Raw genomic sequence first — 138557 nt, forward strand, 5'->3', positions numbered from 1 at the left:
CAGCTACTATTGATTTGTGCGTCTGTTTTGTGTGGCTGATTGTCCATCACTAAGCAACAGTGGACAGTCGCGGCAGTGTTGAGTTGTTGCTGGTGCCATTCCAGAAGGTTAATGATGAGGTTTTGACCACTGGGACTCCAAATCTTTCCTGCACGTCCTCTGCGGTTTAATGCTGCGGTGCTTTCAGCATGCATGAGCAGATTAAAGAAGAATTTGGGGGAGGGGGAGGTTTCATTGAGCCATACAGCTGCCAAATCTCAAAAAACTAATTGCAGGGCAGCATCCATGCTGAAAAATGGTATGCTTTGCAGGAACCTTTTCCTCTTCTCTTCACTGCTTTCCTCAAGAATTGATGTGTTACTGACAAACTGTGCAAGCAGTTAATTTTCTGATTTTGTATGGTGCTGCTGATATCTGTGAAACTGCTGTTGATTTTTAAATTGATTGGGATTATTGAGAGGAATTGATATGTGGGAGACAACCAGTCTCTTCACAGTAAGTTGTGTTATGGTCTGATAATGTATGACCTTTCTTTGTGATTTGCATCTGTTTTCTGCAGGCATGTTCAACATGTACCAATTTACTATTAATAATTTCTCATGTGTCCCTGGAAATGTATAAATAATCTTTATGACCTAATTAGGATTCCACCAAGTAAATCCTCTCTGTTGTTAGAAAACACTGATTTGCATCCTGCAGGTATATTATCATCCTGCAAATCCCACAGGGAAGAAGAGTGTGTTTAAGTTGGGCTTACATTAATAAATATCATGTAATGAAACCCTTTAAAGAAGCTTTGTGAACGTTGTCTTCATGTAAACGTCCTGAGCTGAGCTGAACTGCAGGGAATTAGTAAAAGCCTGAAATCACTGGAAAAATCATCATCCTTTGGTTCTGGCACCGATAACTCAAACATCATATGATATCTCACTTTGTTTGCTTACTAAATTTGACTCTATCATATACAGATGTGTCTTCTCTATATTTTTGGTCAGTACATCTATTATTATTGACACAGTCAAGCTAAATGTTTTACTTTGCCATTGGATGATGACTTTTTTTTTCATTCAAAGAGGCAAGAATGTTTATCTGAATAACATCAACACTGTAGACATTGTGGTGGAATAATCATAGCCACAGTATGTGATGAGTAATATTAGATTTGCTTTGGAAAGGCTGTCATTTCATGAGTGTGTGCCTGATTTTGTCAGATCTACTTTTCTCTTTACTTTTTAACCTCATGTTGTGGGGTTGTGAGTTGTGGACATTTTCAACAACTAAGAAAAATGGGCAACTAACCATGTTCAACAACAGGTTTAGCGCTTTATTTTATAATACTGTTGAATTATAAGGTTATTTCAGCAATTTTATATTGCACATTCAAAAAATGGAGGATGTGTGAGAGCAAGTATTTGGTCATAAACTAAAGTATTGGACTAGATGAAAAGTCAGGAAATAACCAAAGACAGCGGGCTTCATCTTCTGGTGACCATGAATGTCTGTACTATCAGACCAACAGCTGTTACAGCAGGGTGAGTAGTGCTTCCAATATTAGGTAAACTGATTGTGATGTGTAAAATTATGGAATGCTCCTTTAAACTTTAGTCTTAATGTTATTTTAACTTTATCTCATTAGTATGGGCCCCATTTTCCATTATATGGTCAAAATATATAATTTGCTGAGAGGTTTACTCATCAACCATTACATTTGTCAATCACAGTGATTTAACTATGTGAATTTGTTCTCTGTTATATAAGCCAGAAACGTTAAATTTACCACAGATGTTCTGATTTTTGAGCACAGCAAGTGGTTCTCTGCTATGATACTCAAGGAACAGATTTAAGAAATTGGAAATGGGGAGCTGCTCTACTTTGTAAAAACTTGTTTTATGTCAAAGCGATACCTTTCTTGTGGTTTCATTGTGTTCTCATGAGCAAAGATGTTGACACAGTACTTTACAACAAAAGCGCTTGTCTGGCCACAACACAGAGAAGCATGACATCATGGCCTAACTTAAAGCTATGCTGGAGAACATCCAGATAAAAGTGGCAGGATATGCAAGCGATTTAAGACCCGTCTGTTGTGAGGACTGTGTACGCTTCCACTTGGTGTATGCAGAGCTTTATTATATGTGGCATGAAAGCATTGCAGCACCATATTTGGACTTTCTTGCAGATCAGTGATTTGGACCTGCAGCAGAGTCAACATTTGACCTGATGGGCACCAGGGCGTCCAGATGGACAGCTCACACAGACCAGAGGACACATCATTGCTGTGTATAAAACTGCTAACTCTGAGCTTCCACGAGGTATGTCAGAGATACTGAGCATCAAAGATTTAGCAATTCATGTCATATTATAGATAAAACCAAGTAAAGTAAAATAAATAAATAAATCACACAGCATCATGAATATGAATGTGTTGATAACACATCTTAGATTAAAACAAAAAGAAGTCATATGGAACTTTAATTTCAAGAAAAAAAAGTGCAAAGTACTGAGACTCACCATGAGTAGAGACTGTTTCCTGAATGATCATTATCAACCTCATTACATGCTCATAATTTTTATTTGGAAAACAAAACCACTGGAGTGTGTACAAAAGGTGTCATATATAATAAAGAGTCATGAATAATGTTATTGATTGAATGCTGCACACATCGTTTAAAGAAAGTCTGGTTTTAATAAGCATTACAGTACTCAAGCTGCCATTCTCAAACTTACTAATGATGTCCCAGTGGACCTGTGATTCTGTGAGCAGCATTAGTTCTGCTTGAGCTGAGCTCAGCATTCAGCCTGTCTCATCATATAATTCTAGTAGCTCAGGAGGACCCCCCCTGTTCACCCAAATTATAAAAGGTATATCTTCTCTCTTAAAACCCTTTTCGGTTTTCTTTGCCCAGGATTTGAGACAACCCGCTCTGAGATTTCTGTGTCCAACAGAAAGAAATAAAGGTGAATGTAATTTGTCCCGATTTTGTATAATCCAGAAAACACATTTAACATTTTCAACAGGGACTATTTCTTCAGTAGAAAGTATTTCCAGTGGAAATCATTCACAGCAAGGTCCAGAGGAAAAAGGACATTGATTCTGAAAAAAAAAAAAAAAAAAACCTTTCAGACTTTTTTAAAAGTCATTTTTCAATGCTTTCAACAAATATAGAATTCCAATGACATCCATGTTGAGGAGGAAACAGAAATCTCTGAGTTGGATAGTTAGAAAAAAAAACCCAGACAAAGAAAATGAACTGCATGACCAGATTCTGCCAGAGATAGATGAAGGAATATGTCCTTTATTTGGATGAACTGACCTTTTAAGTTTCTACAAAAGGCAGCTTCTATTGAAATACTCACAAACCACAGAGGTGCACTGCAGTCACCAAAGGAAAAAAAAACTTGGTGCCTTAAAATTTTAAGAAATGAAGCAATTATGGACTGTATCTAATGGTTTCAAGACAGGATCACATAATTATGCTCTTGTAATAGTGACAAAAGGTTAGGGTGGCCATGAGTCATCGCCGTTTGTGCTGTAGGCACAATGATGCTACCAGAATTCATTTACTTTTATTTCATTCGCAGTTTGAGACAGTGGGAGATATTAATGTCACAAGTAATGTGGATGGTATTATTATTATTATATTAGCAGGATAACCTATGTATGTAACTAACTAATCAGGTGTCATGGTGACATAATGCTGTTATGTTGGTATAGTTCAGACCAAAAGAACTCTGACTCACCTCAGGTGCAGCCAAACCAGTACAGGATATTTTTTACATCAGAAATGCATCATACCTGTCTGTGACCCTATCTAAATACTGTGGTGTTTAAAGAGGGTGGTAGCAGCTATCATAATAAAGTATCCAGTATAAAACATTTGCAATGGCAATATGGTTGAAATCAGGTCACAGAACTTGACAGGTCACACCTCCCAATTATGAAGTGGTTTTCTCTCAATTGATTTTTTTTCTTTGGTGAATGCAATTCATCTGTTTTATGTTTCAATGAAACTTTCAGCATTGTTCAAACACAAATATTTGATGGATTTTGTCCCTTTTTGCCCTTTAAATGGTCATACCAGTGTTTTTGGATGTGTGTGATGTTCACTTTCATGGACAGCACAAATCTCATTAGCAGTGACATCACTACGTGAGTTGTTGTATACTGGTAAAAACATACACAATCACTGATATGGCTCTTTAAACGTCATCTTTTTCAGACAAGTGTTCTTTTGGGTTTTTTTTTTTTTGTTGGTTTTGTTGTTTGTTTTGACCATTAAAGTTTTGCTGAAATTAACTCCAGGCTTCATCTCAAAATTGAGGAGCTGAAAGAAGCGATGGATGGGATTTTTTTTTTTGACCCATTTTGTCCTCCTTTTCTTACATTTTGTTTGTCCCAGTTTGTTTTTCTCTAAGTGTGCTTTCCCATTCATGCATAGAGTTTTCATTTTCCTCGCTAGCTTTGTCATTTTGCTGTTTGTAAAGCACTTTACTGATCGATATTTAGACTACATATTTACTCGATATTGTGCAACTACAGCAGCCCAAATGAGAGATGTACACTGTGTACAGAGACATAAACCAGGACAGCCTCGAGATTAACGTTTTCATATTCTCCTACAAAATACAGAAGTTACTCAAGCCTTGTTCATTTGTGTGTAACAAGTAGGTCAGAAACCAGAATGCTAAATAGGATACTCATGTTTTGTACAAAGAATTAACATATTTTTGCGCATAATATTTTTAAACCAAAGCCACGGTGTGTTATTTTGGGCCCAGCCCACACACTGCTCCTTTGTGAGATTTATCTCACACCATGATCCACAGTAGAACAACCAGCATCTAAAATAGCCAAATAAAAGAGAGTGGGCTTTTTTTTTCTTCTTTTTTCTTTTTTTTTTTTTTGGACAGTGTTTACAGGAAGCTTGTCTTCAGCTGGAGTGGAGTGGAGGTGTGTTTGCTTTCACACCGCTCCAGAGAACATAAGCAGAGACGCTATCTTCATTCGCATCTGATCTGGCCAGGTAGAGCAGCAGCAGCACTGGCAGGCAAAGACTCCTTTGGACCAAATGGAGTTGAGGTATTTGCCTCCCAGGCATCTGAAATAGGACAGCGAGAGGTGTATAAGCAGCCCTTGAAATGATGTGATCCTGATTAAGTCATTCCTCTGCAAAATGAACAGACTGTCCACTGAAATAATTAATTATAATTCATTATATACATGCCACAACTGTCTGGTAGATTTTTCTTGTGAAAATTTTGCGTGGGCAGGTATGGTTTTTTTTTTTTTTTTTTTTTTTTTTGGTATATGACAGCAGCAACAAGGGTTTCTGTCTTGAGAATAAACCAAAGAACAGCTATAGATAGCATCAGCAGTGACAGACAGCATGGCTGAACTACAGAAACTTAAAGCCCTGCAAACTTGGTTTCAAATTTTAAGCTTTCCTCTATAATGTTCAATATTCATGACAAAGTAAGCAACAAGAAAAGTTATAGTTCCCAAAAAAAAAAACATTTTTTAGTCTATGTTAAGAGATAAACTCTTAAAAACTCCAGCAACCTCACAGCTGTCAAGCCTCACTACATCCTGATCAGTGCAAAGAAGTACCTGACATCACCTTTTCCCCCACACAAACAAAAAAAAGAAATACCGACATTTCTCATTAACTTTGGCAGAAAATTGTGTGTTCATGTAGGACCACATCACTTGATGTCTAATTGAGTGAACAGGTTTTCAGGCCTTTAAACAGCTTAATCAACTGAAAATTCAAAACGTGTTGCATTCCTCAACACATTAATTGCCTCACAAGTGATCTCTCAAATCACTGCAGAAACTCCAAAGATACAGGCCAAAGACGGAGGAAAGAACAACTAAATAGAAAACACAATCGTTAACATGAATTACCTCTTTAATTTTTATTCATGAAACTGACATGACAATAAATAACATCAAAGAAAATGACAACAGCCACTTGATTATGTGGGCATCTGTTCAGATGAAGGTCGCCATCTAAAAATACTTCAATTCAACAACCGTTCAAACGGAGTCAAACCCAGCCCAGTGTTCCCCATAAGGGAAAGCAATAAGTATGACCTCAGTCTGTTATTTTGGTAATGGCTAATTAGAAGGGGCTTGTTTCCGATTAGCTCCTAATGTTACTTACACAGACCATTGCCTTGTTTCCGTGCATATTGAGTTATCCCTCAGTGAACCCCTCTCGCTGGTGCACTGCTGGAATAACTGGTTTGGCTGCTCCAATCAGGCTGTTTATTTTTGTCCTTGATCACATATGCAATCATGACACTGTCAGTCCATTATTCTTGCTTTTTAATCTCAGTGTTTGTCACCTAATGTATGTTTAACTAATCACTTCTCAGAAATGGTCCTGAGAAACTCCCAGGAGAAACAACTGATATTTGGATGAATGGTTTTAATTATTCCATGAAGAAATGACTGTGGTCGTGCTTACTGGCCTCCCTATTCACAATGGACTGTTTAAAAAAAATAAGATACAGAAGAAAAATCAATGTAGATTTTTAAAGGAGTTTTCAGAGCTGTCACATTTGGTTGGCCTGAGTTAAGGAAACTAAAACGACTCATGAAAGCATTCACGGTTCATGGTCATGGGATGCATTTTCTGATGAGTCAGATGCTATACCCAGCCATCTACCCCAAACCTGGATAAATCTGGCTGGAGCTCAAGGATGAATATTTTGCTTAGACTGAAATGCCTTTGTCTTAATTTGCATTGCCTCGAGCAAATTTTTATTTCTGTCCATTTGTCTCTTTTGCTTTGACTTTCTATGCAATCGCACCACTCCTGAAATACGGTTTACATTCGGTCTGATAACACCTTAACTGGCTGTGTGATTATTACATCACGCCCTTTCCACTAGATTACTGAGATTGTTTCCCAGGAAATGTAAACATAGGTCACATTAAGCATTTGAGCAAACGTTGTAGACTTTCTGATGAGCACAGTCTCCATCTCAATGTTAATTATTCATTTAAAACAAAAGCTAGCATCTTGTTACTCTTGTGCAAAAATACTCTGTTTCCTCATGAGATTAATAGAGCAAAAGATACCAGCAGGCTGAATATATCCTTATTTTCCTTTTTAGGTCTGTGAAAAACCAGTCTACACTAAATTTATGAATATCCAAATATTAATCTTGAGCTGACCTATTTTGAACAGTATTGCATTGTACACCTGGGAGATAGAACAAATGTGAACTGAACTCAAGCCAAAACAGCCCTTTCATGCACAGAAATAAATAAATAGGATTTTTGCGGCAGAGACAGATTTAACATTTAAGATATAATAACGGAAGCTCGTAGTCAGTGTTTATATTCAGCATTCATCTTCTTATTTTTGTATGCATAACCATTACCATTCTCAAATATAAATCATCTAATCAGCCGCTTGCAGACTTGTACAATAAAAGCAGAGAGATGTTGACAGTGCTCAGTAATTATAGTTAGAATTGTGTATCTTTGCTGAAGATGCATAAAAATTGCATGCCAGAGCTGAAAGAGAAAAGCATCTGCATGTGTCCTATCACGTCAGCTCCAACTGCTCTACAGAGGGGATGCACTGCCACGTTCATCGGCAGTCACCCACATATGATGTGACACAAATGGAGACAGAGTGGCCACTGAACAGCTAGCCTAGAGACTCTGTGTTGAGCAAGTGGCACACAAATGTGACTTCTTTCCGTGCCGTCAGATCGTCTGTTTTCGGCTGAGTTGAAATCTGGCTTCACTTTCTGCAGGAACTCATGAAACCCTCACTGGGTCTGCTGAAGTAACTGATAAGGATTCCACCCTCAGTTTTAACCCTTTAGTCTGGGTTTAGGTTTTAGGTTTAGGTTTTACAAAGACCTGTTGTAATCGATGACTCAACATAAAGTGTTGCAGTCTGCTGCTTGGTTTCCTGTGACCATGACTGGTTTTATCCATACCTCGCCTGTCAGGATTTGTGCCTGACGTTGAAGTATACTAGCAATCAACAGCGGTTCTGTTGTGTTTTCAGAAGTAAAAGGAATCATGATCATATCATATTCACGCTCGTCAGTCATGCATGAACAGCTAGTGGGAAGTGTGAACTATGGCTGTTGGATGACCTGTCAACACTAAAGTCACAGCTTGCTGGTTCATGATCTCTGTTCTCATTATCAACAAGCTTTCATCATAGCAACCTTTATCTGCAGCTCCAGTCCTACTGTCACCCTGCTTTAGGTGTTAGACTGAGAGCACAGAGCAGCTTCTCCAACACAACAGGCTGTTCACTGAATACACAGGTGCTGTTAAATCAAACAGTGAATACAACACAGCATCAGAAAGTACACTTTAACCTGCAACAACTGTTTGTTTTTTGGGTTTTTTTTTTTTTTTTTTTGGCCTCTTGGGGGCAGTGGAATTGAGTTTTGAACACAACATTGACATGTCATAACCTTTTAAATTGACATGGTTTACACATCCAGCGGCAACATTATCATTCATATGGAGTTGTATTTCTGGCCATCTGGTGAATGTAAGTCGAACATTCACTCTCCCTTTAGATCTGTTTTTGATTTCTACCAAGTCCTGTGGAAAATATCTGACTCATTAGCTGCTAAATGCACCACATGTTCACCAGCTAGATGCTAACTGTGTCTGCCTGCTGTTTGGTGCTGAGCAGGTAGTATACAGTTGGTTTTTAGAGCTTTTTTTGCTGAAACCAGCTGCTGTTGTGGCTGAAAATGACACTATGAGAGTGGTGAGAGTGAAGCAAAACAGTAACGTTGTGGGCTGGAAAGCTGAACAAGCTAAACAAAAACCAGAAGCTTGCTATAAAGCTCCATAAAGCTGATGGGACCAACACATTCAGGTAATGATTCTCTGCAGGTTCAACACTACATGTGACGTGATGAACATCATGATCAATGATGTTCGCATTTGTTTATTTGCTGAGCTGACTTGATTTTAATACCAGAATAAAGCTCTGGCGGTGCCCCCTAGAGGCTGCGATGTTGATAACAGACCATCTGTTGTTGAAATGAGGTCAGTTATGATCACATAAAATAAGTCATTTGGACAAAAAAGCAAAATGGGGCAAGTAATTTTTGTCCTAAAGGAGACATTTATCCCCTGATGCATACGTGGTTAACAGACAGTGCACATGCACATGGCTCTAAACATACCACAGTGGATGTCTGAGTGGTGGATGTATTTTAAGAAATGGATTCCAAACTCAAAGATGGCGTCTCTTAATTTGAAAGAAAATTGCTTGCCCAGCTCTATATCTTTTTCTTGGATTTCTGTCTTGTTCCCACTTTATGTTCCCACTGTGTATGTGCATAAGTGTTTCTCTCTCTGGCACTCGCTTCTCACGTTAAAAGAAAATGACAAAAAAAAAACTTTTCTAGGCTCTAGATGAAACCTGAAATTTATGTTAAAAAAGCATCAGTTAACCTTATTTTTTGTTCTTGTGTCCAAAGTGAAAACCTGTCATCCTCTGAGGAGCATAATTTCTTAATTTGTCAACCATGAAAACACATTTATGGCAAAGTTGTCAAGATATTTTGCTGTGAATCAAAATGTTGGACCAAACAAGTGCATTTAACATAGATCACATAAAAACATTTGATGAAAATCTGTCAATGAAAGGTATTGATCAAAAAAATCTGCTTTATATGAAGTCAGACTGTGTGGTTCATCTTTAAACTTCTTTCTTTAAGCATTTTTTTCTTTAATAAGCCACAGAGATAAGATGTGCCAAGTATACTCTGAATGTTATTTATGGACCCAGTGAGAACAGAGCTTCTTGAAAATCAGCAGTGCTTCACAGGCTTCAGAAAGGAACTTTTGATTGGAGATTCTCAAGTGCCTTCCTCCCTTCCTCCCCCCCTGTAGGGGAACTCATCTGTTCCTAATATTGCACACTTGTGCCTTGGAAACCTCTGTAACTAATGCATTATGTTAGTCTGTTTGAAAAAATGCTGAAGGCCTTATACGATCTCTATAGCAGATCACACTCTGCTGTTATTTTCAGGTAGAAAACACATGAGTACACATTATCATTACTTGAATACGGAGTGTGATGCTACACAGTAGCCTCAGTTTGTATGTCTTTCTTTAGATGAGGGCATGTTACCACGTCATACTTATTGGTTTTTATATTATCACTGTTTATACATTTGTTATCTACAGCAGACTAGTAACATTTTTTAAAATAAATTATGAAATGAAAAACTTAGAGAGAATTTTTGTTCTGGTGCCAGATTTGGACCATTGGCTGCTATTTTCCTACCACTGCTGCATATGTATATCCATTTGTGTCAGAACCAGTCAGAAATCACATTCATCCACCAATACACACACTTGGTGTGTCCCAAAGTACACACTCTCTTCTCCAAATTTAAACTGTAGAATATAATCACCATAGCAAAGCCTTGCATTAAGTAACTAAAAGCTGCAATAGTTGGTAATGATGCATGTCAGTTTCTATACACTGGGCATGAATACTTATAGAATTTCCCCAAATCTTTATACACATTACAAAAATAATAATGACATCATTTATTACTGTTGCACTGGCTTCTGGGTAGATACTACTTTCTCCACTGACTTAGGAAAAGCCTGGGAAAAGGCTTTACACAGTCATATCACTTTACTAAAACAAATTACAACTACTGAACAGTTACAAAGTAGTCTTAGGCAAACACGCAAAACCAACAATAACTACTAGCTAAACAGCACCTGCCTGATAATTGAGAGCTTACATGTTCATTCAGGCATAAACAGGGAAGAACGGTGTGAGGGACAAGCTTCCTCACAATAATGATTATAATTTTAGCAACAGCAGAAGCAATAGTATAATGATAATTATTATTTTTGTTTGGTCCAGAGGGCAGTTCAGCCAAAGAGGGCAAAGGCCCGGTGTCTGTATACTCACGTCTCTGCCATGAAGATTTAATTAGCTACTGTATGTGGTTGTAGATTTAGGTCAGATTTTGTTCTGAGACTTTGACTTAGTTCATATAAAATGGGGATTTTCTCTACTTGTGCAGTTTTGCTTTTGGGTAAATCTGGGTTCCACTGACCCACATCCTGTTTTTAACCTCCCTGAGAGAATTCAGAACAGTCTGCTGTAAGAGCTGAAGCAAAATATTTATTGGCTCTGGTTGTGATAATGATCTTTTCAGCAACAGCAAATATTTTGCTACTACTACTACTACTACTACTACTACTACAACTACTACTACTACTACTACTACTACTACTACTACTACTACTACAACTACTACTACTACTACTACTACTACTACTACTACTACTACTACAACTCTTCTGTGGATCTGTTTGGTTTCTCTGCCTTTGACTGTCAATTGTGTTCGGTGAGATGTTGCTTGTGCGGCACAATACAATCAACTGGGAGTGTCATACCTGTATACTATTAAGAGTGCATTTCGACAACACCGCAGCTGGCACCTGTGTTGTGCAATCATTTCCGATCACACATTCACATGTTTATGCCTGTGAGGATGTTGTGATGGTTGAGCTGCTGTTCTCTGTCATAACAGACCGACAGGGCCAGAGTGGTTGTTTGGATCACACCATCTGTCAGTTGTGAAGGCGAATGTAGCTTCACTGGTTCCCAGTCACAAGCTCAACCTGTCCATAAGGTCACCCGGAGACCTTTCCAAACAGCCTTTAAAGTTACTCATTCACTCAAGGCGGCAGGGCCACAAAACCCCAGTTCCCCTCGTGAAAGGCACAATAAGTCACTGATGTTTGTAAGAAAAACAAACCATACTGTTGGCGTATAAATCATTTGGGGGCTAGACTTAGTTTTGACAATATTACTGACTCCCGAGGGAGTCGCAGGCGCATGGGAAACCACAGCGAGATGGATAGTGTATTCCTTTTGTAAGTACATCATGTTTCAGCGCAACATGAAAAGGCATCCAGAGGAGCAATAACTCATCTTTGCAGTTTCCCACATGGCCCTCATGTCTTTGACATATCTAAAGAAGAGTGGTGATGATTACTAAATGGCCCAACTCCAAAGCCATATACAAAACACCCTCATCACACATGCTGAAACCTAGATCTCTCTGTTGCTTTACAACAAAGGCTTCAAGTAAGAAGGTTCAACAATGAAACCCAGAACCACTGTACATGTCGCTGAGAGTGCGCTTTGCTTTGCATTTTTATTTTTTTTTGCTCGTACTGTTTGTGCATCCATTGGGCCACGTGATGGATTTGTATTTTTAAATTGTGTAAATATTTATCTCAAAGGAGTGGTTTGACATTTTGGGAAATAGTCTTGTTTGTTTTCTTGTTGAGAGTTAGTTGTAATACCACTCTCATGTTTGTATACTACAAATGAAGCTACAGCCAGCAGTTTATTAGCTTAGCTTAGCATAAAGACTGGAAGCAGAGGAAAACAGGTAGCCTGGCTCTGCTGCGAGGGTGAAGGGGGAAAAAATCACCGGAGCCTACAAAGCTTTCTAATGAACATGATATACTTTATCTTGCTAGTGTAATCCAGATGAAAATCAACAAGATGGCTCCAGAAAGTCACAGCACTCCGCCAAGAAAGAGACCAGTACATACATCTTCAAAAAACCACAACTTGTTATTTTTGCACTTTGTTTTGTTTTGTTTTTTTCAGTCCGGCTAACTTTCCCCCTGACTCCATTCTTTATGCTAAGCTAGGCTAATCAATTGCTAGCTCTAGCTTCATGTTCAGCCCACAGACATGAGTGTGGTAATAATCTTCTCATCTAACTCTTGGCAAGAAAGCAAATGAGCATGTTTTGCAAAATGTTGAACTAGTCCTTCAAATCAGAATCAGCTTGTGCCATAAAGCCGCAGAACTGGAAGCTTGATTTCTTGCATGGAAATTATCTTCAGATGCTATTTTGACTTGCAAGTCTGGTCAGAGCATTTAAATCCAGTCTGTCCTGATCCTTCACTCACAGTTTGGGTTGGAGGAGTGGGATTAACTCTTATCTCCTCTGGGACGTCGTCTGTCTTCAGACTGGACTCAACATGGACTTGTCTAAGCCCCCTCTGCTGCCACTTCACCCAGCTTCATGGAAAACATTCCTAAACAAATCAGTGTTGTAGATACCATATCAGTTTCCTTCACATACTGTATCATGAAAATCCAAAAGCCTCAGTCTCCCATAGCTTCCTGCTTTCTCTGAGTCTGACACAGTCTATAAAAACAACTACTTATTTATTCTGATTCAATTTTGAGAGCAAACATTGCTCCATCTCCGGCAGACCAAACAACTAACTCTCACAGTAAACACCCATGCACAGACAGGCAGGTTGTTTGTTCCTGGGCTGAAATAATAAATCACAGACGGCAGGTTGGCCCAGAGGTCGAGAGGCTGAGTGTGGCTGGTGGGTTGCTGGTTTGATTCTGCTGTTCTGAACATACAATATACTAGAATAACAACTCCAAGGTACTCAAACCAAAAAGTGCTGGATAGCCTACGATAGCAAGCTTAAGCTCTGAATTGTGAAATAATATACAGCTATACACAGCTGATGTACATCAGCATTAAAAAAATTGAAGTAACAGGTGTTAAGGTGAAACACCAGCACTCTCTTTCATTTTTCATCTGTTCATCTTTCCACATGTTTAAACATTTCTTGACACACCATAGTGAATTGATTTTTTTTTTTTTTTTTAAATCAAGCCGTGACCTATAGAGTACCTGCTCGGAAAAATATGTAATCACACGATATCTCAGTATGAAGCAGGCTGTAGATAGACAGAACAAGCACCTTTGACATGACTGCTCTGGGAGTTTTTTTTCCACCCCGTCTAAGACATCCCATAACATCAGTATAGGATTACACACAAGCTCAGACTCTCTCTGTCACACTTTGTCCATGAAGTCTTTGATAAGCCCTTGTTTTTAGTTCTGGATAATGCACATATGGAAAGGTTTTATTGAGCATGGCATTGCATAAAACTGGATTTCCGAAAGAGGAGGCAACCGGTAGGGATGGGTATCTAATCAAGACAGGGTCAGACCCAACAGACGCTGTTTCTGCCTGAGCAGCAGAAGCTGTTGTTTTCCTTCACTGAGCACACCCTGAGTAGAGTTTCATTTACAATTCAAATACAGTCAATACCATAGGACCTCCTGCTGGGACTGAAAATGCATTCAAATCAAAGTGTCAAAATGGTAGAACAGCGTAATATCATGATTTCTTTACATAAGGAGTGCAGTTAGAGGTGTGTTCAAACACGAATCCCACGGAGGTGCTTCAGATATTCATTTTCATACCACACATTGTGATCCAAGTCGATTTTTTCGCCTTCTACCTGATCTTCTCCGCACTCAAAGTGTGTTGCAACTTGAAAGTCTCACTTGTGGTTGTGCTGGTAATGTCCTTCCAAAGTGGCTTGTTTTCACAAGTGTTGTGCATGCCTGAACGCTCACTCACTGTGTTGTAACTATCTAACTTTCATGTCACCTTGTTTATCATTTAGATCTGCGTATTGGAATTTGGCAGTTTATCATTTTAGAAATATTTAGGTGGGGATTTCAGCTATGGGGCTGTAGCTCCGCATTGTCAAAATATAATAACATCCCAATAGGCTACAGTGTCTAGGCTGCATTAAAATCAGATGAATGAAAACAAATTCTGAACCAATAAATGACAACCATGGTTTATTCAGTGGCTCCAGATAGTTGGACAATTGTGACAGCAAAATAATATTTGTGTGCCAAACTTTGAACGTCATATGCGCAGTTAGTAGAGTAGTTACGGTACTGAATTCCGCCACACTTTCGCCCCTAGCGATGGTGCCTTCACTGACTGCGAGAACTGTTGCTTTTATTCGTTCAGGTCGAGCGAAAGGCGCATGAGAAAGTTGGAATTTAGTATTTTTTATCACAAAGACTAAGTGTGCAGTGTCCTCAACAGAGTAACAAAATCGTGGCATATTGGAGAATAGACTATCATTGTCATTTTCAGTATTTATTTTAAAAGTTTAACTTTTAATAACAGTAAACTTTATTCAGATTTTGTCTTTTTCATTTTGCAGTTCCCAAACAAAGTTGTTCCCACTTGAAAAGTTTAATAAAGTAATTATTTTTTAGGCTCACAAACTTTTCTAACTTTTAAAGTAAAAGTTTACAAGACGCACCTGAAGGCACCAAAAGTCTCGGTCAATTAGTAGAGTTTAGACAGTGAGGAGAGCTTGTAGTCTGTCTGTGAGTGCCTCACCAATGACCAGCTAAAAACGCCCCACTGCTCCGACTCAGATCTGCGGGGGTGGGGAGTACACAAGTTTGGATTTGCACTTTGAAAACCATGGGATTCGAGCTGGACCGCTTCAAGGGGACCGTGGACCCGGATTTCAAATGCAACTTGTGCAATAAAGTCCTGGAGGACCCGCTGACGACTCCGTGCGGTCACGTCTTCTGCTCCGGCTGCGTGCTGCCCTGGGTCGTCCAGCAGAGCAGCTGCCCCGTCAAATGTCAGCGGATCTCCACCAAAGAGCTGAACCACGTCTTGCCTCTGAAAAACCTCATCCTGAAGCTGGAGATCAAATGTGACAACCACGCGAGGGGCTGCGATGCGGTGGTGAAGCTGCAGCATCTGGCCGAGCACGCAGAGATGTGCGACTACTCCCCGGCGAAGTGCCGGAATAAAGGATGCAACGAGGTGCTCAACCTGAGGGACATGGATGCTCATATGCGGGAGACGTGCGACTACAGACCGGTAGGGATATGCGAGAGCGGCTGCGGATTGATGCTCACCCATAAAGAGCTGAAATTAAACGGCCACTGCTGCCTGAGAGCCCTGAAGGCGCACAACAGCGCGCTGCACTGCAAAATTATCAGCCTGGATAGAGAGTTCAAGAAGCAGACTATTAAAGCCAACAAGAGGGAGAAGTCGCTCCTCGCACAACTTTCTGCCGTGCACAGCGAGCTGCAGATGACAGCGCTGAAATATCAGAAGAAATTCACCGAGTACAGCGAGAGGATCGACTCCCTCACCAAGACCGTGGCTTTCTCCTGCAAGGTAAGCAGCAAAAAGTTTGTGCTTTCAGAGAGCACAAGTGGCTTTTTTTCCTCTCTTATCCACCGTTCGTTCTCCCCGATGCTGAGGGAGAACCCGTATTCTGTTAGTATCAAGTAGTAGAAAACAGCAAAACATACCCCAAAACATCAAAAGGTATGTTTTAGAATTACTTCCAAAAGTTTATTCTGATAGTTTAAACCTAGACTGTATATTTTCTCCTTAAAAATGTATCAGTAACAAGCATTTTGACCCATCTTTAGTAACGTCCTGCTGTTCAAAAGTTTAAGAGCCAGCTTTATGTGCTTTAAAATGTCTTTCTCAACATGTTTACTTGCATTATGGGACTTTTTATCTCAGGTTTATTGGGCCTCCATGTTGCCTTGGGTCAGTAGTCCCCCCCCCTCTTTTTTCTTTTTACCTCATCACAGATGAAAATGGAAGTCAGATAGTTTATGAGGAATTTTCTGACAATTCTTCCCTTGGGAAACCAACTTTTCAGGAGTCCTACAGTTCTCAGAAGTTTGTTTTCTGCACTGTCTGCTTTGAGACATGGATGTCAGCTGTGCCTCTGGCCAGCTGGCAGTCAATGGGGGAGGGCCAAATATTTACTGCAGTTCTGTACACAACAAGAGCCAGGTTCCAGTTATATATCCTGCTGGCAGCATGCTTGTTTTAGGCCCTCTGTCATCAGATGTTCACCCCTTCCCTCGAGACAGTCATAACAAATTATCATGGATGTAGCAGAGTTACTGGCATAAAAAGTTGTATGAGTGTGGTGGAAGATATTGATTTTCAGTAGGAGCCTCAACAGCGCTTGAAGGACTTCTGAGGGGCTGAAAGGCCTTAAAAAGCTACTGCACACTGTGATGATGAGAAAGATTTGATATTGGTTCCCCTCTGCTTACAGTGTTTAAAGACGTAGGATTTCTTCTAAATCTCTGAACTTAATATAATCCTCTATTTAGGAACCCCTGGTGTAAGGATGTTTTATGGTTTAAACTTAACAAGCCATAAAGGATGGAGAAGTTCGTAAGTCTGTTAATGAATTGAGTGAGTGTATGGTGGTTAAACTGCTGCTGTGATCAGGAGAGGGGAGTGGTCAGATTGTAATCAGGCTCAGTTATAAAATCTGTCCGAGAACAGGAGGAGGAGCTTTTGATTCACTACAAATTGCACAGATGGGACACACACTGCTGACGGCGTTACATAATGACATGTGGATGAATGGGAACTTTTCTTGGATGTTGTTCTTATTTAATTTTACACCTCTTAACTCCTTATTTTTGTCAGTGAAGTTTCCTGCTCAGTTTCTCACCCATGTGACGTCTTTCAAAAACGTCTCTCTTCTCTCATATTTTTTTTTTCCTTCCCTTTTTGCCTGGTGGTTTCATTTGTTCGTTATGGGCTCTGTTCCCAGCAAAATGTGTTCCGGTAGACTGGTAAATTGCGCATCAAAAGCACCGATGCCGGGGAAATGGTGAAATCGCTCATGCTGGGATAAAGAAGCTTGCTGGGCCTGTAGCACAGCTGGTTATCATAGTTCATTTGACAGCGGGATTTTAGTCCTACCATTGAGATATACGTTCAGTACATTATTCCCAGTGAAACCCAATGTAAACAGAAAGAATAAAGTCCTCTCTGCAGGCACACCTTGAACATACATAAAAGAGGAATTGTTCTGGAAATCATCCACACAGGAGAAAGAACAGGTCGGGAGGAGAAGGAGCAGCACTTTGTGGATGATGTAGTTAGGTGGAGTGTGTATTGTTTTTTTTTTTTTTCTTTGACTGTGTCCAGTCAAGCAGTGAAGAGGGTTGTTTGATGGGAGAATCTCAATGCACACATGGCAGTATGAAACAGAGCGCCACAAGCGAGATTAGCTGTGGGAGGCAGGCGACTTGCAGACTGCCACTAGAAACTCTCTCAGAGCTAATAGCTGGATTTATACTTCTGCCTTAAGGGGCTGCCCCGTACCTACGGCAGCTGCGTGGGCTCCAAGGTTATGCTGCAGGCTACACTGTGGCTGACGTGCACCTCCTCAAAAATAACTACACTTTTGGGCTATGATGGAGATACAGCAGCAGCTCTGACTGACTGCTTGTGTTTTCCCCTGCATGTTTCTGATAAAGCTGGAGTTTGTTGAGAGTGAAGACAACATTAAGAAAGTTAAAGAGTAGAGATCTTTTTTTTTTTTGCAGTAACAAAGTGACCATACCGCAAACCTTCTGCTCGAGGTTATCATTTCTGTATGAATGACTGAACGTAAACACAGTGATTACATGGCAGCAGTCTGCTATTCAGTAAAAAGACCCTGCAAAATAACATAATAAGTTACCTGGATGTAAGGTCAGTTCTATAAATCTGTGTGTGTTGCTCTGTATCATCAAGGAAATGAAAGAATATAAACACAGTTACTGTGGGAAACATAAAACACAGTGCAACCTGATCATATAGAAAACATGCATCTAGTGCTGTGGAGGTGATATCAACTTGTGAAATATGACACTGATCTCTAAATTAAAACCTACGGCGGCCCCGCTGACCCCTCGCATCAGCTGTAAATCCAGCTCAGCTTCCTGTTGTGATTTCAGTGATCGGTTAATCAGTGATCAGTGAGATTTGATTAAATTTATGACCTGTTAAACCTTTCTCATGGGGGATATTTTGACTTGTTTTGACATTTGTGATGGCTTCCTTTGAAGCCATGCTAGTGAGCCAGCATTCACAATACCGTGGCGCTGGAACAGCTAAATGAGGTGCATCCGTTACTAGCTGTGTTTCACAACACAAAATGTCCGTGGTGAGAAGGGTCTAATACAGATTTGTTGTGACATATTTGTTCCTCGATTCGCTGTCAAAGATTGAATACAGACCCATCATTTCATGCAACGTTTGACGGGTAACCTACTTTATTTTTGAGCCTCTGACACTCCTCGGCTTAGGCTTCCTCTGCCAGATGGAGGATTTTAATGTCGTCTTATAATAACCAGGCAGCGACTGTGAGGGAGATCAGGATGACCTGGCTCTGTGGAATAACTGACTGAAGTTCCAAATAATAGTCCTAACACATTTTAAACTCCTTCAGTGAGCCAGGAAGAGCAATAAAACAAAGCAAAAACAAAAAAGCTCAGATCTCGCTCTGGTTCACTTCAGGGCTGCTGGAATTGCTGTCACACTTTCCATTCAGCCTCAGATCTCTGTTTTGAACCGAGCTCCTCTTTAGCTGCAGTGGATGACAGTGTTTGGGCTATGTGATGTGATAAAGAGCATCTATCAAACTCACAAGACATCAAAACAGATTTAACGTCCATTGAATTTGATCTGGGTAATCAGGGGCTCAATCTGATTAGGCTAATTATGGACTAATTTTAAAGCTTGAATCTATGAGATAATTTAACAGAATAATGTTCTCCACAAGTTATGTCTCACGCATGGCTGTCAATTGAATATGACAGAGATTACATTAATGTAAAAATGTTTTTATTAATAAAAAGTCACAGAAAGTAACACTTTCCAGAAAAAACAGAAATGGATGATGCTGCTGCTTCCTTTGTGACCATATGTTAGCTTCACAGAGTAATTACCCTCTGAAATGATTTGTAATCTACCACATCAAGCTGAAATGCCTTAGATGACCAGGTCAGCGAGTTTGTACCTCTTGATGAGAGGCCAGTAGTTCATGAATCAATATTTCCTTTTCATTTCTGCATTACAGTACCTACACTATAATTAGATGCACTATGTTAAGAGGCAGATGGAGGGGAAGGCAGTTTGATGGAGGACAGACTCGGAAAGTGTGACTGGTGCTGAGGTGAAGGCTCACCGTCAGTGTGCCAAGTCACCAGCGAGCAGCAGCAGACTAAAGTCTCACTGCAAGTTTGCTTTCTTTCCTCAGCTGCCCTCTTCTTCTTTTTCCAGGAATGTTATTGTTAAGCATTTGTTTACTTGACGTAGCCCCATGTGTTCACCCCCCCAGATGATGTCTGCATGATCATGTTGTGCACTTTTGGCAGTGAGGACGTTTTATTTTTATCGCCTAAGCATACCTAATGTTTTAGTAAGTGCACAACCTCCTGAAGGGATTCACTTAATTTCTTAGGGATTAGAGCTTTGCTAGAGTGTTCGCAGATGTGGAAAAAACTCTGCTTAATTACTCTGAGTTCATTTTAATGGCTCTCGCAGACTAAATGTGAAAACACCTTTAAAATCCATCTAATTTGTTTTGAGGCTGTGTCTCAGAACAAATTTGATGGATGGAACTCACTGTACACTTAATGGCCAACTGTCTTCTTGTTGACAATAACGGCTGTGGTCTCTGTAATTCGGAAGCATGTGTCGCTAATGCTGCCGTGACACGATGCAGGAGCGCACATTCCAGCATGGCCTGATGTGCACATGGCGGCCTTTTTAAGCTATATGGCAGTCAGGACACTGTACATGCCAATAATATCTGCTTTATATTTAGTCCCACTATCCTGCAGCATACTGGAGTGGCAGCTGAAATTATGTTTCCTCATAACTCCTCTCTAAGTCCCTCTTAAAAAAACAGATTAAGAGCTGACTCTGCGAGTTTCCCAGAGTTCTTCATGTCATGTTGCTACTGAGTAAGAGGTCCACTGGTGTATTAATTTACAGAGGACAAAAGTTTGTGAGAGCGTAGGGCTGGTGGGTCTTCTTTGAACTGGTCACTGCTGGTCTGGCTAAGCCTCAGAAAATGGTGACAGTTAGAACTGAAGAGGAAAATTTCCAATGGCATTGTGTTTTTTTAAATGATATTGTGACTGTATTCTGTAAATTAAAATCCAGGATCATGTTTAAGATAATGTTAACGTTATCTTCACAGACAGGACAAGCTGCCGCATAGCTCGAGATTAAAACCTTTGATGTGATAAACTACCTGTCCGAGTTTGACATGAGACAGTTAACCTCTGAGGTTTATTTAGAGACAGAGTCACTACTCTTTTTATCCTTTTTGAGTGGTGAGTAATGTTATCTACTTATCAACCCAGCCATCTTGGCAGTAGCATTAATAGCACAGACACTGGCATGTAGAGAGCTTATTAACTGGAGAACAGCTAATGGTCTCTTTTTTTTGTTTTGATAATTTACAGAATTAACATCACTTAGCTACAGTTGAGCACAATTTGCTTGCAACTGTTGTCATTATAGCTGATGAAATCTATGGCCACATGTAAAACTTTAATGTCCTACAGCTTGTAGGGCATTGTAAGTTATATTTTAGCTATAGCAACTTGAAAGTTACTCTCTTTCAAATTGCAATTTTGCTATAAAACGGCTGAACTCTTGAACTCTAATGAATATGGGACTAAAGAGGTGTCATTAAGCCAATTTCTTCAGTAACACTTTAACTTCACCCCTTAATGTGTAGGGAATGGTATGATAACTTTCTCCTGCCCCTACATCTTGCTCTATTTGTAATTTTATGTTTCAGCGCCTCCATTATCTGCTAATAAGTAGATCATTTGTCCTGTTCTATTCTTCCTCCTTAAGTACCCAGTTCAATCATTCTGTCGCTTACCTGGAGTTAATAATAGATTATTATGAATAACCTCCTGCCATCTCTTTGTTCACATGTCTCTCCTCTGTCTGTCTGTAGGAAGGCGAGACTAAAAGCGTGACGGTTGTCCTTCTTCGTGAGGGTGGATCTCTGGGTTTTAACATCATAGGAGGAAGGCCATGCGCGGTAGGTTAAAAGCCGAGCGTCTTGGAGGTTTCATCTCCCACGGTGACCAGCCAAGTGTCATATGGCAACCCAGGAATGAATAGCACATACTTAAAGCACCACAGGCTTTCTCTGTACTGACTGACACAGCTTAAGACAGTCATGCATGTGTTTTCTAGTCTGTGGATAGATGGACCGCATCTATCAAGTTTTATTGTGTTTATATATTGGTCTGGTTTAGCGGATTTGGCATCACAGATTAAAAAAACTATAATTAGTTTTATGAGAGTTAAATCTGGGATCATGGCTTTGACCACAGTTGTTTTGTCTCTAATTGAGGGGATTTTGGTGGTGAGGTAAACACAGAGGAGAGGAAAGGGTCTTTTATCCCGCCCTGAACCTTTCACAGCCACTGTGTTTTCTGCCTCGAGGCTCTGAAGTGAAAGTCATTAATGGTGCCACTTGCTCTGCTGAGTGAAGGGTTGAAAATATCTCAACATTGGTTACTGCTCTATCTTCCGTACATGGATCTTCTTTCTGCAGCTCCTATTGAAATGGTGTTCACCCGTATCTGTTTCACCGGGACTGTTAATAGGGCTGTTTTTCCACAGCCACAGTGACGCACTTTTCTGTAGCGATATAGATTATCACAGTAAAACTTTTTATGGCGGGAAACTATAAAAAGTTTTTCTTTTTTTTCTTTTTCTTTTTTAACTCGACTGCATGGTCACAAAGATTTGCAACCTTTCTCGCTGTTGTGACAGAACCCATGTATCAAACTCAACCAAAAGAGAGCAGAGATAATGTTTGGTTTTTGCTTCCTCTACTCGCCTCAAATCAACAGTCTGTGTAAGAAGCTATTCATTAAAATGGAAATAGCTAATATCCCTGTAGCGTTTGACACAAGTGTTTCATGTGGCTGTTATTTTGGCATGGCTTGGTAAGAGCAATCAGCTGCCAGGTTTTGTGGTCTCTAGAAGGTCTAGTTCGTCTACAGCTCTCAAGATAGGAGTAACTGTAAGGCAAAGCAGTAAGCTTGTTGAAGCATTGCTGCAAATTCACTGTACATGATGCCCCTGAAAGAGGAAGCAGACAAGAATTTATTAATTAGAGTTAGCACTATGACTGAGGTTTCGTTAAATATCCCATTAAATTGCTGTTCTGTACTTGTTCTGTTCTGCTGGTGGTGTGAGAAAATATATATATATATTTTTTGTTATTTGGTTGAACTGACCATTTAACTGGGAAGACTCACAACATGTATTTGGTTGGTGTGTGCAAGCCTGCACAAAGCTTCAGAGGTTTTTAAAAGTGATTTACTGAGTTTTATTTATTCAGTGCTCCTAACACCTCTTCTGATTAAATTTAGCAAGTTTTCAAAGATGCTGTCAAAAATTTGTGCACTGCTATTCCACATAACAATTTGAGTACTGTGCTTTTATTATTTTCCACATAACAACTGCTACGTATTCCACAGGACGACAATGACAGCACTTCAAATGAAGGGATCTTTGTATCCAAGATCATCGAGAATGGTCCAGCGGACAAGGAAGGAGGCCTTCAAATCCAGGACAGAATAATAGAGGTATGTGGCCTGCACTGTAGTGTTTCATGGAGGAGGAAAAAAAAACAGAAGCTGATGTACTGTAGGTGTGGAACTTGGATAATGTGACAGCTGCTGTCTGCCCCTGTCAGCACAAGACCATCGCACAATATTTCTGTTCCAGTGACCTCTGAAAATTAAACTCCAGCTGAAAGCAAGCGAATGTGACACATCGAATGAGGATTTACATTTTCGGGCTTTTATTTGAGCTCACGACAGTAAATCCTGCAGACAGCTAAAGTTTCAGCATACACTCCTACCAATCAACACTCAGGCAAAGGCTTTGTTAAGTGGGGCATCACTGCAGATAGGCTGAGATAAACCTGAGGCGAGGATGTCTGTCTTTGGTTTTGCTGAGTGAGAAAGAGCCCTGTGTTCGCTTCCTAGCTGACAAATCCCTTATGACAGAGCTGCCGTGTAGCATCCTCCTCTCGCCTTTAAACAGAATCTCGTATGGAAAGGCCACCTCACCCCGAGGTCAACTCGAGGGATGCGTTGAAAAACTCAACATCACAAAGGTTGCTTTTATAGAACAGTTGTCAGCCAGAATCTTACACAATGGCTGCATTGAACGGAGAGGGTTATGTGGATTACGAGTGTGTATTACCGCGTGCCGCAGGATGACAAATATGGTTTGTCGCAGGCTTTATTGTCAAACCTCAGTGAAATTGCCCTGGAGCATTTTGACCAGCGCATTGCTCACAGAGATGTTTGTGGAAAGTGTTTACAAGAAAAGAGGACTCCGACATCTGGACTCTGTTGATCACTCTATCCTGTCATTCAAGCAGTTGAACGCTAACTACTCACAAAAATGCCACAAGTCCTCTGGCACAGGCGTCGCCCTGTGGTTCTAAACAATGGGGTTGTAAATATGGCAACACCACAACTAAGATGTGACATTTTAGTCATTTATGATCTCTTCAAGTAACACAATCAAACAAGTGTCTGAAAACTCTCTGCAACTTGAGATTTGTCATGAGATCCCTGAACAAAGGACAGGTTGAACCAGCAAATTTGCTGGAATCTTTGGTGGGAAGAGTCCAGAAAGAGACTGGAAGTGGGCCACTAGCTGATGAGCGAAGAGATATCAGCTCACGTGTCACATGAACATGTACGACTGGAAGTGTGTCTTTGCGTTTATCTGCAGTGCCTGTTTTTATGAGCTCGGCTGCATGTTTTTGGGCCAGATGTTGCTTTATCTGGTTACTTTAGAAGATATCTTGTGTAGGATTAAGTGTTGAGATAGCCACTCATTACCTTAAAAAAAAAGAGTAAACTATTTTGCTTCAGGATAATGCTGTGTTCGTGTTAGTTTTGTTTTTTGAGCTATTGTGAATGAAGTCACGAAATCTCTCCTACAAGGAGAACACATGAGCAGGGAGGACGTGAAGAGCCTGAGGAGGTAGCAAAGCACCCTATTAAGTGACCTTTTCTTTTCAAGAGATGAAGGATTACTAGACAAAAACCAGCAAAATAAATCATTCAGCCATTGAAATAGAAATGTATAGACAGTTCAGAGTTGTTGTTCCACATTGGTGCTTTTCATCAGATGGGAAACCTGATAGTGGAGGTGGTTCATATTTCGAAGACTCCCTCTTTGTTAGCTGATTCAAGCAAAAAAAAAAAAAAAATTCCATGTCATGGTTTTTCAGACCACAGTATGAAATGCAACGTCATAACGACATGTTTGCAGTTGCGTGGGTTGTATCTTTGACCTCGGGTGATTGGATCTGGGAACCCTTTGGTTTTCAGAGGTGAATCAAAGGAATTTAATCCCACCACCTACAGGCAGTTTCATCTTCATGTTTTGAACTTGTGGGCTGAAACCAACAATTTGTAACTTTGTCCTGTGAGGGACAGGGTGCATTTGAGAAGCAGAAGCCTTCAAATCTGGTTTCTCTTCACACCACTTAGAATTTTTTTTTTTTTTTTCAGGCAAAAACTGGATGACCTCTGTCACATATTATATCTATAGAAATTGTTGTAGTGCATGGTTGATGATAAAGATATTTACAGAGCACACTAGGTGTACTTAAGGAAACCTGAGTTGATTAAGAAAATGGTTAAATCCATGGTCCTTTCAGAATGATTGCTACAGTATGTGAGTTTGTTTATTTGTCAGGATAGTGTGTGATACAGCTAATGGTTACTGTCATTATCAGTCAGTGTATTGATTATCTTTTAGATACATCCTTTAATCTTCTAGTCTGGCCAACAGTTCACCGAGCCCAAGGTGTTTTCTTCACATTGCTTTTGAAGACAACATAAAAGATTAATCAGCTAAAGGTTCACTAAGCTTTTATGAGTTGAAGCTGGAAAGTTTCTGTCAGATAAACTTTTCAGATTTATCTCTCACGCTTTAAACTACGTTTACCATTTATTGGAAACCATTTTATAGTTTCATCAAGTGATTTTTTATTTTTTTGGACACTTGGTGGCAGCAGAACAAACTGAAAATATGACATTTCGCAACATTTTGGATTTCCGAAAGCTGGAAATCCAAAACAATGAGCCAAAGCAGGCTATAAGGCTTTGTAGATCTCTGTACACTGCAGAGTTTGGTGGTAACTTGTAACTTTTTGTTAATATGAATGACCCGTTTCACGTTACATGTAGCCATTTGATCCATTGTTAATAAAATATTAATATTATAACATAAACATATTGGCGAATGCAGCTTCAAAAGTAAAATACAAAAAGTGCTAATGTGTCATGTCTAGCACCACTGTCGTTTTCCATGACGGTGGAATGGAAAGTATTTACCCTTTTCTCAAACACACGAAATGCGTCTTACAAGCCTACACAGGTGATAATTTTGACGGCCATTCACAAGGCATAGCATAACACTGCTATGAGGATCAGCTGCTCTGTAAAAGGACAATCATATTACATGGAGCAGTGAAAAGCACGTTCACCCGAGGAGGCAGAAAACCACAGCACTGTCTACAGCCACAGAGCTGCTTTCTCTTCCTGTAGTAAAGGTGTTAGTTCCAGTAAGTCTATATGGATGTAACATGTACATGATGATCCACAGCTCGTCCTTCTATAACAGGCTCTTAGCGGGGGAGTGTGATAGCAGATGGCTGTCCTCTAACTGAGCTACAGGCTGCTATGATTCAGCACATGAATGCCTCCTTGTTCAGCCAGACATTTTTCTCATAAAAACCTCGACCTGTGTTTGCTTTTCCTCCGCAAGCTGAAAAATCTTAGCACTCTGGTCAGGATCTGCCTGTGTTTGCCGCCAGGATTTGATAAATAAGATCTGATTCAGTTTAACGGTGGGATTGGTCTGGTATGAAGGGCTTTGCTCTACAGCCGTGGCTTATTCTCTAATTCTCCTCTCTTCAGATAGCTGATTGATTGTGTACTTAAACATTATTTAGAAAATGTTTACGTGTTTACCATGTAAATGTAATCCCCTTGTTTTGTTTTCTGTCTCACTTCACATTGAGCAATGCTGGAAGTCCAGCAAGAGTTTGTTGCTGTGTATTTTTCCACAAAAATGAGCCTCTTTGCTTGTGCAATATTACTAAGCCAATGTCACAATCCCAGAATGACCGTGCCTGAGCTCCCAGGGTGAAGGGGATGTTTTCTGTGTGGGGCTTCTGAGTGTGAAAATAGGAAGAGAATGGAGACGCCTGGGCCGCCGTTGTAAATGTCGCCTTGTAAATCCTCAGCAAACATTCTTAGGTCGCAGAGGGTGAACAGCAACAACTACTTTAAAATAAACTGACACTGCGAGATGCCAGTTCTAATATGGAGGATGGCGCTGCTGTGTGTTTTTGGGTTTGGATTGGGGGTGGGGGTGGTAGCCAGCAGGAGAATGTCCCTGCTAAGACAATGTTTATATAAATATATAAACTAGATGACATTTGAATTGGAAAGTGAAGATTGGAAGGCTAAAATTCAACAGAATTTTGCTTCAACATCTCCATGCGACAGGGCGTCCTAAAACGTGGACCAAAAATAGGAGACATGTTTGTGCCAGCACAGTTTTGTAACAGATGATGCAAGTTTCTTCTCTGTTCATTTAACCTGTTTGAGATGCATAATGCATTTTTTGCACGATTAGCTGGAGGAAGAGCAGGAGGAATGTGTTGGAAAAATGCCAGGGGTCACACTCAAACGTGTCTGAAATGCAAAATAGGCTGCTATAAATACATCTAGTTTATTGGCAGAGAGGAAATAAAATTGAACACTAGTCCTGAGACGCCCAGATCAGCTTTATTATGTTTGACACAACCCGTTCCCATGATCGCACTGCCATAGATTATACTAATTATCAAAGAATCAATGGGCTTTTGGCCTTCTGGCAAAAGTTAACTACACTGTAAATGTCTAAAGTTTGAGAAAAAAATAACTTGATTTTCGATAGCGCTGCAAAATAATGCATTCTCTCTTAAATTGCCGGGGGTAATTTCACGTCTATAGTTAAAATATGTAACAGTGACATGCTCCCAGGGCAGCACATCTGGAGTTTCTTACTTGTTGTATGAGTTGCGAGGTTACCCACAGTGAGCCACTAAACACCTCAACCCTCCCCACAGTTACTTAAGTATCTAGTCACCAGGCCAGAGAGCACTTAGCAGTGATTGAGAGAAATGTGAAGTGAGCTCTGTTGGAGGTGGGTCCCAAGCATGCATGACAACAAGCCTTTATTCCTCTTTGGTGTGAGGAGGCAAGAAGGAGCGAGATATTCTGAACAATTTGGTGAGAAATTGGAGGCAAAACGCTGCCTTTTGCTGCAAATTAGTTGCGTCACTTTTTCCTTTAAGATCTTCCAGATATTATTCAGATCCGTGAAAGGCCATCATGACAAGAAGGCTGGTTTTATTAAGGCTGATTCAGTAAGTGTTGAGTAATTACCAGCAGCGACAGTGTGGCTGTTTTCACCCTGTGAGTCTGTGTGTGTGTGTGTGTGTGTGTGTGTGTGTGTGTGTGTGTGTGTGTGTGTGTGTGTGTGTGTGTGTGTGCGTGTGTCATTGTGGTAAAATGTGGTCCTAAAGACACCTACTGTAGTGGGAACTACCATAGAGGTAGTTTGGTGTAATTTGTCAGTCTGCCTGTGGACACAACCGTGTAAGATGCAGTCACGAAACTTTACAGGTGTGTAGTTCAAAATGAAGTTTGAAGATGGATCTGGGCTGACCCACAAATACTGAGCAGTCATGTAAGACCATAGTAAATACAACACTGCTTTCAGCATGTGTGAGCTCTGAATTAAATCGTACACTTGATTGTTCCTCTGATGATTATTGTGCTCAGCCTTGGTTTTAGGAGTATGTACTTTATAATTTCATTGAATCTGACAGCAGTTTTTTTTTCCACACCCAAAGTTGTATTCAGGTTGTCATCAGTGTTATTGGATTAAAAAAAAAAAATGTCAGTTTACAACAGAATGGTGCGATTGATTCAACCTTACTGTCACTAATAAGTCGTTGCAGCACATGGCATCCTCAGCAAAGCACATGTGCCAAAAGTTTCCCAGGTGTTATTTCTGACCCGCAGGACAATGAGGAACAGACATAGAAGTTATTTCCCTAAGGGGATCACATGTTGTTTGGCATTCTGAGGCAAGAAGCAGGCCTTTGTCAGGCCCTTTATTAGATTTTGGCCCCTGTGCAGGCAGTGTGTTCATTCCCCCAGATGGACAAGCAGAATGTGGCCCCGCTCTGTTGCTCCTGTCTGGCCCTGGGCAGGATGAATCCACCCCAGGCTAAGCGGGCCAATCCTTGCAGTGAGCCACATTCCTGTGCCCCGTGGTCCAGCTGAGGCAGGAGCAGGACATTAAAACAAATCTAACTTTAAAGAGTCCATAATCAGCTTCTGGTTGTAGCCGCTGCCCTTTGCAGTGCTGGTTTTAAGAAGCGAGGACAAGCACATCTTTGTTTTCCACTGCTCCATATGGGGGGAGAAAAAAAAAATTTAAGATGTGGAGTCGTCTCAGTCTAGAGATGGTGTGAGGTGAGCTTATGCTTCGCTCTTGCCAGAAGGCTGCTTTTGTCTCTGTCCCTCACCACACACAGAATATTGTATTTTCCACTCAGTTTAAACAGCTTGCGTCCTCAAAGGCGAGCCGGCACTTGATGATTTTTGTGGAGACACACAGTCTGGGCCTACTGTAAATGTGTTTGCTCGGCTCCAACACAGTCTCAGCCGGCTCCTTGTTCATTGCAGCTAGTGGGTTAATTTATGGCTCCTAAAAGGTTTAAAGGGGGCAGAAATAGACAGGTGTAATTAAGGCAAATTTTCCTGCCAATCAATCACTGGCCTTGTGTAAATGGATCAGCAACAATCGGCTCAGGTTGCTCTGCCAGCTGCTTCTCATGTCAGCCTCTGACCCCCAAGCACAGACTGCCCACCGACTCCTAATTAACTACCCTCAATTAAACCCTAATAGGCTGATTAACAGACCCTTAGTTGTGCTGTAATGGCCCGTCGTTTCCTCCCAGTGCCCCTCTGAAATGCATCCTGACTGCAGCTTGTTAATCACCGCCCCCGCACTCTCTGCCTCTCTCTCTCTATCTCTGTCCCCTCTAATGTCTCTCTCCCTCTCTCTGTCTAGCAGGAAAGAGATTTGGCTTAGCACACTTGAATTCCTGAGACAATAAGGGTTTTTTTTCCCCATTTTTTGATAAATAGATTGACAGACAGATAATCACAGTAAAACAGTGTTATTGTTATTATCTGCTGACACATGCTCATTTCCAAGAGACGACAAAAAGATTTACACAACACTTTCTAACAAAACAGTAGGATAAGAAGTGCCTTGGAATTTGAATAAAACTATCAGGACAAATAGTAAAGTTGCCTCGTTATAAACTGTCTCAAAACCACACAGCAGTGCTGCTTTACTGGTCCATGGCATCACAAAAAAATCCCGTGATCTACGGTGGTTAGAGAGTTGCGCTTTAAAGCTCCTCCTTGACCTTAGAAACAGTATTTGACTCAAGAATCTTACCTCCATGTCCAGTACCTAGTCACAGGCCTAAAACAGATCTAAAATACAGATGTAAAATATCTTTTTGCCAAGAAATCAAAATCTCTCCCCCACAGTTAATATGCAGTATGTGTGTGGTACTGCGATCCAGTCTTATTCCAGTTTCTGTGACTGTACCAGAAATAGCACAACATGTCAATGTAGCTTTCTCAGTATTTGAGATGATCACAGCGTGAAACTCACAAGGGAATGAAAAGGAAATGGGAAACAGTGGCACAGTCCTAAAACCATCAGCTAAATGAAAGTGTTGACAGTTTTTACCAGATTTATCCTCCATTGTGTAGACCACAGTTTAAAACTCAGTGTTTCTACATTTGAAAAGCTGTAAATCTTTCTCTTTGGTTTCTGCTGCAGACGAGCCAGAAATCTCAAAGAACTGTCTGAGCTTTAGGGACACACAGTAAAATACGTCACTGTCGCACTTTGATCAAATAAACTAACAGTACTTAACTTCAGGCCTGTACAGAGGTAGTTCATTCCACTTAGAGCTGATAGATAGAGGCATCATGGCAAACATAAAATGTAAATGGGGACTGGTGATTGAGGGAATGCTCCATGCAGGGAAATCAATTAAATGGAGAAACAGGCTGCCAAGCCTCAGTGCTAGACTTAAGAATAAATCACAAGATGTTGACAAGCATGCAGCTTTGTTTGTAGATTTCTTTTTTTTATTGTTACATTTTATAGGAAACTTATTTTGTGTGTAATTTCAGTTGAACAGGGCATACAGCGGAGTCTCTTCTGACACAACTGGATTCTCGTGAGTCTGTTTTATGACCAGTGCCAACACTGTGATGATACACGGAGGGACTTTCCTGTTTTATTACACAGATTCCATCTCTGACTCGTTGGCAGCAGATGTTTGTTTCTATGGAAATGACTATAGGCTGACAGTGATTTAAACATGGTTTGTGTGGCACTGTGCGATTCAACATTGGTCCTTCAGCAGATTATAGGCTATAGATTTCACTCATCAATCAAAATACCAGAGCACGCTTGTCTCCCTCTCATATGGAACCATTACAGTTGTTGCTCCAGTGAGATGATGAAGTGGACTTCCTTTCTTTTCCCACTGCTCTGTATGACTTTAATCTCAACTTGCTGTTAATCATGTACAGTAGGTTCAATTTTTCTTTTCTTTGACATCACCAGGCAAACCAGAAAAGTTCATGAAATCTGAGTTTTTGAAACTTTTTTTTTAATGCTTCTCTAACTCTGTCTGCCCTTAATGTCTCATTATATTCCATTCTGAGGCACTTGGTCTAATCTAAACTTCTAAACTCATTAAACGTAATGGTTCCTCACAACATAAAAAAAAAGTGTAAGACTGGCTATCAACAAGGGCAGCAAAGTAATAAACAGGAGTCCAGGGTAAGAGCTAATGATCTTAGCATTAGTGCTACCTGTTTGCTTGCATTACTGTACATTCTCGGTGAGGTGAGGGGGACATGCCTCAAGTTGCTGCCTTTGCTGTGGAGCTGGCACATGACAGTGCGTGATGAATGTGGCGTGGCGAGTTATGCGGTACATTCAGTCTCAACTTAATGCAAATGAGTCCGACCAGCACTGTGCGTTCGGCTCACGAAACTCAGATTAACTGTCAGTCTTGGCATTTCAGACTGAATTTGACCAAAGATGTGCATGTGAATGGACTGTTTTAGGTGGAATATGTGTAGGCTACCATGTGTTGCAGCAAGCATCACTCAGCTTACACTGTGATTCGTCCATTCAGTCTCCTGTAGCATTTTATGCATTCCATCGTTGATTTGCCATTTTAAATGCACAATGCTTCTTCTGACTTAAAGCCACTGTAATTCTCATATGCATTTAATGTGATCAAGTGTTTCCTCAGTACTTTCTCGCTGTGCTGTCTGGTCATGCAACCTATTTTCTAATGTTCCAAACTAAACTGAACATTTGCTTAAATTGAATTAAATTCTTAAGAAAAAAAAAACCCCACCAAATTTACTCAGTCACTTTACAACATTCACCACATTGCACGGTTTGTCCTGGCTTAATAAGATAAATAACATGACTTTGCTGAAGTGAATCGCTTCCTCACACCTGAAGTGTCCGTCTGACCTTCAGAACAAGTGTGAAACTGTTCTGAAGCAAACCTAATCAGCCTCTACACACTGCAGCACTGAGGCCATGGCCAACACTGCTGCCTGCAGATGTTAGATTTCATTTTGTAAGGCTCCATTAGGACATAACAGATGCAAAACACACAGGGTTGACATCACCGTACATAATTGTCCCTCCTGTATGTGACAGATGTTCAGTAATATCTAAGCTAATTGGCTCACATTTTCTTGAGAGAACTATTACACGTGTGCCTTAACTTGACCTATTCATGTACAGTAGTCCTGCAGGGTCAAATTCTTCTGTTTCTGCTTTAACATGTTGAGTGTCAGCTGCCAGTAGTTTGTTGGTGTGGTACAACAGGCCTGTGGTTGGACTGGCAGTGAGGGGCCACAGCTATGCGGTGGAAGCCTGGTATCAAAATGTTTTCTTCGCTTTGCTGACTAATCCCGACGACACCGCCCGCTGTAGAGTTGCCGTGGCTCCCACTCTCCCCAGCCTCTCTTGTCTTGAGAAGGTCTAGAGCTCCCTTTCATTCACCAGCAGGCCAGTGGAACTGGTGGCCGCTGTGCCGCCTTTTCTTATGCAAATGTGTGCAAATAGAAAACATTGTTCATAAGCGTGGTTCTCCGTCTGTTACGCCGCTTTGCCTTGGCCTTTCTCTCATTCCCCTGAGAGAGATGTTCCCTTTCAAGTGTTACCTCTCTGTCTCATTCAAGACTTCCTCTTCCCTTTTGACAAACAGCCTGGAGGAATGGCCGGAGCTGGCTCATTGAGCAAGCTTTTCATGGACAGGGAGAAAAAGAGACAGAGATGTTCTGCAGGCGCCTCCCACAGACTTCCCCCGCTCATGTCCTCTGTTTTTTTTTTTTCCTACCCTCAGAGGATGAGTTATTCTATAGTGGGAAGTAAAGTGTTCTCTATCCTTATACTCCCCTTTCTCTGAGGATATACAGATGCTTTCCTTGCAAGTGCACACTTCTGTCTTCTTATTCCACCTGCATATATGCAGTGATATAAACCATATGCTCTGTATCACTGAATAACCAGGAAAAAAAAATCACAGCTTTTCTCATCACTGAACATTTGTGGATATAACTTGAAAGTGATTTTGAATCACACTATTCAGAGCCCACCTGTGAATAGGTGTTCATTTATGTAGTGAAAAAACTGAATGCTTTATTTCAGAATGATCTTGCAGTTCTATTAAACTGTTTTATTAAAAGCATATGTTTAATAACTTGTATGATAACCAGTGTATTAATAACTTATTAATAACTCCTCTATTCACACTGATTAACTGTGCAGTTTGTCTTCCTCCTTAAAATGGTACTCCTTGTACCTGGGGTTGAATACGTTGTGTACACAAATTCCTGTAGATTATGACATTTGATAGTGCTCAGGCAGAGAAAATAACTGGCAGGCTCGGGAGAAGCCTGGGACCACCGGCTGAGAGCACGGAGCCCTGTGCCAAGGTCAACGCCAAGGTGTCAATAAAGATACCTTTACTCCTCGCCAACAGAGGGGCGCTTTGATTAGAACCTCAGCAAGAATATGTAGCATTTAATCAGAGAGGCATGCCAGCGGACGCACAGTGGCAGCCATTTTGTCTGCATCTTGGAGGGAGATCCAAGCAGATTTTCCCCCCGTATTCCAGCCGAGCGCTTGGCCAAATGCGTGATTGATATGTGCAGGTGGTAAAGGATATCCCCCTGAGTAAGAGTTCCAAGCTAACTTGAAAGAGAATATTTTCCCTCCTTGCCATCTTATGAAAACAGTAGTCTCAAAGCAGAAAGTCGGAGCAGGCCAGGAAAAGAGAAAGAAGTGTAATTTAACGTCTAATGTCTCTAACGTCATGCCTATACTGGCTGGACAATAGGTCTTTGTAAGTCCATTGTAGACTCTTTTTTAACGCTCATAACACCATAAGCCCGGCCGCCTTGGGCTTACTTTTAAATACAGGGAAATTAAGCCTTTTGTCACCACAGTTTCCACACTCCCTTCTTGTGTGACAGTTTACCTTGAAAATAAATGGAAGGAGGCTGTGAGTGCCAAGAGGGAGGATGGAAAATTGTCAAGGGGTGAGGCAGGGAGCCTTTTCTTCTGCGGTGTGCTGAGGTGTTCCAGTTTATGTGTGCACCGGTGAGTCCACATTCGCTGAGAAGAATTTTTCAAACTCTGCAAATAGAGAACTGGGTTGCATTTGAATTCCTGGCACAAAGATAAAGTTTTAAGCTCCAGGTATGGTCCAAAAAGAGACTGAATTTGGCTGTGTCATTTTCTTCAGAATAATTGATATTATTTTGGTTTGGCCTTGGTTAAGGTTAATCCACCTAAACCCCACCTTGAATTCTTTGATTTCTGCTCTGCCTAGCTTTACTGAGCACAAGGTCACCACCATCTCTCAGACACGGCCTAGATTCACACCAGATATCTATTTCTCGTTTGTTTTCATATCATATGGCATCATCTAGCCTCATTCTGTTAGGACACGCACTCTTGGCGATAACAGAACAAGAAGGAAAAAAAAAAAAAAACAACATGGAAAATATGAGAGCTCAGGAATCCAGCCACCTGAAGCAGGACTGATGTAGATAAAGGAAAATTGGGCCACAAAAAAAAGGGGAAAACGGCATCGCTCTGTTCGGCTTTGAAATCTCTGTGCAGACATCAAATTTGACATCATTCTGTAATTTATAACCCAAAGTTTCTCTCTTTTTTTCTTTGCATCCATACCAAGGCTCAACATATGAATTTCATTATTTTTCCTTTGCCATCGTTAAAGAAGACTACCTGTAGTCTTTCATAGAGAGAGGAAGCCTGTGAAAGAACAAGGCTGGTTCAAACACTGTGGCCTCTCTGCTCTAGCCATGCTATATCAGGCCAACAGCTGCTGTCTCTCAGCAAAGGCATGCTGACTGCCGAGGCTTGGTTTCCACACACACACCGGATCTTACACAAGGCCCTTTATTTTTGGGCTTATGACTTCGAAAAAAAAAAAACACACACACACACACACACAACCCCAGCTCTATCTTGGATTTTATGAGTAGAAGAAATAAAAACATTTATTCTCGTCTGACTTGAAACCTTCAGTGTGTCCGGATAAGCTGTAGTGTTTGTTGTGCTACATAGCTGCTGTCTTAGCCTGGAGTCGAAGATTTAAACAAGGTATGTCAGGTAAAGGGTTTGCGTTGCGCTCCACCACTCAAATTCCTTGAATCAGAGCCAAATGTAAGCCCGCTCCCAGCTGTCCCTTGGCACATCAAGACAAGGCCTTTATCTGATTTTTGGAGAGTTGGAGCTGGTGCCATTTGAACAGCGTGGCTGCAGCTCGGTCTGTTCACAGCTGTGCACAACATGAGACGAATGCTGCAGGGACCGCCACCCAGGACAAACTCCCCTATGTCTGTAGATTCACTCCTCCACTTTTTAGAAGCTACTAAATTTGATGGTTGCAATAATATTTTCGAACATTATCACCACGTGTTAAACTTGGCGTGAAAATAAGAACCACATGTCTGGCTGAATTCTGTATATAAAGGTGCAGGTTAAGCAAAATGAAAGCTTTTCTGTGTCTCATCTGGACCTCCTCCCAGTCCCTTACCTCCAAGTAGCAGTCCCCTGCAGACAAACCGCAACCACAGCGCATAATACGGACATACTCTCCTGCCCCCAGAAAAGCATTTCTCCACCTGCGAGAAATATTTCCACTTCCAGAAGTCACATAATTCAAACAATAATTAGGAAATGTTCACGGCATCGACTGGCCCCTGAGTTCACGTCTCAGGTAGGGGTTAGAGAGAGAAGTGGTTCCAGACCGTCACAGTGGAGTCAGAGCCCTGTGATTATTTTGGTGCAAAGGTCCAAATAAACCCAGCGTGGGTCACGACCTTACTGATCTGAACCAAATGTGCAACGCTTTGCGACCTTTGTTGAAAGACTTACGTGTTGAGTGGCTGGATGTGAGTGACAATAGACTTTCTTTTTTTTTTTTTTCCCCCAGCATCACTGTCTCTTAAGCTGCTCTCGGGGCAGAACATTCCAACAGTGAGAACAACGCTGCTCACAAGCCAGGCTTTATCCGCAGTTACATTTATTTACACAACATCATTTGTCATGGAGTCACCAGGCAGGTTTTTAGACAAATATACAAATCCTTGCTTGAGCCAACATTTTGAAGGCTCCTTCAAAATGTGTCTAGACAAATGCCCTTCTCATCGATCACTATCCATTTGCAAGTGTTAAATAAGCGGATTTGGTTTTCATGTCCGCCGCAGCTGCATTAAAACCGTGGACATCAGCATGTATGTTACATGTCCATTCAAGTGGGCAAACACGGTTCATTATCATGGGATTTCTTTGAAGGGTGAGTGATTCATCAAGTGGTGAAAGTCAACACTTTCAAACACGTTCAAAGCCTGAAGGACTCCGTCAAGCGTGCTATAGTTATCTCTCTCTGCTTTTCTACCGCAGAACAATTTACATGGCCCTCCAAATTCAGTCAATATTTATGCAAGCGTGTACATTAGGGGCTGGCTGACAGAGCTCTGATCAGACGTCTCTTTCATCTATGACCTTCCTCTGACTCGACTCACAAAAGCCTCTAACCAAGCCGGGGGTAATCAGATGTCAGGCTGGGTGTTCGCCAGGTATTTGAGCACAGCTTCATACATGGGGGCCAAGACTTTTTGCACGCCTTCCCCCGTGGCTTACCCATCCGACTGCCCCTGACTTTTCACTTCACTCTGACACATTGCAGTGACAGAAGTTAAATTCCTTTAAGTGTGCAGCAAGTAACAAGGAATGAAGGACAGGACAGGAGTGGGAGGATGGGAGGGTGGGGGCAGGATCGAAGAGGTTTATATCCGCTGAGAACACATAATTCTACCCAGATTCTTCTGCAGTGTATTTCTGTGTGGCCATGAAATGCTTCTAAATCAATTATTCAGCTAGCTCATGTGCTGCTTTACATACGATGGCTGTTAGTAATATTTCTTGGCAGTTACAGCGAACTTTAGTTCTCTTTTTTTTTCTTCCTCCTCCTGTAACTGTAACAATCTATTTATGTAACCATAACATCTCTGAGAATAGCTAAAACACGGCTGTGCTGGATTGAAAAAACAAATCTTCACCTTTTTGTGAGGAGCAGAGCATGCCAACGCTATGAGGTCAAGGGCTATAAAAGGGCCACCACTGGCACCGGTATGGTATGGGCTATCTGGAAGATTTCACAGCACGCTCATATCCTAGCATTCCACGTTTACAGACCGGGAATAAACTTTTCTCTTCCAATCACTGGAAGTGTTTTCTCAGATGTTTTCACACTCATTTGTCCTGCAGTAAAAACACAAAATCACCATCGTTCATAAATGGCTGCTGTGGTTATAAGTCTCCGTCCTGTTTGAGCCTCTCTCTCTGCTGTGTTTCGCAGCCCATGAATTAAATTACATGATGCAGAAACTCTAGGGGGCCAGACTGGAGACTCCACTCACTCAGCGGTGAGGGGCGGTGAAATAACTCTCCTGGTTTGCCTTTTCCATGAGCGTTCTCTGCCATCGCTCTGAAATGACGAGTGGCGGCTTTTGACTTTGAAAGCCTCACACTCACTCTCTCTCCCCCAGCCTTCAGTGTCTCTCTCACTGTTTGCTCAGATGGTTCCCTCCTCATCTTGAGCACACATTTATTCTCTCTTTTCTCCGAACCTCTGATTAATCAAGTATGACTCTCCGAGGAAAAAATGCAACTCGGTGGTTTTGATGCTCCGTTTCTTGTCGGTGTGTCCAAATATGGAATGTTTGGAGCTAAATATTAAGTCTGGACTTTCGGGGGAAAAGTGAATGTCATCCTGTTGAAGAGTCCACCGTGAATGGTGTCTTTGTAATGTCTTTGCGATCATCCTGATCGTGTGACTCATTCAGATTTGATTCAGTAGACACAGTAAAACCAAACCATTGAGTTGTAGTTGGACACATAACTCAGTGACACATGACATGGAAATTAAAAAGTACACCTTGGTAATGAAGAGCAACGTAGTGTGATTTTTACATATTGAGGAAAAGAAAAGTCAGCTTTCATATGAAACGTTCAAGTGCCAAAGAAACACCACTCAGCTGCATATCATTTACATCACTTAAACAGGGATTACGGTAATCTTCAACTTGCATCACCTGGTTGTACTGTCACCCGGCCTCCCTTGTTGTTGTCGTGTCTCCCGAGGAAACTGTTACACAGGCTTTCACGGCTGACTGAGCTGTTTGTCCAGCTCCAAACAGAGCAAAAGTCAACTCGGAGAGTAACACTGCACTCCCCTCATCACAAGAATCATCAACAAGAATCGTCCAGCTGGAACCAGAGGAGGAACGCCCGCCCACAAACACATGATTCACTTTAGTCAATTAGCCTGTTCGTTCAACAAAGCTTTTTATACCTCCTTAAAAATATCCTTTGTGCTGTTCATTCCAAGGCTTAATCTATAAATAGTAAACAAGCGAGTCTTAAAGGAGAAGCCCCCAGGCCCTGACAAAGGAACGAGGCAGTCGACATGTCAGGAGAAACTTATCAAGAACGCTCAAAGCTCAAGAGGACAAAACTTAGAGCTCAGATCCAGTAGCACCTGAGATGAATTATAAATTATTCAGAGCTGAATGAATGATAAGAACACAAACCTTTCCCTTCCTCTAGGGCACAATCCATTTATAGCCTGAACCATTTAGCCGCAAGCCACGAACTGTGTATATAAAATCCGGTTTTTGTTTTGGTGCCAAGTAAAGAAAAACACCCTAGCATCTCGAGCTTAATAAATCATTTGTCCGCATCTTAACCCCAAGGTAGGGCAGAATGGAAATAATCTGGCAAGGTATGCATCGTTTGGGTGTTTGGTTTTATGAAATTATAAAGAAGCCTGTGTGCTTGGCTCAGGTTTTTAGGATTTGTTAGTTTAGAACAATCACAGCATGCTCAGGATGGGGAACTGGACACAGTTCTAGTGAGGTAACAGCAATGGGAGAAACTAAGTCTTGTTTTAAATAGTATTTCTCTCCTCAGGTAAAGTTACTGACCTGCTTAAAGATTCTGCAGTGGAGCAGACTTTTCGCACTTGGAATATCAGTACTTTTTGTAAATATTCTTCCTGATCTGAAAAACTGGTGGCTCTTTGCAGATTGTTAACATGTTTCTGTGGTAACACATTTAAAGAATGTTGAAGTTTTTGACAAGTAAAAACAAGGAGATAAAGTGAGATCTTACAGCTCACATGAGTTGCAGAGCACTGGCTCAAGACGTTGGCTGCTCGTCAGGAAGCACAGGAACAGGTTTTTTTGAGGTGCAACATTTCAGCTGTGAAGGCTTGTGTTAAATGGGCAAGTTGCACACTGATTAGCAAGTGTGACATCACCATCTTGTCAAGTCTGCACAAAGATTTTGTTGAGGCACTGAAAGGAGCTTTGTATAATGTAAAATAAGAAGGGACAAAGGAGGAGATGGTGTATGTCTTGTCACCGTAAAGAAGGCTTGAGAAAACATTCCTGTACAGTTTCCCATCTGGGACACAGAAAAGAGGCTACAGAGCCATATTGGCGAAAGAAAATATGAAGCAGACAAAGACGGGAGTGGAATTAAAACAGGATCTCCCTATTGCTGCTGGTTAATTCAAAAGCTGCAGTGCCTGGAGGCTGTCTGCTGGCTCCCTGTCTGCTGTATTACTCTAAGGGGCAGGTCCCTCCGGTTCTGCTTATCTAAGCACATCCAGTCTGGTCCAGTTTTTGACCCACTGCTCACTTTCAGCCCCAATGTTTCCTCCTTTGAGCTGGATGTGTGGTCCATTGTGAGTGTGGTAAAGGGCTGGCAGCACAGGGGACCACCAAAGTGAAGGAAAAGCCCAGTGGCCTCTATCAGCAGGGGAGGCCAGTGAGGCCTGCACCAGAAAGAAAACACATTTCAGAATTATAAGCCCCATCTTCTGTGTATCTACTTTGAAAAGTAGATTACCATTAGTAACAGTTATGTCCAGAATATTTAAATGCACCCCGTGGAGTTTTCTTCCTCTTTTAGTCATTGTTTGTCATCAAAACGTATACATCATATTTTCACCAAGCCACTTCACATGTGGGCAGATCAGATCAGCTGTCTGACATCAAGTGTTACGCAACTGGGATCATCATCAGAGACAAATCCTATTGCTCAAACCACTTCTCAAGGGCCTATCCTGATTTGCATGTATCCCAGAACAACCAAGGCATATGCAATCAGATCAGTGATCATGCTAATGGAGACTGAAGTCTATGAAATTGCATCTGGATTTTACCCAGAGATGAGACTTTTGAAATGACAAGTGTAAATAGTTCTCTTGTGTGCATCTTTGAGGTCTAAGAAACAACAAAAGAACACCATATCTCAGGAACGTCTGGAGAGAACTTTCATTACATCTGGCACAAACATCCACTTGGACTCAGGGATGAACTGATTAGAATTAGGTGGGCAAAGGTCAAAGGTCAAGCTTACTGTGACCTCATAAAAGGAGTCATAACTCAATAATTCATACAGTAATTATGACAAAATACAATGAATACCTTTTATTATATTCCTTCAAAGTCTGCATTACGTGTATTAGAAGAGTCTGGAGCCATGGATGTAAACTGCAGCTTGACTGGTTAGTGGAGGCACACAGCTGCAAAGTGATAATTCTGGTGCTTTGCAGTCACATAGCTTGAAACTGAAGGATGTCATGTAACCCCCCTTTTCAGTTGGCAGACTTGGCCAGTCTTTGAGGTAAATACCCTTTTCATTTTCCATTACACGGATGATTTGATGTGCAAGCCTAGGTAGGAACTGATGAGATGTTTCCAGCTGTGGTAATTTCAGATTAGGACTCCACAATATAATTGCGTTTTGAGATGGTCACACCTTTCAGATGATCATGAAGGAGGGGCCGACAGCACCAACGATTATTCATTTTATTTCACTTCACTATGTTTACAGTTGTGTGCAGACGAGCTTTCTGTGCTCCTGCTGTGTCAGTCGTCTTTCACCATGACACGAGTACAGGTGATAAAACAAGCAACTGTAGTATGTTTCGTTCTGCTTCGTTCCCGACGTCCCACATCTTTCTTGGACTGATTCTGGCATAAGATGTCTCAAAACATCAGCTAACTAAGTTAACAGTAGCTTAAGTCTATTGTTTCCTGTTCATCTTCTTTTTCCTTTTTGTGTTTTATGATGTTTGCACCATACGGAAATGTGTATAACGCTTCCATGGGTGTCTCTGTGTGTGCACACTAGTTGAGCATGAGCTTCAAACACAATGATGTCCTGCTCATCAAAGCAATTCAAATAGCGCTCTGAGTTTCTTTAAGTTGCACTGCAGGTATAAGAAAAATCATTAAAAGAAACCCATCTGATTGTAAATCAGACCTGGGTCTTGAAAAGACTCCCATCCCTGCTGATGAAAACATCTAGATGAGTTATGGTATACCATGTATAATTCCTAAGCCTGAAGACGTCTATGCTTGATTTCCATGATAATGTCCATGCTTGTAAATTCTGGTGATTACTGGATCTTAACATGTCAGCAGTGAACTTGGCAAGGTTACTGTCGTGCTGGATGACAGATCTGCAGCCATATTCATTTTCTTCCAGCTCACATGCTGACTCATCCAGCCTCTGCCGCTCTGGATGGGAGCAGCTGGGAGGCTCACATGTCACAAACACATTATTAATGTGTAGGAGAAAAGCAAGACTAACATTGCCAATAGAGATCTCAGTTATCACTATGTCCATATCCCTGATGTATCAGTTGGATCTCTTTATAGTATTGAGTAATGAGCCTGGGAATAATAGATGGTGTGGGACGGAATCATGTACTGTTGCCTATTCAAACAACAGTCTCCCAACCAGATAAGCTGTAATGTGTTCATATTTCATTAGTTTGATGTCAGTGGTTCTTGTTAAGTTCATGCGATATCAGGGTCTGGCATAATTTATTTTATTTTTTTTTGGAAAAGAAACACCTTGGCATAAAGTGAAAGGAGTTTATTTTTTACAAGATTCTTTAAAGAGATCTGTCTTCAGAACTACGTCCCGTTTTTCACTCCGAATTCATTTACTAGTTTGCCTCTTGCTGCTTTGCAGAGCATTTTAGCACCACAACAAGCTGCCTTGGTTGCTTAAACAGCTGCACACAAGACGCTGTTTTTAAATAATTTCAGTTTTGGATTCATGGGTTGCCAGTGTAGTAATTTAACTCAAAATTTTGTGTTATCTTGCCTCATTGTTTTGAAATTGTTCGCGTAATAAAAGACACTAATTGAAGAAGATTAGGGTTGTTACTAGCTGCTGACTGTGTGTGCTCTCCCAAATCCCATATTGACGGCAGTGATGACACAGGCCCATATGACACCACACCAGCCTCTGATACGCTTTTTGTCCACAGAACAAGAGTGTCATTCCACACATTCCTGAGCGGAGCCTCTGTTCTCTCAGGATGACCTTCAACTTATCTCTCCATCAGAGCATGTCTGGGAGAGACAGGAGTAGTAGGACAAGAGAGGGGAGTAGGGGTGAGGGGTACAATCACACAGATACACACACACACACACAAAAAAAAAAAAAAAACTGGTCTAGCTTGTTGGCAAGCCAAGAAAACCCACAGAACTGGCTCATAATTTTTATTCTGCTGGACTTTTTTGTGTCTGAGTCTGTAACTGTGAGGAATTAAATCTTCTTTGTGTGTGGTTTGCAACAGTGTGTGTTCTTGGTTTTTCATCTTAGCTTGAGCCAGTTTAAGCTTTAGACCTTTGGAGTCAGGAAGTTTTGTGCAGTGAAGTCATTTTGGATGGTTCCCACTTCTGTGAGGTTCTATTTTAGGGCTAAGCTTTACGTTTAAGGCTCAGTTTACATTAAGGTGTACCATAGAATAGGGAATTGATTTAATTGTTATTGTGTTCCAGCAAACATTTCACGATTTTTGAAGTTAACATCAACACAGACAAGCAAGCTGTCCCATCATGATGTAAGATTAAGGTCCCAAAATGGTTGAGGTGGCTTCTGTAGACGAGTGTCTCAACTTCCACGTTGGTTTCTCTGGTTGCTCCAGACTTCCCACATAGGAAGTCGACTTGAGAACTTGGTAATCCTTGCCAAGGTTGTCTCCACAGTAATATCGCCACTCAGTTCCCCTCTAGTAGAAGAAGGTCCTGACAGTTACTGCATGTCCTGTTGTAGATCAGGTTCTGTTTTTTTTTTTTGCTGCGCACTCACGCACACGTCCGACTGGATAGGAAACAGTCCTGGCGTCCCCGCTCCAACCTTTCAACTTCAGGCTTCCCCTTTCGTACTCAAAATGTCAGCTTCACTTTATTAAGTCATTTCAGCCTCATAGGGTCCAAGAACAGCACTAAATCTGTCACTTGTCTATAATGCAAGCCAAGAAAGCATTGAGCTCTGTTGCTAGAATATTACCTCTTGTCACGGTAATGGAGTCATTTTGAGGGAGTGAATCAAGGTGGGGAAACTGTGGCTGGCTTTAGCTCTGTGGAGTTTGACTCGTCAGTCTGATCTGGTAGCTTTTTTTCTGCTGGTTGTTATCTGCTATCACGTATTAACTGCTTTTGCTGTGCACTGGATAAGATATTACAAGATTTACTGTTGCTGGATTATCTCTGCCCAGCCAGAACAAAAGAGGAAAAATATTTGGACTAATGACACTGTAAATATGCGCCAGAAAACCATTTTCTTACCAATACTTTAAATCACAAGCACAGAGTCGAGCTACTTTTTTGAAGTGGGTTTTTGTATGATAGTGTGGCCACAAAGGGTTGACAGTGCTGGTCAGTTGGACCACCACTTTGGTCCAGAATATCTCATTATTGGATGGATTACCATGACTTTGTTAAGACATTGGAGTATGTTAGCATGCTGATACTAACATTTGGCTTGTAGCAGCGCAGTGTAAAGACACTTGGCATTTTTGCCTGATAAATGACAGATTAATTGATTATTGAAACAGATGGCAGATTTTTTGTTCTGATCGACTAGATGCTTAATTAACAAATCGTTTCAGCCCTTTGTGTTTGCAGCCTAGTTTGAAAGGGCTTATGTAACGACTGAATTATGGTTTGTCTAATGTCTAACTTATTTATATAAGCAAAAACATTTGAGCTACAGAAGTTTTTACATTTAATATGTCGGGGTGTACTTGCCGTTAGTACACAAAAACTTGTGAATTAGTAAAGCGGTGGTATCAGGTTTTGCTTAGCCTTGTGTTCTTGTTGTTTCACACCCCTGCTCCGACTGACAGACTGAATTACTTCACACTCCCAGCCACAGTATGCCTGCAAAAACAAAGTTACCTAAGAACGATTTAGCTGTTATGAGTTCATATTTTGTTTATGTATGGGATAACACCAGTTCAGTGGGGAGTTGTGAAACTTATAATGAAAAGAAGAGCATATTATGCATTACACATCATTAGCTCTCTGGAAGGATGTGGAAATCTTGGTGAAGTTAGAGTAGAATAGGTGAACTCTGCATCAATGTAAATAACTGCATAGATAACAGTATTACTGCTCCTAAGGATGGATTTTGTATGTCCAACTAGAATATACCAGCTTGTGGAGGTGTGTGTGTGTGCGTGTGCGTGTGTGTGCGTGTGCGCGTGTGTGTGTGTGTGTGTGTGTGTGTGGGTCTAACTAAAGCCCTGTAGACTTTTCACACAACTCCCTCTTATGGCCCTGTAAAGCCTGATAACCAAACGCCACAGGACTAATTGGAGAATGTGTGTCTATGTGCTTGCCTACAGCTGAGGTCGCGGGATGTCATAACCCAGCTAATCAACATCAACTGCTTGCAAATTACCAACACATGCTGCCTAGTTAGAGGAGGGTGTGGGCCTGTGCTTGGTGCAGCAGGTGGGGACTGCCTGATGAGCATTCTTCAGAGCGGGAGTGTTTGGGCTGAGAGTCAATCAATATCTTTTACTTTTGATTGTGAGCACACGTAGCTTGTTATGATTTCAGGTGCTCCGATTTTTGCTCTGCTATTGTTAAAAAAAAAAAAAGTCGACTGAAATGTAATTGATTGATGGATTTGTTCCCTCAGAAAATCAGTGGACTTAAAAGACTCTTTTTTGAGTCTGCAGGATCTGCTGCAGTGCAGATTAAACCAGTTTTCCACTCCTCTCAGTAGAATTGCAGAGCTAAGAGGAGGCCCGTTGCCATTTAACATTATGCAGGGATGAGTCCCAGAGCACATTAGACATTTGTCAAAACCATGAACAGCTAGTTTCTCTGAGCTCTCTGGGTAGTGCTCTGCCTACTGAAAGCAACCCAAATGGCTACTTCGCTATCACCAGAAAATCTGACTTGGAGGTGACTCAGCACTCAAGTTCCAAACAAAGCTTAGTGTGGATTTTAGCACACTTTACACTTTTAGCTACCATGCACGGTAGGGAGAGGTTTGTTGTATGTGGCACAGTGCTCAGTGGTGGTGGACCTACTGAAAACCACACAGTCCCCAGACTGCTGCTCCACTGCTCTCCTAATTAGCTTCTCGTCGTTTCAGTCATGATTTAGGTCTGGACCAGAAATCTCCCTGTTCCCCCACCGGAGACCATAAATCTGCTTAAAGCCAGCCCAGTCAGAGCGCGGGCAGCCAGCCGAGGACTGTGTACTGTAGCAGTGTTCACGTCCACACAGATGAGCCATTCTAATTTCATTAGCAGACTACGTATACAGCCTCTGCTTCTCCCCGTCCAGCAATCTGGCTGGAAGCAACATGCAAATGAAATACTGCATCTTCTCAAGAGCGTTGCTGATTTAGAGTGGTTCTGATTCAGGTACTGTAGCAGGCAGCCATGTAAAACTTGGCAGTGCAGGTCTGTGCTGAGCTGTGCTGGGCCAGGGAAGTGGCTGACTGAGTTAAAGCTTGCCTCAGCATCCAGCTGGAGCTGAGCTCATCTCCCTGGTTTGGTCTGACTCAGGCCTGAGTGAAGGAGCAGATGATGTGTGTGTGTGTGTGTGTATGTCTCTGGTGGGATTGGACTAGGGAGAGGTGTATTTACAGACATCATTAATATCTCCCTGCCCTGTGTGGTCACATTGTTGGAGTTAGAGATCATCAGTCAGATCGGGGGGAGAGCGATGTTTAGCGGCTCCAGTAATGACCTAAATCTCTTTTAGTGTTTTTAAAACTGTCCCTTCAAATTATGCTCCCAACTACAAACAAAGCCTCAGCGCACTTAGTACTGCTGCTGCTTGTGGACTCAAATTTCAACTGTTTTGTTGACAAGTAATGTGGTCTTTGCATCTCTGGGTGTAAAGAAAGAATGTTTAAAGGCCCTGAAAACCATTTTTTAATCTTCACCTTTTTTTCCACAGCTAAAACAGTGCAAATTATTTCCAGAGAGATGTCTTGGTTTTCTTTTTTCTCTGCTTTAAAGTGGGCGAGGCCCTATTCCAAAAAGATAATGTCCCTTATTTCTGTGTACCAATCCAGTATAAGAGTTACTATGACTGGACAAAGCAGACTGGTTGGGTTTTGGGTGTTCATCTCTTACTAATGAGATGTTAAAATTTTGATTGTTTATCAAATCAAGAATCCTCAATATGGTCAACCAGAAAAATCTGGCTCTTAAGCTGCTAAATGCTCCACTAAGTTCATTAGCTGGTTGCTCATTTGTCTGTCTACTGTTTGCTGCTGAGCAGAGAGTGTGCAGTGAGTTTGTCAATGCTTTTTTTTAAAATTTTTTTTGCTAAAAACAGCTGCCTGCTGCTGCTAGAAACAATCTGATGATGAGTTTGCTGATAATTGTCAGTTTACTTTTCATATTACACAAAGTCATTTGACCCATTGTTGTTAAAAAAAAAATTAAGTAGTCAAGCTTAGTGTAGGGCAGGGGTGTCCAAACTGTTCCACAAAGGGCCGGTGTGGCTGCAGGTTTTTGTTCCAACCAATGAAGAGCACACAGTGTGACCAATCAACTGTCTGAAGACTGAGATCAGTTGATTAAATGAGTCAAGTCTGGTGTGCTGCTGCTTGGTTGGAACAAAAACCTGCAGCCACTCGGCCCTTTGTGGAACAGTTTGGACACCTCTGGTGTAGGGGATGTCTGCTCCAATCAGGAGATGAACAAATATAGTGTAACACTAGCAAACATTGAGATGTGTTAGTGAACTGACTCAGAAATAACACTTGAAAAGCAATATCTATGTAGCCACTGGTCATACCAGATGAAAACTACTTCTACGTTTACTGAATCGAGACAGTCTGTGTTTTATTGATTATGAACAAATTTTTTTTTTGTAACTGGAAGAAAGTTCTGTCTTAAGTTTCAGTTCTTTTAAAAGACTACGTACGGTAGTCTTGCTGTAAAACCTGACATGACATTTATATATCACATTAGCGTGACTTCTGGGTCTGTGCTGTTTTTGGTACAGGCCCTGACGGGACATCCACCTCTTTAGCGCCCACCCACTAACAGGTGCCACAGCTAATCTCAGTGTACGCTGTTCCATCATAATCGGTCTTGCGTGTTGCTGCAGAGCACTCGATCGGTGCCTGGGTGTGTTTTTGTCATTTTCAGATGTCAGTTATCGTCTTTGGATCCTGAAATTACAAGTCTGCGGCTGGTTCACACACTTTCAGCCTGGCACTGATACCACGCCTAGAAAGAGGAGCTGTATATCAGGCTTTAATTTGGCATAAGCGAAACCGATCTGTTTTATCACCACGCTTGGACAGCACGAAGTGTCAAAGCAATCAGCGTTGGTGGAAACTAATAGCACTGATGAGCGCATAGCTGTGTAACTTCATCTCCAGCCTGCACATGCCTTCATGTGGATTTACACTGATAACCACCTGCATAAACTAGTGCTGAGTGCATTAAAAAAACATGTATATATCCAAGAGGCGGTGCAACGGCTCATAAACAGTATGTATTAATAGCCAGCACTTTCAGATGTTGGTAGTCCATTTGCACGGGAAGTAACCAGGAGGTATTCTGGGTAGTTTGCCTCCTAAAACACTGGCATGCTGTTCACTCCATCGCACAGACACATAAACCTTCTCCTCTGCCACCCAGCTATATGTTTATCCTGGATTAGGTCATTTGTATCCTTACACCTTGGAGGCCTGCTTTTAGCAGCAAGGCTGAAAGTGAGCGAGGGCTCACTCCAAATTGTTGTACAGTGAAAGAAATGGTGTGTGGTTGCTCTCTCCCATCACAGCTCAGGTTCTTCTCGTGTTGTTTGTTTATGTGAGACTCGTGAGTGGCGTGCCGCTCACATCCAAACATCCAGCTTATGACATGGGGTTTTAATTATGAAAAGTTGTAGTTGCCTTTTGTATGTGCACACTGTTTTCCAACTGCGTGTGTGCCTCTTTGCCTACCCTCATGTCTGCTTGTGTGTGTGTAAGTGTACGTGTGTGTGTGTGTGTGGTTTACTCTTAAAGGTCCACATTCATCCAGTGAGGCCCAGTGGTGGCCAAGAGCTCACCAAGTGTACAACAGAGTGCCTGTTGTGTTATTGGTCTGTAGCTGCGTCAGCTCCTTTGGGAGAGACGTTAAAAAAATGCCTCGGTCAAGAATCCAGTTTCTGTATGCAACATTTAGTGGATTCTGAGTCAGTCATGAACAATCTGAATGACGTTTGCACATGTTGGCTAACGCTCGAGCAAAACAGTTGTGCTTGTTTTTAAGGGTTTTTTTTTTTGTTTTTTCCCTCAAAGAAGCTTTTTATTGTTTAAGAAATCTGTCCTACCAATTCATCGGAGCCACCAAGTTTTAGGAGAAGAAGGAACACAACATCTTAAGTGATTAAATCTGCATGCCCACAGTGGTATCATTACTGTGACTGATTAGATTACGCTGACATCTCATTTATAGTGTTTACATGTTTTGAAGTAGCTATGAAAAACCCAGTGTTCATATTTCAAAAAGCCCTTGCTGCAAGTTGTCATTGATCTCTCCTTCTCATTTACTTGAACAAGACTGATTTGTTGCTGCAACAGAAATGCTGGTTGTCACCACTTGCCATGTTATCAAAAAAACTGAAAGTTATCTGGATAAGTCTAATTATATACACGCCCAAAGGAAAATCAAAGATGCAGCTGAAAGCGAGGTGTTTTTAATCAGGCTGTGTTTACACTGATAATGACCTTACTTAGATTAAAGCACCAACATGACAATCACTGTAATTGACTTGAAAATGAAGTACATAAGTGCTCTCTAATTTTTTTGGAAACCAGGGCGCTGAAAACATCACACCGAGGCAAGCACCTTCATAAAATATACACTTTTCGCGTCTGGAAAGTAAGTCCATTTAAAGTTGAAAATAGGGCCTATCAACAGAATCATCCAGCCCCCAAGTTTTGTTTCCTCTAAATAAAGCTATCCAAGACTTTATAGTTTTTTTTTCTGTTTTGAGTTTTTATCTGCCTCTGGAAACATCACATAACTTTATCTAAAATGTCTGGCATCATGCTGCTGTGTCAGTTTGCTGCTGCTATATCTTAATTTGGTCAGATTGTTCATAAGATGGCTGAACTCCGAGGCAGAGAAGAGAAAGCAGTAGGGGAGACGGATGGACCAAGGCAGGAGGAAAATAAACATTGGAGGAAAAGTAAGCAAGCCTGTGCTACTTTTTGTTTTTAAGGCCAGAGGAAAATGAGAGAACACTGCAAGAAAAACTGACATAATTTCATCTAGTACTGACTCGTAAAATCCTTTTTTTTTTTTTTTTTCATAAAACAAGTGAAGAAATCTGCCTTTAGAGGTCACATACTTTAAAAGTTCCCCCAATACAAACTTATTTTAAGAACTTCTTTGAGCCAAATGACATTTTCTTAATACTAGTGGAATCATCTGGCTTCTTCTGCCTTGTTTCGAGCTCCCTCGCTGCTAGAAAATCCCCGAAATATCTGGCAGTGCGCTGGGCATAAGGGAATTTTGTGACCCTTTTCACAGAATTTTCAAAGCAAAATTCTGTGAAAAGGGAGTGAATATGAAAACTCTGTGAGACATTGTTGCAGTGCATATCACAGGCATATTTTCCACAAACATATGCATTATTCAGAAATATGTTGCCTCAAACTTTAATCAGATTAAGATCAAATGAATCGAATGCATGCAAACCTAGCCAGCACGTCGTACACGATGGCGCAGCGCTTGCAGCTCCTCCAGTTTTCCATCATTGTTGCTGTTTTTTTTTTTGTTTTTTTAACAAGAGCAGTTTTTCCCATTCTTCTTCCCCCAGGTCCCTCTAGGTTTGATTTGTATTATATCTCCCAAATCCGCAGCTTGCAACGATGGCATAACTCTTCATGATGGCTGGATTTGGGCTAAAGCTGCTGTCAGAACAGGATATCTTGCTAATGTGTTGAGCAGGCCGTGTCTCGGCACAAGAGAAGAAGAGAAACAGAGGGAGTGGGTGGAAGAGAAAGAGAGGAAGAGGAGAACAGAACAGAAAAGGAGAATTTAGATATACAGTGATGGAGTCCTTATTGGGTTTAAAGTGACAGGAGTGAGGAAGATGAATGTGTCGGAGATGTCGATGCTCTGTTGTAAATAGATTATTTCAGGACAGTGCGGCTGTTTTTTCTCCCTCCTTCTCTATCTCCTTTTCTTTCTCACCACCTCTCTTTCATCTCTTTCTGAGAGAGCGAGCTGGCCTGACAACCGTGCACAGCTGCACCCACAGCTGTGCGTCGGTCCACAGCAGACTCTGCTCTTTATCAGCTTGATTGGTCACATCTGGTGTCATTACTTCCACCTTTGGGTTGTCCACCGTGGAGCACGGATGAAGGAGGAGGGGCAGGGCATTGGTGGACAGGGGTGGGCCGAGTTTGGAATGGGCTCCTGGGGGCCGTGGTACTGGATGTAAGGCTTTAGCTAAAAGCAACATGGCTGTGTTTGTATTTGCTGGCCTGCCCACCCCCGTTTGTTTTTGCTCTCTGTGCCCTCAAGGTCTTCCAGCACACTGGGCCAGAAGATCGTCTTCAGTGAAACACTATTTCTTTACTCAGAGGTGTCTTATCTTGGGGTCTAATGTGTAGAGTGTTGGGGGAAATTGCCATGTGGACTTGTTAAGTGATGAAAACACAGAGGCCAAAATTGTCTTTGGCAGATATCCAGTGCCCTCTGGTACCTAGGGCTGGGTATCAGACCTCTGTGCATTTTTGGTATAAGAAAATCTGAACTTTTCACTTTTCCACCTCAGCCAACCATTAAAACTACTGGCAATAATTTAACTTCTTTTGAATTTTGTGTGTGGAAAAGAATGTTTTAATTTCTTACAGCCAGGTAATAGGTCTTTTTGGTTGACACTTGGTATAGTGAGTGATTTATCTCAAATAATGACAATTTGTAGCACCTCTGTGAATATATGGGGCTGCATCAAGTATTGAAAACTTTTAAATTCCAAAGGTTGGCACTGATTGTCATATTTGATCAAATAGTTCCTGATTTAAGTCTTAATTTGACTGATTTTAGACTGCTTATGCTGGATTTTTGACACAGATACCAATATTCATATTTGATGGTTTAAGGTTTTGTAGAGTCTTTTCTGTTGTTTTTGTTGTTGTGTTTTGTAATTTAGCTTTAAAGTGCGAGAAATCAGAATTTGTATCAACTCTAGAAACACGGGCAGCTTTCTGTTGGAGACTGGTAAAATTTACATGAAACAGGGCACAAGAATAACAAACGCAAGAGACTACTTGCTTTGTTTATGTAGGAAATGACTTTCCTTTGACATAAGCCTCTGACATGGGCTTCTCTCATCCTCCCTCACACAAGAGTTTCTTCATTTCGAGAGAAGCCTCACAATACCTCACACCCTTTGAGGCAGAGAACCTTTATTTTCCATCAGCTTCATTTCCCCTTTTCCCTCTTGTACCACTTGTAGTTGAACTAGACCCCGTGGTGAAGTGCCAGCAGCTTGCTGCTACCACAGAGTGCAGTGGAAGTCGCTGTCATTGCGAAGCTGCCTAGAAGCAGTAAAAACAGAGCCAGTGACAAATAAGATCATGACTGTTGTACACATGCGGAGTAGCGTGTTACATGGAGGCTAAGTAACAAAGGGTTTTTAAGCCTCTGAACGCTGCGTAGCCAGAGCTAATTCTCTGCACATGTGCTGAGTAGTATCCCTCGGGCTCTCCAGCCGTGGATCCAGATGCAGATACAAGGCTCTGAACTGAGCTGACCTCTCTGTGGCACAAGGATCTGCATCAGGGACTCGTGCCCGCCTGATGACGTACTGTACAGGTTAAAATACGCCACCTACGCAAACTGCGACTGTGTGTCAGCCATCATAGCTGGATGTATGGTGAACGAAGAGGATGGTTGTTCTGTCTCTAAATCTCTCTCTCTTTTCTCTGGGAGGACATGAAGTGTAATACCCCCCCACCCCCCGAGGAACCAGTTTCCTGCCATGCCTCCATGCTGAAATCAGATCCCAGCGTCGCTCAGGCCTTGTTTTTCTTGGCAAGGGCCGCACACAGACACTCACACAGAACTGAGGCTCCCATCCATTTCCACCCACCATCACGACCTCTGTTTTTTTTTCCCCTTGCTCCTTCTCTCCACCTCTGCTCTCGTCTTCATAAATTTACGAGGAAACGAGGATTTTATCTACTTTCCCACTGAACTGCTTTTCACACTACAGGAGCGTAAATGTCTGATAAAGCTGTGCGCAGTGGTTCTGCTTGACTGTTGAGAGACTTGTGATGAGGCGAGATGCTAGACTTGCATGTTTCTCCAGCCATTTTGGGGCTGTAATTTGAGCTCAACCCGTTCAGCCAGCACATATTTTAATGACATTTAAACATCTCCAGATGTAATTTGAAAAAGGTCCAAACAAATGCCTCAGAAGACTTAAGATGATATTTTTCTCTTTGTAGCAGACTGATAGATCGTGTTTTAGAGATAAGTTTTACAGTAAATTTTCTCTCCTTCTCTGACACTGAAAAAGCCAAAACTCCTCAAAGGCTTGTCTTTGTCAAGCAGGGCAGCATTCCACTGAGTTCACGCACAGGAATTTTTTTTTTTTTTTTTCTAAATTTCCTTCCTCCGGTTTGGAGCTTTACTATCCCCTCGGCTTGGCCCAAGTGAGGCTAACTTGACAGAATGCGAGTGATGCAAAGTAAGCGTATTGTTTTCCAGCCCGGCTCTGCGGCTTGTGGGAACAGGGTTGTAAAGAGGGTTTGAATGACAGAAGCGTGCACTCTGGTCAGTCTGCTCATTGTCGTTGGGTGTTTACATGCCTTTGGCCCTCGCACCACTGCCATGGCCTGGGGCAGTTTAACTGCAAACCCATGAGTTAGTGCTGCCTGTTGAAAAGGTGCTCTGTGCTCAGGGCCCAGCGGTGTGGAGGAGCGCTGACTGTGTGTGCTTTTCATGGAGCGGTACACAAGGCTCACATTCCCCTCGCCTGTCTGCTTGTGTTTGTGTGGCTATGTGTGTGTACACAGATATACACGGGCGGGAAGGGGGGGTGGCAGCGCTACAACAACAAACTGGGCTCATCAGTGACATTAAACAATCCCATATTTTAGGAAGAAAGCAAATAGAACTGGCTGTTCCTCTCACTTATTACAAGTGCATGCAAGTCAGTCGAGCACTTCAAGTAAGCATCCTTCCCACAAGGACATTAAATCCAGAATCAAACTCATTGATGGAGCTTCAGTTATCTCAGACTATTAACGCTCCACCTCCCTCTGTCCCCCCACCCCCCCTTACCCCCAATTACCTACAGCAGAGCACAAATGAAACCCATATGCCAATCGCACAGGCATTGTGAGTTACTGAATCGAAAAATGACCCTATGCTTGAATTTCCATCTATTCCTCATGCGATGTTTTCCACTGAGGTTCTAGTGAGCTCCACAGAGGGAGGGTGGGGGGAGAGAGAGAGACGAGTCGAGGCCCTCCTCGGCTGCTCCACGTCACCACTCTTCCCACCCAGCCGATGGAGTTATCACACAATTACAGCTGTTTAAGTACATAGACATGCCTTGTAATGTAGCCGACATACACTGACCACAGGCCCCCACCGCCACCCACCCCGGCCTCACTGGAGCCATCACGTGTCTCTGTACCTCTTCTCATTATGCAAGGATACAGCTGAGCCTTTTTTCTTTTTTTTTTTTTCTCTCTCTCCGCATTTTTTTGTCTGTGCTCCCTAATTTGATTTCGGGCTCAGCGGATGTTACAGCTTGATCTGCGCACATCACAATGTCTGCTTGTTGTTGTGTGTTGTAAAAAGTTGTTGTTGTTTTCCCAGCTTTCCCATGGCTAGTAATTAGAGGCGTGTGATGTGTGGGCTGAAAAATGGGGGGAGGGAGGTGAGGTGGGTCAGGATGTGACGGTAGGGATGAGGCAGGGGCTGTCTACCCCCCCACCCCACCTCTAAGTTTTGCCCCACCCCTGGTGTGTGTCTCTCTCCAGCCAAGGCCAAATTAAAAGCCTTTGCAACTCACATTCACATTCAATTAAAAGCTCCCCTCTGCGGCCACGGAGAAACAGCTGCAGCGACTCCACACTGTCTGTTCTCTTCAGTTGTTGTTGAGAAGGTTGCGGCTCGTCTCCCGTCGGAGGTTCACGCCCCCCCCCCCCCCCCCATACACACACACACACAGACACGCATTAGACACTGAGAGAGAACAGCTATGATAACGTTAGCCAAAATGACATCCAAATGTTTACATGAGAGGCGGTGTCGCTGTTTCATCGTTCCCTTATCTCTCCAGCATAATAAGGCGCAATTACAGAAAAGATAGCACAATGTGGACAACAAGCCAGCTAGAAAGGGAAGTGAGTAATAGCTTGTAAACAGATACTCTCCGGCCCGTGTTCTTTGATGGAAAAAGATGTGTACCTCAAAGACCTGAATGAGCCCGTCCGCAATTATGCGTTATTTGCTGATTTAAATGCTGGTCAGACTTTCCACATCAGAAGCCCTGATAAGACATCTCTCTGTTATCATTACCCCTGCTTGAACTGTTGTTTGCACAGAGAATTGTTCATTGTAGTATGTCGCTGCCTTCTGATTTTTTTTTTCCTCTATTTTTTTTTCTGTTTTGTCAGAGTGAACACACACATACACACACACACACACACACACACACACACACACAAAAATTGCCAATAAAACCACCGTCTGTCTGTTTACATATGCAGTGGAAATTTAGTTGGTGGTCTAAAACTTAAGAGTATAATATATACAGAATGCCAGGGTTTGGATTTGTAGGTGGGAAGTATGCTCGCAATTTTAAACCACAATTACTCAAAATGACACACAAGAATTAAACATCGCAAATGTCCTAAAACACATATTCATCAGCTGTAAACAGTCTTGTTGCAGAAGTTCAGGTAATACTTTTTGCAGGAGAAAATAATTTAACTTGAATTCATCACTGCACCGATTATGAATAGGGTTCCTAAACCCTTAGATTTTTGCACGCATGAAGCCAAGTTAAATGCTGGGTGGCCCTGTCTCCCCTTCGTAGAGGTGAGGAGAAATGGTAATGCGGTCAAGGATGGCTTCCACAAGTTACTCGCCGGCTGGCTGCGAGGGGCCGAAGCGTCGTGTCTGATCCAGCCTAAATTTAAACCTGTGGACAGACACGTCTAGCCAGCGGCCAGCCTCATTCCAGCCGCTGATCATTCATGGCTTGGAGAGGGAGAAACATAGAGAGAGAAAGAGAGACAGAGAGAGAGAGAGAGAGAGAGAGAGGGAGAGAAAAGAGGACAGAGCCAGTCCCGGGCCTTTTAAGTCTGTCCTCCTACTCGTCTCACTCCCTCCCCTGCCCTCCTTCACTTCCCTCATCTGTTTTCTCCCCCGCTTCTTCTTTAAGCTTTGAAATTACACGTATGTTCTCCAGACTCACCAGAAGTGAGCAGAAAACTGTATATGTCAGAGCACTTAGAGCACTGTTGAGGTGAAATGCAGTGAGCCAGCAGGATTCCCTTTTTTCAGGACTCTTCTTTGAGCTCCGTAAAGTTGTCATTTTTAACTGACTATCCACAATATTTTCCACCAAATACATCTGGCATCTTAAAGCTTCTGAATGCAAAAGTGATTCAATTTGTACAAAATCTGTTTTCATTTGTCGTTACGAGCACCTGGAAGGATGTTTGCGAGGGGGGGGGGGGGGCTCAGGAACACTGGAAGTGATGTGTTTTATAGTTTCAGCTGGAGCCCAGTTGGTTTGTTTGGAATAGCAGTAAATAAAACGTGAAGGAACAGCAGTGATTGTCACCATGCCTGAAGAAAGACTAGGCTGGTACCAAGAGAAAGCACAAGGAACAGACATGAGAATAAGGACAAAAAAAACAAAAAAAAAAACAAAGCACAATAAAATGTGTGATTTTTTACAATAAATACTCAGACATTTTCAAATTATTGGCAGCTTGTTTCAAGAGTTTGAAACTTGAGTTAATAGATCGTCATCTGACAAACAGACGATATACTGGACATACTTGTTTGGGGTTATGATAATAGTAGTCTGTTGTTCTGGAAAATGTTGGCTCACTCTCCCTGATGTACTTGCACAGCCTTTCCTTATCTTCTCTCTGAATGCTTTGGCTCCTCAAATCATGTAATGGATGGGACAGTTTAGACAGTCTCAGTGGAAGATTGGGAAAAGTTCAAAAACATACACAGATGTTCGCAGAAACAGTACTGCTATTATGCTACATTTGTCTGCTTGGTTTTATTGCCGCTCTGAGAATCAGCCTGCCATTTATGTGACAATGGAAAAAAGAGCTTTGAGTGTATACGCACGTGTCTCATACCCTCAAATGCAGCAGACTTGAGCAGAGTCCCACATGGCTTATGCCTTCCAGGGCTGAGCTAAGCCAGCGAAGAAGCATCAGCTGGGAGCTGAATGGACCTCCAAGCCAGACAGCTCAGAGACAGACATGTTTCCACTCTGGCTCTGTCCACCTTCCTTCCTTCCGTCCTTCCTTTCTTTCATCCCCATCTTTCCATCCTGTCCGCTCTCTTTCTCCCTCTCCCTCTCTTTCTCCATTCTTCTCCTCCCTGTAATCAGGGCTCTTTGAAGTGGGCCGAGGAGACGGATTAGAGTGGGACCTGCAGGGTCTTTGACCTGGGGTGAGCCGGGGACGAGTAATTAGACAGGGAATTAAGAGGAAGCCCAGCCCCTCTCTCTGTCTCTCTCATGAATTGTGTGCTGCTGTATTGGAGCCATGCTGTTACTTTTCAGAGCTTTTAGTTTAGTGATTTGTAAAATAGTTTCTAGCAGTAGCATATTATTTTTAGTAGAAGCTGTAATAGCAGGGCTGAACTTTTTTTAAACATCTTTATTAACAAACCCAGTGTACAGCGCAAAATGTAAGTTACCACGTTTGGTGGTAGTAGTAGTAGCAATAACAACAGGAGTATTGAGTGAAATAATATTATTGGTCGTAACAGTGGTAAAGACTGTCCTCCCGTAAAAAAACAAGACCGTAAGCGGATTACGACCCACATTTATGTTTTTTTTGTGAGTGACCTCTAGTGTCCGTAGTTATTATGACGGGAGCAAAACAGGAAGTCAGGTGACATTACATTAAGAGCAACAAAGTCCGCATTAAATGGAGGAGGGTGTGGATGGATGGGTCGACATCTTCCGCACAGGTTACCCATGTGAAACCGTTAGCCAGTGTTGTTTCTTGTATCCATGATCCTTAACCATGTGTTTATCACTGTAACCATGACAACAAGGGTCCTCTAACCTTAAGGAAGGACTATCCAAGCAGCTTTTGTGTCTAAACCCAAACAAACTGTGATGTTACACAACCTTAACTGTGTTTATTATTGATACAGTGGCCATTGGTCATCCACCCGCTGCTCGTATCTAATTTCGTCCAAGTTGGAGGATTTGCAGTCCACTTGTGTTGCAGTGGTGGCAGTAGTATCACTAGCATTAATAGAAGAAGTAGATGTTGTAGTGGTGGTGGCAGATAACAAAGGAGTAAGCAGTAGTAGCACCAAAAAGCCATAGTAGTAACAGTTGCAATAGTATGTACTGTAGTAGCATCAGTAGTGTTACTTTTACACCATCGTTATGCATGTGAATCCTGTACGTTGGCATGTGGTGTCTGTGTGGGTTTGTTGAAGAATTAACTGTGAAGAGAGAGAGGAATAATGCCCATCAGCCCAACCAGCTGAGACCGACACTGTGTTATTAAACACAGACCGTCTAGAGGAGCACCCGCACGGCCAAATATGGACATCCAGTCACCCTCTCTGTCTGTCTGAGGGAGAGAGGAAAGAACCCAAACCAACTGGCACACAAGTGACATGTACTCTCTGTGCTAAAGAAATACACTTACCACTCTGCATCTCTGTCTTTTCTCTCCTTTTTCTCTGCAGGTAAGAAAGATTTCCAGTGCTAAAAAGTTTTTACGACCTGCCATGTAAGTAAGGTGTCACAATTTTTAGATTCTCTATCTGTCCTTCCTTCCTCCCTCTTGACATCTCTTCCCTGAGTGTGTGTGTATTTAGTGTGTGTGTGTGTGAGATATCCCCAGGGTACCTGTTGTTGTGACAGGCTCTTGACTTGAGCAGCGTTAGAAGATAGCGTGTAAATTGTAATCTGGAAGCTCCCATTCCTTAGCCTGTGTCATACTAATAATGCAGCGCGTCAGTCAGACCTGGCCGCTGATTACAAGCACAAGCCGATTTTTATCTCTCCTCCTTTTTCTATTGTGCAGATGCCACAAAAGGAGCCATTTACCGCTGGCAATTTAGCGCCAAGAGGAGAGTACTGGCTGTGTGATAATAGAGACTTAACCTGTATTGACTTACTCCTTTGCATAATCCTTAAGCCAGTGCTAAAGAGTAACTTCCAGTTGAGAGCATGTGATTATTACAAGTTAATAGGGCAGAGGTAAACAGATGAGTGACAGTGGCTGTAATTTATACTAAAGGGGAGAGGAGAGCAAAGTTAGGAAAAGAACAAATTAAAGAGCACCTTGACCTTCACATTGTCCATCGCAAAAGGATGGAGTTTAGACCGAGGTGTTCAGGAGAGAAGAAATCCCTTTTCTCTTACTCTACTCTTTGCCCAAGCCACGTTATGTGATTTAGAAATATAATTCTTCTGTTGAACCTCTTTTTTTGTGTCAGCTGGATAAAAGTATCAGCTAAATGTCAGAATTGTAAAAGGAACACTGTTGGTATATGTCTACAGGGGACAGGAAGCTCTAGAGGGAGAGTTTATAGTAGTAGAAAGATCACTAAGATTCTCAAGTTGTTTTCACTAATGAACTCCAGACAATGTCCAAAGAATCAGGTTCGGACATTATCTGGTCTTGCCCTTTGGAAATACTCCACTTGGTTTAGACGGGGGGTGGTGCCTCAGTAGAGCATGCAGGAGACCAGTGTCAAGAGAAGATAGAAGTGTCATCAACACGCCCACCTGCTCTACGTTAATTCTCCACCCAGCTACGTTCTCAGTCGGACATTACAGGGACTTTGCACTACTGAGCTGGCAGGGTAAAGTCCATATAATGTCCGGTTCAACTGACTTGGACATGTGCATTCACACATACGCTTCTTCTGGGTATTGTCTACATAAGTTCAGGGTTGCAGTGCATTTGTGAAAGCAGCTTCAGAGAGAAATGGGCCTCCATCAGCACCTTCTCACACACACACACACACACATTCACACACTTCCTTGCAAACCCATAACTCTTGCTTACATAACTCACCTGTTTTTCCCCAACCTCAACAACCACATCCTGGGAGTCACAGGAGCAGAGGAGGGGTGGATGACAGGGGGCTGTTAAAGATAAGAGTGTTTACTCTAACATTGTGGGGAAGTTGTAGACATCCTTATCATGAACAGTGAACAAAGTCAACAAAGGAATAAGCTCAATTTTTTTGTTATCTGCAACAGTTTTAAAGAATCTGACAATAAGAAACACAAAGGAAAATGGTAAAAAAAAAAAAAAAAAGACTAATTATAAAAATGTTCATACTACTTCATGTTTCTCTTCAGTTAATTTCTGTGTACTGCAGTGTTGTATCATCACAGGACAGAAGTCAAAAGCCTGTCCCACATCGGCAGATAAAGTGTTTGCACAGTACAGTAGTATGGCTGGTCAAGATGCAGGAATGACGTAGTGGTGTTACACAGTCAGAATGGTAAATCCTGACGGTGCCGTCTGTGCACAACCTCAGTGAGTAGAAGCGGAAATTACTGCTGTACCATAACATGTCTTTTCATCCAGATTTAGGTGCCAGAAGTAAGAACAACGGGCTCGCACTGTAAAGAACCCTTTTAAGGCTCGACATTTTGACCTCTCATCTCACCACAATTCAAACCCAGGGACATTTCTCCCTGACCAAACGCTTTCCTCATATTGCCTGTGACGGCTGACATCATCACTGCTTTGCCCATTAGGTTTGCCTTCCCTGAGAAGAAACAGCTGCGTCACCCAGAGACCACGCTGAGGGTGTATTTCGGTTCCTCGGTTAAATAGAACATTTGAACTCGGTTCTCTAGAGGGCCAGCCAACCCGACCGTTGGGATCGGGGAACAGAGCGTGTTGTGCAGTCTCACATTCAAACTTATTTCCCTTCCAAACCTTCATCCACTTTGGCCAGACCACATATCCTTAAACGCTGATAGTTCTGCTGGCTCGCTCATATTCTCCCTTACACACAACCACGCAGTCACGACCTCAGATAGGGATCACATTCAGCCTTGCTTGGCTGCTAACTACCCCCAATTGCACTGAGGGTTTACAACTGATCTGAGCTTGAGGTACCCCTCAGTATTTATAAACAGTTATGATCGCATTTGCTCAATGAAATGATATGAAATTAGTATTTTTCTGGAGGGTCAACAGAAACATGGCTGTCAAGTAGACCAAATTTGCACAGTATATTCTAAACTCATGCTGTTTATGCGGTTTGGTGTTGGCTGGGCTGCCAGTAAAAATGCACAGTGGATGAGTTGAGCAGGAGGTTACAAAGAGCTGCAGCAGTCATGATAAAACCCTATGTGGGCAGCTGGTAAAGAGCACAGCCTGGCCCTTTAAGGAACTGATCCATCTAGGCCTGCTCTGGACTGTGTTGTGCACAGAATCATGGTCATGGTAGGATCAGTTAACAGTGAGCTTCTTGTGAAAGTTGTGTACTTGTAAATTAAGTTATACCTTGTGATGAGGCATGTATTGCATTAGCTAAGACAAAAACAGATGGGTGAATTCATTTTCAAATAAGGGGGGAAAAAAAATTCTCTTCAGAGGCAGTTTTGAAAATTGCTGCCACAAAATACCCGAGACATCTACAATGAGTTCTGAAGGCAAATCAGATCGAAAGAAAGAGTGTTGTCTTTTTAAATGGTATGGGCAAAAGTGCCGGTGATAGGAGGCAGGTTGAGGCTGCGTTCTCCTCAAGAAGGTGAAAGGCCATGCTGGAGGAAGCAACGCGCCGTTATTAGACGAAAAGTGAGAGGTACGGGTGGTGATGGAGGAGGGGGGTGAGGTTGACGTGCCATGTGATGCAGAGAGAGGTGATAATGAGCCTTGTCTTACCCCCACCCCACCCCAACACTTCCACACTATCGGTGCCATCTGCCGCTCTGATTGTGCTTCATCTACAGTACCGGTGACTAACTGGCTGGCAGCCCTTCCTCTCTCCTCTGGGCCGTCTCTGTGAATAAGCATGTGTTCTTCATCAGCCTCTCTCTTTCTGCCCTTTGTATTCTTTCACAGGTTTTTTTCTTCCATCATTCCTTCTCTTTCCAAATCCCCCTCAATCAGCCCAGAGTCAAGTGAAGATGCCGAGGGGGGCATTTGCTGATCAGCTGATGACTTTCACAAAGGGTCAGAGGAACAGGGATTACAGCTCTGGCTCATGATGAGCTAGCAGCTCCACCTCATCAGGGTGTATTATGGTAGCTCTTTGGCATCTGTAGATCTGGGGCGGGGGCATCAATGTGAAGTGACGGCAAGTTGTAACTGGCTGGCAGCGTACTGACAGATCTGGCTCAAACGCCACTTCAAAACTGCTAAAGCCAGCTTCGACAGTCAGTGAAGCGTCTTAAGTTTAACGTCTTTTGGAAATGAATACAGGGTCACTGACGTTTATCCCAGAGATCATTTGAAAATGAGCTAGGCTGTTGTAACTAAGAGATCCTGGGTTTAACACTAGTGCCAACACAGCGAGCTGTGTAGCTTGCTTTTAATTTAACCCCATTGGACTGCTGCACAGCTGGAGGGAGCCCTGTTCGCTGGATACAAATCCTCTGCTCGGACGTTGTGTAAATCCCCCCCACCCACCCACGGAGCGACTCACACACTAGGGTACATTCCTCTTACCTAGGGCAGGGGTTGGTTGGAGAATCCCTCACCCTATTTAAAACCCTACGTCCTCATTTCTGCTGGTAATTTTCAGGTCCTTGTGTGCATTAAACAACTTAGAGTTATGATTAGTTTGTATTTCTACTTGGCTTAAAATTGAAGTTTATTAAGAAGCCTTGGTTTGAATGTTAAAAGTCTATTCTAGGGATTTACTGTTCACAGGACTCACAGGAGTTTTAAAAAAGCATGGTCAAAACTGAAGTAGCGGTGGGCCAGATATCCTGGTTGAGGTCGACGAATGGTTCTCACAAGGACAGAAATATGAAAATGTGAATGTGTCTGTGGGCTGTACAGTATGTTTTCACATGCACATGTGGTTCAGTGTGTATATGTGTGCTGTGCAGTCCACGGGCTGCTTGTTAGTACAATGTCAGACACGTCCATCAGTGACATCCCTCGCCGCTCAGTAGGCGAGCCCCCTGCAGCTCTGACGCACAGTTCACCTCTCTCCCTGTGTTTACCTCCTCGTCCTCCATTTCTCCGTCTCTGTGCTTGTATGCTTCCTCTTCTCAATTAGCCTCCACATCCTTGCAGTAACTGCGAGTAAAGCTTGATTATAGAGCTTCCTGGGTTTCACAGAACCTTAACATGGTTTTTTAAAATGCTCATTTAATGTGTATGAACATGCAGGGGGAGCATTTTTCCTGACATTCTCTTTCTGCCAGCTTCGGTCTGCATCGCTGACAAAAAAATGCAGATCAACCCAAAGTTTGTATCACGCAGCAGCAACTGTAACTGGGAGACTCAATCAAGAGTGAGGAAAGTTAAGAGCAAGACTGCCTACATCGCCTGAATCAAATTCAGTCAGTGGGTGCAAGGGCAGGAAGACTGTATATGGCTGAGTGACATGAGGGAAAGTGGGAGACACAGAGAACTCAAGGTCAGATGGGTCTAATCCTGATCCTCCTTATCAGTGCCGACCTCTGGGAGGCTGTGTGTGCATCTTGACCCTCTGGGGGCTCCTTTTGAGGGGGAAATGCCTTTTATTCCCCTGTCTGATTGGACTTCAAAGGCAGTGTGGGGAGTGGCAGCCATCCTTTCTTTCATTACCAGGAGCTTTGCACTAATCTGCGAGGGCACACCTGATGCCCCTCCCTTCTCTGAATCCCACAAAACGCACACCCTCCCCACCTCTTCTTTCCACCATGGGGGCTAAGTGCTGTGTAATCTGGGTATAAAGGAGCCTTAATCCTCAGCAGTCCAGTCGTGTACTCCTACACCTCCACCTGAAGCCTGGATAAATACCCGAGCTTGTTAATTTGTTAATCAGAGCCGGGTTACAGTGAAGGCCTAGCAGGGATCAGTGGATGAGTCAAAGTAGTTGTCAGAGCGGGAGTTACTACCGCTGACCTATGCATGAAGGCATGTTATCTGACAGATAGAGACACATTCAGTCCTGCAATTATTAAAGAGAAAGAAAAAAAATAGCCAGAGTCCTGCCGCTATTCTTAGCTCAGTTCAGTTGGCTACATTATTTGGTTCTAGACAGTTGGTTCAGCTAGATGTCACATTGGGCTGTGGAAAATAATGATGGACATTTTCCACTATTTTCTGACATTTTATAGGCTAAACAGTTTATAGGTAAACAAAGTAATTGTTAGTTGTGGCCTTAACGTGAACACAAAAGATCAGTAGTAGAATATTTTATTTATTTATTTCCACCTTGTAGCCCGGTCTTTCAAACACTCAGGGTTTCAGAGAAATGTTTGACAAAGGGCTCTTGTGTTATTCACACGGAAGTTGTAACTTGTTACTCAAAGTTAAGGAGTAACCCCTAATTGACGACTGTTGCAGCACCTTCAAAGTGTAATAGCCCTCTGAGTGGTTTTCACTTGTTTTTCACTTCAGATCAAGGTTTGCAAGCTGCAAAAAAGCAGGCGCTAATTGGCTGGCATTGTGGGGTTTGTTAAGGGGCCTTTGTTGTATGAGGAGAAAGGATGAGCAGAAAAACATCAACAACAGTATCAGTGCAAAAGTCAGCATGCTTTTTTTTAGGTATAGCCGACGATCCTGAGCTATAAGCAGTTTCCTTCAAGAGCTATTTTCTTTTTCCTGAGTTCAGCTCGGGGAATACTTAAACATGCATCAGTCATAAGCCGACATGGAACTTTCTTTAAGGCACATCAGGTCATAGGGATATAAGAGCACAAGACTTAAACTTGGAAAAGATGTTACCTTTTTTTTTTAAATGCAAGTACATTTTAAAAGGCAAATTCATTTTCACTAACTTGATTTTCAACACTCTAGCTCTCAGTAGCATTGGAGTTGATTTGCCAAGAGCCTCTGGAACGGAGAATGTAACAAGAAGTGTTTGGCTTCAGAGTGCAGCGCTGGTGTGAACTGCACTCCCTGCCCCAGGCCTGTTCTCCGTATAATTCTTTCCCTGGGAATCTGTGATAGATAAAGATCGATGCGAGGGGTTGGAACCATGCCCCCCGCCCCAACCCTTTGCTCCAGCCCTCATGCCCCCATTTTCCTCCTCCTCCTCCTCATCTACTTCTTCTCCTCCCTTTCTCTAAATCTCTATTCATCTTCTCATGACCAGCAGTAATTACAGCAGCTCCTCAGCCTCACCACCAGAGTAAGCTGTTTACATTGGGCCACTTGCCTCTGGCTGCTGTGGCCAGCCTCTCATCCCCCAGTGAGCCCAGCAGGAGCAGCCACACAGTCACCAGAACTCAACCCGCCAGGCCCAGCTCACCCAGGCCCCCGCCCAGCCACTTGTGCTCCGCCCAAAACCCCACAGAGCTCCATCATGTTCTGCATACAGCCCTCCTTTTTCTAGTGGCAGCTTGCTGTATTTTGGATTTCCAGCCCAGCAGAGGGAAAACCCATTTAATTCATTGAAGGTTTTAGTGTAAAGAGGCAGGTCTCAGTTCTACCACATGCTGTTTTCCTCTGTGTTTTCTGTGCCTGAGGGTTGAAGCAGAATGAAAGAGAGCACTCCCCCTGTGCCACTACTAGTGTGCAGCGGCGGTATGTTTGTTTAGACACAGGCAGCCAGAGAGTGCTGTTTAGAGCTACAGAGCCTGCACAGGACCCTTCTAGTCAAGCTGATGATGTGTTGCGTTGGGTGGGGTCGGGGGCCTCCGCCATTCACCGGCCCTTGGACCCAGGTGCTTCCTGTCTGCCTGCTGGAAAAGTACAAATGCGTCCGTGATGGGCCAAGTCAACCATAAGCCTTGTACTGTTGCTGCTCCTGCAATGCCCCTCGGGACCAGCAAAAGGACTTTAAACATCCAACAGTTTTTCTTTTTTTTCTCTCTCTCTCTCTCTGTCTATTTTCCAACTTTTCCACCTCCCACACTCACTGCTGTTCTCTTGGATTCTTTAATAAAAGAGATAAATTCGTCGCTAACATCTGCAGGGATAGTTAAATGTGGAGCAGGGAGCTGTGCATTTCTCATCTCATTGTTTGTTTCTCCCTCTCCTCAGGTGTAGCCTGTAACTCTGACAAAAGCCCGACAGTGTACTGCTTTGTGTTTTCTTTATTTTTTACATTTAGTTCTCCAAAGGAACCCTGGAGTTATACTCCAGTAATATTTCCAAGACAAAGGAATATTTTGGCAGATATTTTCACCAATGAGAGGGGATTTACAAGTTTTAGTGCCAGCTGTGGCAGTTCCATAAAGTATTTATATGCTCCCTAAAATATATATTTTATATGTAACTGGAGCTGTTGTCTGTTAAAAGAGCACAGGTCGACCTGCTGGAGCTACAGGCTGGGTTTTGTGTCTGGATAGAGGCTCAGTTCTGTGAAAATCATTCTTGACTCCTGTCCAGCTAGCCTTGCCCTAATCTTCAAAACAGAACACTGGAGGGAGGGAGCGACCCCTGGTGGCCACGGCGTAAACTTGCAAGTTCAGAGCCATTTCAGTCCTCTAAGCATCTTGTCAAAAATGATAAGTCCTGGTGAGCGGAGCATGTCACTTTTAGTTGTGAATTTTTCAGTTTGATGGCTCTCCACCGCAATTACATTCATTCCCTTCGATTTACTAGCTGACTCACTTTTCCCCACCTGTCATGCTTATGTTTTATGTCTGACACAAAAGCATTTAACCAACAAGCTCTGATTTATGACTCCTCTGAAAGGTGTAATTTGAGGTTTCTGGTGGATCTTGGGAAAAAAAAAACTGGGTGTCTCTTTGCTGTCAAATCAAGCAGGGACCAGCCGGAGCTGTGATCATTTGCGCCCTCTCCCCTTTTGACACCCGAAGGTTCAGGCTTTTCAGCCTACAGTGAAGTGAAGAGGTGACAGAATACATTAACAACACCTCTTCTTCTTCTCCTCCTCCTGCTCCGTAGCATGAGTCATCAGAGGAGTGTGCGTGTGAGAGGGCTAAGTGAACGATGGTAACAAGGACAGTCCTGACAGAGGCATGAGAGTACATTAGTCGCTCGTAAAAAGAGTTGATGGCACTCACTGGCAGGCTGTTCCCCCATTGTCAGGTATTTCATTGCCCCCACCCCCACCCCCGGGGGTGTCTCCTTGGCAATGGGTGCAGTTAAGGTGGTGTTTATTTCCAGGTACGGCAGTCTGCCCCATCCGACGCCAGGAGTCTGCATCTGCTGATAAGGCTGAGACTGGCTGGGAAGAGACAAGGACTCAAGGTTAATACCCACAGTCTGGGAGACGTTTGCTTTTGCTTGAGGGTAAAGTTGTGCAAGAGAAACTTTGTTCCCATTTGTCCGATTTCACAGAAAAGTAAATTACTGTATTTCCCTACAGCCTTGTGAACTAGTTTATGGCAAGGACTGCAGCACTTAATAAATCATAAAAGTTACAAATCATTCATTAAATTAAAAAAAAAACGTTTTTCTTTCTTAAATGGCCTTTTTCTGGTTGTTTTAATTAGAGAATAAAAATGTCAGAGGTTTGTATTTTTTATGTCAGTGCTGCATAATGCAGCCTTTCTTTGCTGTCTGAAAACAGTACTTTAAGGTCAGAGGGGTCATCCCCAGCTTGACCCCGAGAGTCATCCCACGCCTCAGTGTGAGCATTGGCCTGAGCAATGACTAGCCAAGGTCAGTCACAGTTCACGTTTGTCCCCATCCTCCTCACTGCCACCCGTCCATGGCACTCTGTTCAGGACTTCGACCTCTGCTGCACTGTAGAGGTTCAGCCAGTTCACCACAAGCTCCAGTGGGGTCTGTCTGTGCGAGTGGGCTGGTGAATAATGACGGTTGCACTGGGGTAGGCAACAGTGACCCACTTTTAAGTTGGCTTGCATACCATAACTTTTATAGACATATATGTGACATACTGCAGAAAAAGGCTGACATTTAAGACTTTAATTTTCCACTTGAATGAGTTGAGGGATTTTTATTTGGTTCTGTGCCGGGGTCTAGATGTGCAGATAGGCAAAGGGAAAGACGCTCCTGGAGCCAGCTGTGGAAACAGAAGATAGTGAGTGAGCCAGTGAGGAAGTGAAAGGGATTTGGTGTGCAGGATCTGCACAGCTCTGCTAAGATGGAAGTTTTCATTTCCTCAGCTCTGGCTGTTTGAACAGGTGGGCCATCCCCCACCCCCCTCGGGGCTGTAAACGCTCCAGCCCCTCTCATGTCGTCCAGTTTGTGCTCTCTCTCCTGGGCGTCGCATTCTTTGGTCCGCAGCACAGCAGAGCCTCTGGAGCAGGGAAGCAGCCCAGCACAGATCTTTGTTCCCAGCTCTCTCTGTGCAGGAAAGCCCAAACAGACTCTGCTCTAATGCTTTTCCAGTCGCCCTCCTGTCATTGCTGTTATTACTGCTCTGAGCAGCTGGGCTAAGAGACACTGAACATGCTTGTTAAAGGGGCGAAAGTGAGCATCTGAACACACTGATTACAGAGGGATGAGAGCTGTGTGTTTTGGTACATGTTTTGTGTGTTTTCCCCCTGGGGCATGGATGCACCCAGACTGAGTCATGCTAGACTGGAGCCATGGCTCCGGCTCACTAAGCTCCTTTTCCCTCTTTTTTCCTCTTTCCTCTCCTCCCACTGCCGACATAACCAGCTGGGCTCCTGAAACATCCAAAAAACACACACACACACACACATGTTGGGGAGGTCCTTGATGGGAGGACAAGAGGAGGGAGGGAGGAGTGATGAAATGCCAGAAGGAGTAGGTGCAGGCATGGCGAGGCCCACATTGAGATTGATGGGCTGCTGTAGAATCTAGCAGGTAAACACCAGTGTGGCCCCTCCTCCCCCACAGGACATCTCTCTGAGATTAGGCCACTTGTTGAAGCTGTTTCCACAAATTCTCAGTTTGCTAAAAGCCACACACCCCCACTTACTCTCACTTTATGTCTGTCTAAATGTTGGTGTCCTTCTTTTCCACTTCCTTTCTCTCCCTGACCATCCCTTCTTCTTATTTCATTTTTCTCTTCCTCGCTGGACATCTGTGAGAGCAATTATAGTCTCAGCGTTTAAGCAACTTGAAAGCAAAAAGAGAAAGCTTTGAACATTTTGAAGCTCCTTTGCTGCTCAGCATCAACATGTTCAATCCCAGGCTTTTATGTATAACCAGTAGGTGGCGATATGACTCTTCAGAAGCTCCCTCAGAGCTCTCTTTAATGAATACACGCTCTTCCTTGCCCTTATTTGATCCCACTCCCCTTCAGCGAAACAATTTCTCTTCACTGCTTTGTGTGATTTCTTTAAGAAAGAAAAAAAAAACTGGATGTCTGAGAAATTTTAGAGACTTTTTTCTTTTTTTCTTTTTTTTGGACTGTCTGTCTGCCTGTAATGAGATAGATGAATATGTATTTGACAGTGGAGCACATACAATTCCCCAAGCTCTGGAAATACTGGTAGAATGTGAGGATAAAAGATGGCTTGCTGTTCATCAGGGAGCCACATAAGAAGAAACCAGCTGTCTGTGGACAAATGACCTATTGGATCACTCATACTGTGCATATACTCACACAATATTGCATTTTTTTTTTTACAGTAAAGACATAGACTCACAGGGTAAATTTCTGTTGATTTTTGCTGCACTAACAACTGCAGCGCTATGTTCCCGCTACATGCCAGGTCATCATACTCATTACATTTCAAGCCGTTCAAGGATTGTAGAAGGCTTCAGGTCAACTGTATTGACAGATTTCTCCAAGAAAAGAAGCTCTTTGCCTCCTTGGAGAATCCAGGTGCTTAGCTATGTAGTAGGTCATAACCTAATATCAAACCTTTTAAGATACATTTTTCAAGATTAAGTATGAGGTTAAAAAAATGGGAAGAAAGGGTAGAAGAGAGATGATGTGGAAAAGGTAAGGGGACTATGCTGCTGGGATGCCCATAATTAATCCTTTTCTTTCTTTCTTGCTGTCCCTGAGTGGTCTGACCTTGTGGATGTAACCCCGAGGTGGACATCTCCTTCTGTCCCTCTCAAATTTCATGACCTCTCTCCTGAACAAGAGAAGATCAAGTGATCACAGCTCACCAAGGGTTGTTTAGTCTGGAGTGCGGGACAGCAGCTGAACCAAGGATGTTATCAGGGAGGAGACAAAGAACTTCCTGAACAGAGAAGTCTATAATGGCAAAGATGGCAGTTGTATGAGACAAAGCAAGGACGGGTGTAACGCATCAACTTTATTTATTCAAACATCAGACACAAACTGTCGCATTTCAAATGTACGGGTGGGACAAGCTAACAGCATCACATCACCACATTTTGAGTTGAGTTGAAAAAAGAGAAGTTAGCAGTGTGAAATCTTGTACATGTGCAGCGGAAATATGAGCTGTGAGGGAAAAAAACATGTTAAACCTTAATTTGGGGCAAAGTTACCAAACTCTTTAAGCTGTGTTTGTCAGATTTGACTGGTAATCGTATACATGAAGTTTTTATGTACTGGTGATATTTAGATGTGGGCCCAATCTTGTTAACTTGGAGTAACTTCCTGCGGACATTGCCAAAATGGCTGCCGATTGACTTGCCTATAAAGATTTTGGCTGAACTCTGAGTAACCTCACTTCTCTCTCTGCAAGTGTTTCACTTATAGTGTATGTTTTGCGTGGGCAAGCTATTTGTTGTTTCTCCATCAGTGGTGGAGTGTGAGGAAATGTGCATGCCAGAGAGAAACTGTGTGTGTGTGTGTGTGTGTGTGTGTGTGTGTGTGTGTGTGTCATCAGGGGTGGATTTTACAACCCTCAAATCAGTACTCTATGTATTGGCAGAGGACAGAGGCTTGGGGCAGATTTGTGATGTAATCGAGAGTTAATCTCTGCCCTGTTGCTTGCTGATCAGCCCCTCAGGGCAGTTGACCCAGGCATGCATGTAAACCCCACCCACACCCTAAACACACAAGCACACACGCTCCATATATCTGCAGCTCTGCCATCCTTCAGCCTCTCCAACTCCCATCTGAACCAATAATCTCATTACCAAAGTGAGCGCACGGAGAGAGAACAAAAGCTCCAGTTCACCCGAACCCTCGTACTCATTAGACATCAAGAACAGCATTAGAGCCCGCCGGACGGAGTAAATCACATTCTCGGCCCGGCTCAGGTTGCATAACATGACTGTGTGTGCGTGTAGCTGAGCTGGTTGAACAGCCACCAGAGCGGGAGCTCAAAGGCCAGACCCGTTGATGTGGACATGGTTGTACTGACTGGCCAATGAGCATCAGTTTTCAGGCATGAAAAACATCAGAATTAGGTAGCATTTCTTGGTGCATGTGGTGATATTTCAGCATTTGAATTCTTTCCTTGCTAATTGGAAAAGATTATCTCGGATTGTTATACAGTTGAAAGGATGGTGTGACCTCAGAGCGTTAGTTGAGTTTGCACAATCTTTAATCGTGGAGCATTTTGATGGAAAGTCTCATTCATTCATCCATTTACTGGTAGAATAGCTTATTTTAATTATGTAACATACACTCTGAGGCCAGCGGATGAAGGCAGATAATCTTAAGAGAGAAATCTTTAACAATGGGAGATCGCCCCTAGAAGAGAGCTCTTGACACTTTTGGGATGCAGGTTGCCATGGTGATGGTCAGAAACAGGTTGTGTTTCCTTGGCGACTGGGGTCCTGCCCGGCATGTGCATTAGCTTCATTGTTGCCGTTCTCTCAGATGCTGCCTGCCTGACAGTCTCTTCATCCCATACACACACACTCACACACACATGCACACAAAGCTTTTCTTGGACAAAAAAAACTTTCACCAAGGTCATTATGGCTTCATTGTTCTTTCCTGCTCTCGTCTGTTGTATTCTCATTTTCTAAAAATTTGCCGGGAGCTCTGTCTTTCTTTACATTAATCTGTTTTTTGAGGTTTGGTCTTGTTGAGGCGACACTGGTTAATGGTTTTCCCTGCTCACCTGTTTCTTCCATTAGGAGCCTCTGTGTGGTGAGGCGAAGGGGAAACAACAGCATCAAAGCACAGGGGCTTGTGAAACACCATGTCAGCCTGTGGTTCTCAATTAGGAGCAGGGGGAGATATTACCCTGGGATGGCTAATGACAGCCCACTGGAACCGGGGGGGGGGGGAGGACGGGAGAGACATGGGGGGAGTTTTGGTTAGAAATCCGATCATTGTTTCGTGTTTTCTGGTTTGCTTGGGATGATTTTGGCTTTTTATTGAAGCTTATGTACTACTGTCCACTTCAGTCTGCAAAATCTCAAATGGATTTTTACTTAAATGGATTTTTACTTATACACTTTCTGCCTTACAGAGCTGCTTACACTAACAGAATTAAAGCTGGATTCATTTTATAGCTTTTGTGGTCTTGAAAGCTGTGTCAGAGGATTGTTCTCCCTAACAAGAATACAGTACTGAAAACACTTGAGGTTGTACCAGTCTGGTTTTCTCTCCAGTTCCGATACGTCTTCTTAGAATATCTGCCACCGCAGAGCATCTGTCCGATACTAGTGTTCCTCTTTTCTGTGTCTGTATCAGCACAAAGCACTGGAAACTCATTGGGATAATTTTAATGTAAGGTAACATAAGGCCAGGGACTGCTGTGGCAGCGCAGCCTACCTTGACTGAAAACACAAAAACAAAAGGAGCTGTATTTAGTGTGGACCAGTTACATCATGGCCGATACCTGATCCACTTAAACAGGATTCTGCATATTAGAAACTTTTAAGCCCTTTTTGGCATGGAAATTGCCTTTCAAAGATGCAGAATATTAGCTCAGAATCCCATCTGTTAAACCCTAAAGTTTTTAAAAACCTGCATTGGTTAACTGTATTTTTAAGTTTCAGATTTAATACAGAAGATGTGTTTTACTTCAGGTTCATATATCAGCCACAATCGCTAAGAACTAAGAACAGCAAATGCCCTTAAAGACACATGCTGGTCCTTAGTCTGATGTGACCAGTGAGATCTTGTCATTGTATCATAAGTATATCAGTAGTCTGGGTTGTCACTGGTGTTTACCATGTTCAGTTCTCATGCCTATATAATCACAAACCTGCTAGCTGGCAGAATCTCCAGCAGTATATCAGCGAGTGTGTCCTCAGTTTTCTGCTTTGCATTGAGCTTGTGTATTCAGTGTTGATCCTCAGGTTTGTTAGTGTTACCCAGCAGCCTTGGTCTGTGTGATCTCCTGTCTGCAGCCGTTCACTCCAGCTGGCAGCACAGCCAGCCATGACTGGCACATAATACCTCCTCACCTCCACCACTCAGCTGCAAAAAATCAATCTTTTTTTCTTGGCTGAGGGACGTCCACTGGCTCGGAAGCAGTCTGAATGGTGGCGTGTTAGCTGAGAGCGGTAGATAAGGAAGTAGTCAGTAGTGGACTGAGGAAGGAGTACTTTGTAGTGAGAAGCTTTGACAGAGATAGATGGGGTTGAAAGAGCTTGGAGTGTGAACTTGAGTGGAAAGGAAAGCTCAGACTTTTCTGGCATGAAGTGCTGCATTTGGATACTGCAGACAGAGATGGTTTTAGCAGCTCAGTATTAAACTGCAGAGGTGAAAAATTAATCAGATTGCTCTTCGCTTAAGAGTTCGTATTATCTGCATTTGGCATATTTTAGTTGAGCGAGAAAACCTGGACTGCTGTAAATGCCACTTAACTATAGACTATATGGCCAAAAGTATGTGGACATTCAGTACCCACGTATGATTGTTGAACATCTCATTTAAAAAGCAAAGGTATTAATATGGAGTTAGCTCCCTCACTGCTGCTTTAACAGCCTACAGTCTTATGTGGAAGGAGTCCACAAAATTGTGGAACCAAGCTTCAGCCTCAAGAGTAAGAGGTCAGGTACTGATGTTGGACAATGAAGCCAGTCTTCCAGTTGATGTTCCAGTGTGATCCTCAAGATCTTACACAAAAAACAAGCATTTTTATGGGCCAGGGTTTGTGCAATACCACTGTACTGTAGGTTGCTGCAGTAAGATTTTGCTTAAATGGAAACATCTCCAGATTTAAAGTGCACAGCAATATGTAGACATACTGTCAGCCAGTGAAATATATGTGTGTATGTGTCTCAGAACCCGACCAATATATGGAAATGGATGATATTATCAGCTGATTTTAGCTTATCACAGAGAAATCTGCGGCATGGCTGCAGAGCATGAATACTAATGTGTTTTTCTAAATCTACCACCTGGTTAGCATTCAACTTTCTCCAGTATTTTTGTTCATGAACACCTGCAAAGCTAATGACATTCCCCTCAGCCTCAGCTGTACTTTGTATTTAGCACTAATTGCCAAATGTTATCATGCTAACATATTAAACTAAGAAGTGAAATTGGGAAGCATAATGCATTGTCATTGTGAGCTTGTTAGCAAGCTGATGATTAGCTCAGAAGCCTCACAGAGCTGCTGGCATGGCTGTAGAATCAGCTCCAGCATGTGGATTTGACAGTATCTACAAAAACAATTGAAATCAGTCAATTATGGCTTGGCAGTTGTTAAGTTGTCAAGTCCTCATGATGCATTAGAAAGTTTTGGAAACAAAGGGCTTGCTACAACACAAAGCTGCTCAGCAAACAATAATAGCCCATCTGTAGTTGCTGTTGTTGCTGCTCTTATAGCTGGACTGAAGGTCTTCAGAGATCTGTGGTGTATGTCCATCCCTGCACTGTTGTGCTGCAGCAGCCAGCTGTTCTGCCCTCCTTATTGTTAAGTGATGTTTTTTAAGGCAGAGGGTGGGAGTCACCTGCTGGTGAGTGACTGCCCTGTGGTCAAGGACCTCTCACCTCGCTCGCCTCTCGAGGCGTCCCCCCAGTCCCCCGGCAGGCTGTCTGTGTCACAGCTTGACTGACAGGTACAAAGTAACCACTGTGTGCTCTGAGGTCTTAAACTCACCCCTGTCACTCAGCTGTCCCAGGACAATGCCGGGCTGTCGCACCCGCCCGACCTGACTCTTTGTGTTCTTATTGAATTACAGCACAAGTTGGTTCTGTGCACTCCCGGAGTAATTGAAAACACATGATTAAAAAAAAAAAAAAAGAAAGCATGGATGTGCACCAGTGAACGTGACTCCATCCAACAGGAGCAGTGGTCAAATGGAGCCTGTGAAAGATGATATCGGCATGTGGCATCCTCATTATGAGGACTTGAACGTTCCCTTTGTAGGTGTTAAAAGCGAAGCCAGGACTTTGAAGGGATTTTGCCAACCTCAAAATGAAGTCATGTTCCACCAGTCTGCTGCAGACAGAGCGTAGCCTTTTAAGGTGCCTCCTCTTTCTCGGCCTTGTCAGGGTGTCTGCTGGGATACAGACAGGCTCTTATACTTCTGCTCACTGCTGTGCTGACTGAAAGATGTCTACAAAGCCAGCTTACTCTCTGTTTTTTAATTTATTTATAAGATTTTTTGGCATATGTTATTATTTTATATTATATCCCTATCTGAAGATACCAAATCCAAACTGAATCAGACCACAGATAGTGTTCCAATTTCCAACAAAGTGCCAAAACCATGTTTTCAGGATTTTCTGACATTGGGTTGTGGCACGCCTATCCACATACAGTAGATTACAGCATAGCGTCCCTCCAGGCTAGCAGTCGATTTCTGGATCTCAAATATACACTCTCTGATAACTCAGTCATGTCAAGTTGTATTGAAGTGTTGTCTGTACCAGCTAAAAGACACATGTCCTTGTAAAGTGGGACAAAGGCTATTTATTCCATTAATGGGGGATGGGTTGATCCTGGGGGCCCTATTTCACACATCTGTATCTTTCTGCAGAGACCACTGAAGAAAACCACCACAGGCAAAGATGATGTCTAGGTACAGGATAGAGGAGGGGGGTAAGGTGTATAATTGTGGCTTTGGGGGAGTGCCCAGGCTCGTGAATGTGTGCTCTGTTCTCATTACTACTCTTGATTACCTTAATCCTCTGTCTGAACTCAGTCCTGTCACACACACTGAGGGATCTGAGAGGTCAAAGATCAAACCATCCCCCCATGCTAAAATCACTGTCTCCTCATTAAACTGCAGCCTTCTCTCTATCTATCCCCTCTCTTTCTCCTTTTCTCTGTATTTCCACACCCAGTCCCTGCTCCCTCCATCCACCATTCCCCTCTGTTGCTCTTTTGTTTCTCTGTCCCCTCGCTCTTCTACTCTTCTTGAAAGAGAAGATGGTTCTCACTCTCTCTTTCTCAATGGACTGGGTCCTCTTAGCATCACCACAGCATTGTTCTCTGTAAAGGCAGCATTTGCTGGGTACTTCAGTGCAAATGAAGTTGGAACTAGATGGAAATTACAGGCTTGGGTTCCTTAAAAGCATGCTTCTATTTTTCTCCCATTCCATTTGGAGGGGAATGGGGTGTAAAGCGAGAGAAGTGTGTGTGTGTGTGTGTGTGTGTGTGTGTGTGTGTGTGTGTGTGTGTGCTTGCTATTTTCAATCAAACACTCTCCTTCTGAAGATGTGTTGGTGGAAACAGTGCTCGAGAAATTATATTTGGGTTAATGATGCTCAGAGCATCAAAGGAGAAACCTGCACTTCGGGACCATTTTCCAATTCCCGGTTTGATGTGAAATACACTGAGCCCACTGGCTGAATCAGACAAGCAGCATTTTCAACCAGTGCCTCATATTGACATTGGCATTATCCCGTTGTCCTGGCAGACAACTGTGCCTATAATTGTAGCATACAATGTCCTTCCTTTTGAAAGATGTACATGCTAAAAAGGCTTCATTATGATTCACTGAGTTGTTTGGTAAAGGGTCTAATAATCTTGTTTATATGGAAAACAAACAGGGAAATAATGGCATGAACATCTTTTTTGCAGTTGCCATTAATATTTCCATTTTACTTCACAACTTTGTGCACAGCATTAGGACAGTTACTGAATAACACATCAGCACCCTAAATGCTTCTATTTGCACTCTGAGAGCCGCAATCATGTCCGTACATTTATTGACAGGTGTCACAAATTCATTTTCCATTCAGACTAATGGCATTAACCTCCCCTTCGTTAAAAGCCTCGCTGTTTGGGGAAATCATTGGATCAGTAGTGGAGAAATGGGGCATTGTACACACTTGGATTTCCTGGGAGCTGATAATTAGATCTACTTTGGGCAAACCTGGTTTGTATTGTCCAGAGCAGATGTGTCATGGGAAGCATTTGAGAGGAGTTTATTGGCAAAATCTAATTAATTAAACTACTTATGACTGTTTGCATACTGAGTAATGTACAATGCAGCAACATTAAAACTCAGTAAGTAGCTTCTGTATCAGTTATACATTTTTGCTGGTTACAAAATTGCAGTAAAAATGTTTTTCTTTTTGCCAGAGAAATTCTGCAGCAAACACTGGGCAAAGATTAGTTTCTCACAAACGGAAAACCTCTTCTAATCTAACGTCTTTGCAAAATTTGTTTGGGAAATCGGACAAATTCTTTTCATAACACTACAATGTCAGAAAACGTAATCTTTAAAATCCGAGCCCGGTGGCTATATAGATACAACAAGGGATAAAGAGCAAGGACAGATAAGCTGAATTCACCATATCAGTAGTGAATTTGTCGCTCAGAGACATGTTTCAAATTGCTAGTGACAGAGAAAATGAATCTTGTAGTTAGTTTAATCCTGAAGGTCAGCCTTCATCATCAAACCAGATTGTCTCAGGTATCCTGTGGGGTTTCATGGTTGATGGTTAATTTCACACCTCTTAAATACCCTAGAATGGTTAAAGAGACTGTGTTCATCTAAACCACACTATCACCAGCTGTTGCATTAGTATTGCAGGCTTCTAATATTTGGATTTATATCAGTAGGTTTTCTGTGGAATGGGAAATATATTGAAATACATATAAATATACTGTGAAATGGCTTAAAGCTCTTACATCCTGCTCGTGCATTACGTTTGTATTTAGTGGTTTATTCAGGCAAATATGAAGTGGTAACTTTCAGTCAAAGTGATGTTTAGAATATGTGTCATCTGGCAGCCACTGGAGCCTGACTCATCTGAAGAGGAGTGGACATCTCTCTTTGAAATTGTTCACTGGCTCAGCAAAAACAACGGGGAGGCTGTGAATCGGTCTCCGCTGCCCATAAGGCCCCTGAGGTCACTGCCTCAGCCTGACTAATGGGCCGGGGGTCACCTCGTAGAGAGATTTACTGACTGGTCAAGACATCCAGTTAGCATTGCTAGCAATTTCATCAAATTTCCTGAGGAGTGCTAAAGACGGGAATGTGTGTAAAAATAATATTTCCCCCTCCAGGGCGGTGGGTTCATTTGTCACAGCTGACTTTGGGCAGTTAAAGCCGGCCATCCGTCTGGGTATTGAGACGTTTGAGTGATGTCAAACGACATGTCAGTCACTTACCTCTCAATGACCTCAGCTCTCACTGAGAGGTTTTCATTTGGAAGAGCGCTGTAATGTAATGAGATTGAGGGCTGAACATGGACCTTTAGCCATAACTCACTTTTACAAAACCTTTCACTCAAACAGGTTGACATATTCCCTCTTTCCACACCAGGAACTAAACTAAATGTACCGTAACATGTAGACATTGTCAAGGAGTCTGCTATTATTTCCATTTCCGGTTATTTCCTGGCTTTGTAGAGAACCCTTAAATTACAGCCCTGCTCAAGAGGTGATAATAAGTTGCAGGTTCCTTCTGTGGTGAAAGCTGTTCTGTCATTTGTGATTGATGTAGTAAAAGTGCCATAAGCATGCGGGGAGGAGATATCATTCAGAGTGAACTGGAGTCAGCTGTAAGAACTAAATGTACAGTTCCAGGGGATATTGCAGCAAGTGTTCTGGTTTGTGAAGTACGACCGAAATCCAAAGAAGAACCTGGTGCCACAGCCTCCCAAAGTACTTAAAAGTTAAGGTTGTGAAAGTGTCATGGGGTTCAGTATGCTTCAAACAAAGTGCTTGTCATATAGCATCTGAAAAACCTGCTGCCCCAAAGTTTTCTGACGCTGGAAAAGGGGGGGGCTGTGTTTTTGTAACCTTCCACAAATCGACAGTCAAACAAGCACAGCCACCACACGCAGTGATTGGCAAGGTATGTGAAGATGAGAAAGTGTGCCTGGTTTGAACATCTATCAAGCTCCTCTTTCTTTCTTCACATATCTACAGTGTGTCCATCACTTTTTGTGTGTAACATCATGACTGCCACATATCCTGATTTGTTAAATGATTGCTGTGATTACAAAGACACACAAAAGATGCAGAACTCTGCAAGTGAAGTCAGGTGGGAAGCGCTGTCATCGCCTACCTTCCACCTAATGTTCTTGCAACCTGATAGCCTGGTCCTGCATGTTGCAACTTTGATATGAGGATGTACCTGATGGTCCCTTGTGAGTCCTTTCTGCTTCCCCAGCCCACAGGGAAGAACTGTACTCACCCAAAGCCAAAGGACTGGATTCTGTATCACCCGTACCATGTCCTGTCCTGTGAGGCTGGTGACTATAGTTGCTGTCTGACTTGATAGTACCCTCTTCTGGCAAAAGTCAAAAGTATGGATGACATATTGTGTGAAGGTACCTGGTATCACCCAGGTGAGGCTATGACCCTCCCCCCATGTGTGACGTCAGCTCTGACCCCCCAGTCTCTTTCTGAAACATGCCCAAATCTACCAAACCAAAAGAAAGTCTCTAATCCAGTTTTTAATCCCGGTGAGGTAAATATATTTCATTTAGATCTTTAAAAATGAAAAGCTGTCAGCTCCATACTTGTTATCTGATTGTCTCTAGACAGTTTCAGTCCAGAGACATTTCACTTTGTAAACTCCCAGCTCTGCCTACTGCATCAGCAGTGTGTGCACACACGCTTCCTCGCCCAGCGTAGCTGGAGGCCTTCACTGGTGACTTTGGCAGCCAAATGCTGGATCAGCCAGGAGTGATGAAGGCACGGGGAATTAGCTGGTGACAGGAACTCAGTGTGGACTCCAGAGCTGGCAGAGCCCAACAGGGAGCCACAGAGTGCAGTCACATCATCGAGCCCTGCTCTCAGTGCAGGAGAGGGGATGAAATATGAACTCCATTTAATATCCCACCTAATAACTGTGTTGACAAGCACCATGAGTTACCTTCTGCAGGAATGTCGTGGCATTTGGATAATTAGCTGTAAATAGTATTTTATTATACCTCGCCATCACACAGTAGTGGAGACGTTTTTATAGCAAAGGTTAGGTGGTAGTTTTACTAGCCCTTTAATGGGGCTAAGTATAGGTCCCTCATAGGTGGTGGTAGGTTTCAGGGCAGTCAGCCGGGGACCAAGCCAAGAGAATGATTGCAAGAGCTGGTCTGTCTTCACCAAGACTAATTCATTTACAAATCCATCGTGTCCGTGCCTGCATTCACTTGGCACTGATACTCGTTTGGAAAGCCAGAAAGCAATCATCTGTACTCTTTTGTGAGTGGTTTATTTTGTATGTCAAGAACTTGACAAAATTTTCTTTAGGAAAAGTGGTGAATCTTTCCAGAAGTTGGTCCCACTGACAGAGGTCTCACACAAAAAGCGATCTTTGCTTTTGGGTCATAATGGTTGTGTAAACCACCTCAGTGATTTCACCACAACAAATGCCTGAAGCTGTTTTGTTCCAGACTCCAAAAAAATGAAGGTGATTTTATGCAGCCCAGAGCGAAATTATGTGCATTTTACTGCCAGGCAGTTGATAATGGGAAACAGCCTCAGGGTGCTTGGAAAAAAAAAAAAAAGCTGGTTTCCACATTTACATCTCCTGTTAACAAAAAGAGCGAAAACTCTATCCCAAAAATATCCAGTGTCTTACACTGGGGCATTATCACAGCATCTTAGCATATCAGTCTTGTTAAACATCCCCTCATACTCAAGTAATTAAACTGAAGTGATAGTGATGGCATCATTAGTTGTTTGAGTCTCCAATTAAACTGTTTTGGTGGCTGTCATTCCTGCTGGCTAGGGTCTCTGTTGGCTCAGGATCTGGCTCGTAGAGTAAATAGGAGTACAAAGCTGACAGCTGTCTGATAAATTATGCACAGCCGAGTGTTTCAGAGGTGGATACACACACAGACACGCACCCACATACACACTGATCCTCGTGAGCTCGCGTCCCAGCGGTACAGTTGAGAGGAACTGGAGACTCATTAAACTCCTCCACACATTTAGTTTCTGCCCCGTTCCGTCCTCTGCGGGCTGTGTGTGTCTCGTGTCTCGCGTGTCTGTCCTCTTCACACCGTCTTTTAACGTCCCCTGTGTTAGCTCTCAGTCCCTGTTGCCGCTCCTGTTTGCTCATCTGGCATCTCCATTAACACGGCGGGCATTGTAGCTCCCTCCTCCTCTCATATCCTCTACAGATTAGAGGGCTGATATGAAGGCTGAAGCTAGAGCCAAGTGGAGGGGGTCTATGGCCAAGATCAACTCAGCGGAGACCTTCTAATCCCTGTCTGCAGTGGACCAAACCTGTTGACTGTTGCCTAAGAAAATTCATTCTTCAGAAACTCTTCAGTGTTTCGGCACATCGGCTCATTCGTTCTCTGCTCTCAAACAAACTTTGTTTGGTAGTACTTTCTGAATAGACAGCTTGTGGAGGTTTTAACTTTATAAGTTTAACTTTATAAGTGCTTAATAAATCATTTACTAATGCTTCATAGATCAGTTATACGCCATTTATTAGAGCAACTTTTGCGTGGCCAGGTTGTGGAAAAAATTCCTTTTGACTGGTTTTATCCAACTCCAGGATGACACCTGCTTTTACTTTTTGTTATTTTTATCTAACTTGTAAGCATGAATAAGTAACTAATCTTCATGTGAAGAATAATTTTATCCATATCTGTAGCAGTCAAAGTGACTTCACATTCATCAGCCAGTTATATTAGTTCGTTTATGCACTACCCGTGCTGTACATGTCTACAAGCAGGCCAACTGCATGTGTGGAACACCCAGTGTGGTATGTACTGAAGGACACGTGGCCCCATTGTCCTCATGCACAGCAGTATATCTTCTTATTAACAATGGAAGACATGATGGATTATTGAAAGAATGATTCTTTAATGACTTAAACCCTGTGGACTTTTTGACCACTGTTAGAGCTAAGGAGAAATGTTTTTAAGAGTGGGCCCCTGTTTTGTTTGTCTCATGCAGGACACATGCACATGTCTGACACACATCAATACCCGTGATTTTACATCTTATCACCAGTTGACAGGTGGTGGTAATGCACAAAGCTGCCTGCTGCAGTGTGTCAGGAAAGGCTGTGAAGGAGATTATTTGCATTTTGGTAAACAGAAACTTTGTTTACAAGAAAACTAGTCAACATTTATAAGTGCAAATGATTTACTAATCTTTTCTGTTGGTTTATTGGAAAGTGAAAATGTGAAATGTGTGTTAGAAAGTTTTTGAATGACCTATGTTTATGTTTTAATTACGTTTGTAATGACAAACTTTCTGGCTTCTTAAAAAGTGAGAAAACCATCAGTTCACTTAGTTACAACTTGCCTTATAAAGACATAGTACTCTTTGTTTTTCAGACTTTTTGAAGAGTTTGGGGGAAAAAAATGCTGGAAAAGAGCAAATTTAATCATCCTCCTGTTTATGTTATTCAGTATTTGTGGTTTTATCCCACAAAATTATGGGAAATCAATTTAGTTTTCCCTGTCACTCTATCGTTCCTCATCCTCTACCCCTCCTCTATCCGTTTTCCCCTCATCCTGCCGTCTGGACAGTGCATTAGAGTTGTGTGAAAGGACCTGGACATCACGCTTTTTCCTTGTGTTATCACTCAGCCATCGGTGTCCTCTTTCTTCGCATGTTGCCACGTCGTCACCGTCTGCAGACTTTGTATCCACACCCTGTTAATCCCTCGTTTTTTAAATCCTCTCCCCTCTCTGATCACTGAGATCTGTCTTCCCACTATGTAGAGATAAATGGCTCGACATTCAGCCACGTGGCGGGCTGAGGTCAGGTTTATTTCAGTGGATCTGTAGTGATGCCATCACATGGACTGAAGACAATGAGGGCCATTTAGATGCAATTACTTCTCAGTCACATACTGTAAATCTTCAGATGGTCTATTAAAGGACTAGTTTGACATTTTGGGAAATATCCTTATTCGCCTTCTTGCCCAGAGTTGAATGATAATCCATAGAAAAACAAAAGCCTCAAAACAACAATTCTGCATTTTACAATGCAGACTGTTTTTCAGGTGGGACCAGTAACACTGCTGGTTGCCTGTCGACTGTCCTCAGTCAAGAAATAGTCCAGCACCTAACACCCATAAAACAGTACATTTTTATAATTATGTTGTGGTTTGTGGACAGAAATGAGGTATTTACTGTACAGACATGATAGGCCAGTCAAACTTGGGACCGTTCATCAGATAAAATGAACATTTAGAAGTTGTTACCTTGTGCTCTGGTAATTTGCTACAGCCATTTTTTTTGACATTTTTGGGTAAACAGTGAATTCAGCAATCAAAAAAATAATGAAAGTTGTTATTACTCGCAGCCCAGGCAGTAAATGTAGTAACCTTGTTTAGCTTAGTTTGTAGAAGTCATATTCTTCAGGTTACATTGTCCATTCTTGAAGTTATGTGAGGAACGTAAAGTTCTCAGAGGGAGGGAGGGAGGACGATGTGTTAGAGTTATAAACACCACAGAGGAACAGTGCACGCCGCACCGAACGCCACCTGATCCCGCTGTGGCTCTAGTTAAAGCCATGACTCTTAAACTGGGCCCAGTGGGACACAGGCACAACACAAGGCAGTCCCTATGAATATGAATGATCCAACCAAGCATAGATCAGTTGCACAGGACTCAAGCACCACACTGGTAATTGGGAGTGGGTGTAGTAACCTCTAGCCCTCTCGTCTCTACAAAAAAAAACTAAAAACAAATGTTGATGTTTATTATAACAAACCGCATGACACTATTATTGTGTGGTCTCGCTCCCGCTGAGATAGGAACCTATATCTAGACCACTAATGAATATAAGCTGAAATGTGTTTCTCTGCTGAACCCAAAGATCAAACAACACCACAGGGACGGTGGAGAGAGGTTTGTGTCACTGGCGAGAGCAAGAAATGTAATCAGCAATGACAAAATTAAATCAGTGAACACTGGGACAGACAGTTTCACCTGCTGTTTGTGGTTGAACAGGTCCTCCAGGTCGCCTTCTCTGCTCCATATTCTGCTGCTGCTGATTATTCATTAATACACACATTTTTTTTTCTCCTACAGCTGCTGCAACCTTTAGTGCAGCTGTTCATATCATAGCGCTGTCTCCTTTTTGACTTAGTGAATGGGATAATCTCAGTGTGAAAAAAAAGATTAGCTGGGCATGTGCGGCGGCTCAAACTCTCCGCTGATCCCTGCCCCAGGCACAACAGTTCGGCTAATGTGAGCGTAGAATTAGTTTCCATGCTACACTGAATGAAAGTTTGAGCCTGAAACCTTGACAAGCAAAGCCTGCAGTAATTATGAATGATTGTTAAGTTCACACAGATACCTCTGCAGTTTGCCCGAGGCGACTTTTTGTCACCATCGCTTCCTCAAGGATCTTATTTTAAGATCTCTCCTTTTTTTTTTTTTTAACATTGTCCAGCATTCTGCTCAGTTAACGTGGGAAAAAGATGAGAATTTGTTTGAAGACAGCCTTTGGTTAATAGCAGTTGGAAATAGCAGAAAGTGAAAACTCATTAGCCAAATTCCCAGCCAAGTGTTTTTATGTCAATTAAAAATTAGGGAGTAGAAATGGTAAATTTCTAACAAACTGCCTGAGGCAGGAGGGGTTTTTTTTGCCAATAAATAAATTAGGCCACAAAACATTTGGCAGTGCATTTAACAAAATAATGTAACAGTGTTTGTAAAATTGATATGAATATGAAGCACCTGTAGAGTATGAAATATGACAAAATTGAGTTGGCCCGGTTGTTTTTTGTAATAGTTTTGACCTTTGTTCAGGCTTTATGTTTTGTTTGAAAGAATTTACATAAAATTTGCGTGACATTTGACTCGAAACCATTGAGCCCTGCTAATAATGCGGCTGTCTTGGAGAAGTGCTGGAGCTGTGGAAGTGCTGATAGATAGGGATCAGTGGACACATCTGGCGGGAGGAAATACCACTATCACCAGCAGTCAGGGTTCTCCCGCAGGACCCCCCCCAATCCCCCTTCTGCTATGAAATCTATCCAGGTATGCGGCTTAGCAGTATGGATGAAATTGAAGCCATCCTTTGTATTTCACGACAAGAGCAGGATCAGATCATGAAGGGGGACATCATATGGTGAAATCCTGATCTCAGCAGTGACATTACCACTTAATCACATTGTCTGCCAGTGGAAATATAAAGTTTTCTATCTCTGACCTCTACAAACCCACAGATTATAACCAGCCACAGCCTTTTTGCCCTTCTTTCCACCCTTAATGTTTTTATCTGTGGTTGGCTGCGTGGCACCAGAGCAAACATCAGGGTGGATGCCAGGCCTGGCTTATGGAGCCATAGCAGGGCAGCAGACACCGTGAAGGACCCAGAGAACTGTACTGCATGCCGCTATGCACAAGATGCTCCACTGGGTGAAGTTTGTCTGGCTACACTGGGGAGAGCTAGCATAAATGTTTATCGGGTTTATTTGTTTCTGCTGGCTTTGGCTCTGTGTATTTAGAGAGAAATACATGAGGAAAGAATGCTCAGTGTCTTGTTCTGCTGGATTAATATACCAGAGGTCACAGAAGTGCTAATTTATCTAGGGCACGGAAAGGGTATGTTCTAACAAAGCTGCAGTGCTTAGCTTTGGACACATAAGTCACAAATATTTAGTGCTTAAGCCGCTGTCAGAGATAAATGCCTTCATGTAGCACTCGTGTGCATAGAGCTGGATTTCAAATAAAAAGTCTGGAACTGTTAACAAAACAGTGTCCCCTGAGAGAAACACATCGTGAAAAGCCTTTCTGTCCCTCAGCTTGTTTCTGCACAATGGGTCTTATGATGCTTATTAATTAAGAAGACTTTATCTTACATGATGTCAGCCTGCCCCATTCGTGAGTTAGTCCCCCTTCATGAATAATCGATTAGAGGCTGCTTAATAAACATGGGGGGGTGTATATAGCTGAGCTCCTGCACCGGCCTCCGTAAGCTCAGCAGAAGGCTGGAGCACGACGGAGAGGGAGGGAGCATGTGAGGCAAGGAGGGGAGGGGGGGTTAGTGTGTGTGTGAGAGAGAGAGACGAGGCTGAGCCGAGAGATACAGCCACAAGCTGGGGGGAAGTCAATCCTGTCAGCCAAAGTCGTTGTGTGGCTGTGGAAGAAAGACAACGAGCAGGCAGAGGGAGACAGTTCAGAGAGGAGGAGGAGAAGGAAAAGAAAATATCTGCTTCTTCTCTCTTCCTGCCTGAGTGGCTGGAGGGAGAGCCTGGATGGTGTGATCTCCTCCACCATGGGATGCAGCCTCTGTACCCTGCAGAAGCCTGAGGAGCAATATAATCTACTCTATGAAGTCTGCCAGGTACTGTGACCAAGCCTCAGGAAGAGTTTTTGAAACTCGCTTACTTACTTTTAGGTTCTTTTATTTGTGTGTGTGGTTTTTTTTCTCTCAGGTTGTTTTGGTATTTCCTGGTGTTTTCTGACTTGTGGAAATGTAGCAGGAGTTTGCTCCGCTCGTGTCTCCGTGGGTCACTGGCTGAGTGAGAGTAGAGTAAAATAAAGTGGAGTGGAGTTGTTGCAGGCTGGAGCTCCTGCAGCTGAGCAGCCTGAACTCTGGCCGCAGGGGTCAGCGAGAGGTGGCGCGCTGTGCTTAAAGGAGGGGGTGATGAAGAGGTGACAGCTCTCTCAATGTGTCTGCTAGTGTGTGCCGATCACTGCCCACCTCCTTATTGTCAACTGAATGCTGACTCGGAGCTTTCTGAGCTTTAACCCCTGTTTGACTTTCACTAAAGTTTATATTTAACACTCCTCTGCCCGTTTTGCACCTTTTTTTTCCCCACCAAAGAAAACAGAGCAGGCATTTTATAGATGCACCATTAACACATGTGAAGAGTTTGTTTTCACATGAGATCCCAGAGCAGGTTTTCTCATTCATCTTTTAACAGTTTGTAACTTTCTTTAAAACTCTGTTTGACTGCAGTCCTGATTAGTGCTGAAACAATCTGTCATGTGTTGGCTGTGATTGGTATTTTTCACAGTTTTCTAATTGATAGATATTAATAGTTTAATCAGTAAGAAAAATAACCATTAGTTGCATCAATCCAGATACTCAAAATGCATTCTTGGTTTCTGATATTTACATTTGCATGTTGTATTTAATTGGAATAGATAAGTAAACTTTCGATTTTTAAGGGGTTTTTTTGTTGATTAATTCATGTTGAAAATTTTCAAATGCTATTTTTGCTTTCACCAGTTTTCCCAGAAGTTGTTCATTATTTCAAAGCAATGAACCATCTCCCACCTTTCTGTCTGGATCCTCTCTGCCCTCAGATGAACTCAGTGTGAACCCACCTTCTCCAGCTCAAAATCATCAGTCATTGTAGATCGTAGCATAAAAAGAAAGATGTCTCATGTTGAAGTGAGGATGAAATGTAGTTGGCTGAGTTATTCTGTATTCCTTCAGTGAGGAAAAGGTTGGTGTATCATTTGCTCTCTGAGTGACATGTGGTGCTCCAGAACAAAACCTACCGCGTGTTGCCATTCTCTGTTCTTTCCAGGCTTTGCTGCGTTGTCAGCTTTAATTGAGACGACACACTCAGAGTTGCCGGTTTATTCGTCTGAGTGTTTGGACTCAAATGCCAGTCTGGTCTAATGAGTGAGAACACTGACCCGACTGACAGCAGACAGCGTACGACTCTGACAGACTGCGTTGCACATCTTTGAGGACTGATTTCTGTAACACGCTCAAATCTGATTTTTTTTTTCCTTCCTCTGTCTTTTCATCCATAATGGACTCTGGCCAAGTGTTATCCTCCTATCACACCAAATTACATCTCCATTTGCTGCACAGGGTGCCGGGTGGCTAGCGACTGGTTTAAATGAACGTAATGATCAAGCTCTCTGTGGATCTCACTCATTATTCTCCACCAAAAAAACAGCCCCCTCCTATGAGGGCAAGATAACAGGGGGTGCCTGACATTGTGCCTGCAAATAGTTTGGCTTTGATCAGGTCTTTTCATGGGGGGGGGGGGAAAAGACTAAAAGGTTTTGGCTTGTCTCAAAGAAAAGATGGGTGTTATGCAGTGGCATAATAAATGGATTATGGATGCTAACATTGGGGTCAGAAAGCCCTCCACTTCTCCACCCCCAACAAACCGCTAACAGCAAAAACAATGTGTTTGGAAGAGGGCTGTCACTCCTTTTGTTCTGCTGTCTTTTTGGTCACAGTGTCATCTTGCCTGTCAATTATTCTGGTTCGGCAGGGCCCTTCTCACCTACTTCTGTTTATCTTACAGCAGTCACTTACTCCGTCTGCTACTGTAGACAAAGTCAGTGCAGGTTTTAACATCACAAGTCATTTGTCATTTTGCTGCCCTCAGACAAGCCAGTCAGCGGCCCCACATGACAGCAGAGATAACGCCGATTATTTTGGGTGCACCGTGAATGAACAGAAAGATGCTGTTTTCCTGTTTTCGGGAATAGTTATGCTCATGGAAGAATTATGGAAGGAATTTGTCCTATTCAACCCAAGTCACAGCTGAGATGCTTTTACTTTTCATATTTGTCAGGTTGTTTTCACCTGAAGAAAAAAAATTTCTTTTGAGCTGGTAAGCATAGGTAATTATTTTCCTTTAACCCAGGGATTCTTAATAGTTTGTCTATTTACCCAGAATTATGAGAAACAGTGAGTTTTTCATGGCTTCTGGTCAATCTAAGACTATATTACACATTACAGCTAGTCCAGCCCCTCTGACATACTTTGTACGTTTAATCATTACATAGCCTGTGCATCCATAGCCTCTAACTACTCCTACTAGCACTGGTTAATGATGGCCAAGCTCAGACTTATTTTGCCTGACTGGCCATACCTGAATTCACCATGTACACAGTGGGGTCCAATGTCTCTGAGACCACTTTCCAGTATGGATTTGAAAAACTGTATGTAAGGCAGCTGAGTGAGTTTCTTGTTCCAGCACAGTTCCCAGCACCTCTTTACCTTACGACACACAAAGTGGTTTACACATTCTAAATTTTGCGGTATCACTATCTTCATATTTTATACTGTACTGTACTGCTACTGTAGTAACGGTCATGGTCAGCTGAAAGACTTTCATGTTGAATTTGCTTCTGAAGACTTGAGACCGGTCCAAGGTGTGTCCTCAAGGTCTTTGTAACTTGACACTTTTTCTGACAGACTTGACTTGGACTTGGCCTGAAAAACTGCTCAAAACAGCTCTGTCCTCAGGCAGGGATGACATTTGTGGACTCATAACTGAGACCTCATTAGCCACTAAACACTGGATTTATTCTTACTGAAGTGATCGTGAAGGGCTTGGTCACAGCCACCGTGCTCATACACACTGTACAACTATCCAACCCAGAGAGTATGCAGAGCATTTTTGTGGTGCATGTTCTCATGTGGCTGCTCATGATGCAGCCAGTGGTAATGAATGAAATCTGTGCGAGCACGTCCCTAGCTTGCTCACTTGTACCTCTGGTGGAGGTGGTGGTGGGCGGGGGTCTGTAAGGTCTTATTTTTCCTTACTGATAATACGGACAGATCCTCTTGATCAGAGAACCTGGCAAAGCGCCTGCTCTGCGCTCCCCCGTCATCTCTTTGAGGATTTAATAATCCACACTTGAAATCTTTCCAGTTCATTAAACACCTTAGCTCTAACTCCCATGTTGGAAGCATGAGAGATATGTTTTGTTTTTGTTTTTTTGCACTGTTTTAAGAAAGTCAACAGATTGCACGTGATTTTTTTTTTTTTTTTTTTTTTACCTGCAGGTCTCTGCAGAATTAAAAACACTTGCTTGACTTGGTAACTCCAGAAGTCTGTTTAGATAGAATTAATTAACAGCTTTGGTATCTGCAAACATTTTACAAGGAAATACACTTTTGCAATTTTTTGTTTACAACACTGAGTGTCAATACTGGAGATCAAACATTGTCCAGGGCTGTTAAAGGAAGCCGACACAGCTCTTTAGATAAGTGTTTTCCCTTTTCGCCATAATCATTACAGGCCTGAGCGGCACTGGCCTCAGTGTTCCCTTTTAAACTTGACCCTTCTGACAGCAGTGAACCTCCTGGTCCTTTCTTCAAAGCTAAAGGTAAGCACCATGTGGAGATGTAAGCTCAGCTGCTTTTGTCAGGGACTTTAAGGTAGAGGCCTTGGAAACTCTGTTTGACAGTCCTAGGGCTCTTAATCTCTCCAGAAGCACTCTGTAATGGCTGTGGCGCCGTGCTGCGGCTCTTACAAGACCCAGAGCTTAATTAGAGCCTCAGCACAAGCTGGCTTTTGAGGCTCCGATCCACGCTGAACTGATCGGGCTATTGTCTGTCTGCTAAGTCCTTTGCTTTCGTAGGTCTCTCTCTCTTTCTCCTTCTCTCTCTTTCTGTGTTTGACTTTCTTTCTGTCAACTTCTCTCTCTCTGTTTCCTGCAGAGGAACAACATCTTAAACCAAGAACGATTGATCTGCTGAGCTTAAAAAGTTTACAAATGAGGCTGCTGGAACATTTCTTAACTGAAGCTCTCCACGTGTCACTGCCTAATTAGCCATGTTTCTGATTGAAGGCTGCGTAGATGTCACGCTCAGCCATGTTGTCATTGCGGCAGATGGTCTCAGTATGACATCCTCTGGACCAAACAGAGAGAAAAATGAGATGTAAATATTTGTACAAGACAGCTCCTCATCCCCTCAATCTCCTGACCCCCCTCCTCCACTGTTAGAGACCCCCATCATCAAAGCAAGTTACCAAAAAAAAAAAAAAGGGGGAACTCGGAGATGCAGCTCTCGCCCGTCCCAGCCCCTGTAATGAGGCTTGACACAGACTGCATACAGGGACAAAGCAGGGATCACCAGCGCCGAGCGTGGCCACTGGAGCCTGACACTGTGTGTTTTTAATAACGGCTAGGACCAGCCTTGGTGTGCCGTCACATCTGTTAAACACTGGAGCAGGTGGCTGACTGCCACAGGGGAGCACTCACAGGAGCCCGTGTACTTACCGTCAGTCCACAGCAAATGACAGAGAGGGATCACAGCCACAACAGGAACCTAACGAGATGATGGCAGTACAGCAGGACTGTCCAAAAACGAAATCTAAATGTGCTTTGATTACATATCAGTGTAATGTAAAAGAATATTAACTTTCCGGGAGAAGTAAATGATGTTAGTCAGCAGTAACATTTTCTCAGCCTATAGAAGAGACGTGATCTTTAAAACAAGCTATTTAGCTGAAATTGCTCTGTGTATTCACAATTGGTACGGAAACAAACAACATAGTAGGGGTAGGAAATATGGCAAAATATGTACTGAATAATAATGTTAGAGTTGCCATTTTGTTTCACTTCATTCATTCATTCTGCTGCTATTTTTTTGTGGATATATAATTTGCTAGCCATGTAGGAATGACGACCCAATTCTTAATCTCGCCCACAAAGCTCAGATTGTACATGTTTTTTCTCCAACCAGCTGTCAGTGGGCACAGCAGTATCAGTTCCTCCTCTGAGTCACCCATCTGTACCACATATAGACGTCACTCACTATAGGTGTCATGAGCATGGCTCAGTGTCACTGTGCTCATTGATGTCAGACGTACTTATCAAGTCCCATAACTGATTTTTAGGAGCCTCTGAATAACAGGACTTGAACTCTCACAACCCTCACCAACAAGCAAACACGACAACATAGTGTTAGTGACACAGACGCTGTTGCTGTTGCCGTTTCACACACGGAGCACACAACAGGAGGCTGTCCGTGGCAGACGGGTTCTCACCTGCTGGAAATACTTGTTTTAGACGAGGGGTGGTGACTGGGTAGAGCGTGCAGGAGGCAGTGAATTCTCCCGACAACAACCTGCTCTATTCACACGTCGGCTCAATCGGACATTACACGCACTTTGTACCAGGGAGCTGCCAGAGTAAAGTCCATGCAGTGTCCAATTCAAATGACTCAAACGTTTGTGTTCATGAATACAGCTCCTTCAGGTAATGTCTGCATAAGTTCAGGTTTGCAGTGCATGTGTGAAAGCAGCTAGAGACTATTACATTTCTAAGTACACTGGAAACCCACTAGCTAAAATTGCAAAGTCAGCACAGTTGTGACCCACATTGAAGTCACAGATGTTAATTTATGGTGTGCTGCAGAGATAAGGCACTCTGATCTTTTTACAAGGAGGCATGAATGGGATTATTTCATCTCTGTTTAAATGCATCAGGGGGTCTTGAATAGTCCCTGTCAGATTTTTTCTTGTCAGTTCTCTTAGTCTGCATCAGTCAGCTGTTTTACAAGAGCAGCAGTGCATTCATCTGGTAGTCATGGTAGGTACATGATTAAGAGTTTGCTGATGATAAAATTAGTGAACATGTACCTTGTAAGTGCCTCATTTGCATGTGAATACCCCCCATTATGAATAAAACACGTGTGGCCCATGTGGTCTATGAGCAGTTGTTCAATAGCTCCAACTTGTGGGGCACATTTGAATGATTAAGGATGATTATCTCTCATTATCAGGCTGTAAAAAGGAGCATTTGCCAGCAGTGTGTTTCACACACAGAGCATCATGAATCAGTGAGAGCATGATGAAACTTAACTGTGGATGCCAGCTGCGTCGGCCATGTCTGCTCCCTCTCTGCTCCTTCTTCCAGTGAAGTACATCTCTGTGCAGCTCTGTTTGATCGCTGCTGGAGCAAACTTGACTTTGCTGACTTAAACAAACAGACTTGGCCCTGGTTTAGAGCTGAACTGAACTGTCACTACTCAGAGGGAATAGATGTGTATGTTTACTGCATGCGTTTATGTGTGTGTCTGTGGAGCCACCGAGGCTGTGCAGAGAGAGGAAGCCCGGGTTAGTGAGAGTGGATGACATGAACCTGGGTTTAGGCTCATTTGGCTGATATTACCTTTCCCACTAACTGGACACTTAATTTCACTCCATACCTCTCAGAGATTATGTGCTCAGGTTGCACACTGGTCAGCAGACTTTCTCCAGCCTCCTTCAGGAAGCCTTAAGATGCTGCAAGCTATCAGTTTGTGTGTGAGAGATTTATTTTTTCTAGTGTTACTGATGGTTACTGAAGAGTTTTACTGATAAATCCTTGAGACAGAAACTTATCTCATCCATTTCAGAATCTCCATAAGTGTTTTTTAAGAGCTTGTTCAAAAACCACCGAATAAAACAGGTGATTGTTTAAGGACTTCAAAGTGAAAGAAAAAGTATTACAAGTCAAGTAAAGTTCAGCAGCACCTTCAGACAGACTTCACACCTTCAGTTAGGCTCATTAGACAGCAGAGAGGCAGCAGAAAGCCTACTGGAAGTGATTTGGGTTCTTAATTGATCAGCTCTGGATAACAGAATGTCCCCTGCTTAAATCAGATTAGGTGAAAGTAAACAGTGGTGTCTCTTTCAGCCAGTATTAGGTTTTTAGCTGTTTGTTCTGTAATCCTCAGTAAGCTCGCACGCTGCTGTAAATAAAGACTGCTGTGTTTTCAGGTCTCACACCATGGAGAGATTTCTGTCCTGTCAGTTAAAAGAATACTTTTAAAGACAGACTTAAAAGTGTGCGCATCCACACACACTCATTGGCTGGTCCCTGAATTTTTGTTCTCTTTTATGAATGTTATGTTTAAAAGTGAAATAAAAGAGGGATTAAATGTGTCTTTCAAGTAGAATGACCCACATTCAGACTGCCACTCAAACGCCATATAGCAACCCCCCACCCCCCCGCCCAGAAAATAAGCCTTCAAGTCTTCATGCTCTCTATCACGTCAGCAGTTCTGTCTGTTCTAAAATACAGACTTTGAAGAATCTGTCTAAGAAGTGTATCCGACCAGAAAGAGGAGGCGAGTGCCCCAGCTCTCAACGCTCTTTAAAATGCTTGTCTATAGAGTGAAGTTCCCAGGGTTTCCTCTGCCGGCCTCTGAAAGGCACCGTTTGCCTGGCGGAGTTTCCACTCTGTTCACCTCACTGCGTTTCCCCAAGGAGCAGAAACACTGGCTCTTTAATGATGTTCTTCTTCTCTTTATTAAAGGATTACGTGGTGATTGAAGGGCCTATCAAAGACTAATGTTATACAGCGCAGTCAGTGAATTGACTTAATATCCTGCAAAGCCTTTTCTGTATGATTACGATTAGAACGGTGGGCTGTGTTACAGTGACACGGCAGCACAGTGACTGTTTTGATGGAAGCTCATTGACCGTTTGGATTTGCCCCCTTTAATTACATTTTTTGAGGAGAGTCACATTTCGAACAGGGTATGCAAATATTTATTTTTTTTTTATGTGTCCTTGTGTTTTGCTGAACTCAGTCGAGCTTAGCCAGAAATATCGACGGCTGTCACCTGCTTTTGTCTGCCTCTGCCTGAAATCAAGAACCCACTGTTTCAAAAAATGCACGAGGAAAGTTGAGTCTGCAGCAGATGTCACTGTAAACTGCATATGTGGCGTATAAGGCTCAGCCAGCATAGCAACGGCAAGTAACATGGCAAACTCAATTTTATATGAACTTATACTGATTATTATGTTTGATAGTTTTTTGTTATCAGGATTCTCATGAATAAGGAAGCTGAGTTTCAATGAGACTCCTTGGTTGGATAATGAAATAAATAAATAATATATGAAACTCGAGGCAGCCTCAGCCCATCTACCATAATACAGTGATAATAATGAAAGAGACTGAGCCCACTGCTGGGCAGAAAAGCATCTTTGGCAGCAGGTTAGCAGTCACTGAACAGATGCACACACACACTCGCGCGCGCACTCCAATATCAACATCTCAGTCCAGCTTGATTTGCGTTCCAAGGATGATACCGCACTGGGGCTCGCGGCGCAGGTGACCCCTGCTGCCCCTGATTATTACCCGAATGGCTGAAGACTGACATAACTATCACGTGAGGCGTCAAGGAAAGCTGAGATCTTAAATTGCAGACAGCGTCAACCAAATCACGCGCAGGGATACAGGTCCCCGAGTCCACCGTTGCTCCGGAGGTCAAATGTGATATTTTAATTAAAGAAAATAGGCTGTGAATAACAAAGCCATAGCTGTGTAAATTCCTCACCAGACACCGACATGGCAGACGTGTCATTTAGACCTGATTAGTATTCCTTTAAGTATGTTCTTGCTGTCGTCTTGTCATTAAAATGAATTTAACTGAGACCCCTCTTGGAGGATGCTCCAGAGGTTGACAGAGTAATTTCTGTGTGTCAGTCATAGTTGCGTTGTGTGGGCACGAAAATCAGCTCGAGTGTTTTGCATTTGCAAAGGCAAAACCAGGTTTTTGATTACAGTTAAGGAGGCATTCATTGTACTGGAACAACAAAAACCTAAAACAAACAAACTACATCAGATTAGTTTGATGTAAACTGAGTTTTCCGTTCGCCACAAGTAGCTGAAACGCAGTTGTGTTAAGGCACAGGGTTAACATGAGCTCAGCAGTGGCGAAGTATTGTGTATTGTGTCGCGGGAGGGTTGTGTGTTTTTTCTCAGTGTGCTGCAAAGGGCCGCTCTGTGTCAGAGGTGAGCGTAGTGAATGGGGGCCGTGGGACCCCCTCCGCAGCTGGGAGGAGACTCCCCCCATTGAGATCTCTGAGACAGAATGCTATGGGCTCAACAAGACGGGGGCTAAAGGCTTTGTCTCTGGTTCACTGCCTTCAAGTAGCCCTGGGATTCCTGGCAACCAGGTTTGACTGTTGGAGCCTGCATGCAGACAGAAGAAAGCACAAAGGCGCTTGTATTCCTCAGCTGATGTGCAGCATCGTGGCTCACTGTGGGAAACAAAGATGGTTAAAGATGTGATTTTAGGAAGGCGTCGTGCTGATACCAGTGGTAACAACAAATACGAATTAAGATGTCTTTTTTAGATAGTGATGTTATTTGTTTTGGTTTGGTTTCAGGTCACAGTCAATGCCAGTTTTAAAAATTCTCCTCCTCGTGAGAGGCTAGTGGTCTTAAATCTCAAGGTTGTTTTTAAGGATTTCTAATATTATTATTCTAAGATATGAGAGCTCGCTTTTCTCAGTGTCGAATTATTCAGAACAAACTGCAAATAGATGAGCTATTAATTTTTTTGGCCAAGTTTTGATGTAGAAGAAGTAGAAGTTTAAGTCCACGGAGATGATCCAATTATACTGCAGGCCCAGGATTAGCATTAATCTGCTCTGGTTATTAGCAGGCACATAGCCTCTTTTGACTTCTGCGTTAAGTTCCGTCCTTTTCCAACCTTCCTTGTCCTTCCTCTAAGCACCCACACACATGAGCCCGATGGCTTTGGTTTCTATACGTATGGCTTTATAGAAATATGTTCTCAGATTTAACATTGTCTGGGTCAAAGTCAGGACTTGTATATATACTGTGTTTTTTTTTTCCCTGGAGGCGATTTAATTGCTTCTACTCCTGATGAGCAGCACCACAGTTAAATCTGCAAACTATGGCATGAATTGGAATGAGGCAGCCATAGCTGGAGGCAGGTGCACCAACCAGCCACATGTTTATCAGAAAATGAATCCTCAAACATGGATTCGCATGTATGTTAGATGTCAGAGGGAATGAGGAGGGATGCTAAAGATTTATGACACGCCCTAATGGCCAGCAACACTACATCTAACACTCCTGCTTGGAAGTAGTTTTATTCCTAGAAGGCTGGAGAGGGAAGCCGGTGAAATGAGAAGAGCCCCAGGCTGAGATCCTATCAAAGCTCTCAACAGATCCAGGAATCACAAACCAACAAATTCCATATGATGTGGTGATTGAAAGTGGAACAGCAGCTCTGTGTAAATCCTGATAAAGCGGCAGGCCAGTGGGATGACCCAGGATGCTGTATGCACACATTCCACTGTTAATAAAGTTCATAAGGCTACAGCTTGCTCTGGGTTTTACATCTCCTGTTTTTTGTTCTCATGGTTGTTGCTTTGTGACATGATGACATTTGGGCCGAAGTGAAAATTCTCAAATTTAATCTGCGTCACATCCTGACATTTTGGACAGCACCAATCTATGTGCTCACTAAAGTCTTCTTTATTTAATTTTAAGTCTCTTTAGATCCTCTGACCTCTTCTGCTGAGAGCAGGGACTTCAGAGGGTCTGCACTCATCTTTCATCAGCACACACAGGCCTTAAGTGCCTCAACCAAACTTAATTAGCCTCTTCTCTGCGACACACCACAGCCTTTTGCTCAAATTAATCTTCTCAGGTTAACGCGCTGCACCCAAGCCACTGTCTCTGATGGGAGGTCAAATTTGTCGTCTGCTGAGAAATTAGTTAGCTAAATGAGGGCTCCTCCATGCAGCCTCGGCTAATGACCTTGATTAATTAAAGAGAGACGCCTCATAATTAAGGTCTTACTCTACGTGGTCTGACTGTGACCCTGTAAAACAAGCTGAGGCAGCAATGAGTCATTTCTCAGACAGAATATCGCTGCTGAGTTTGTGTGGGCACGGTGCTTCATGTGAGGCCTTAATCATCAGAGATAACAATTACACCAGTTTGGTGTAATGAATATCCTCTTCAGTCTAAGAAATCACAGTGGGGAAAAAAAGGTTACATCCTTTGCGTTACCGTAATGATTTCTGTCAAAATCAACACAAAAAAAAATAAACTTCTGATTCATTTAACTCTGCTTCTCAATTTTCTTCCAGGTCAATGGCAAGGACCTTTCCAAGGCCACCCACGACCAGGCGGTGGAGGCCTTCCGCACCGCCAAGGAGCCCATCATGGTTCAGGTCCTGCGCCGGGCCCCTCACCCTAAATTGGTCAGCCCCATTTCTGACACCCAGGTCTCAGACATCAGCACTCAGACCGACATCACCCTCCAACACATCATGGCCCTTACCAAGCTGTCCCCCTCTCCACCCCCCATGACCGAGCTGGAGGAGTATCTGCTTACAGAGGAGTAAGTACCAGCTCAGAACAGCCATGGCCTTGATGCCTCCAGTCAGTAAATCACTATCTACACCAATCACTGTGTGACAGTACAGTGATTATAAATATCCACATGCTCACATAGCCATGTATTTGTGCACATTATGTCTAAATCTACACACAGCTGTTGTCAACTGTTGTATATTTTATTGTCGAGGAGATGAAACCTCTGCCAAAGCAGGCACTCCTCCATTCTAAAGTTAGGTATCTGTGGCTTGATCCTATATCTGTATCTGTAGATTATATAACCCATGTAGATAAAGAACACAGAAATATTCCCTTCAATCTTAATAAAAATTCATGATCACCCAGGTAGCCAAAATTTATTGGCACAGCAGTGGCCTAAATCTGGCACACCTGGATTGCTGGACATATGTCAAACTAGGACTGAATGAAGCCTTAGGCTGCATTCAGACAGATGAGCACTCATTCCCCCTCATTCATTTTAATGGGACCGTGACCTCTGGCAAACATCTGGCAAAACAAAAAAAGTTGAAACCTGTGCCGCAAGTTATACAATGATGCATCATCTCACAATGTCCTCCAATCAAGTGTGTTGAAGGGTTGCTTATTTTGATATGTGAATGGCGTATTTCTGCTGTTTTACCTCACCATTGTAATAATGAAAGATTAAATGATTGTTGCTGTGATAACTTCAGAGCTGTATGTCATGAGTATTTAACCCTTTGTACAGTGTTCTGGCCTCTGATACTCCTTCAGACTAATGGTACTTTTACTCAGACCATCCTTTCTGAAGCATATTTCATCATTCCAGAAGCAGCATGCCCCCACCAGCACAGCCCCCTTATATTTTCTCAGTTTGAAAGCCCTCTTGGGCTCAATCCACTCACAAATTTTGAGCCCAAATCCGCTCAATCTTTACCCTCAAAATTGTGCTTTATCTGGACGTTGTTTAGTCCTCCAGAGTCAGGACTCAGGTAAATTTGCTGCATAATGGCCTGGCTTTACTGGCAACCTGCTCAGTAGAACTTTATTTTTACCACAAAGTTTTATGTACCACTAAAAGAGATAAGAGATGAAGTCTAACAGAGACTGACTGACCTGAAACTGACTGTTAAGTTGCAGTATTGCTGTAGTAACAAAAGGAAAGTCCTCTTTAAATGAGCAGATGCAGAAAATATTTGGTGTTGAAAAGGTCACTTTACTCTCACACACAATCGGACCTTTTCACCCTGATAGTTCATTAAGAGAGCAACACCTTATCTTCTTCTCCAGACAACACTGCTGTGATGACACAGGATGTGCAGAGTTTGAAGGGAAAATGTCCCTGTCACTAATGTGAAATGACAGCTCCTCCGGGGCACACAGCCACATTAAAATGATGATTTTGTTCATTTCTATTTGCATATTCCCAAATTGCATCTATTGTGTGTGTGTGTGTGTGTGTGTGTTAGGCCCTGCAGCTTGGAGAGTCTGGCTACATTTTACACTCTGCAGCAGCAGCAGTTGCCCTTTAATGAATAATTGTGATTTCTTTAATTGATTTCTGAGTCAAATTAATAACGCAGCATGTTAATTTGTGATTAGCCTCGAGGTGTAGCTTCAATATATCTGATTCAAGAATGATTTCTACATTGAGTTCTTATTACTTCCTCTCTAATTCTCATTTATTTCTCACTCTCTGGGGCAAAATTAAATCAGATTGACAAATGTGTTAGTGCATTTTGTCTCCTGTTTCAGTGCGTATATGTTAAACTAGCATTTCACTCTTTATCTTACACTCTTTCTCGTTTCCTAGGCATCCTCCAGGACACGCATACTTTGACCCCAATGATTTCCTGGAGGGCATACAGCAGGATATAGAACGTGAGGAGCTGGAATACGAGGTAAACATCATCTCCATCCCTCGTCTGTCTTCGCACAATGAAGATCTACATTCAGACAGTTGCGCATTATTGCTCCATGAGCAGACCTGAGGTCGCCACTGTGTCTCCACATCAGCGGCCTCGCTAGCGACCGCAAGTCCTGATATATCGTGGTTATTGATGGGGTATTCTCCCTACATACAGACACTGAGATGCAGGCCAGACACGAATCGAGTTGTTGGTTTGTTCCAGCAGATGCACAACGTTGACTTCATTACTTATTAGTGACAAGGTCTAATAAGTCTTCCTGGGCTACGACGCAGTGGAGATGGGGGCCCGGTGGATAATTAGATGGCACAGATAATAGGTCTGCAGTGATGGATCTGATGATGCACACTAACAATGCCTGGATGAGGCCATGATGAGGCCATGATCAAGCCTCTGTTGTTCTCCCTCAGTGACCTCCACCAACCCCTGACACCCCCTCCCAGTAAACCCCAGCCACCTACTGCTTGATATTAATAATATCCGTGGAAGAACCATGAGGCTGAGAGCAGAAGGGTGAAGTTCAGGGCGGCTAATGGCAGATGTGCAGGAGACAAACACTGACTAAACCAAGTGTCCTTGAAGAGACACTTCATCTTACAAAAGAACGGCTGACAAACGATCCAGTTAAGCTACGTTTGTGTAGCATCAGTTTCATTTAATGTCCCAGTGTCAAGCCTTGTCTCACAGTATATATTCTGTTTCTAATTCACACAACAATCAATCAGAAATGATAATATCTGTACACTTGCACCAACTATTTATAAGTTCAAACTTAGCCCAGTTACAACATAGGTGTTAACTTTGTGGAAATGTATGCATCACTAAATTAAAACCAGTTGCACCACACAAACTAATTCTTACATGAAATGTTAACACCCAGTAACTGCCAGGTGTAGTCTAACTGCTGTGTAGCTACGGGATGCAACTGATGAAATTTACAATAGTTTGCTAATATATTAGCAACTCAGAGTGAGGAGTAAAAAAGGCAGGTGAATGTCAACACGTCTGATCCAACCCCTGATCAAAATGCTGTTTTGTGGGTAGTTTTTAAATTACATTTCACAAAAATAACGTGATATAGCTCAAATTACAAAATGTTTGTTTGCTAAATTTAGACTACACGACTAATAAGATCACTTATGTTTGCATAATCAGATATTTCAGATATAAATAAATCAATTACACATATTTACAAAAATTGGACAGTTGTGTTTCTGTAGTGTTAAAGTATCAGTTGTCCCCCAAAAAGCTTGTAATGTTCTTCCTGTTAACACAGTTGATTTTGTTTGATTGGACATCACTATAGATATTTACCAGTAACCGAGTTACTCATTACCAAAGTCTTTACTAGCTATGATTTTCCTTAAGCTACGAGCCCGTCCTCTGCCCCCAAAGAACAGCACTGCTCGTATCTTTATCTGTATCTGTGAGATTACAGGTGTTGACACGTGAAAAACGAGACTCTGCCCATCTGCACTGGGCTGCAGCATTTTTCATTCTGTCAGTGGGCCTCTGAAAAAGCCAATGGCTTCCCTGGGTCCAGCTGAAAGATTCATTACAGTGATTGATGGATCACTGTTGCTCTCTGATCCCTGTGCATGGTCAATATATTCACTCCGTCCAGAAAAACATTATCCACTCAATTTTGAAAACAGCCCAAATAATTTCAGATGTATGGAAAATTAATTTGTGCATCTGTCTTATCAGGAGGTGGATTTGTACCGAGCCAATATCCAAGACAAGCTCGGCCTGACCATCTGTTATAGGACTGATGATGAGGATGAGGCTGGGATCTACATTAGTGAGGTATGTGGTGCAGGGTAACTCTTAAATCTGCTTCAACAGTAAGTGAATGGCAACTGCTAGAACTGTTAGCAGTGATGATGTTTACTTTAAAATACAAATCAAAGTATTATCCCCAAAAATTTTAAATACAGAAGGGTAATCTGAGTAAACAGACAGATGGAGATTAATCTTATTCTCTTATTGCTTTATTCTTTGTTTTCTGTAGATTGATCCGAACAGCATTGCTGCAAAGGATGGCAGGATTAGAGAAGGGGACAAAATCATCCAGGTGGGATTTCTGTGATCTCTACAGTGTTTTAATGCACAAAAATATTCCAGTTAAATTCGTCATCACATTTTTTTTTTGTATTTTTAGCATTTGATTTAATTTAGAAATTAATTTCAATGTTAAAAAAAAAAAAAATCAGGCTTTTAAGTCAGTCTGTCTGTGTCCATCAAGATCAATGGTGTTGAGATCCAGAACCGGGAGGATGCTGTAGCACTGCTGACCAGTGAGGGGAACCAGAATATCTCCCTGCTGGTGGCCAGACCAGAGATCCAGGTACTTAGGATGTCATTATGGGTGTGAATTCAGTAAAGGGTAATAACAAGAAGGCGGTTCATTTTAATGGTCTTCATCTGGTCCCTCTTTTCAAGCAAATATGGTACCTTTCAGAGTGTGTTGAGTTTTCATGTCAACAAACAAGAACAGGACTTTATGTAGCAGACGTTCCATTTTTTTTAAAAACTGCAAAGTAAAACTTTGCAGTTGAATGTTTGCACCTAATGAGGCGGCTGTTCTTTCCTCTGCATCTCAGCTGGATGAGGGCTGGATGGATGATGACAGGAACGACTTCTTGGATGACCTCCACATGGACATGCTGGAGCAGCAACACCATCAGGCCATGCAGTTCACTGCCAGCATGCTGCAGCAGGTACACTCACACACACATGCACATCATGTAGAGGCAAACTAGATCAATCATCTGTGTGTTCATCTATAGATTATTTTGGCCGAGCCTGCTCTGCCGAGGGTCGCAGCTGTTCAGCTACGACACATGGAGACGAATGTTCACTTTGTATTTTACACACTTTCACAAAATAAGCAGGAATCATACAGCTCTGATGATTTGTCAAATTTTGCAATTTTTAACAACAGTGTCTTGTGTACCCACTAAAATTAACTCTGAAATTTACTTTTTAACCACATGTTCGGTGTTTGTGTCTGCAATATCTCCACTCACCTATTTGTCTTGTGTTTACAGAAGAAGCATGAGGAGGATGGAGGCACCACCGACACAGCCACACTGCTGTCCAACCACCACGAGAAGGACAGTGGGGTTGGACGCACAGATGAGAGTACGCGGAATGACGAGAGCTCAGAGCAGGAGAACCTAGGTGACGACCAGACCATCGCCTCCAACACGCTGGGCAGCTGCAGGAAGCTGACCTACAGCCAGGACACCCTCGGCAGCACCGACCTGCCCTTCAGCAGCGAGTCGTTCATCTCCGCTGACTACACCGACACCGATTTCCTGGGCATCCCAGCCGACGAGTGTGAGCGCTTCAGAGAGCTCCTGGAGCTGAAGTGCCAGATGAGGAACAGCGGAGCCCAGGGTCTGTACTGCCAGGGCGGCGGGGCAGAAGGTCAAGACCAGGAGGGTGTGGACAAGGAGCTGGAGCTGCTCAACGAGGAGCTGCGCACCATTGAGCTGGAGTGCCTGAATATCGTCCGTGCTCACAAGATGCAGCAGCTGAGGGAGCAGTGCCGCGAGTCCTGGATGCTCCACAACAGCGGCTTCCGCAACTACAACACCAGCATCGATGCTCGCCGCCATGAGCTCTCAGACATCACAGAGCTGCCAGAGAAATCAGACAAGGACAGCTCCAGTGCCTATAACACTGGCGAGAGCTGCCGTAGCACCCCTCTGACTCTGGAGCTGTCTCCAGACAACTCGCTCCGCAGAGGAGCCGAGAACCAGGGTCCAGCTGGTGCGTCCGGCTCCAGCAGCTCCAACAGCAGGATGCTCAAGCCCCTCCTCTCTCCTGTCCAGGAAGCTTGTGGCCCCAGCCGGAGCAGAGGCTCCTCCAAGGATCCAGATGGAGCCCTGCAGGCAGAGAGCAAGGAGAGAAAGCTGGGAGAGCCCAGTAAGTCCGGACGGAGCTTCTCCCAGCCACACTCACCTTATAAGCACGCTCACATCCCTGCCCATGCCCAGCACTACCAGAGCTACATGCAGCTGATCCAGCAGAAATCAGCTGTGGAGTACGCCCAGAGCCAGATGAGTCTGGTCAGCATGTGCCGGGACCCCATCACCCCCAGCGACCTGGAGCCTAAGATGGAGTGGAAGGTGAAGATCCGCAGCGACGGCACACGCTACATCACCAAGCGGCCCGTCCGGGACAAGCTGCTGAGGGAGCGTGCCCTCCGGATCCACGAGGAGCGCAGCGGCATGACCACGGACGACGACGCCATAAGCGAGCTGAAGATGGGCCGCTACTGGAGCAAGGAGGAGAGGAAGCAGCACGCTGTTCGCGCCAAGGAGCAGAGACAGCGCCGTGAGTTCATGAAGCAGAGCCGAGCCGATTGTCTGAAGGACCAGACCGGCCCAGAGGACAAAAAGGAGCCCAACATTATCGAACTCAGCCACAAAAAGATGATGAAAAAGAGGAATAAGAAAATATTTGACAACTGGATGACGATCCAGGAACTGCTGACCCACGGTACCAAGTCACCAGACGGCACCAGGGTTTACAACTCTCTCCTGTCTGTGACCACAGTCTAAGTCCTGCTTTGAGTTCAGTGTCAGGCCAGCTAGAGGAGGGCAGACTGGAATGTAATGGACTGTACATAGATCACTACCAGTTGGGGTATAGATTCCTGCCTCGTTCAATGTGGCAACATTTTGTAAATAGGAAATAAGAAAAGCCTTTTCTGGACAGACATTTCCCACCGCTGCGGTGAAGAGAAGGTCCTGTAGGTGATGGTTGGACTTGGACATGAACATGGACATGAATCTGACATGGCCATGAGGATGATTTTGGAAACATTTTTCAGATTCTTTCAATATCCTTTTCTACCTTTGTGCTTGCTCTTTTGAATAACTTTGGAAACAAAAACACAATATTTGACTTTTTGGAAGGTTTGGAGTGTGTAAAGACCGTGTGCCATACAGAAACTGAGCATTTACACTATTTTACATTATTTTGTTCGTACTATATATCTCTTATCAGTATTTTACTGTTTTGCATACTTAATGCTTTTATGGAAACCATGCTATTTTCCTGCAAGGTAGAACACATAATCCTTTTCAAAAGGACTTTTGTAAATTAAAAAATAAAATTTTTGTAACAAATCCACTTTTTTTTTTTTTTTAGTTTTAATTTCTCTCTATTGGTGCTGATCTCCCAAAGTTAATACCACCAGCGATGTACCATCTCTTACATAATGTAGAGAACATCATAACGTGATATCATTGTGTATGTACGTATGTTTAGAGAAAGATGTTTCTCACATTGTTGATATTGACATGTCTGTGTCTGTTAAAGCACACATTGTAGTCGCTTTTGCTTTCTTAGGGTTTCATGTATTGAACAGAATAACAGCTTAACAAATCCTTAGTTAGCCACACAATTCGATGTCTTGTAAAATGAGAGAAATAATAAATTATTGTTTTATATATGATGAGCTTTGAAACGTTGTTGGGATTTGTCATTTGTAGTAGTCGCTGGATCACCAAAAATAGCCATAGCTTTATTATTAACCCATTTGCTTACAGTGTTCGGCTTTTGTAAGCTTTACCTTCACATTTAATTTGGTTTTGAATTCAAATAATTGACCCATGAAAAATAGGTGGAAGCTTGTTAACTGGGAATTTGGATATTGCACCACTTGGGTCAATGAAAAGTATTTTAAAGGGGAATATAAAGTTCTCTTAGCTAATGAGCCTGCAAACAGTCGGTTAACGTTAACGTTACAAAAAAGAACAGTAAAAATGTATGTACATAAAACACAATTTTTTCTTTCTATAAAACGAATGACGTATAACTGAGGTTTCTAGTCGGTTAACACAGATGGTTTCACTTATTTTGGCGAATTAGTCCCACACACAGGTAACTTCTCTCTTCATAGCAGGTGCGAAAAAACTAACTGGAGGGTCAGAGAGATGTCAGCCAGCCACAGTTTGTACACACCCACACAGTCCTCAGAAGAGGTCTGATCAGCCATTAACAATTAAACCTCCACCCCACAACTCAACAGAGGTTGAATATCCACCAGGATATCTCTGAAGTTTGAAAATGTTAAAATGGGTTTGGATTCACTTCCCATGGTCAGCCTCACTATCTCAAATAACATATTACGGAGTTTAACACTGGGTAACAAAAGCCCCGTTGTTCTCTTGTTGAATACATTTTTAAATATAGGATATTGTTAATGGAATGAAAGAATTTGACTACATTTGTGAGGTTGTAGTAATGATAGGAGCAGTTCTGAGACAAAAAGAAGTTCATTGACTGTGTCTGTGATTCATGTCATGTCCCAAGTAAAAGCATGTCAGGCTGGCATTAACATAAAACAATCCAATCAGCAGAGAACCCTGCTGATCTGACGCAGCTGAAGGATGACAACAAAGATTTATACCTTTTGCTTTCTCTTGTCATCATGACAGTCTTCCCTTCATGTGGACTTTGCAGTGGTGGCTTTCATCCATCATCTCTGACTGCTCTTCTTCAGCCACAGGAAAGTGGCCCATGAGTGTATAGCTAAGATCTGACATAATACACTGAGTGGTTTCATGTTGTAACCAAGTTGTTAGGCAACCTGGCATGAGACTCCCTCACATGGCAGTTTCTCCTTGCTGGGCTAATGGTTTATTTATCTGACTCCAGACTCCTACCATCTGTTAGCGGGACCTCATACCCTCAGTCCCATATGATCCTTCAATTAGCAACTCAGTGCCTCATTACCGAGGACAAAGGCATCTCCAGATCTCTTCTGATAGACAACTTTTATCATCTCACCTTCTATCAAACACATCTTTTGTTTTTTAATGAGGCGACAATAATCAGGGCAGCATCAACAGTATTTAGTGTTTTTATTCACGCTCAGTTCATTAGCAAATTCAGGAGTATGACCTGTGTCTCTTTCCAAATAATTACTCTGGTCTCTCTAATCACTTTATTAGCATAAAACTCTTACAGTAACCGTGGATCAAATAACTGTGTAATCTGAAAAGGGTTGCTCCTAATGACACATCCACAGAGAATTATCACCTACTCAGTTCCCCTCATCTCTACAGGGCATTTTAGTGTCTTTCAGCTAAATTTATAGCCCAGAACTTTACTGTTTTGGTCTCACTATTCTCATCAACCTCCTTTCCAGCTTTTACTCTGGTAAAATACTGCATACTGCCTGACCAGCACCAAGGAGCAAACAGGCAAACTTAGCAGCAAGCTGGATAAAAATATGCTGCTAAAGGGCTAGATATTTCCCTCAGGAGTTAGTAAAGGCTGAAAACAGAGCTAAAAGACAGTGAATACTGGACTAAGAGTCACCAGGTGAACAGAAACACAACTCCAAACTAGTGCTAATGTTACTCCATTACTGTTGGATGTGTAAATGAGCAAACATGTTTGAGTTTCATGCTTGTTCCACTGGTCCTATGTGGCCAAAAAAAAACAAACATTAATACATTTTTACATTTGTTAAATGCAATCGTATTTAGCTCCTGAGAACGCTATTTACTCAGGGCTCTTTGGAAGATTGGAAAAATTGTGTGTCACATATTTACAACAGAATGGTAAAAACTGAAGCAGTAAAGGTCAAGATTTCTAAACCTTTAGTTCTCAAAATCAGGCAAGCTCCAAAACCCCAGATCCTACACTCATAAAATTTTGGAAACAACAAATTAAAATGTTGTCCATTATAAAGCCAACCTGGCTTTACTCAAGTGATGTGACTTTCTCAGAAACACAGGTGTTATCATAGCTGACTCACCATACAGTAAATTGTCTTTGACATGCACAATTGGTTAAGTGCTCCTTTAAACTGGTGCAGGTTCATCTGTTGACATAAATCTTGTCCAGCAATAGCTGACCACACTGTCACAATCACTAACTTCTAGTAAAACCCTCAACTCCTGACCAGAAAATCTTCCCTCATGCACCTTATATTACTACAACATACACTTGACAATGCATGACTCATTTAAAACAAAATCCCTTTCATGCTAAGGGGCTGAATCTCTTTCATAAATATCAAGGTACTGTCTTCAGTTTGTGTAGTTCATGAATTCATCTCTTGTTTCATAGACTCTGCATCACTTAAGGGGGATGATTATGATAATGAGAGCAGCTGGGGGTGCAAGCACAGCCTCTTCCTCTATGTCTGATAGAGTGTAATTGATTGCTTGACTGAACCCAAGCCTTGTGATTTATGTCTGGGTACAAGTCTCTATACACACTCTTTTAATGTGAGATAACAATATGGCGTGCAAAGCAAACAAAAAGCCCCCACAATCAATTCTGGGATGCCCCCCCCAACCACCACCACCACAGAATGCCAGGAGATTAGTCGATCGCATACTTGGCTTTGCTATCCCCATGTATTTTTATTATCTTTGGGATAAAAACGTTTGTCTCCACGCCGGTCTGACAGTCCTGCGTTTGAGATGGAGAGCAGGACTCATCAGTTTAAATGTCAGCGTGGAGAATCGGCCGACATTCCAGTGTACTCATCCATTAACTGATAAGGAGGCTTCTCCTCTGCTGCCTGCGAGCACTGCTGACGCTGTTTCACTGTGGAGACTGAGATGCACCAAAAGCCTGGACACTGTGCTTTACATTGCCATATTAACAAGAAGACCACCATAGTCACAGCAGTTTAGACTGATGAAAGTGGAATTTGTGGCACATGTTGTTGTGCCTGATTTTTGCATGACCTAATTTTAAATTAGATTTTTTTTTATATGGTGTGATAAACCTTGGAGGCACCGTATCACTCCAGCAAGTTCAGCAGGTGTGGAGACTTTGTTAGCACATCTCACATCTTGGTTTAAAAAGAACAAACTGCTGGATAAACAGAAAGAAATGCTGAACCACATTTTCATGCTCACCATCATGTCTAGGCATCAGTCAAAAAGGTTGTACGCAGATGTGATGATGTCCTCCGAGCATTTTAGTCTCTGAATATTTGAGGAGTTTTATACCAAAAATGCAATATACACAATGAAACTCAAAGCTGCACCTAAAAAAAAATCCTGCTGATGTGAAAAATAATGCAAAATGTTACTTTACACATATATCTTGAGACAATACATTTCCAGCACTCATTACTAATTGGAACCATGCATGCACATAGCTTCACTGGTAATTGGATTTTCTTTTTCTCTTCAAATTAGTGGTGCATTGCTTTGCATGCACACTATTGGTGGGGTGTAGCACCGCACACTATTGTTATTCTCGTTTTTCTTACACCTAGAATTTCGGTTTGTAACTCGTCCCACACTGTTGAGCGCACACCAACAAATTATAGATAAAAACGTGCTGTGTTCCTTAAGGTCTTGTGGCTTTGACAGTGAAATTTGTTTGCTGATATCATGTTTGGTTTTTGAATAAATAGCAGTAGTTTGACAGGTCCAAATCGGCCGATAATGAGCCCGTCGGAGAAGCTGTGAGGTGCTCTGAAAATTTCCCAAAGGCAAAACATCAGAATACAAGAAAACAAGAGAAGACAAAGTCCTGTGAGGATTCCAGTGTCCTGACATGGTGCAGGCACATTAGATCCATTCATAGGATCAGACAAATTATTACTGTGATTAGCAGTGATAACAGCAGTCATACTAACTGCAGTCAAATATAAAATAGATAAAAATAGTAACAGTAGCAGATTTAGTGGTCAGCAATTGCAAATGCAGCAAGTGCAAATGTTTTTGTTTCTGAACAAAAATCTATAAATCTGTTGCTCTAAACATGGGGACAGGAACCAAAAGTGGACCTTAGCCAAAGGTCATGAATGATAGCCAATAGTAGTTTTTGCTTTTGTTTAGTTATTTGCACTTTTTTATTTGCCCTATTGATTTCATTTTTCACAAACAACTGTGTTCTGTTTTTGTTATATTGTTGTATTTATATATTGTTATTGTTTCTGAACAAAAAATGGAACAAAAAAGTAAAATTAAAATTTTGACTTAAAAAGTATTTATTTTTATTTTATTATTTGCCTAAAATCTTTGTCCTGTGTTTTATTATGATCATAATCATGATCAACTAATTGAAAATTGAAAAATCACAAAATCATTCAATTATCATGAAAATTCAAATGTTCAATTTTCATTCAAGTTTGCATATTGCATTCACGTCATTATGTCGCATTGCTCCGCCCTAGACAAAAGTAGATAAGCTGCCTTTCTGAGTAAAAAAGTATTGATAGTGGTATGGCTGTCAGCGGTACTGGCCCTGTATTTACTTGGTATGGGATCATACCAAATTTTGTAGTGTGGCACACTCCTATTGGTTTCTGTGTTTTGTTTCATAAAACATGGCCTGTGATATTATGGTCTGGCTCAATTAACACTGGCCAATAAGAGATGACGACCCACCTGGTTGTTAGAGGGGTGGGACATAAAAAGGGCAGGTACAGGCCGGGAGGACGCTAGAAACAGGGGGACACGGTGACGCTGGTTGTGAGTTTATTCAAATCTGTGAAATACTGTTGTTCATCAGGTGAAGACCCGGGACTTTGAGTCAAAGTATAACCTGATAAAACCGGACGCTGAGCCGTGTGTTGGAGCTGGTTTCAGCTCCTAGTTCAGCTAAACCACGGTACCACTGTGACCACCACGCGGTCACAGAGTCCGCCATTACCGCGCCGGTTTGGAGGAGAGGAGAGCGCGTGTGCGCGGATCACCGATTTCCACCAAGTTTCTGAGTGAGTATGGAGACAGTGTGAGCACACTGAGGGAAACAGACCAGGTGTATCAGACCAGGTGTATCAGCCTGTGAATATGTGTTTAAGATGCTGCGGCGGAGGGGCCAGGGTTTTTCCATCGCGTGAGCCACAGACGCCACTTTCTGCTCACGCTCGCACACACAGCCTCAGTGCGCGTGTCTCCATCGCACTGCTCACCTTGGACAGACGGCGTGGAAACGGCTTTCTGGATTTTCTACGAAAAGTGAGTGCACATAACATTTCAGTCCACGATTTCAGACGAGCCCCAACGAGCGCGCCAACGACATGGTTCCGAAAACAGTCACAGTTTACGGTGCCATGTTGCGCTGGTGCCACCTGGGGTTATGGTTTAAGGTGGAGCTCTGTAGTAAATATTGGTTCTGTAGTAAATATTTCTTAAGTCTTGGTGGTTTGACATATTTAAATTCTGGACCGTGATGTGGTTCATGTGGTAAAGATTAAGGCTGAATATGACACGCGGGACAGCGCAGCCGCACAGAGGTAATTAGGCCTCAGCGGCCTCCTCAGTTCGTTTCCCACGTGCTCAGGTTATCAGGGTTACGTGGAGACAGGCCTGTAAGTCCTCAGAGTTGGACAGAGACACCATTTTTACCGACATAAACTAGTTATATTAGAGTCCAGAGCTGACGGTAAAATACCGTCATCAGTTTGATCAGTGTTGATTTTCCGTTTTACTCGTTGAGCAGAATTTTATCAATAAACAATATTTAAAGATTGTGAAACGCTGCTCAGTGAAGAGAACATGCTCAATAAACCACCTGCAGTCAATCTGAAGATCTTCATCTTTCAGCTTCATCACAGTCACAGTCACCCTCACTCACACATCACAGTCTCCAAAATGATCAATAACTATGACTGGAAATGATTATTCCCTGAGCAGTATGTGTATAAAGCTTTACACAGATGGACTTATATTCAGTGAACTGATGTTTAGAGTGTGAGTGTTGGACAGGATCAGTCCACTCTGTGTCTTCACAGGTGAACTGGCTCTGACCTGCAGACTCAGACTGAGCTGTTTCTTCTTCTTTCAGGTCCACAAACAGATCAGCATGAGAATAAATCAACGAAGAGTAAGTGAAATTTTTATTCTGCTGTTGGGGTGTGTTTGATCGGCCGCCATGCCACCTGTCAGCTGCCATGCTGATCTCTCTCTCAGCCTTTTGTGTTGTTGGATCAGCTTTAAGGTGTTGATCGGCCACTGTGCTACCTGTCTCTCGTACACACACACACAGCTGCTGTGCTGATCTCTCTCACAGCCTGTTGTGTTTTGATTGTGGCCCCATGTCATCATGAGTTTAGATCAGCTTTGAGGTGTTTGATTGGCTGCCGTGCCACCTGTCCCTCGCACACACATTAACACACACTAACACACACTAACACACACGGCCACCGTGCCATAATTATTTGCAGGGTTCCTAAGCAAGTATGAAAAGTATGGAATTTGATTTTATAAATTTCCAGGTTTGGAAAAGTATGGAAAATGGAAACTATTGTATGGAAAAATATTCATGTTTCCAGGGACTATTACCACTGTTCTATTTTCTAAAACATAAAATTATGAATATCTAAAAAAAGAAATGGATCGATCTGTTTTTAAGGCCCTTAGGGCCCTTAAGGCCCTTTTAGGCCCCCCAAAATGTTTGTGTGAGAGCACACAGTAGGCTGTAGAATGTATAAAACAGCAATGCGTTCATATGATCCATGGCTATGTGTCCCAGAAAACATTTGGGCAGATTGACAAATTGAATGCCCAGCCCTCTACTCTTATCCTCCTCCAACCCATTGGCCCGCCCAGGTGTCATCAAGTTTCATTGCTGCTTTCACAGACAGAGGTGATGTCCACACTGTGAGCGAGCTATTGAAAATGCCTGTTTATGATCGTTGACAGAACTCGTTATGGGTAAATATAAATTCTCTGACGACTGGCTCATGATTCCCAAATATAAAGCCTGGTTTGATAAGGATCCCAAATGGATAAAGAAAGCTGAATGCAGACTTTGTGTGACATTGTTTGACATCTCCAACATGGGGGAGGCGGCGGTTGTGATTTGAATTTGTCTGGGTTTGGTCTTTATTTATTTCTATGAGCTACATTACCTAGCTATAATCTTCTGGAAATTATTTGGTGACATAATGGCATATATATTCAGAATAATGAAAACAAACGATAAATTCGATAATTTAGATGCTACACATGTCAAATGTCACAAATTATTAGATTTTTTTTTACCGAGAAGTCTGGAAATTAGGGTCTGGAAAAAGTATGGAATTTTTTCATTTCAAATGTGTAGGAACCCTGTATTTGTGTCCGCCCGACCGCTCTCGCGCGCTCCCTTGCGCTCTCTCTTTCTCACCCCCTCTCTCCCCTCCCTCTCTCCCTCCCTGTGTTAATCGATTTTGACCATGTTGTATCAAGAGGCTATATGAGGTATGAGACTTTTTTTTTATTTGATGCTGGGATGTCTGGCTGCTGTGCCATAACTTTTCCTCCTACAGAATTTGTTCCTGTCCATCCAATATGGCTGCCATAGGTCGCTTCTCTTTCTCTCTGTTGGTCGGGCGGTTGTTTGTTTTGTTTTGTTGTTTGTTCCTGTCCATCCCTCAGCTTTTTTCCTGTTTTTTGTTTTGTTTTGTTTTTTAAACTGTTATTAGCTCGGCCGCTGTGCCAGTCTCTGTCACACACACAGACTCACACTCACACATCTGTCTCTCCCTCTAATCAGCCTGCTAGGGGTTGATCTGGGGGCCCAGCATTGGGGCAGTTTAATGTCTGTCTCTCTTTGTTTAATATGGTTGATAGGGGGCCCTGAGTTGGGGCCTGTTGGGGCTGTCTCTCTCTAATATGCCTGATATGGGCTGATTTGGGGAGCCCTCTATGTCGATGGGGCTTGTGTCAGGTCTGATTTAGGAGCCTGTCCTCCTTTGTCTCTCTCTCTAATATGCCTGGTGTGGCCTGATGAGGAGCCCTGTGATGGGATGGATTTTGCCCCCATTCATTTTACTATCAGATCAACCTAAACACCAAATTTCCAAAGCAGACAGATGATTGTCAAAAATATATAGTGATATATAAAAAAATCAGCAGTTTTATCACATAACAAAATCCTACAAATAAGACAAATAAACTTGTGAGCATAGTCACAAGTGTGGAAGGACAAAATAATACAGGCAGCTGTAAAATACACTTACTGGGGGGGCGGGGGGAGGAGGACTTTACTGTTCAGGCAAAAAGGTAGAGTGTGAGCAAGGAGGCATCTACAGCCGCCATGTTGATGTGCTAGTCGTCACTTCGGCTCTGGCGAGCACTGCTGCCGTTTCCTCCAAGTAGGTGTCGTATTTTAGTTTAAACATCTAATCTAAATGTTGAAATGAAACTTGAATGTATATATACACACACACGTATATATATATTTTTTGTCTTTTTCACATATTGCTCCCAAATTGTCAGTTTTCTGTCATTTAGTACTTTAGTGCTTTGTTTCCATAGTTTTTTTTTCTTTTAAACTTTACATTTGGACTTTTCTGTCTCTGAGCCCAAGTCATGGAGCTGTCGACCTGTTGATATGATTAGACGGCAAAAGGCATAAAGTGTAGTAGAAGACAGTAGTGTCTTCTCAGACTGTCTCCATGTACGTCAGGACATTGGACTTGCTAATTACTTCTGAGCCTCTGTGGAAGGGTTTGTGAAGATCACAAGACCATGGCAGAACATGCTGAGGAGGAGTTCCACAGGCAGTACAGAACTGGAATGTGATGAAGTTTCGAGTTAATGGACTGATGGATAGATGAGTTCACAGACTCCCAGCAGACTTTCCACCCTGCAGGGATGGATGCACTGGACTGTTCCACAACAGTCTGTGAAAGCAGCAGACACCAGAGTCAGAGGAAGTGAGAGAGTGTCAACCAAAGGTAAGATCTGAGGTCATGTTGAAGGTTTGCTTTAGTCTGTTTGCTTTTTACTTATTACTAATGATTGTTTTTTTTTGTTTTTTTTTCTCAGTTTGAGTCATATGTCCAACCTTGAGGAAGGCTGGAAGGGGAATGTTGTGGCCTGACCTGATCCACCAAGCCCTGGACACTGTCTAGATCTCCAGACCTCACCTCTGAAGGACTGTTGCAGCCCACATCGCACAAGTCTGCAAGCTGCTCTTCAAACTACAGGGCACAACCAGGAAGTGAGTCTGCTGCATCTAGGAGGTGGATGAACTGATTTTCTGCATGGTGAAGCTCAAGTGCTGATTAAGCACAGACTGTGACCATTTATTAACTCTGTTGTTGGAACTGAAGTTTTACCAGCTCTTCACTTGTGATGCCTCAAGAGGAGACGGTCTCAGGAAAGTTCAAACGAAATACAGCTGGATCTGTGATGTTGGCTTTCTCAAGGGGTTTTTCAGCTCATAGATCACATGTTATGAATGAATTGTCCAGCTGTGTTTTTGCCTTTTTCTTAGATTCAGAAACAAACACAATCTTCTTTGTATTTGTCAGAATCAGAGAAACTATTAATATCTGGAGGGAAAATTTTTAGTTACAATCAAACTCCCAGTGGAAAATGAAGAAAATGCAGAAGAGTTGGAAGACAGAAGTAAGATAAAAAACATTTTTTTAAAAACAAATTTAAATTAAAAACAAAAAATAGAATAAAAACCCCACAATACCCACCCCTTAGAATAAACGTATACCCCAATATCAGAAAAAATAAAAACATGTCTTCATACTTATATTTACATATGTACATCATAGGTTTACCTTTTATAGAAGTGATTACTGTTGAAGTAAAAATGTAGAATGTGAACAAGGAGACTGATGACTGGTTTAAATGGAATTACTGATAGAACATTGCTGTTCTGATGAATTGGTTGTAATTATTTTTCTGATGTTGGCTTTCTCAAACAGTTATTCAGCCCATGGATGATGTTTCATGAATGTATTTAAAATCTGTATTGGCATCTGAGATACATTTGTGATCGCATTTTTTTGATATTGAGTAAAATCATTGTTAGTTCAGTAAGTTGCTAAGTTTTCCATCATTAAATTTTTTGAGGGTATATGGCAGGTCTGACGTCGATCGATTGGAGATTCTCCAAAGTAAGAGTTGGTGTTTAATAGTATTCAGCCTGTGTCCTGAGCATAGTTGCACTGCTGTCCATCATCACCAGCCAAATTTTGATAGAAGCTTTATTGTACAGGGAGGGTGAGTTGGACTTTGAGGTCAAACACTGGCTCGTCTCGCTCTGCCAGGTTTTGTTCCAAGGGGAGACAGGAGTAGGACCTTTCTGGGTTAAAGTAGGTGCGGTGAGGAAAAGTTTTGCGATTCTTACATTTTTTGGCGTCGGCACATAGGGAGGCCTCCCGACGGGAATTTTTCCCGCCCCTGTAAAGCGCTTTGTATGGTCAATCGCGGACAAGATTCACTGCAGTATAAAGTGACGTGGGGTTATTTGGGTCAGGTTTAAATGTTAAGGGTTCGTACTTTTTTTTTTTTTTTTTTTTTTAAATTGATTGGTGGACAGGGTAAGGGAAGGAAGCCTGGCAGAGAGACGACTCAGATAGTTCAGACGACTGTAAAGATGCACCCAGTTTGGGTATATTTGCTTCATTTTCCATCACGTGGTGATGATGAACGCAGTGACCACTGTGAAAACCTAATAGGCGTGTCAAGTTTACCAGGTTGAACAATAATGATTAATTTGCTCCAGCTGAGCTATGTGCTATTGACATACTTGAAATGAGACATTGTCATGGGCTGAATGAAAGAGAAGGTCTTAAGAAAACAGGCTTTCTCTTGAATTAGAATTGCTAATCTTTAGAAACAAATGTGAGCAGAGTGACAGCCATTTCAGAAGGCAAACCTGAAAAGATGTTTACAGATAGTAGAGAAACCTTTCACTATGTTTTAAAAACCATGTCAAACACACTAGAGGGGAAGACACAGTTAAGGCCTCTTTCCAGTGCTTGAAAAAACAGTGAGGAAGACATGTTGAAGTTTGGACAGAACATAAATTCTGCTTAAATGATTCTGTAGCTGCTGTAACTCGATTATGAGTGATGAGTGATTATTACTTTTACATTGTCTGTTGCACACATTGCTCCAAAATTGTCAGTTCTGTCATTTAGAACCTTTTTCATATACTTGTCATGTTATTTTAGTTTGACTTTATATATTTCTATGTATTTTTTATTTTTTTGTTTTCTATTTTTTGTTCTCTATTCTTTATTGTAGATTTTTTTTGTTATTGTGAATTTATTTAACTTTATCACTTGGATGAAGAAAACCATGTACTCTGTAGTGTTTGATCATTTGTGTCTTTTTTTTTTTTTTTTTTTTTTTTAAAAACCTTTACATTTGGACTTTTCTGTCTCTGAGCCGAAGACATGGAGCTGTCAACCTGTTGATATGATTATTCTGCAAAAGGTGTAAAGTGCAGTAGGAGACAGTAGCGTCTTCTCAGACTCTCTCCATGTACGTCAGGACATTGGACTTGCTAATTACTGCTGAGCCTCTGTGGAAGGGTTTGAGAAGATCACAACACCACAGCAGAACATGCTGAGGAGGAGTTCCACAGGCAGTACAGAACTGGAATGTGATGAAGTTTAGAGTTAATGGACTGATGGATAGATGAGTTCGGAGACTCCCAGCAGACTTTCCACCCTGCAGGGATGGATGCACTGGACTGTTCCACAAAAGTCTGTGAAAGCAGCAGACACCAGAGTCAGGGGAAGTGAGAGAGCGGCAACCAAAGGTGAGATCTGAAGTCATGTTGAAGTTTTAATTTAGTCTGTTTGCTTTTTACTTATTACTAATGATTGTTTTTCTCTGTTTTAGTCATATGTCCAAACTTGAGGAAGGCTGGAAGGGGAATGTTGTGGCCTGACCTCCTCTACCGAGCCCTGGACAGCGCCTAGATCTCTGGGCCTCACCTCTGAAGGACTGTTGCAGCCCACATTGCACAAGCCTGTAAGCTGCTCTTCAAACTACAGGACATGACCAGGAAGTGAGTCTGCTGCATCTAGGAGGTGGATGGGCTGATTTTCTATTTAGTGAAGCTCAAGTGCTGATTAAATACAGACTGTGACCATTTATTAACTCTGTTGTTGGAACTGAAGTTTTACCAGCTCTTCACTTGTGATGCCTCAAGAGGAGACGGTCTCAGGAAAGTTCAAACGAAATACAGCTGGATCTGTGATGTTGGCTTTCTCAAGTGGTTTTTCAGCTCATAGATCATGTGTTATGAATTGTCCAATTGTTTTTTTGCTTTTTTCTTAGATTCAGAAACAAACAATCATCTTTGTATGTGTCATAATCAGAGTAACTTTATTAATATCTGGAGGGAAAATTTTTAGTTACAATCAAACTCCCAATGGAAAATGAAGAAAATGCAGAAGAGTTGGAAGACAGAAGTAAGATAGAAACTTTTTTTTTTTTTTTTGGGCAAATTATAATTAAAACAAAAAATAGAATTAAAAAAAAACCTACAATGCCCACCCCTTAGAATAAACATATACCTCAATATCAGAAAAAATAAAAACATGTCTTCATATTTATGTTTACATATGTATATCATAGGTCTACTGTTTATAGAAGTGATTACTGTTGAGGTAAAAAGGTAGAGTGTGAGCAAGGAGACAGATGACTGGTTTAAATGGAATTATTGATAGAACATTGCTGTTCTGATCTCATGCATTGGTTGTAAATGCCTTTCTGATGTTGGCTTTCTCAAACAGTTATTCAGCCCATGGATGATGTTTCATGAATGCATTTAAAACCTGTATTGGCATCTGAGATACATTAGTGATCACATTTTTTTTTTGCTATTGAGTAAAATCATTGTTAGGTCAATAAGTTGCTAAGTTTTCCATCATTAAATGGTGGAGGTACAGGGGCAGCTCTGATGTCGATCGATTGGGGATCCTTCAAAGTAAGAGTTGGTGTTTAATAGTATTCAGCCTGTGTCCTGAGCATAGTTGCACTGCTGTTCATCACCAGCCAAATTTTGATAGAAGCTTTATTGTACAGGCAGGGTGAGTTGGACTTTGAGGTCAAACACTGGCTCGTCTCGCTCTGCCAGGTTTTGTTCCAAGGGGAGACAGGAGTAGGACCTTTCTGGGTTGAAGTAGGTGCAGTGAGGAAAAGTTTTGCGATTGCGTACATTTTTTGGCGTCAGCACATAGGGAGGCCTCCCGACAGGGGAATTTTTCCCGCCCCTGTAAAGCACTTTGTACTGTCAATCGCGGACAAGATTCACTGCAGTACCAAGCGACGTTGGGTTATTTGGGTCAGGTTTAAATGTTAAGGGTTTGTAAATTTTTTTTTTTTTAATTGCGTGGTGGACAGGGTAAGGGAAGGAAGCCTGGCAGAGAGACGACTCAGATAGCTCAGACTGTAAAGATGCACCCAGTTTGGGTATATTTGCTTCATTTTCCATCTAGTGGTGATGATGAACGTAGTGACTACTGTGAAAACCTATTAGATGTGTCAAGTTTACCAGATTGAACAATAATGATTAATTTGCTCCAGCTGAGCTATGTGATATTGACATATTTGAAATGAGACATTGTCATGGGCTGAATGAAAGAGGTCTTAAGGAAACAGGCTTTGTCATGAAGTAGAATTGCTGATCTTTATAAAACAAATGTGAACAGAGTGACAGCCATTTCAGAAGGCAAACCTGAAAAGATGTTTACAGATGGTAGAGAGACCTTTCACTGTGTTTTAGAAACCATGTCAAAGACACTAGAGGGGAAGTCACAGTTAAGGCCTTGTTCCAGTTCCTGAAAGAACCGAGTGAGGAAGACATGTTGAAGTTTGGACAGACCATAAATTCTGCTTAAATGATTCTGTAGCTGCTTTAGTTTGATTATGAGTGAACTGAGGCTTTATTCTGTGGCTGAACTTCCAGTGATGGTGTTATCTTATCTTATCCTTATCCGTTTACTTTTACGTTGTCTGTTGCACACATTGCTCCAAAAGTGTAAGTTCTCTGTCCATTAGTACCTTTTATTTATATATGTCATGTTATTTATTTTAGTTTGACTTTATATATTTCTGTGTATTTTTTTTATTCTTTTATTCTTTTTCTATTTTTTGTTTTCTATTCTTTTTTGTAGATTGTTTTGTTATTGTGAATTTATTTAACTTTAACACTTGATGAAGAAAACCTTGTACTCTGTAGTGTTTGATCATTTGTGTTTGTTTTTTTTTTTTTTTTTAACTTTACATTTGGACTTTTCTGTCTCTGAGCCCAAGACATGGAGCAGTCAACCTGTTGCTACGATTAGTCCGCAAAAGGTATAAAGTGTAGTAGAAGACAACAGCGTCTTCTCAGACTGTCTCCATGTATGTCAGGACATTGGCCTTACTAATTACTGCTGAGCCTCTGTGGAAGGGTTTGGAAAAATCACAAGACCAAGGCCGAACATGCTGAGGAGGAGTTCCACAGGCAATACAGAACTGGAATGTGATGAAGTTTTGAGTTAATGGACTGATGGATAGATGAGTTCGGAGACTCCCAGCAGACTTTCCACCCTGCAGGGATGGATGCACTGGACTGTTCCACAACAGTCTGTGAAAGCAGCACACAACAGAGTCAGAGGAAGTGAGAGGGCAGCAACCAAAGGTGAGATCTGAGGTCATGTTGATGGTTTGCTTTAGTCTGTTTGCTTTTTACTTAAGTCTGTTTGCTTTTTACTTATTACTAATGATTGTTTTTTTTTTCTCAGTTTGAGTCATATGTCCAACCTTGAGGAAGACTGGAAGGGGAACGTTGTGACCTGACCTGATCCACCAAGCCCTGGACAGCGCCTAGATCTCTGGACCTCACCTCTGAAGGACTGTTGCAGCCCACATTGCACAAGTCTGTAAGCTGCTCTTCAAACTACAGGGCACAACCAGGAAGTGAGTCTGCTGCATCTAGGAGGTGGATGGACTGATTTTCTGTGTAGTGAAGCTCAAGTGCTGATTAAGCACAGATTAACTCTGTTATTGGAACCGAAGTTTTATCAGCCCTTCACTTGTGATGCCTCAAGAGGACACGGCCTCAGGAAAGTGCAAACAAAACACAGCTGGATCTGTGATGTTGGCTTTCTCAAGTGGTTTTTCAGCTCATAGATCATGTTATGAATGAATTGTCCAACTTTTTTCTTTTGGTTTTTTTTGTTAAATTCAGAAACAAACAGTCTTCTGTGTATATGTCAGAATCAGAGAAACTTTATTAATATCTGAAGGGAAATTCTTTTAGTTACAATCAAACTCCCAATGGAAAATGAAGAAAATGCAGAAGAGTTAGAAGACAGAAGTAAGATAAAAACATTTTTTTAGACAAATTTAAATAAAAAAACAATTAGATGAAAAAAGCTAAAATTCCCACCTCTTATAATAAACATATACCCCAATATCAGAAAAAAATAAACATGTCTTCATATTTATATTTATATTTACATATGTACATCATAGGTCTACTGTTTATAGAAGTGATTACTGTTGATGTAAAAAGGTAGAGTGTGAGCAAGGAGACTGATGACTGGTTTAAATGGAATTATTGATAGAACATTGCTGTTCTGATCTCATGCATTGGTTGTAAATGTCTTTCTGATGTTGGCTTTCTCAAGTGGTTATTCAGCCCATGGATGATGTTTCATGAATGCATTTAAAACCTGTACTGGCATCTGAGATACATTTGTGATCACATTTTTTTGATATTGAGTAAAATCATTGTTAGGTCAGTAAGTTGCTAAGTTTTCCATCATTAAATTTTGGAGGGTACACGGCAGGTCTGACGTCGATCGATTGGGGATCCTCCAAAGTAAGAGTTGGTGTTTAATAGTATTCAGCCTGTGTCCTGAGCATAGTTGCACTGCTGTCCATCATCACCAGCCAAATTTTGATAGAAGCTTTATTGTACAGAGAGGGTGAGTTGGACTTTGAGGTCAAACACTGGCTCGTCTCGCTCTGCCAGGTTTCGTTCCAAGGGGAGACAGGAGTAGGACCTTTCTGGGTTAAAGTAGGTGCGGTGAGGAAAAGTTTTGCGATTCTTACATTTTTTGGCGTCGACACATAGGGAGGCCTCCCAACGGGAATTTTTCCCGCCCCTGTAAAGCGCTTTGTATGGTCAATCGCGGACAAGATTCACTGCAGTATCAAGTGACGTGGGGTTGTTTGGGTCAGGTTTAAATGTTAAGGGTTCGTACCTTTTTTTTTATTTTTTTTTTTATTGCGTGGTGGACAGGGACAGGGTAAGGGATGGAAGCCTGGCAGAGAGACGACTCAGATAGTTCAGACGACTGTAAAGATGCACCCAGTTTGGGTATATTTTCTTTATTTTCCATCTAGTGGTGATGATGAACGCAGTGACCACTGTGAAAACCTAATAGATGTGTCAAGTTTACCAGATTGAACAATAATGATTAATTTGTTCCAGCTGAGCTATGTGATATTGACATACTTGAAATGAGACAGTCATGGGCTGAATGAAAGAGAAGGTCTTAAGGAAACAGGCTTTGTCTTGAATTAGAATTGCTAATCTTTATAAACAAATGTGAGCAGAGTGACAGCCATTTCAGAAGGCAAACCTGAAAAGATGTTTACATATGGTAGAGAAACCTTTCACTATGTTTTAGGAACCATGTCAAAGACACTAGAGGGGAAGACACAGTTAAGTCCTCTTTCCAGTGCTTGAAGAAACAGTGAGGAAGACATGTTGAAGTTTGGACAGAACATAAATTCTTCTTAAATGATTCTGTAGCTGCTGTAGTTTGATTATGAGTGAACTGAGGCTTTATTCTGTGGCTGAACTTCCAGTGATGGTGTTACTCTCTTTATCCATAATATTTACTTTTACATTGTCTGTTGCACACATTGTCAGTTCTCTGTCATTTAGAACCTTTCATATACTTGTCATGTTATTTATTTTAGTTTGACTTTATATATTTCTGTGTATTTTTTATTCTTTTGTTTTCTATTTTTTGTTCTCTATTCTTTATTGTAGATTTTTTTTGTTATTTTGAATTTATTTAACTTTATCACTTGGATGAAGAAAACCATGTACTCTGTAGTGTTTGATCATTTGTGTTTTTGTTTTTGTTTTTTGTTTTTTTTAACCTTTACTTTTGGACTTTTCTGTCTCTGGGCCCAAGACATGGAGCTGTCAACCTGTTGATATGATTATTCTGCAAAAGGTGTAAAGTGCAGTAGGAGACAGTAGCGTCTTCTCAGACTGTCTCCATGTACGTCAGGACATTGGACTTGCTAATTACTACTGAGCCTATGTGGAAGGGTTTGCGAAGATCACAACACCACAGCAGAACATGCTGAGGAGGAGTTCCACAGGCAGTACAGAACTGGAATGTGATGAAGTTTAGAGTTAATGGATTGATGGATAGATGAGTTCGGAGACTCCCAGCAGACTTTCCACCCTGCAGGGATGGATGCACTGGACTGTTCCACAACAGTCTGTGAAAGCAGCAGACACCAGAGTCAGAGGAAGTGAGAGAGCGGCAACCAAAGGTGAGATCTGAGGTCATGTTGAAGGTTTAATTTAGTCTGTTTGCTTTTTACTTATTACTAATGATTGTTTTTCTCTGTTTTAGTCATATGTCCAACCTTGAGGAAGACTGGAAGGGGAATGTTGTGGCCTGACGTCCTCTACCGAGCCCTGGACAGCGCCTAGATCTCCGGACCTCACCTCTGAAGGACTGTTGCAGCCCACATTGCACAAGTCTGCAAGATGCTCTTCAAACTACAGGACACAACCAGGAAGTGAGTCTGCTGCATCTAGGAGGTGGATGGACTGATTTTCTGTGTAGTGAAGCTCAAGTGCTGATTAAATACAGACTGTGACCATTTATTAACTCTGTTGTTGGAACTGAAGTTTTACCAGCTCTTCACTTGTGATGCCTCAAGAGGAGACGGTCTCAGGAAAGTTCAAACGAAATACAGCTGGATCTGTGATGTTGGCTTTCTCAAGTGGTTTTTCAGCTCATAGATCATGTGTTATAAATGAATTGTCCAGCTGTTTTTTTTTTCTTTTTTTTTTAGATTCAGAAACAAACACAATCATCTTTGTATGTGTCATAATCAGAGTAACTTTATTAAAATCTGGAGGGAAAATTTTTAGTTACAATCAAACTCCCAATAGCAAATGAAGAAAATGCAGAAGAGTTGGAAGACAGAAGTAAGATAAAAACTCTTTTTTTGTTTTGGACAAATTATAATTAAAACAAAAAAATAGAATAATAAAAAAAAAAAAACCTACAATGCCCACCCCTTAGACTAAACATATACCTCAATATCAGAAAAAATAAAAACATGTCTTCATATTTATATTTACATATGTACATCATAGGTCTACTGTTTATAGAAGTGATTACTGCTGAGGTAAAAAGGTAGAGTGTGAGCAAGGAGACAGATGACTGGTTTAAATGGAATTATTGATAGAACGTTGCGGTTCTGATCTCATGCATTGGTTGTAAATGTCTTTCTGATGTTGGCTTTCTCAAGTGGTTATTCAGCCCATGGATGATGTTTCATGAATGCATTTAAAATCTGTATTGGCATCTGAGATACATTTGTGATCACATCTTTTTGATATTGAGTAAAAATCATTGTTAGGCCAGTAAGTTGCTAAGTTTTCCATTATTAAATGTTGGAGGTACAGGGGCAGCTCTGATGTCGATCGATTGGGGATCCTTCAAAGTAAGAGTTGGTGTTTAATACTATTCAGCCTGTGTCCTGAGCATAGTTGCACTGCTGTCCATCATCACCAGCCAAATTTTGATAGAAGCTTTATTGTACAGGCAGGGTGAGTTGGACTTTGAGGTCAAACACTGGCTCGTCTCGCTCTGCTAGGTTTCGTTCCAAGGGGAGACAGGAGTAGGACCTTTCTGGGTTGAAGTAGGTGCAGTGAGGAAAAGTTTTGCGATTCTTACATTTTTTGGCGTCGGCACATAGGGAGGCCTCCCGACAGGGGAATTTTTCCCGCCACTGTAAAGCACTTCGTACTGTCAATCGCGGACAAAATTTACTGCAGTACCAAGCGATGTGGGGTTATTTGGGTCAGGTTTAAGTGTTAAGGGTTTGTAACTTTTTTTTTCTTTTTTTTTATTGCGTGGTGGACAGGGTAAGTGAAGGAAGCCTGGCAGAGAGACGACTCAGATAGCTCAGACAACTGTAAAGGTGCACCCAGTTTGGGTATATTTTCTTCATTTTCCATCTAGTGGTGATGATGAACGTAGTGACTACTGTGAAAACCTATTAGATGTGTCAAGTTTACCAGATTGAACAATAATAATTAATTTGCTCCAGCTGAGCTATGTGATATTGACATACTTGAAATGAGACACTGTCATGGGCTGAATGAAAGAGAAGGTCTTAAGGATAACAGGCTTTGTCTTGAAGTAGAATTGCTGATCTTTACAAAACAAATGTGAGCAGAGTGACAGCCATTTCAGAAGGCAAACCTGAAAAGATGTTTACAGATGGTAGAGAGACCTTTCACTATGTTTAAAAACCATGTCAAAGACACGAGAGGGGAAGACACAGTTAAGGCCTCGTTCCAGTTCCTCAGAGAACAGAGTGAGGAAGACATGTTGAAGTTTGGACAGACCATAAATTCTGCTTAAATGATTCTGTAGCTGCTGTAGTTTGATTATGAGTGAACTGAGGCTTTATTCTGTGGCTGAACTTCCAGTGATGGTGTTAGTCTCTTTATCCATGCTGTTTACTTTTACGCTGTCTGTTGTACACATTGCTCCTGAAGTGTAAGTTCTCTGTCCATTAGAACCTTCTATTTATATACGTCATGTTATTTATTTTAGTTTGACTTTATATATTTGTGTATTTTTCCATTTTTTTTTCTATTTTTTTTCTATTCTTTTGTGTAGATTTTTTTGTTATTGTGAATTTTTATTTGTCACTTGGATGAAGAAAAGCTTGTACTCTGAAGCGCTTTATCATTTGTTTTGTTGTTGTTGTTTTTTTTGTTTTTTTTTTACTTTACATTTGGACATTTCTGTCTCTGAGCCCAAGACATGGAGCTGTCAACCTGTTGATATGATTATTCTGCAAAAGATGTAAAGTGCAGTAGGAGACAGTAGCGTCTTCTCAGACTCTCTCCATGTACGTCAGGACATTGGACTTGCTAATTACTGCTGAGCCTCTGTGGAAGGGTTTGCGAAGATCACAACACCACAGCAGAACATGCTGAAGAGGAGTTCCATAGGCAATACAGAACTGGAATGTGATGAAGTTTAGAGTTAATGGATTGATGGATAGATGAGTTCGGAGACTCCCAGCAGACTTTCCACCCTGCAGGGATGGATGCACTGGACTGTTCCACAACAGTCTGTGAAAGCAGCAGACACCAGAGTCAGATGAAGTGAGAGAGTGGCAACCAAAGGTGAGATCTGAGGTCATGTTGAAGGTTTGATTTAGTCTGTTTGCTTTTTACTTATTACTAATGATTGTTTTTCTCTGTTTTAGTCATATGTCCAACCTTGAGGAGGGCTGGAAGGGGAATGTTGTGGCCTGACCTCCTCTACCGAGCCCTGGACAGCGCCTAGATCTCCGGACCTCATCTCTGAAGGAATGCTGCAGCCCGCATTTCACAAGCTTGCAAGCTGCTCTTCAAACTACAGGACATGACTAGGAAGTGAGTCTGCTGCATCTAGGAGGTGGATGGGCTGATCTTCTGCATAGTGAAGCTCAAGTGCTGATTAAATAGACTGTGACCATTTATTAACTCTGTTTTTGGAACCAAAGTTTTACCAGCTCTTCACTTGTGATGCCTCAAGAGGAGATGGGCTCAGGAAAAGAGCAAACAAAAGTTTGTCAACTTTGTAAATATCTTTCTGATATTGGCTTTCTGAAGTGGTCATTCAGCCCATGGATGATGTTTCATGAATGCATTTAAAATCTTTACTGGCATCTGAGATAGATTTGTGATCACATTTTTTTTTGATATTGAGTAAAGTCATTGTTAGGTCAGTAAGTTGTTAAGTTTTCCATCATTAAATTTTGGAGGGTACATGGCAGGTCTGACGTCGATCGATTGGGGATCCTCCTAAGTAAGAGTTGGTGTTTAATAGTATTCAGCCTGTGTCCTGAGCATAGTTGCACTGCTGTCCATCATCACCAGCCAAATTTTGATAGCTTTATTGTTCAGGCAGGGTGAGTTGGACTTTGAGGTCAAACACTGGCTCGTCTCGCTCTGCCAGGTTTCATTCCAAGGGGAGACAGGAGTAGGACCTTTCTGGGTTGAAGTAGGTGCAGTGAGGAAAAGTTTTGCGATTCGTACATTTTTTGGCGTCGGCACATAGGGAGGCCTCCCGACAGGGGAATTTTTCCCGCCCCTGTAAAGCACTTCGTACTGTCAATCGCGGACAAGATTCACTGCAGTACCAAGCGACGTTGGGTTATTTGGGTCAGGTTTAAATTTTAAGGGTTCGTAAAATTTTTTATTTTTTTTAATTGCGTGGTGGACAGGGTAAGGGAAGGAAGCCTGGCAGAGAGGCGACTCAGATAGCTCAGACTGTAAAGATGCACCCAGTTTGGGTATATTTGCTTCATTTTCCATCTAGTGGTGATGATGAATGTAGTGACCACTGTGAAAACCTATTAGATGTGTCACGTTTACCAGATTGAACAATAATGATTAATTTGCTCCAGCTGAGCTATGTGATATTGACATATTTGAAATGAGACATTGTCATGGGCTGAATGAAAGAGGTCTTAAGGAAACAGGCTTTGTCTTGAAGTAGAATTGCTGATCTTTATAAAACAAATGTGAGCAGAGTGACAGCCATTTCAGAAGGCAAACCTGAAAAGATGTTTACAGATGGTAGAGAGACCTTTCGCTATGTTTTAGAAACCATGTCAAAGACACTAGAGGGGAAGTCACAGTTAAGGCCTCGTTCCAGTTCCTGAAAGAACCGAGTGAGGAAGACATGTTGAAGTTTGGACAGACCATAAATTCTGCTTAAATGATTCTGTAGCTGCTTTAGTTTGATTATGAGTGAACTGAGGCTTTACTCTGTGGCTGAACTTCCAGTGATGGTGTTAGTCTTTTTATCCATGCTGTTTACTTTTACGTTGTCTGTTGAACACATTGCTCCCAAAGTGTAAGTTCTCTGTCAATTAGAACCTTTTATTTAGGAGTAGGACCTTTCTGGGTTGAAGTAGGTGCTGTGAGGAAAAGTTTTGCGATCCTTTGGCGTCGGCACATAGGGAGGCCTGATCAGCGGCAGAGGAATTTTTCCCGCCACTGTAAAGTGCTTCGTACAGTCAATCGCGGACAAGATTCACTGCAGTACCAAGCGACGTTGGGTTATTTGGGTCAGGTTTAAGTGTTAAGGGTTCGTACCTCTTTTTTTTTTTTTTTAAATTGCGTGGTGGACAGGGTAAGGGAAGGAAGCCTGGCAGAGAGACGACTCAGATAGCTCAGACAACTGTAAAGATGCACCCAGTTTGGGTATATTTGCTTCATTTTCCATCTAGTGGTAATGATGAACGCAGTGACCACGGTGAAAACCTAATAGACGTGTAAAGTTTACCAGATTGAACAATAATGATTAATTTGCTCCAGCTGAGCTATGTGATATTGACATACTTGAAATGAGACATTGTCATGGGCTGAATGAAAGAGAAGGTCTTAAGGATAACAGGCCTTGTCTTGAAGTAGAATTGCTGATCTTTATAAACAAATGTGAGCAGAGTGACAGCCATTTCAGAAGGCAAACCTGAAAAGATGCTTACAGATGGTAGAGAAAGCTTTCACTATGTTTTAGAAACCATGTCAAAGACACTAGAGGGGACGCTACAGTTCAGGCCTCGTTCCAGTGCTTGAAGAAACAGTGAGGAAGACATGTTGAAGTCTGGCGTCGGCACATAGGGAGGCCTCCCGACAGGGGAATCTTTCCTGCCCCTGTAAAGCGCTTCGTATTGTCAATCGCGGAAAAGATTCCGCGATTGACACACAGATGCACACAGACACACAATAGTACACTGCACCACTCTCTCTCTGGTTTGATATTCGTATTCAGAGCGATCAGCCTGACCTTGACTGATCAGCGGTTTAAGCCAACGGTATTAAGATTACTGTGATAACCTTGCTAGATATGAACAGCAATGGATTTATCTTACCCTTGGAGAGAAGAAAAGGTATAATTTTTGTAAATAAAACTAACTAAAATAATGTTCTTTTAAAAAAAAAAATCGAATTACCTCAAATATACTGTTGCCCACAAAGTTGGAATGAAATATATATTTACCCCTTCTCATGAAATGATTGTGACAGTGTGATTTATGCTTAGATAGATAAAGTGTATATCTTCTCAAAACTTTATTGATCAGTCTCTTCCAATGTGATTACTGATGTGTATAAATCGGAATAAAAAGAGGAATGTGTCTGAAAACAACATTATTCCAACTTTTTGGGCAACAGTGTATGATTCATTGACGTCCTATTAGACAAAATTATGTGTGAAACAACATTATTTTTGCTCATTTTTTCTTTGTGATTGTGAAAACAAGCAGCATTTTGTGTGAGTGAGCTTTGGAATGGGACAGTGCAAACCCCTTTGAGCTTATGCAAGGCTCTGCAAAGAACTATAAATTACTCTCATCTGCATTTTGACTGACTTCATATTTCATTCTGCCTGCAAACTTGGCAACAATGAAATACAAGTGTCTGATCAGCTTGGGATTATTTTTAAGAAGTGACAACCTCATTGTATTTTGCAGTATTTTATCGCTCTTATTTCAGTCCAGAACAATGTGTTTGCTGTGAAATCATATGTGACAGCAGGAATAAATGAGAAAGCCTCCAAAGCTAACTAAATATATCACATACATAAAATGAATAATAAAATTCACAAGCTATTCTGATTTATTGCAAGTACAAGACAGAAAAACACAGAAACATTACAATGATTAATGGCAGGAAAAGAACACAGCAACGTTTTTTTGTTTTTTTTTACCTACAGAAGAAACGATAGAAATGTGCACAAGCCTGGAAAACATGTACCAACCTGACCTATCAGTTTGAATGTAGTATGTGATCAGAAGCAAAATATTGATCATGCAGCCACTGAGTACCATCCTGTCAAGCCAAACCATTGTGTACACGTCCAAACAAAAACAACTTAGGTTATAAGTTAAGGAAGGAGAGCTTTTTACTGATATCACTGACTGAAATGAAATGAAATGAAATGAAATGAAACAAAGGCAAAGGATAGTTTGATGCCCTTTGGTTCATTTCTAATTGTAATTGAAAAATTAACTGCCAGCACAGTGGTGCTTTGAGCTGAATACCAATGTCAGCATCCTTAGATGCACACAATGACAGTGCTAGCATGCAGATTTTTTTTTTTAGCAGTAACATTAGTTCATTAGTTATTGTGATAATTAGCATCAAACACAGACTAATCATAAACTGAAGTATTGGATGAAATTTAAAAAACTTTGATGGCAACCAGGTCTGTAGATCTTAAGAAACAAAAGAGAAATAAAGAGAGAAATAAAAAAATAATAAAGTATGAGACTTAAAAGGTAAAGAAGAAAACATGACTGGAAAGTTCAGATTCCCCATTAACTCTAAGTGACCTTCACAGTAGCCTGAAACAAGCGTACGATGGCACAGTGATTATCTGTAGCCAGGCCTGTTAATGCTTCTGTCTTTGAGCCATTTCTTTACACTTTGACTAAAAGGTCAGGACAGGCAATAAGGCAGCATGTATCCTGCCAGCTAGAGGAGCGGGTGTGTCACATAACCTTCCCCTTAACCAGACAGAGGCCGGGTAGGAACAGGACTCGCTTTCAAAAATGAAAAGACACAGAACATAGTTACAAATGAACCCAGAAATATAATTCTTCACTGAGCAGAAACTAAGCCTGATGTATTTTTGTAGGAAACAGGGTACTAGGTATTCTGCAAACTGTAATGAAAAAATTGATAGTTTTTTTTTTTTTTTTTTTTTTTGATTGTTCCTTTGTCTTGTTTTTTTGGGGGGGAGTGGGGAATTTTCCCCAACTTTCCTACTTCATTTGTACACACTGAATTCAAAATGCAATCTGACTCTTTGAATGCCAAAGACGCATAAATGTCTCTAACTACGTATTTGACCCTTGCATGGTCTTGTTAACTTCAAAGGCCCCTTTGCTTGTGTTTTTTTTTTTATGACCCAGTGGAGCCATAACTCACAGCGGTCCGTCCTCCCACAGCTCGTCCCTCTCTGCTCAACTATTCTCACAGTGCAGTTTCCTGGGTCAGATTGCATGAACCTCTATGGCTCCCTTTCTGCAGATTTATTGGTTGACAGCTAATTTATCCATTATACACATTCTAAATTATAGGTTTCAGTCAGCAGGATGGCGGCAACTGAACAAGGAAGGGGAGAAAAAGGAGACTGAGAGGGAAAGACATGCTGTCCTTCCTCTGTACCACCACATCTCCCACTGGATCTGAGGGAGTTATCTCACCCGTGTGCAGAGTGTATCAGTGCTCATGTTCAAAGAGTCTGAGAGTGAGGTGCTTGATAACACCTACATCATTAAGTGTTAAGTACAGCACTGTCACAACAGGCTGACTGCAGGAAAAACACAGCTAGGTTGGAGTTTCAGATACAGAGACTTTTATACAGATAAAACAATGTGCTGGCTTAAAAACTTTGGGAGGTTCTGTCTGTGTGGGTGTACGTTTTGAAATGTCGGGTGTTCAAATGTCAAAACAGCTTTTTGTCGCTGTCTGAGTAGCACATTTTAGAGAGTCTTTCTTAAAACCTGGCGAAAACCTCCCTCCTACTACTGTTGATATCAAAATTTCAAGATTATCAGAATTAAACCTTCAGTCCAGAGCAGGATAATTGGACAACTACTAATCTTATTGCTGTGAAACACTCTATGAACATTCAAAGGCCAAAAGAATGATTCTAAGAAGATCCAATGAACCTCTTGGAAAACAGTACAGTATCAATGCAGACCTGTTGCAGCATTAATAGGCACAATACCATTTCACGGGCCTGTAATGTTTTGGGTAACCTCCTGACCTTTCATCTTGTACCACTATCAAGAGAAAACGCATTGCAAACCTAAGAAAACTCTAATTGCCATGAAATTTACTGAGCCAATGCATGCTCCCCAGACCATGAACCCACAAATTTCTGGTTAACTTTCTGCACAATAGACAAACCTCTGTTTCTAACTGGCAGATTGTGTGTAAACTTCCAAGAGGATAAGAATCTCACAGGTTTGGGGAAAACGCATATCAGGTTTCTTGCCAAGAGTTAGATGAGAAAATGGATACTACTCTGAACTGGTGCTAGTATGAAGTTGCAGCTAGATGGTGAACAGCTGATTAGTGCTGGTCGCCAAGAAATAGTTACACCACAACGTGATATTTTTATGTCTGTTTAAGTATGGGATGAATAAAACAAGATAGAGCATGTCAGTTATGAGCTTTAGAGGTGTTTGTAGGCATGTTTTTGAACTTTGGACAAATGATGATTTCCCCTGCCTCTAGTCTTTATGTTAAGCAAGGCAAATCACTTCCTGGCTCCTGTTCCATACTTAACAGCCAGATGGGAGATTGGTATTGATTGTCGCTTCCAACCTTGGCAAGAAAGGGAACAAGTGCATTTCCCAAATGTCAAACAGTTCCTTTAATGATGCCTTGGCCTTTCTGTTGCCCTCCCTTGGGACAAACTTTAAAGTACTATTCTCAGTGAGTGAGTTGTCAGCATGTTGTTATAGTATAGTGGACATTGCAGCCTCCAGGGGATTTCATCAGCTTGATTCTTGAAGTGAGGCTGCAAAATATACCACTTAGTAACTTGACCTTTGCCGAAAAGAAATTTTGCTATTGAGTGTTTTTACCTCCTAGCTGAAGGTCTGCTTTATAACAACATAATGTACACAGCTTTGAGCCTTTCAAAGCCTAAGATGATTGTTTGGACCACGTCAGACTTCTTCTACGCAAAAGATTACATTGGCATTGGCACATCTGAAACTCCTACAAGCTAACAATGTAATGTGCTGCAGGAAATGATGGAGAAATTAAACTGTTCTTCATTTTCAAAGGATGCTCCCACCCCAAGGGCTCCACTTTGAGAACCACTGGAGTAAGGAATTAAAATCTCAGCATGATACAAGCTGTAATTGAAAGACTTCATTTAGACATCATTTTCAGATGCAAAGAGAGAAACGTGCTCAAACTGTAGACTAAAAGAAAAAAGTGTCCGTTTGATAAAATGAACTCAGTCATAATGTTCACATAGTAAAATAGGACTGTCTACCTGTTAAGGGACAGAAATGTGTGTATGTATGTACTGTGTGTGTTTGAGTCAGAGGTACATAGTGTGTACTTATTGTCAAACTGTGCATGTGTGCATGCAGTTTTGTGGGGGTTTTATTGACCATTAGCATTTATTAAAATCTCTGTAGAGGCAAGGCTGAAGTTCACATATTAGGAAGGCATGACTTTTACTGTTTAGATGCCTTTATTATTTACTATCTCCATCTTGCTTGTTCATTTATAATGTGTGTGCCATGACGTAGCACTAGTAATTCAAGCCCTGTCGGCATAATATGCTGGTCTCCAGACCTCTCAGCTGGTTGATGGGCTTGGTGAGTAACTCTTCTTTACTGCCTATTGATTTAGAATACAACAAGCAGCTCTAAATGTGACAAGAGGTCTGTTGTTGTGTTGAATGAACTGTACTTATGGCTCACAGTTTTTTTTTCTGGCCTCCCACAGCTGCAGTTTTCAACTATCCGTGGTATGTTCTCACAAGCTACATTTCAACTTTATGTCCTTCCAGCTGAAAGTCAAATCAATACTCTTTAAGTGGCCATCGCAAAAGAGTCTATTTCATTTAGCTGGTTTCGAGGGGCTCGAATAAATAAACATTAATTGTATTTGGTGTAAACAGCACGGTCACTTTCTTATTTATTTATGACTTTATGTTGTCAGACATACTCAGACTTGTAGAATTATTGTATGTCAGCTTTTGCTTGGACGGATAGCGGCAGCTCAGACAGACACTCTCCCATGTGCCTCTCCAGTGTGGCCTAACAATCCATTATCATCTTCATCATAAAGCATCTAAGTAACCTGCCTCCTCCTCAGCTGCAGGATGCACATATACAATCCCACTCAACAGCAGTATCACCACGTACACACACAACTGCTGTAATTGTACCTTTATTAGTCCCCCATTCACACTTATTACAACCTGGCGCAAAGAGCAGGTTGCATCTCTGGAAATGGCCTCTAAAAGCATGGGGCTGTTATAAACAAGACCCTTCAGTGCCATTAGGCTGGGTGGCTGGGAGAAGCAAACAGGCCCCATGCTGCCAACATGGTGAGCAAAGTCAATTAGTGTACTTCATTAGACTGTGGTAAACTTGCAGAAAGGCCACAACCTGATGAATACTGGTAATGTTTCCTGTTTTATATGGATGTTTTAGTATGGATATTAATAAAATGTTAAACTTGTCACTGCTTAAGCATCAGAACAGGGACATCTACTTATATTTATAAAGACCCAGAAGTAGACTGGTGCATGAGACAGTGCACATCACTGTGGCAAAAAAAAGGGGAAAACCTCATCATCATTTAGCTCGCTGAGTGCATTAAAGACATAAACAGATGTCACACTATTTCCTGCAACTTAACAATAGCAAAACAGAAATTCTGGTTTTTGGTGGTAAAGCTCTCACAGCTAATATGTTTGCATGGTGTCGCTCTGGCTCTGGAAAGTACCGCACAGGAACTCACTGTTGATTTTGACCTTATTTTCCTGAGCTGTGTCATCAATATGACAAATACTGCCTCCATCCTACCACCCAACAAGAACAAGAGTGTGCAGACACATCCTCACCATGACAAAGCTAACATGTTGATGTTGAGCAGGTATAACATTAACCCTGTTCACATCTTAGTTCAGCATGTTAGCATGTTACCAGTGACTAACCGGTTGGTGAGAATGCCATTAGCGTGGCTGGTATTTATTCATAAAGCGGCAGAAGTGTTGTACATTTGAAATGTTGATTTGCTGACAGAGCTAGATGGAAATCAAAAATGTCAACCCCCTGGTGGCTTTTAGAGGAAAAGGCTGGGATTCATAAGGCATCTGGATACATCATCTAGGAGCCATGAATATCTGTAATGCAAAAATCTGTAATCCATGTGGAGATATTTCACTGCATATGTGTGCACAGTGGGAATCTGGATAAAATTTCATAACAACCCATGCATTAGTTTTTGATATGGTGCAGTCTGGACCAAAGTGAGGAGAGGAAAGAGAAGAAGTAGCCCATGACCGATGAGGTCAATTAGACTGAAATGTTCGTTTATAATCATCAGGGAAATATTTAACAGTTTGTGGATAATTTTTCTAATAGAACAAACCAGAGGGTTTAGTTTTTATTTCCAATTATCATCACAGAGTCTTCTCATGTTAGTGTGAGCTGCAGTGATAAGAATAAGAGAGTAAAAGCATCAGCGCTGTCAGGACTAAAGAATCTTTGTGCAATTTAAATGAAGTTTTTCCAGCAATCTGATTGGTCAGTAATGAGGCTGTTGACAGGTTTTGATCTGATCGTCTGAAGTTAACCTGTTCTGGAGAGGGTTATATGTGCAGCATTAGTTACCATGACAGCATACCCTGGCTTCATACTACAGGCTCTCTGATCATTCTGAGGCTTACATGAAAAGTTGGTGAAGCAGCTCGTGGTTTTTAATGGCTCATTGTTCTTGCTAACAAGGCAGTTGCTGGAATTCATTTTCTAGACTGTTGCTTGCTCATATCCTCTTTTAGTACAGTATTTCTATGCATATATATGCAATATTTCTGTACAAATCAAATACACAATCTCTGTTTTGGCAGTGTCCTGATTTCCCCTGCCAAGCTTACAGCTGGCGTTTTATTACCAACCATAGATGTCACCACTTTATGTAATGTATAATGTCTTGAATGAATTTTTCAACTTGCCACAGTTGACAGGACTGGAAGCCGATCTCATAGGCAATGACACAAATAGACCGACTAAATCAAAGCAGTCTTCCACTTACCGTCTCTGTTTCTCTGTGATGATGCCATTCTGACAGAGAAGTGGAAATTCAAACAGGAGCCACCTGAGGTCGGTGCCCGCTGAGCATGCCACCCCCACACTGAGCTCCATAAAAAATCCATCCCTCAAACCAGCTGGAGCCTGAACATCAGAATAATTCAATCTCCACCTTTTTCCACTGACCATTTCAGAACATTACATAGTATTTCTCACTGTCCCCACTTTTGCTAAGCGGTTCTTGTGAAGGCTGTCTGGAGGCCTCCTGCGGTGGAGCCTCCCTGCTGCCTCCATTTTTTAGGTGTGCTTGGTATTCTTGAAGTGGGGGGAAATTAATGTTTTTTCCCCTCCAGGCTTTTCCAGTGTGCCAACATACTGAACAGCGTCCCACCCACTGCTGGCGTTTGCCATTTTGTCAGAGTAGTTCAGAATGTTTGACCCTGCTGTGTGCCAGAAAAATGTAACTCAACATTGACACCAACCTCAACCTGATCCAGGACCTGAAATTCACCAACAGAGACACTAACAAACCTTTAAGGCAAAGTAGAGAAAATCACTTTCTCACCTTGTTTATTTTCTTAACACATATTGCGTGCCTTCCAAGTCACCACAAGATTCTAAGTTAGTTTACAAGCCACATGACCTATATCATTCTGATAATCTTTTTTTTTTTCCTGTGAGAAATGAGACACGTGGGAGTTGATCTGATGTCTGAAGTTTTTGAGGAGGCGTGACAAATGTGTCACAGGTTAAACCAAGCAGCAGCATCGGACACTAACACTCTCCCTGGCATTTGGAGAGTGAAGGAAAAAGATGGCTACTTCATCTTGTACTCATTCACAAGCATTCCCAGGCAGTGTGCTATGAAGTGCTCTCCCAGAGAAACAAAATTAGACAAGCGAGGGTTCATCCTGCGGACAGCGCTGGATGGAGTTGAAGGGGGTCATGATGTCTGCGTGTGCTTTTTCAGGCAATTCAAGGCAGTGTATAAGGAGGCGTACAGAATGTGTCACAGCCTGCATTCACTAACAGGAGCAGGAGGACTCAGCCTGCATTCTGATGTCAGGGCAGGCTGTAAGCATGTTTGGTCGGGCTTGGAAACTAAACAGTACCCTCTATTGGATGACACGGAGATTGCGTGTGGCAGTGCCTGACCCAGTCGGGGAGGACATGACTGGTGGTGAACCGTGAACTTACAGTCCTGTTGAACCACGTGATAGTTTCAAATTTCACCAGCGATGCACTTCAACTAAAAGAGTAACTCCTGTGTTATAATGACTTTGTGAAGACTTGATGTATTTCTTCTTTTAATCCTGTCAAAGTCACAAAGTGTGTCCAACACTGAAGTGCTTCCACTTAACATGACGACTCAAGACAATTAGTGTGATTTGTTCTGCCCTGCTGCTGACCACACTTCTATTTTAAAGTTCTTCTCTTGAGGCGGGCATGAGGCTCAGGTCTAACTTCATACAGCAGCCTAGTGGGATTTAAGTGAAGTCCAGAGACCCTAAAGGTTCCACTGTTGGGGACTCTGGGGGAGTTGCCAGCGAAATGAGAGAGAGTTTAATTTCATAGTTATTTTACTGTCTGGTTTCATTAAATACTTCACTTAACTCATTGCAGCTGTCGCTCCAGCTGCTATATACACTATTATCATGTACAGAAAAGTGATGAGTAAAACACCAATATGTAGTTTTAAGAATGTGTTTTAATGTTAATGTTAATGTTTTTATGTTTTAATTTTAAGTAATTCTGCTGTGATTAGAAGATATATCCCCACAGTGTCTTAGGGAGGCCAGAGGCAGATTTTCTCGTTGCAGATCTGACAGCAGGCAGGTGTATTTACCTATCTAAAATTTCATCCCCTGCTAATACAGTCCTGCTCCCCAAGGCTGCAGGCACAGAAGACAGTACAGATTTAATTTAGAGCCCGAAGCAAATTCTGCAAGTGTAGTAAAGACACATGAACTGAGCAGTCACTGTGTCAGGACGCAAGCGGCTATTTTTTTAGCCCACTGATAAAAAATCTGTGAAACCTTGAAGTCATCATCCTCCTCTGTCCATACTGTCTGCCGTTCATAAAGCTGGGGTCAGATTATAAATCATTTGATGTCAAGCTGCTTTTAATATCCCCGCTGACCTGGCATTTGTCTCCCTGGAGACAAGTCTTCAAAGTCCACCGTTTAAACAGTTCTGCACGGATTAATGTAGTCCGCTTCTTATTTCCTCTGAGAGCCTGGGCAAATTTCAGCCGTTAAACGACAGCAGTGACAGATGATGCTGTGAACTGACCGACAGGAAACACCTCTTTGAGCTCTGGTGTATGCAAACTCCATAGATAAGCCCAGATCCAGATTCAAAGCCGTCGCTGTGAGGCAACAGTATTAACCACTGCTCCACTGTGCCGCCTCCTTGCAGGAATCTGTAACACCAAAACACATCTGGACTACGATTAACAAGAAAAGGAGTTTTCAAACTGTGTCCCAATTCCATACTACATGAAATACTGACCAGGTTTAGAGTCTGTGGTACGTTCATAGTTCATGTCCAAAACAGTAGCTCAGAAAACGAGTGGTTTCAAAGCTAAATGTTTGAAACTCTGAAACTGCCTTTTCCGTGGCATAAAAAACACAGGCGTTAATGACATTATTGAATCAGCTACATTAGTAGTCCCAGTTGCCATTCCAGCCAGCATAGGCCATACAAGGACCCTGGAACTTACTCTGCATGGA

General features: G+C 42.1%; 1 protein-coding gene across 3 annotated transcripts; it reads left to right on the top strand.

Moving 5' to 3' along the window:
* Positions 1 to 15215: 15215 nt before the first annotated feature.
* Positions 15216 to 105481, top strand: pdzrn3b (PDZ domain containing RING finger 3b). 3 transcript variants are annotated; one of them, XM_041034556.1, is made up of 10 exons: positions 15216 to 16039; positions 21657 to 21743; positions 23200 to 23307; positions 97856 to 98109; positions 99898 to 99985; positions 101720 to 101818; positions 102024 to 102086; positions 102258 to 102359; positions 102616 to 102732; positions 103063 to 105481. In XM_041034556.1, the coding sequence occupies exons 1-10, from the start codon at positions 15326 to 15328 to the stop codon at positions 104581 to 104583; spliced, it is 3153 nt and encodes a 1050-aa protein (XP_040890490.1). In that variant the 5' UTR covers positions 15216 to 15325; the 3' UTR covers positions 104584 to 105481. The 3 variants fall into 3 exon arrangements, with proteins under 3 accessions (XP_040890490.1, XP_040890491.1, XP_040890492.1); XM_041034557.1 differs by lacking the exon at positions 21657 to 21743; XM_041034558.1 differs by lacking the exons at positions 21657 to 21743; positions 23200 to 23307.
* Positions 105482 to 138557: the final 33076 nt, after the last annotated feature.

The sequence above is a fragment of the Toxotes jaculatrix genome, chromosome 3 (assembly GCF_017976425.1).
Source record: "Toxotes jaculatrix isolate fToxJac2 chromosome 3, fToxJac2.pri, whole genome shotgun sequence".
Taxonomy (NCBI): domain Eukaryota; kingdom Metazoa; phylum Chordata; class Actinopteri; family Toxotidae; genus Toxotes; species Toxotes jaculatrix.

What these genes read in the sequence shown, in the direction of transcription:
- pdzrn3b (XM_041034556.1), top strand. Translation starts at nt 15,326, where the DNA reads ATGGGATTCGAGCTGGACCGCTTCAAGGGGACCGTGGACCCGGATTTC. An exon ending in TGGCCAGACCAGAGATCCAG is followed by an intron (nt 102,360 to 102,615) that starts GTACTTAGGATG and finishes TCTGCATCTCAG; the next exon opens with CTGGATGAGGGCTGGATGGA. An exon ending in CTGCCAGCATGCTGCAGCAG is followed by an intron (nt 102,733 to 103,062) that starts GTACACTCACAC and finishes TTGTGTTTACAG; the next exon opens with AAGAAGCATGAGGAGGATGG.